General features: G+C 38.7%; 9 protein-coding genes and 1 pseudogene across 14 annotated transcripts; 8 read left to right on the top strand and 2 right to left on the bottom strand.

The window, feature by feature from the left end:
• The first annotated feature begins 5,150 nt into the window (after positions 1-5,150).
• On the top strand, positions 5,151-9,839 carry LOC113036330 (uncharacterized). Its single transcript, XM_026192621.2, has 6 exons — positions 5,151-6,139; positions 7,700-8,014; positions 8,176-8,433; positions 8,537-8,686; positions 8,815-8,928; positions 9,284-9,839. Exons 1-6 carry the CDS (start codon positions 6,091-6,093, stop codon positions 9,457-9,459), a joined length of 1,062 nt encoding a protein of 353 aa, XP_026048406.1. The 5' UTR covers positions 5,151-6,090; the 3' UTR covers positions 9,460-9,839.
• A 6,577-nt stretch (positions 9,840-16,416) lies between these two features.
• LOC113036325 (T-cell surface antigen CD2-like) lies at positions 16,417-23,006 on the top strand. Of its 2 annotated transcripts, XM_026192608.2 has the most exons (6): positions 16,417-16,566; positions 18,052-18,369; positions 18,563-18,820; positions 18,903-19,109; positions 19,243-19,359; positions 19,798-23,006. In XM_026192608.2, exons 1-6 carry the CDS (start codon positions 16,521-16,523, stop codon positions 19,926-19,928), a joined length of 1,077 nt encoding a protein of 358 aa, XP_026048393.2. In that variant the 5' UTR covers positions 16,417-16,520; the 3' UTR covers positions 19,929-23,006. The 2 variants fall into 2 exon arrangements, with proteins under 2 accessions (XP_026048393.2, XP_080163527.1); XM_080307401.1 differs by lacking the exon at positions 19,243-19,359.
• A 2,241-nt stretch (positions 23,007-25,247) lies between these two features.
• On the bottom strand, positions 25,248-29,656 carry LOC113036301 (pregnancy-specific beta-1-glycoprotein 1-like). The gene is made up of 7 exons (XM_026192551.2): positions 28,654-29,656; positions 27,624-27,944; positions 27,200-27,457; positions 26,310-26,630; positions 25,856-26,113; positions 25,707-25,733; positions 25,248-25,625 (listed from the first exon to the last, which is right to left on the bottom strand). Exons 1-7 carry the CDS (start codon positions 28,700-28,702, stop codon positions 25,435-25,437), a joined length of 1,425 nt encoding a protein of 474 aa, XP_026048336.2. The 5' UTR covers positions 28,703-29,656; the 3' UTR covers positions 25,248-25,434.
• A 7,584-nt stretch (positions 29,657-37,240) lies between these two features.
• Positions 37,241-41,293, top strand: LOC113036312 (uncharacterized). 2 transcript variants are annotated; one of them, XM_026192593.2, is made up of 6 exons: positions 37,241-37,389; positions 38,115-38,435; positions 38,570-38,827; positions 38,909-39,130; positions 39,280-39,363; positions 40,387-41,293. In XM_026192593.2, exons 1-6 carry the CDS (start codon positions 37,332-37,334, stop codon positions 40,605-40,607), a joined length of 1,164 nt encoding a protein of 387 aa, XP_026048378.2. In that variant the 5' UTR covers positions 37,241-37,331; the 3' UTR covers positions 40,608-41,293. The 2 variants fall into 2 exon arrangements, with proteins under 2 accessions (XP_026048378.2, XP_026048360.2); XM_026192575.2 differs by having other exon boundaries at positions 37,243-37,389; positions 39,247-39,363.
• A 21,696-nt stretch (positions 41,294-62,989) lies between these two features.
• On the top strand, positions 62,990-68,346 carry LOC113028330 (uncharacterized). The gene is made up of 6 exons (XM_080307483.1): positions 62,990-63,296; positions 64,587-64,901; positions 65,069-65,317; positions 65,400-65,564; positions 65,697-65,813; positions 66,113-68,346. Exons 1-6 carry the CDS (start codon positions 63,248-63,250, stop codon positions 66,301-66,303), a joined length of 1,086 nt encoding a protein of 361 aa, XP_080163609.1. The 5' UTR covers positions 62,990-63,247; the 3' UTR covers positions 66,304-68,346.
• A 6,185-nt stretch (positions 68,347-74,531) lies between these two features.
• Positions 74,532-80,711, top strand: LOC113029754 (uncharacterized; annotated as a pseudogene).
• A 1,985-nt stretch (positions 80,712-82,696) lies between these two features.
• Positions 82,697-85,489, top strand: LOC113036294 (uncharacterized). 2 transcript variants are annotated; one of them, XM_026192536.2, is made up of 6 exons: positions 82,697-82,924; positions 83,546-83,875; positions 84,065-84,316; positions 84,405-84,524; positions 84,724-84,840; positions 85,174-85,489. In XM_026192536.2, exons 1-6 carry the CDS (start codon positions 82,876-82,878, stop codon positions 85,362-85,364), a joined length of 1,059 nt encoding a protein of 352 aa, XP_026048321.2. In that variant the 5' UTR covers positions 82,697-82,875; the 3' UTR covers positions 85,365-85,489. The 2 variants fall into 2 exon arrangements, with proteins under 2 accessions (XP_026048321.2, XP_026048315.2); XM_026192530.2 differs by having other exon boundaries at positions 84,405-84,605.
• A 3,415-nt stretch (positions 85,490-88,904) lies between these two features.
• On the bottom strand, positions 88,905-93,747 carry LOC113029422 (homeobox protein CDX-1-like). Its single transcript, XM_026180288.2, has 3 exons — positions 93,268-93,747; positions 91,969-92,117; positions 88,905-89,992 (listed from the first exon to the last, which is right to left on the bottom strand). Exons 1-3 carry the CDS (start codon positions 93,725-93,727, stop codon positions 89,807-89,809), a joined length of 795 nt encoding a protein of 264 aa, XP_026036073.1. The 5' UTR covers positions 93,728-93,747; the 3' UTR covers positions 88,905-89,806.
• A 4,507-nt stretch (positions 93,748-98,254) lies between these two features.
• Positions 98,255-127,531, top strand: pdgfrb (platelet-derived growth factor receptor, beta polypeptide). Its single transcript, XM_026192490.2, has 23 exons — positions 98,255-98,880; positions 109,804-109,878; positions 110,478-110,795; positions 111,047-111,304; positions 111,453-111,583; positions 111,978-112,143; positions 114,025-114,205; positions 115,293-115,408; positions 115,593-115,716; positions 115,854-116,065; positions 116,481-116,575; positions 116,653-116,785; positions 117,814-117,918; positions 118,232-118,342; positions 119,781-119,937; positions 120,195-120,361; positions 120,690-120,802; positions 121,129-121,251; positions 121,474-121,585; positions 123,766-123,865; positions 123,962-124,067; positions 124,844-125,133; positions 125,771-127,531. Exons 2-23 carry the CDS (start codon positions 109,830-109,832, stop codon positions 125,916-125,918), a joined length of 3,315 nt encoding a protein of 1,104 aa, XP_026048275.2. The 5' UTR covers positions 98,255-98,880; positions 109,804-109,829; the 3' UTR covers positions 125,919-127,531.
• Positions 127,532-127,680: 149 nt separating this feature from the next.
• Positions 127,681-139,722, top strand: csf1ra (colony stimulating factor 1 receptor, a). Of its 3 annotated transcripts, none has more exons than XM_026192519.2 (22): positions 127,681-128,082; positions 128,443-128,505; positions 129,944-130,222; positions 130,336-130,623; positions 130,972-131,108; positions 131,205-131,370; positions 131,502-131,703; positions 132,037-132,152; positions 132,274-132,385; positions 132,531-132,730; positions 133,003-133,094; positions 133,226-133,352; positions 133,487-133,591; positions 133,757-133,867; positions 134,006-134,168; positions 134,248-134,339; positions 134,434-134,537; positions 135,755-135,877; positions 135,968-136,079; positions 136,161-136,260; positions 137,288-137,399; positions 137,696-139,722. In XM_026192519.2, the coding sequence occupies exons 2-22, from the start codon at positions 128,460-128,462 to the stop codon at positions 137,834-137,836; spliced, it is 2,928 nt and encodes a 975-aa protein (XP_026048304.1). In that variant the 5' UTR covers positions 127,681-128,082; positions 128,443-128,459; the 3' UTR covers positions 137,837-139,722. The 3 variants fall into 3 exon arrangements, with proteins under 3 accessions (XP_026048304.1, XP_026048287.1, XP_026048296.1); XM_026192502.2 differs by having other exon boundaries at positions 133,487-133,612; XM_026192511.2 differs by having other exon boundaries at positions 128,042-128,193; positions 133,487-133,612.
• The last annotated feature ends 1,630 nt before the right edge of the window (positions 139,723-141,352 follow it).

The following is a 141,352-nucleotide window of genomic DNA, read 5'->3' as shown; positions in this document are numbered from 1 at the left end:
TAGTGCAATAAAAACTACATTCAATAAAATCACTTTAAACAGAATATGGTCAGACAAAGCTTTAAATGGCCAAAAAAAAACCCAATGAAAGCAGCATTATTTATATGTGTCAATGGAAGGAGCCATTATGTGAGATATTTACAATAGTTGTCTTGGTGTTATGCCTCCAATGTTCAGGTCTTAAAATGAAACGAGAAGCACTCAGAGTGTGCAAACCTCTACTAAGGCATTTACTTTGAAAGGAATAGTATTGTACTCAATTTGTTTACATTTATTCCTTTAAATGTTTTTGAAAAGTTTGTAGTACAATAAAATGGAATAGAGTAGACCGTTTTTGTCATTGTACATGTACAACCTAATTGCGGGTGCCCCACGCCACCTGTACAGGAATAAAATGAAGATAAGATGAAGAGAACGTGGTAATGGAGGATTTTTAGTGACTTATCAACCACAGCACATTCACCATTGGAGGTTTCACAAGCAACAAGATGAGTAATGAGAAACCTAAGCCAACTCCACCCTTCCTTGCATAGCCTAGGTGTGGGGGGTCTGGGTGGAGGCACAGGAGAGACACATAGCTACTCTCAGCTCATGCTTGAAGGTGACAGTTTGTGGCAATAATGTTCACTCTGTTGGGTTGTCAGGACAAGTGCACAGCAAAATCTCCAGTGTTAAATTAACACTAGAGAGTGTCTATATGGGTCCATACCTCTGAGTGTTAAATACAACACTGTTGAGTGTTAAATTAACACTTTTGACAGTGTTATATGTTTAAAAGTAACCTAGTCAATTTTGAAGATTAACAATGGCTAACACTGAGCAGTGCTGATTTTCTAACACTGGAATATTTCTAACATTTTGAGTTATTACTTTTAAAATATTTTAACTCAGTTACTAACTCAGTTACTTTTTTGAAGAAGTAACTAGTAACTAATGCCACAACAACCATGCCACGTTCACAGCCACAAAATCAGCTTTCTTACGTATTTGAATGCTCAGTTTGAACTTCAGCAGGTAATCGTGATCATGTCTACTGTCGTGTTGGTTGGTTAGATTTGTGTTAACTGGAAGAAACCAGCAGAATAAGGCTTAGAGAGGGGTGGCCATCTGCCGCAACCAGTTGAGGGCGAGCAGATGAAGACAGGACAAAAACACACTGTAGAAGAGAGCCAGAGATTAACAATAACTAATAATTAAATGCAGATTGGTGTAGAAACACATTGTGGAATAATGTCTGGAGTGGTGGAGATATGCTCTGGAGAGAATAAGAGTGAAATTCAGTAGAAACAAGACATAATACATGTGTGTGGATGTCAGGGAGATGGGTGAAAAGGTAAAAATGCAACAAGAAAAGGTAGTGATAGTGGATGAATTTAAATAACAAAAAATCAAAGCAACAGACAATGCATTAGAGAGGTAAGGAAGAGAGTGGTGGCAGGTTAAACTGGGTGGAGATGAGTGTCTGGGCTGATATGTTACAGAAGAATAGTAGCATAAGTGAAAGGGAAGCTTTATGAGATTATAGTGAGACCTGCTATGATGCATGGTTTGAAGAGTGTGCTGTTGTCAAAAAAACAAGAGACAGAGCAAATTTAATGTTTTATTTCCTTTTTCTTACTTTAGTCTGGCTTCCTTCATATATATATATATATATATATATATATATTTATCTTCATCAGTACAGACTTATAATATATGGGAAGAGCACAATACAATCAATACGAATAATAGCTCGATTATGTAACAGCTACATGTGTACTTGTGGTTTTGTATGGTGACTATTAATGCTGATTGACTTCATTTTATTCATTATTAGAATCTACTTGCATGCACATAACCTTAACACACAAAACTTCAGCAACACAACGATCGTGAATGTCTGTGAATGTGTTCTGAGGTTTGAAGTATTCTATTTTTTAAATGTATTAAACAATATATATATATGGCTTTATTATACAGCGTATTTTTGTCATTTCTGTGTTCAATTAGCTTCAAACTGGATATAAATCAGTTGTAAATATTAAAAGTACTTTTGAGAATTGGGTTTCTCTGACATACATCTTGCCTGGTCTGAGTTCACACATTTTTATTTGAAGCCGGTCACCAACAGGAAACCAGTTGTGCCTCTATGCACACAGTGTGCAAAGAGGCCTGCTTGCATTTATCCTGTGCTGTTTGCATCTTGGTAAAGTAGAGGAGTTTATCTGAAAGCTGCTGGCTAAGTTGACAGAAAGTGAACAGAGAGGAAAGAACTTAAAGAAGTCCAGACGCTTTTCTTTCCAAGCTCCTTAGACTACGATGACCTGGATGACTGAGAACCTTCACAGACAAACAGAGAGGAAACACGAAGCTACATTTGGACTGCGGGTGGTGCTATTAGGAGTTTCTTATGTTTAGCTCTGTTTAATTATTTAAAATATGCAATAGCTCTGTTATCAAGTACAGTCACTGAGTAGCTTTTAATAACATCCTTTGTGTTAAGTTCTGCAACTTAAAGCTTCACCTATGCTTGTAAAACTTTACACAAAAAATAATTCATTGTAATTCTTGGTACATTTTGATGTACCACTGACTGTAACTATAATTGTGGCTGATGTAGCTGCTGTATGATGAGGCTAATTAATATTTATACTTTGACAGCTACTGAATGTGTCAATAGACTCTGTGAGAAGCAAAGTTGGGTGATTTTGAAACCATCTATTGATATCATGTTACTGTAATCACATTGCAATTTTCATTACACTGTTATGACCCCTCATTTGTCTGTGAAGTCTAGGGGGCACAAGGGTGTAACACACAAGGGCAACAGCACAAGCCATACATAAGCCCATAAACGATGAGTCAAAGATTTATTTTACAATTTTACAAACAACTATTTACAATTAACTTAAGTAGGAGGAGAAAAGGAAGCAAATTCATCTTCAGGGTCTCCAAGGACAAAACAACAAACAAAAAATCCTCCTGGAAAGAAACGAACACACTAAACTCTAAAGTGAAACAAAAAAACACAAACAAAGAAAAACAAAACAGCAGAAAAGGTTTGCATGAATAAAAATAGTGAAGGAACCATCACTATCTACTGGCACGGATATCAGTGAAACTGAGACAGGGAAAGTGGATTCAGAAGGTTTGTCTTTTACATGGGAATTTTGGGGGATCTTCCCTAAAGTCACTGGAACAGTTTCAGCATGTTAGTATAACACAGGCATGTCTGCTTCCACCGTGCAGGTGTGTGGAGAGTCTGGTGTAATTTATGCTGCTTTTAACTTAACCCTGACCTGCAAATTTTGCTGAAAACAACTCTGTGTGGGTACCAACACTAGCACTTGTCAGCAGGTTGAAAAAAAAAAACACTGAACAGTTTTCCTATCATATAGCGTTTTTATGTTACTTTGAGAAAAGAAGAGGCTCGGAACTGTGTGACAACATCAAGGACAAACACTTTTAGCAGCCCTCACACATTATGTCCAAACAGCAGCTCAGCAGGGATAAAACTGAGAGATATCTGCTTAGCCTTGTGAGCAGCAAACAGCAGGAAAGCAAGACCTTTACCCCAGTGTCTCTCAGTCTCAAGGCAGTATTTGTGCATCATGATCTTTAAAGTTTGATGCCAGATGTTTGTTTGAGGCTAGAGATTTTATTTTCGAAATACCTAAAGATTGCAGATCCACACAATCAACAATTACACACTCTAAAGACTCACCAACTGCAGAATGATAGGAACAGGTTGCACAAAGTGGTCACACTTACCAGCAATTTGACAAGTGCTACAGGTTTAGCTACATCAGTTTTAAGACCCAGCCAGAAAAACTGTTCCCAGCACTCAGCCAATGATGGAGGATGCGGTCATGTTTTTTTAACTTCTAAATGATCAGACTGTGAATGTTCATGGGCTAGCTGCAACACACCTTGGCTGTACCCCTTGGGAACTACCATCTGCCATACCACACCCTAGTCCTCATCTTGATTTTCCTGCTTTAACTTAGGCCCATTTGTGCATAAACAGGTCATCTTTCAAGAAGATGCCTTTTTTCTCACTTGTTGTTTCTGTTACTTTTATAAAATATTTAGCAAGTGTAGCATCAGCTTTCTTGGCTTTCCTCGGGGATCCACTGACATAAGTAATTAATGGAAGACTTACAGATGTAGCATTAACTGTGTTCTGATCACAGGCTGTGGACTCTGAAGGGCTGACTGGGGATAATTTATCCTCTGTCAGGTAAAGAGAGAAGCCCTTAACTTTTCTCTGACAGTGTTAGTGAGCTCACTGTGTGTTTCTAATTTTAGAGATAACTTAGATAACTGCTTGAAGAAAGCGTGAATAAATTAGTGCACTAATTGTGGTCTACCAAGTGATGCACAGCACTTCAGAAATATCTAGACACCAAATAAATACATTTGCTCTAAGTTTTTTTCACTTTTTTTCCAAGTGACCATGATAACATGAGAAACTTAAGTTAGCTTGAGAACAGGAACATTACAGTGAAAAAGCATGCTTAGAAAAGTGTGAATAGCACAGTGTGGCTGCACATATTTTATCACCTTGTACAATATGTGTACTTCCTTTGCATTGCTGTGAACCAGGGGTGTCAAACTCAAATACACAGTGGGCCAAAGTTCAAAACTGGAACAAAGTCGCGGGCTAACGTTAATATTTATTGAAATATATTTATTCCTCCAGATATAAGAATGAATCTTTTCTTATGGACTCAAACACATTTTGCTAAAAACTGAATATGGAACAAGCAAAGCTTAATACTAAACAATATATATATTAGCTGTATAATACCAGTAGGCCAGCTCTGATAGTAATTTGGTATTGCTTCGCGGGCCAAATGTAATTAGGCTGCGGGCCAAATTTGGCCCGGAGCCTAATTACAAGCATCTTCAGTAACAAAACATCGTGAAACTCGAGTCTTTAACTAAACAGAATGACATTGTGATAGGATCCGACACTGATTGTAATACATCTCAGTGCATCTGACCACTGTGAAGCCATCATATACAAACGGGTCAGTACAAGACGTCAACATAAGAGAGCTGACAAATTGTTAACCCTTTAAAAACTGAGCCATGAGATAAGTGCCAGAAAATTCTAAATGTTTGAAAGTTGAGAGTTTCAATTGCTTAAAAGTGTATTGTGCAATTTATTTAGGGCTTTCACAGGAAAAAAAATCACACAGATGATATAGAATTTTAGAAAAAACTAAAAAAAAACCTGTATGTATCAAATATGATATACTAGACAATAAGGGGTTCTCAGATTGATGACAGAATAATATCAATAGGCCGGGGTGTAACAGTGTTCATGGAAACAAAGGTGTAACTAGGCAATGAAAAGTTTGAAGCAGTATTATTATTCTGTTCCAGGAGAGAGTGCCATTATATGAAAGAACAGTTATTCCTCCAATGTTCAGGTTTTAAAATGAAATCATAAGAACTGAAATCCAACTTCATTGCAGTTGTTACAGTATATGGGTGACGTATTTTGGTGGATTATACGTCTTGTTAAGATTTGTACAGTTATACTTCACATGCTAAAAATCTGAAATGACCCCTTGTTCAGCTTTAAAGATGAATGAATGAACCATTATTTAATTTCAAGAATACATTTTAGAACTGTATATTTTATTCAGTAATCTTAGATTTTAAACATGGAGTTAACTGCTATACTGCACAGTGTGTGTAAACACAAAATGTGCTGGTTGACCTGTTTGTCACGGGTTAGACATGTTTTTTTTTTTTACAGTGTTTATAGATGAATAGATTATTTTTTATGGGCCAATTTATATTTTAGGCATGCTCAAAACATCACTTAGTAATAAATAATAAATGCTTCCCCTCCCTTCCTCGCAATCCATCACACATGAATCTTTTTTCTTGAAAGCTAAAAGAGGAAGGAAAACCGACACCACTTCCTTTTATCCCCTCAGTGCATGAATATACAAGTACAACTTCAAAACCGGACGCCAACGTTTTCACTCGCCTCTGAGGCTGCTTACTAACAATTTGGAGTCCGTTCAGAGCACCACACCCACCTTTGTTTTTGATGGAAAAGCTGCTGACTTGATCAACACAGGCTGAACAGACATGGAAGCTGCAGTTGGACTGTTGCTGGTGTTGCTTGGAGTCTCTCATGGTGAGTAACTTATTTTTGTCATGTCGTCTCTACTTATTAATTTCATAATCAATAATATGTTTCCTGCCATGATTAAAAAGAAGAGAGAGAGAAGAAAGAGCTATATTTAGCTAAAGATATTTTGTTCAACATATGTTGAACACAAACTATAGATCCTGTCGTACTATCGATCCAATACCAATAACAATGCTGGTATCAATACTATTGATATTTGTGACAAAACATACTCATTTGAGTGCCCTGTTAACGAAGGCTATACCTTCATTAACAGGCCATATAGGCTATAGCAATAAAAATGAAGTAAGACTATGATAGTATAACAATAAGGCAACATGTTTCATCAACAAAACCCTAAAGCTACAGCAGCTAAATCATGCGAAAATGCAGTGTGAATGCCGTGTAGTGGAATCTGAAAACAGCAGAAGAAGGAGAGCCATCTGTTGAAAAAAGGTGTAGAAGCTGAACTCTGCTTTATTTGAAAGACTATACTGAAGAGTGTCAAGAAATCAGCCCATTTTGCTGACAGGAACCACATTATCAGTGTGATCACCAGTTTTGCTTGCCGGGCTGAGCCATGTTTTAGCTCGGTGAGATGAGCAGCCGTTCTCAGGAGGCCAGGGTTCGAATCCTGCTTATGGCAACATTTTCTTCAGTTAACACTTCAACTGTTTAAACTTTTTTCCACACAAATTTCAGCTTTTTCACCTCTTTTTAGCAAAAGTTTCAGTTTTTCACTACTTTTCAGCACAAATTCCAGCTTCTTAAGCTGTTTTTAGCACAAACTTCAGCTTCTTTTCCTCTTTTCAGCAGAAAGTCTGCTGATTCACCTCTTTTCAGTACAATTTTCAGCTTTTTCACCTCTTTTTAGCACAATTTTCATCCTCTTCTGCTCTTATAAGCACAATTTTCAGCCTTTTCACCTCTTTTCAGCACAATTTTCAGGTTCCTTATCTCTTTTTTGCTGAACATTCAGCATTTTCACCTCTTTTCAGCAGAATTTAGCTTCTTCTGCACAGTGCATATTTTTTTCCTCTCATCATATCTTTGTTTCGGACAAGAAATGGTTTGGCGCAGTAGGGTGCGCAGCTGCTGTGAGATCTGGTGGCAAGGGTTCGAGTACTACATGGGACAGATGCTGCACATCTTCCCTGCTTACATGTAATCTGCTTTCTTGACACTCTTCAGTGTAGTCTTTCAAATAAAGCAGAGTTCAGCTTCTATACCTGTTTTCAACAGATAGCTCTCCTTCTTCTGCTGTTTTCAGATTCCACTACACGGCATTCACACTACATTTTCGCAGGAAGTGCAACTTTTTCTAGTTGTATAATTTGAATTTGTAATTTTCTAGTTTTAGTTTGTAACTGTTCATCAGCACAGGGAAAATAGTGCTGCTAGCTGAACCTTAACTGTGATTCACAGACCTGTATAATGTTCATCTGTGACAGACAGTGGGCACAAAACCGTCATTTTTGGTTTAGGTAGACATTTGCAGATTTTGCCAAACTCAAATTTGTAACTTAAAAACAAACAAACCAACTGTGTATCCTTTTTTGTTTGCAGGTGTGGAAACTCACTGTGATGGCAGATGGGATGGAGCTCAGTGTTATGGACCTTTGGGAGGAACTGTGAAAATCCAGCTGATGGACAACACTTCAGAAATTAATAAATACAATTTGTTAAAAAATACATTAAAAATATTAAATGTAAGAAATAACAAGGTTACTTCTAATTCTATAAGAGTGGATCTTTTTCCCAGTAGAGGAACATTTAGGATCAATAACCTGAGCAGCTCAGACAGTGGTAATTATACCCTTCAAACCTTTGACTCAGATGGAAGATCATCAGGCGTGCGGACTTTACAGTTGTTCATTCAAGGTAAATGTTGGGAAATTAAGCCATTAATAGATTTTTGGTAATCCATATAATACATCTCACAAAATACATGTGTTTTTTGCGTTCCCTGTTTTTCATTAGAGACTATAAAGAATGACCAAATACTATTTTAAAAAACTGATCTGTGTGTGTGTTTCTCTCAGCTCCTGTGTCCTCTGTGGTGCTGCTCTCTGAGTGTCTGTCCCAGGGAGAGATGAGGGTGTCCTGCTCCTCTGAGGGAGGGGACAGTCCTCAGTACAGCTGGACTCTGGATGGACGCACACTGACAGATGCTGAGCTCCTTTCTGGAAATAATGAGACTAACATCATCACTCTGAAACAGCACGTGTCAGGACATCTGGTCTGCTCAGTCAGTAATAATGTCAGTAATGTCTCCAAAGAGGAGAGAATATCGACCTGTGGTGAGTGAGAATATAAATAATCTGATATATATATGATAATTACTAATTCATTAATTAATTAATACAGTAACTTTGCATGAATTATGTGTTTTATTGCTCATAGGCTTTATTTTCATTAACTGTACTTCAGTCAATGGGACACAGATATCACGGTGGGTGTATAAAGCTAATAACACCCTGTGTACTCCACCAAAACAGACTTCTGTGGGTAAGGATTATGGAACTACCATCAGTGATGAGCCATGGTACATTAGTAAGTAAAAAGTAACTTCAGATCCATTGATGTAATTTTCTCCTTTGCTCATTCTCTGTCTTGATAAAAAACCAACATGTTTTCTGATTCAACCTGCTATCTGTTTGTGCCTTTTATTTTTGAAACAGGAAATTTGCCACTGATCGGTAGTGTTCTCTCAGCGCTGGTAATTTTCTTGGTTGTTGGTGTAGTAGTCATATGTGCTTTGAGGAAAAAGCAAAACAGCAAACCTACAAAAAAGGGTACACTTTATTTCATCACTTATTTTGCTCAGATTGCTTTTTTGTTTTTTAGGATATACGGAATAGTAAGCTTTTTAAATACATTTTTGATTTCTTGTCAAGAGTTTATTGATAACTCTGTCATATATCAGTTAAATATGCAGATACTGCTATCCTGCTACAATTAACACAAAAACCTGTGAAACAGCTCTGTCTAAACAAAGCAAAATCCACAAACTATAAACTCTAAAGCTCGCTAAAGAACCCATGTCATATTTTGTGTGACTCATTTTATGTTATCTACTGTCTTTGTATTCCTTTAATCATTCACTTATTTTAATACTATATTTGAACCATCCCTTTTGCTACTTTGCAGAGGAAGAAGATGACCAGGAAGTCTTTGCTGATGTCAAGTTTGTCAAAAGGCAGGCAAACCAAGCTGAGAAAAAAGCTGCTGTGGAGTACGGCCAAGTAAAGTCTGCAAAGCGACCTCGGAGGCCTGAACCAGCAGGAACTGATTGTGTGTATGCTAACGTCCATAAAGTCAGGTGAAGAAGTGCTCAGTGCTTTTGGACAGACAGCTCCACTGAAAGTAGCTGGAGTGAGGAGCTGATGTTAAGATGCCTAAAGGTCCTTCATTTAATGTAAATTCCCCGTATAAAATACAAACCATAGCTTATAAGGTTTAATGTATTGGACTATTTAACTGTCACTTTTGTAATATATCAGGTCATTAACACAACTATTGTTACATGACCTCTTGATTTAATTACAAACACTGAGTGTTTTCTGCATCTGTACTCTGTGGAAGCCTTTGACTAGTTCTTCACTTGGTAAAGGTTCGACCAACATGTAAATGGAAACATGATAAAGAGAAAGCATTTTAACATTTATGAAAATATGACTGTAAATAAAGCTTTTCATATATTTTGGTTTTTGCACAGATACACTATAACAGTGTAATTGTAGAATATAAATGGGATATAACCCTGAGAGTGAGTGGTGGTGTAGTGGTGGACAAGCAGAAGAGAAAGACTGTAGTGACAGATGTGGCTATACCAAGTGATAGCAACATCTGGAAGAAGGAACACAAGAAGCTTGAGAAATACCTAGGGGTGAGAGGGAAGCTAGAGAAGATTTGGAAGGTTAGGCCAGCAGTGGTCCCAGTGGTAATCAAAACACTTGAGGCTGTGACTCCCAAAATGGGCAAGCAGCTCAGAGATTCCATGAACAACATCCGAGATCTGTGTCCAGAAGAGCACAGTCCCAGGAACAACAAAGATCAGATCATCAAACAAATTTAAATAAAAGACAATGATAAGACAAATAAACAGAAAATGGGAGGATAAAATCCAAACCTACATAGCCCTGTGTGAAAAACTTGTGGGACATTTAGAGACCTATTAAGATCTATTAAGATGGTGGTTTATAGCAGTTGACACATGGCTGTGGGTATTAGGGTGTGGAGTCCGCTTGCCTGATATGTGTCCACTTGAACAAAAGCTTTTAGTGATATATTCACCACTAGCTGTCCTTCTCAGGTTATTGATCCTAATTATTGCATTAGTGGGACCACAAACCTGTTTCTGTGTTATAAAGTAGAACCTTATTCTTTTTTCCAGTGAGTACTTTTGATTGATCGTTTAACAGCTAGAATCTAAATATGCTATCTAAATAAAGTGTTATCCATCACTTAAATTGCCACAGATCACCCCAAAGCTTCATAGTGCACCCTGCCTTCACAAAAGGTTTCCTCATCTGCAAATAGAAAAAGAGCAAGCATCACCATTTCGAGTTATCAGTCCCAACCAGAAGGACTCTGACCACAATTTGTAAATGTTAACCAAAAACAGAAAAAAGCATTTGGTTGCACCCATCTGTCTTAGTCCATGGTATGCAAAGGTGCTTCATGCAAGTCTGTGTCTGAAACACATTTAGGGTTCAGCTAACAACACTAAAGAACAGCTAAATATTATAACTGGGAAAAAAAAAGTCAATTAAATTAATTCAGTTTTATTTACCTGTTTAGCTTCATGTGACGGCATCATGGCCTGCTGTGTCACCACCAATAATACAACTTACACTACTAATGAAAAAGAGACACTGTAGGGTCACTGTTCCTATCTTCAACCAACAAAAGAATATCATCTAACTAGTAATCCCCTCACACACACTCCTCCTCAGGGTCTTGTCCTGTCTTCTTTTAGGGCATGATGCAGTGGATCAGCCCTCTCCTGTTTGTTATGGTGGGGACTCGGAATTCTTCACAGGTTTTAAACATGTATTAATGTGAAGCATTGTATTTGCTTACTTAGAACAATCTGAAGGGAGGGGGGGGGGTGTGTGTGTGAAAAAGTGACAACTGCTTTTGACATGGCCAACATTACCATGTGACCTACTTTTGTTTCTGTTCACTTAGTGGGAAACTCCCAAACACCCACTCATAAACTCTCACACAAACATACACATGAACACAAAAATACTCCCCACCGGAACGTAAGCATACATTTCAGCCTTGTTATCAAAAAGGGGGTGCATGAAGTTTCCCTTCCTGATTCACTGGATGTTGTAGCTTAAAGATATTTATTATTCAGTAAAACGTCTAGTTTTAAAAAGTGCACATATTTTAACAAAAATGATAATGATAAATTTAGGTTTTGCTTCAGAGAAGGAAAAGAGTGAAAGCATGAGTTTTAGACCAGTGTCAAAAGTTGAGTCTGCTTCACATTGCTGCAGGTGCTGTAGCACCCCCTGGTGCAAAAGGCAGATATCACAGCTGCCATAGTGCCATAATGCTGTCTAGTTCCTTGCATCCATCCATCTTTTTCATTACTGCCATCTTGTGGCCACAATCAGGTATTGTTGCTGAAAGCGACCTTGACCTCTAGGTAAAGGTAACATCTCCAGTAATCTGAAACTCTAATGAATGCGATAACTCGAGAAGGTGGCCACCATTCTTTTTAAATTATTAATTTTTTTTTTGAGGAAAAGAAAGTTACCCAAAGTTACCCACTCCTATCTGAAAAAGTAATTACTTCATAACTTTAACAAGTGGTTGTGTGACCCTTAGCAGCAAGAACTGTGAAGCGAGCATCTTAATTGGATTTACGTGTGAACTTTGACTAAGGTCACTTCAAAGCCTTAATTAAAATATATATATATATATATATATATATATATATTAAAAATATTTATTTATTGAGCCATTCAGAGGTGGACTTGTCGTATTTCTGAGCATGTCCTGAAATTCTTCTTGATGATTTTCTGGTAGAGCTCCTCAGAAATACCTAGATACCAATTGTTAAAGAATTCATTAAATATACTGGATGTGAGAGAGAAAGGGGTATTTCTAACTCCACATCACATAGATCTCTCCTTTCTCAATGCAATGGAAGATTTAAGATCAAGAAAGTGAACAGGAATGACAGCGGTAATCATAGCCTTTAAACTTTTGATTCAAGTGGAACATCATCAAGGAAATGGACTTTACAGTTGTTAATTCAAGGTAATTCTTGTTGGTTTAGAATGAATAAGAAGTTTTTAGTTTATATAATTTTTTCAAGTTTTATGGATATCATGTTTTGTTATTATGGTATTTCCCATTTAAAAGCTTAGCAACTGACTAACTGAACTCTACATACAAATTAAGAAATAGTGACAATGTTGTTTTCTCCAACAGTGTCATCAGTCATGATTCCACTCCTGTAGTTTTCATTTTTTTAAAACAAACAAACATGTAGTGTTTGTTTTAGACTGAACTGGAGAGTTTGTGTGACTTATTTTTTTTAGTTAGTTAATAAATTAGTTATGAATGACGTTCATTGTTAGTGTAACTTTGTGAGTGAATTGTGGTTGTAGTGACTGTGTAATAAGGTTCTTTATAGTATAATACAAAGTAGGTCTCTTTTTATTCCCAGTAATGGAAGATTTAGGATCAATAACCTGAGCAGGAATGATAGTGGTAAATATACCCTTCAAACCTTTGATTTAGATGGTAAATGGAAAAGAACAGCATAGTGTGAATGTAATTTATCACCATGTGTAGTGTTGCCATGAAACAACATTAAAACCATAAACTTCAAAAACGAAAGACTAGAGTAAAATCACATGATGTTAACCTTTAAGTTAACTTTTGAACTCTTAATAATCTCATTATTACAAAATTTACCTTTTCTGGTAAAACATTAAATATTTGCTAAATTATGTTTGATCAATTTCATCTGTTTACAGAAATCCAAAAGAAGTGATAAAAGATTAGAAGCGTCTTTACTGAATTCTCTTATTTCTTCAGGTGAATTTTTAAAGTGGACCATCTGAAAAATGTAACGTCACCAAGCTGATTGAATGGACAGTACACAACAGAGGTAAAGAAGAGAGTGCAGGTAGGGTGGAGTGGGTGGAGACAAGTGTCAGGGAAGATTTGTGACACAAGAATACAAGATACCACCGGTTTACAAGATGCAAGTGAGACCTGCTTTGATTTATAGTTTGGAGATGGAGGCAAGAGTCAGAGCTTGAGGTAGCAAAGTTGAATGTGTCAGGATGTTCATTGGAGTGACCTGGATGGACATAATCAGAAATAAGTATGTGGAAGCAAGAAGGAGGAGGAAACTGAAAAGGCAACAAAATGGTACTGACAACGCCACTTGGGGGTGGAGTTACACGCCAGGAAATACGACATTAACTAGTGCAAAGTTTCACCAGTTACAAAGGCACTCTTGCTCGTTACTGACGAGGCAGAGGCGTGACCAATCAATTTCAATAAGTTTATTAAACAAACTAACTGAAGATAATATGGAGCTGCACCAAAGAAAACAGAAAATTAGGTGACAGGACTTAGAACACCACAAGGCATTTAATTAAAACACTTTATTACCAGGCATTGCTTAAAAACAACAAGATTCACTGTCACTGTCTTACTCTAGTTAAAATAGCAGCTGAACAAAATTACTAATCAATAGGGTTAAAGGCAGGCCACTTAGAGAAACAACCTACAGAGCGGCAGTGCTACCAGTTGCTCACTCGTGATGTCACACTGCAGCTCAAGGGGTGCTTTTTACTCATATCCTGATGTTTACACTGACATGCATAAGAGGGAACTTCATCAAACACGCCTAGGCTGCCAAACAAGCAGCTGTCTCTCTACTAAAACAAAAGAAATTAAAAATAGTCTAAAAAACAAGTTCTAAAGAAACGAGGAACAACTCAGTGAACAATATGAAAGCAGAAGTTTCTCTCTCTCTCTCTCTCTCTTGCTCTCTCTCTCTTGCTCTCTATCACATTTTACAAGCTGCTGTTATTAATAAAAACAATAATAAGAACGAAACCTCTGCTGTGCCAAGTGTTCATAGTCTACACTTAAATATAGACGAGCGGAATATAACCAGAAGAATAATGGACTGGCTGTTCTTGGTAAAAGATGCATGTGTACCTTTGGTTTTGTATGGTGACCGTTTCTCTTGTTTCACTTCCTTCTACATACAATGACAATCTGTTCTTTTATGGTGAAACACAACACTTAACCTCTATTTATGATAACATTTCAAAACCACTGAGTAACACGGGCATCATAAATGTCTGTGAATGTGTTTCAAGGTTTGATGAAATCTGTTATTAAGATGTATTAAATTAAACATGTCTGGCTTTATTATACACTCTGTTTTATGCCATCCCCATTAAACTTGCTTCCGCGTGCAAATAAACATATTTTAGTTGTCAGTGTAATTTAGCTGTAAATATTACAACTGTCAATGAAACGGCATTATTATTAGTTGGACAATAAAATTACATGATTAGTTTGGGGCTGTTGAATTAAATTTAAATTAAACTTTTCTCTTTTCTTTCTCTGCAGTTAAATTCTGGTCACATCCTGTCTGGTCTGAGTTCATACATACTTATCTGAAGCTGATCAGTATTGACAAGCAATGAAATTTATTGGCAACTGCTTTTAGTAATTAACACAAAAAAATTCTGAAGTAGCCACATCCTGCTTGGTCTAAATGTATATGTTTTGATCTGAAGGTTTCTCATCAACAGGAAACATGGTCAGTGTAGGTTGGGTCTGTTTGCATCACAGTAAAGCAGAAGAGCTGCCTGCGGAGTCGACTGATGCTGAATAGAGAAAAAACATGCAAGCTGTGTTTGTACTGTTCGTGATGCTATTAGGAGTCTCTTATGGTGAGCTGTGTTTACTTATTCAAAGCATGCTGTGCTGTGGTAATAAGTACAAAGATTTTGATGTCGTCTTTAGTGTTACAGTAAGTTCTGCAGCTTACAGGTTGGTGGCATTGTGTTGATGCCACTGGGAGTATCTGAGGATGAGCTGTTCTGCTTTTTCATTTCATGCGGCACTTTATTGATACATCATCCCCAGACCTGGTGTCACTGGACCTTTGTTCATGGGTCTAAAAAGTATATTTACAGTCAAATCATCTTGTTTTTATTCCAAACAAATGCTTGATATTTTAGATAACACATTTTTATATTTCAAAGGTTATGACTGTAATTTTAACTCGTCTATCTTTTAGCGAAAGTGGAATCAGATCATCACTTCAAATAAAGTCATCTGACCAGTGGCACCTGTTTGTATGAAATTGTATTTGAGCACTGGTTTTTTATAATATACTAGTTTTTAAAATAACAACTACAATATGAATAAAAACAATACTGATCAATTCAATTGGTAAAATTATCTCAAACTTCGGGCCTCTTTAAAGTATAAAAAGGGATCAGATACACATTTTGTCACAGCCCGTATAATTTAATGTTATTCCACAGTTAAGATGGGGGAAAATAATTATTTGTATGTTAATAAATGTCAAATATTAGCTACAATACTTTTTTGCTAATGATTATTTACCACTAGAGTGCACATTTATGAAAAAAGAAATACTGTGATTTAAATCCTTCAGCAGTAGTTTTGAATCTGGATTAGTTTTTATAAGCATTTATTGCAAAAGCAATCAGATATTTTGAAGTTTTGTTCAATTAAACTTTAAATGATATGAATGTTAAATGACCCCATGGCACCATTTAAGATTCAACTAAAGCAATATTTAATTCCAACAGTACATTCTGTAATTTGTATAAATTCTTCTGTGATCAGCATTTTTAAATATAACATTAACCAGTGCAGTGCAAAGAATGTTCAAACCATTGTTGCTCAACATGCTGAACTATCTGTTTGACAGAGATTGAAAGCATCCTACTTTCATGTTGTACTCTTTTTAGAGATGAAACATGTGCTATCATTAATTTTGTGTCTATTTTTTCATCTAAACATATTTCTGAAATGTATCATTTCATTTTAAGTCTGGAACTTTTATTTCTTAGGAATTTAAATTGTTACTCTCATATATGAAATCTCTTTTTCATGAAGGTTAAAGGAGGAAGAAAAACTAATGTCAATTCATTCTCCTACTCTCAGCATGTGAGACGTTATTTACCACTTCACTAAAACCTAAAGCCAACGTTTTCATGATTTCTCCTTTCAGGCTGAGCACTAACAGTCTGTTAACTGCAGTCTGTTAAAATCAGTAACATCACAGATTTGCTTATTTGAGAGAAAAGATTTGAAAGCTGCCGATTGAGTCAACATAGACTGAACAGTTGACATGGAAGCTGCAGTTGGACTGTTGCTGATGTTCGGAGTAGCTCATGGTGAGCAACCAAATTTTTTTTATGCAAGGTTTCAAAAATACTTATTTCATACTTAATTTCAGTACAATCAGAATTAGGTCTGAAAAAAAGTTACTTCTTAGTTTTGTCATGCTCCTTCATTCTGATGTTGCCGTCTCTTATCTGGATTTTAGGATTGCTTCATGTATCACAGCTGCTGGTCGGTGGTTATGTCTGAGTGGTTAATGGTTGGCTGTCTGTCTATGTGGAACTCAAAGTTCCACATGACCTTAGTTAGCACTGTTGTTCTCAACCACCTTCAGTGGGGTCTCCTATCGGGATTTGGGGATCATATGCAGCACAAATGTTCTTGTAGTTGGTTGTGCAAGTCAGTGTACGCTGTCCCAGCCCTGTTACTGTACGCTGCTCTGTCTCTGAGCCCTGTTAGATGTGACTCCTTCCTCTAAATTCTAGTGCTTAGGCCCTGTTCTTTTTCTTCCCTCTATCTGTTGATGATATATCTGCAGGTCAGTCATACATGATGGTCCCACTTCCTGTTCCTTATCACTGTCTGTCTTCAGCTGTTTTGGAGCAACTCACCTCAGGGAGCCATTTTTTTATTTCAACAGCAGCTTCCACATCTGTTCACAGAGTCTCAGACCTTTGAGTGGAAATTGAAGAAATCAGAGGAAGGATGTTGAGTGGCATTGTGAGGAGTTTTCATGTCTCCTCTTGTGGCCAGTTTGTTATTCCAGTTTGGTATCTGATGACGTGAAGACATATATATTGATGGCTCACATTTTTTAGCACCTCTATTACTTTCTGGAGGTATTTGACTGTGTCTGACTTTATTGTGTCTTTATCATGTAGCTCTCGTTAACCTGTTGGATACCCAAGCACTTCTTCTGTGTGTCCTGTATGTCCTTATGGCAACTCCACCCCATCAGTCTCTCTTTACAACCTTTTTGCCACATTTATAAAGAATGACATCCTAGCGTCCTCACTGTAGATCCTGGTGAGGTGGATCAGTGAGTCAGTGTTTCAGTCACTCCTGTCATACAGCATAATGTCATCGATGGACAAGAAGTGGCTGATGGTCACTCCACTCTGATCTTTGTGATATGGACAGTGCATCAAGTGTGGGATATTCCACATTTGATGGTGACTTGAGTTCTTAGTAAATGTCATTAGTGCAATATTAGCCTTGTATAAAGCCAAGCACACATAAATCCAGAAGCACTGAGTTGTAAGCCTCCTCAGGTTGGTCTTCCTGGTCTTATAGTTCTGGTGTACAGGTCTATTAACCATTACTTTGTGCTTTGATCTCCTTTTGTTACCACTTCTGATATCCTCTCTGAAACATTGCTTACATTTGTTAAATAGTGTTCAGTAAAGAGGAGACAAGAAAGCAGGGCACACAGCAAAAGCCCTCTGGCTAGAACTCAGGCTACTGCATCAGGCATGTGGACATCTGTTCATCTACTGAGCAAAACTAACAACTATGACAACTTTATTTTTGTTTTGCAGGTGTGGAAACTTACTGTGATGGCAGACGGGATGGAGCTCAGTGTTATGGAGCTTTGGGAGGAACTGTGGACATCCAGCTGATGGACAACACTTCAGAAATTAATAGATACCAATTATTAAAGAGTTCATTAAAAATATTAGATGTGAGAAAAAATACGGTTATTTCTAATACCATAAGAGAGAGAGCTCATTTTCCAAGTAATGGAACATTTAGGATCAATAAACTAAACAGGACAGACAGTGGTAATTATAGCCTTCAAACCTTTGATTCGGATGGAAAATCATCAGACGAGCGGATTTTACAGTTGTTTATTGAAGGTAAATGTTGGGAAATTAAGCCATTAATAGATGTAAATAAAATATTGTTGTGGTAATCTATACAATAATCTATACAATATATCTCACGACATTTCCCTGTATTCTATGCTTTCCCTATTCTTTATTAGAGACTCTAAAGAATTAGGGAGATTCTGATTTAAAATCTAAACTCATCTATGTGTGTTTCTCTCAGCTCCTGTGTCCTCTGTCCTGCTGGACCCTGAATGTCTGTCCCAGGGAGAGATGAGGGTGTCCTGTTCCTCTGAGGGAGGGGACAGTCCTCAGTACAGCTGGACTCTGGATGGACGCACACTGACAGATGCTGAGCTCCTTTCTGGAAATAATGAGACTAACATCATCACTCTGAAACAGCACGTGTCAGGACATCTGGTCTGCTCAGTCAGGAACAACGTCAGTGATGTCTCCAAAGAGGAGAGGATATCTACCTGTGGTGAGTGAGAACACTGTGATAATCACAAATATGATCATTTTGGTCACTCAGTCTTTCATTAATTATACGTTTTTGCTCTCAGGCTTCATTTTCATTAACTGCACTTCAGTCAATGGAAAACAGATATCAGGGTGGGTGTATGAAGCCAATAACACCCTGTGTATTAAACCAACAACAGTCCCCAAACAAACTGCTACGTCTAAGGAGACCGCCGTAGTGTCAAATAAAAACCCCACTAAGATCAAACCCTTCAATCAAACTGTCAGCAGTGATAACCCATGGTACATTAGTAAGTGAAAATAACTTTGCTACAGTAGACTGACTAATGCCAGTTTCTCATTATTTCTTTGTTTGTCTTCATAAAAACTCAGACTTGCTGACTTGTTTTTGTCTTATTCTGTCCTTTTTACCACCACAAACAGCCTATTTACCACTGATCGGTGGTGTTCTCTCAGCACTGCTCATTTTGTTAGTTGTGGGTGTAGCAGGTGCCTGTGAACACATCATAAAGCAAAAAACCAAACCTACAGAACAAAGAGGTACAAAACTTTCCATTTCCCCACTCCACTTTGATTAATTAAACATATATAATTATTTTAAAAAAATTGAATAAACCTTTTTGCTGTCTTGCCAAGATGTCGCACCAGTTGTCTTGCCAAGAGTTTAATCATACCTCTGTCATATGCCAGTCAAATTTGTTGGTATGGCTAATCAGCTAGCTTTAACACAACAACTAAAAACATGGGGAAACAGCTCAAAAAACGGCAACCCGTGAGTTCACCAATGAAACATTTTAATTAGTTTTAAAGTGCACCAGTTAGAATCACACACACTGCCTTCAACCTTTGTGGTAAAACTAATCAACTGTTCCAGCAGCAGACATGAGAGTGAAAGTTTTTCTTTAAGTCAAACCATTCCTGTACTAATACACTGACTGTAACATTATGTTTGTGCCACCTCTTCCTACTAATTTGCAGCTGAAGAAGATGACCAGGAAGTAACCTATGCTCATGTCATTATCACGAAATGTCAGAGGAAGGATGCTGAGCAAAGAGCAGAGGCGGAGGTGGAGTATGGCCAAATCAAGTTTTCAAGCAACAGAAGATGATTTAAGTGGTTGGAGCTTTTACACCGACTGCACCACTGACAGCAGACCGAAGGAGGAGGTGACATCAAGATGCCAAAAGGTTGTTGCTTCATGTAAGTCTGTGGCTGAAACACAGCTAATGTTCCAGCTAACAGCACATAAAGAACAAAACAAATATGAATAAATTAATGATGACTGAATTCTATTCAGACACTTTAGCTTCCTGTGACACCTTCATGGGCTACTTTGTCCCTACTATAACAACAACAACAACAACAACAACAATAATAATAATAATAATAATATTATTCATCTTTGGCCTGTCTTTAGATTTATATCTGGGGATCAGCCCCCTCTTCTCTAAGAAATGCAAGTGTCTTAATAAATCTGGATAAATGTGAAGCAAACATTGTATATAATAACATGGGAAGAGAAGAGAGAAAAAATCCTAATGATATTGTTCTGGTGGACTAATGCAGAGTCTTCATTTGTTTTTCCTCTTCTGTTCTCAACCACTCTTTGAGATCAGTGTTTGATAACGTCCCTGCCGCCAGTTTACCACCAAGAAAGAAGTGGTTGCAAATTCTGTCTAACAAACACCATTTTAACCTTACCACTATGCTCCACACTCGTGTCCAGGTGTCCCTGTTGCTTGACGGTCAGGTTTGTAAATGGTCATATTTGACTTTAATGTTTGAATCCAGATTTTAAACATCCTGTCATTTGGATAGGAACATGGCTATTTCTATAGGTGACTGACTTCTCTCTGTGTCTTGTTCTCTCATTATTACAACTGAAACAGTTTCTGAATGTGTGCTGTCAGTTATTTTATAAAAGAAGGCAAGATATAAAATACACATTTTACATTTTGATGTACACTTGTATTACTATACTTTGAACTGTGTTTTTACCTTAATTGTACATATGTGGCTTTTTTAGGAGAATGGAACCTGTTTTGGGGAAGATTTCTGAAGCTTTTGAGTAACACAAGTAACTCTTATTTGTATCTTTTGTTATAGCAATTAGTTTGCATGTTTTTTACAAGTAGACGAGACTTCTGTTTAAGTATGTACGACAAAGAAATCATATGTTGCAGCAATTTTCACATTAGTTGTTTAAAATAGTAATTCTGAGTAGTCTTTACAAAGTGAAGAGTAGATGTGACTTATAATAGCCCGTACTCACTTAAAGTTTTTATCTTTGCAAACAAAATATCACTATTAAGCTCAGTCTTTAATTTCACACCAGTATAAACCAGTTTTAAGTTTGTCTAATGTGATTCTAAATTTAGACAGGCCTGATGATGCCATGATCACAAGCAGTATTGATTCAAAAGCCTTTGGTGACCACTAAGAAGTGAACATAACTTTAAACTTATCAGTAAGAAGATGTGGAAGTTTCCCTTCTTGTTCCATGGTGCTTGTTGTTGTTGTTCCTTAAAGATGTTTGTTTAATAAAGCTATTAATTAAAGCTTCTCAATAAAAACATGCAGTTGTCACTCTCAGTTAGGCAGAGGACTCACTCGCAGGACTCTGATTTTTAGAGAGAGGGTGAAGGATTTATTGTGAGAATATATACATATATACAGTGGAACAGGTAATACAGGGCTCCAGGGGGTTTGGGGGTCCGAAGGTGAGGGAAGGTCCAGGGAAGGCACACACTCTCCTCTTTTACAGTCTGTGATTCACTCAGGCAGTCCAATCATGCTCATGCCCACTCACACACATCCACAGGAATCCAGGCAGCAGGAGAGATGGGCAGGGAAAACTATGTTAGAAGGAAACTCTGGGAAATGACAAAAGATACTCAAGAGGCGAGGCGAGGCGAGGCGAGGCGAGGCTAGGCTAGGCTAGGCTACACTGACACTAGGTAGTGCAACAATCCAGCGAGGAAGCAGCATCTCCTGCCGTCTTAAGTAGTCTGCCAGGAAAAATGCTTGCGATGAGAAGCCAGAGCAGAATCAGCATGAATGAGCCACAGGTGTGCTGTGAGGGCGGGTTCAGAGGCAGGGAAGCAAAGTCCAGTTCTGCCTTGTTGGAGAGGCTGAGACAAACACACACCACACCCTCTCCAGATCCTGAGAACCATGACAGCAATGCTCTAAACAATGATGAAGCAATGTAAAACATGCATGCAAAGCATTATTTAACATTAAATCCTAAGTCTTGGGCAACCCCAATGACACCAACAAACACCAACAAAATAGAGAAAAAACCTGACCTTCAGACCACACTGCAACATAAAAAAGTGTTAATACACATATTTTACTCTTTGTTATCTCTGAATCTGTGATGAGGTACTAATAAGTTACTAAACTCCTTCCTCCTACACTAGTACAGTATCATTGGGGACGCACAAATAATGATTCTGTGCAGTGCCCCCTGGCATAAAAGACAAACATCACAGTGCCCAATTCTTTTTTCTTATTTTGGTGTCTGCCTTTAGGGGTCACCACAGGCGATCATCTGCTTACATCTCACCCTGTCTCTAGCATCCTCTCCTATCACACCAACCCTCTGCATATCCTTCTTCAGGATATCCACGTGTTTTCTCTGTGGTTTTTTCATTTTCTTTTCCCCTGGCAGCTCAATCTTTAACATGTTTTGTGAAATATAGCCACTATCCCTCCTCATGTTTAAACCATCTTACCGCACGCAAAATGCAAAAAATAGATGAATAAATGTCCTAAAATGTTTTTAAACAATACTGTAATTTTAGAAATGAGTGATTTAGGAAGTTGAGATAAATAAGTAAAAATAAAAATGAATAATAGTTATTGTTTTTTCAACACAGTTGCCAGAGCTATAGCTTCCACAGCCATCACGCTATCACAATAGCACAGAAATAAATATGAGACACTGAGTTCGTTCTGCTTGTAAAATTAAAAAATAAAATCAGATACACAAACCTGTTAAGCATGGACTGAGTATGTACTTCACTGTACTTTTATTTTGTTAAGGTTTAATGTACTGTAGTTTCAAACTATTTGGTATGGGAAAATGTTGCTGTACTGGTGGATTTCTTTAATATTGTAAGTTCTTGACATTAGTGTAAAGTCTTTTGTGAAGGAAAATACAATAAAAGCAAGGACAGTGTAACGAAGCAAAGATAAAGTCCAAACATTTCCCACTAGAGGGCGACATTGTGTAAAAAATACTGAAAATTGTCATGCTGCTATTCCCACAATAGGAGAAAGAGGGTGATTTGTACCCCTTGTTTCTAGTGAACCATAGAAGAAATCAGTCATGTGACTGCACATTTTTGAAGAGTCAGCCATTTTACTAATCCTGCAAATAAGAGAACCTCATTACATCAGAATATTTAAGTTCAAAAACGATTTTTGCCTTTCAAGGTAAAATTTCTGTGATCAAGGTTTATTGATTGTTTTGTCTAAACAGTTACAGACAGGTTTAAAAACATTTCACAAATGTTTTAGTGCTTTGGTAAGCTACACTGTGAGTCTATATGGTGTGGTGCTTTGTGCCCAACTTATGAATATTTTAAATATATTATTTTATTGATTGTTTTTTATTATTATTATTATTTACCGTTTTTCACAGTGACATTCTTTATTTCAGACCAAAAATAGAAATAGACCATCATGCCATTGAGTTATAATAGGGAGGACAGGCAGGGCTTTCACTCCTTTACAGGACATGGACAGAGTGAATGATGTGAGAAGGGGAAGTCCATTCATCAAGTGGCGAGGAAGATGAACATATTCATGATGACATTAAAACAATATGTGGAGAAGAAAAAGATAGATGGAAGAGACATAAGGCTATAAAAGGATGTAAAAGATCTGGACTTGTCAATCAAGTGTTATGGAGAGAGAGCTGGCAGAACATATGAAGGCACTAGCAGCATTTATGTGTTCGTTACTTTGTGCATACTCAAAATCCAGTTCATGGTATTTGAATATGCACAAAGAAATGACATTTTGATCCAGCTAGCAGGGATATCAGAGGCAGGTTGGGTTAAGTGTCCATTTAAGGAAAAGTATATAGGGAACAATAATTATTTCCCCTGGAAATGCTCATTATCAGTTATTAAAATGCAGATAGTTCACAAAGAAGTAAAGTTGGGTACTTATTTAGAGTGTATAGCTTGACATATAATTGAAAGTAATTGTGATTGTCATTATGACGTTTGCAGGCAAAATCAAATCCTACAACTACATGGATTGGTTGATGGTGCTGACTGACACTGGTGCAAAGTGTTTAAGGTGAAGTAGTAATGGGATTGTGAATGGAAAGCCCATCTTCACTTTCAAAGACAATTGTGACAGAGTCATCCCTCGAGAAGATGTGCATAAAAAAAGAACTACCCACACCACAAAAACTTGGTGGTACATCCAGAAGGTACAGCAGTGGGTAGCTTCAACAAGTTCATTTGGTCCTTGGCCATTTTTAAGAAAACTGACTTTCGATGTGCTCGTGTGGCTTGTATAAAATTGGCCTTTGATATTGTAAAATAATTTTAAATATGTTAAATTTGTCTAGCTTTTATATAGCATTACAGTTTCTGAGATCAAAATATGCTGGCTCAATTTACCCCAAGGTATTCTCTCCAAAGATGCAACTTACCCTGCATCGGGGTCAAGTTGTGCCACAAGAGCACTTGTGGCACAACTATATATTTCAGATCCAAAGTGATTGTTCCCAAGCATGCACAACATCCTGAACATGTTTTAGTTGGAAGCATTACTATCATGGCCTCACTTTAAGCAAAATCTTAAAGTGAGTTGTGCCAGTTTTTACTTTAAGTAAAAACCCACCCCACTCTCCCCTATTTATGTTTTAAAACTCAAATAATAAAACTCCAAATATAGAAGTTTTCACCATCCACAAAATATATTGTGCAGTATGTCTAAAAACTTATTTCACATTATGAAACAGTGATCAGTTCAGTTAATATGGTTTTATGTTATCACTGTACAAGAATTAAAAGATATACACCAAGATGCATTTCATGATTATTTTGCCACGTAAGCATTGATCACATTGTTTTTCCACAAAGTGCATGTGACCTGCATTTGAATTTAATGTAAACATTGCCCTGATGGGACCCAGGAGTCTAAAATGACAAAAATCTCCTGCCTTGGGTTGTATTTGTGATCTCAGTCTTTCAGTCATTAACCAGAGCTCATGACAATTGGTGATCTTAGGAACATGAATCTAAAGCTCTTATTCTCTCAGTTCTTTCTTCAATGGACCAGTGCAGCATCTGCATGACTGCTGTTGTTGCCCCAGTTCATTTATAAATCTCCTGCTTCCCCTTCTCCTCTCTCAGTAACTTCATTTGCAGAAAATTAAAAAAAAAAAAACTGACACATGAAGTAAACTTAATTCAAGACTTTATTGTTTAAGAATTGTAAAGATTTTGTATTTAAAAAATGTAAAACCCAGAAACCACAGAGCTTCTCATCATAATTTGTGGGGAATAAAAAGAGCAGAAGAATTTCTCTCGAAATGCTATTTTCATGCTTGTGAACCAAAGATAAATAACAGCAAGTAAAAGGTGAAACTAGGTGTTGGTGTAAGTTGCAGAACTCATTTCAACCATCAGAAGAGAATCCTCTGGATCTCCTCTTGTTTGTGGGACAGCAGAGACTTCAGCTTTGGCATGTTTCTTTTTCTTCCAAGCAAAGTAGATGGGAATCCCAATTAGCAAGAGAATGACCACAACTGCTCGCAAACCACATATAAGCATCTTATCTGTTAGGAGACACCAAAATCACATGTTAGGCAGAGCTGGGTCTGCTGTTGGTTCAATGTACATTGTTTTCATGTACCTACCCTGATGTCTGTATCCCACTGACAGAGCTGCAGTTAATAAAGAAAAAAATGAAGCATAGTATGATCCAACAAACAAACAGTTCAAGACATAATAACCATAAAAATTTAATTTGTGCTTAATAACTTTTATTCATAAGGTTCTCACTCACCACAGGTAGACAGCCTGTGTTCTATGAAAACATTACTGACGTTGTTCCTGACTGAGCAGACCAGATGTCCTGACACGTGCTGTCTCAGAGTGATGATGTTAGTCTCATTATTTACAGAAAGGAGCTCAGCATCTGTCAGTGTGCGTCCATCCAGAGTCCAGCTGTACTGAGGACTGTCCCCTCCCTCAGAGGAGCAGGACACCCTCCTCTCTCCCTGGGACAGACACTCAGAGACCAGCAGGACAGAGGACACAGGAACTGAGAAAAACACACAGATGAGTTTAGATTTCAAATCGACATTGCAGAATTAAATCAGTCATTCTTTATAGTCTTCAGTGGAAAAATATGTATAAACCGTAAAATACATGTATGGAAAGATATGGATTACTTCAACAATATTAAAGTTATATTCATATCTATTAATGGCTTCATTTCACAACAAGGAAAACATTACCTTGAACAAACAATTGTAGAGTCTGCTCATCTGATGCTTTTCCATCTGAATCAAAGCTTTTAAGGCTATAATTACCGCTGTCTGTCCTGCTCAGATAATTGAGCCTAAGTGTTCCATTACTGGGAAAAAGCAGAAATTTATGTTCTATGATATTATAAAGAATCCTTTTCTTTCTCACATCTAGTATTTTTAATGAATTCTTTAACAAATGGTATCGAGGTATTTTTGCGGTGCTGTCCATCAGCTTTATCTCCACACTTCCTCCCAAAGCTCCATAACACTGAGCTCCATCCTGTCTGCCATCACAGTAAGTTTCCACACCTGCAACGACACAAAAAAAGGAAACAAAAGCAAAATTATTTGAATGGACTGGCAGCACTAACAAATGTTTACCTGAAACAGAAATGTTGTTATTGCAGCTACTGTTTGTCTGTGTTTTTGTGAAGATGCCTTTATTGTTGCACACATGAGTAGCATGGACCTCTGAATATTTCACTGTTTGGGTAGACATATGGTGCCACAATAAATCAATAAAATCATAGATGGTATTGTAACTGCCATTTAACTTTTTTTTTAATTTTTCTTACTTTGTTAGTAACTGAAAATGTATTTTTTTTAAAACACACACACACACACAGTCAGAACACTTTCTGTTCTTTACAACACCTTTAAAAATGTGGCTTCAATGTTCCAGTTAAAATGAAATTCCATTGTGAAATATGTGTATAAATTAGAGAGACAGACAACAAGAATCATATGAAAATGTTTATCTAGAACATAACTGGTGCTTTTGTGGTTACTGAATGTCGTTAAGTAAATATGCGTTAAAGAAGGCGCAGACAACTGGGGTCCAGGTAATGGTAATAAAAATTCAGAGTGTTCTCACTCACCACAGGGAGATATCTTCTGTTCTTTGAAGACATTACTGACGTTGTTCCTGACTGAGCAGACAAGACGTCCTGAGACGTACTGTTTCAGAGTGATGATGTTAGTCTCATTATTTATAGAAAGGAGCTCAGCATCCGTCAGTGTGCGTCCATCCAGAGTCCAGCTGTACTGAGGACTGTCCCCTCCCTCAGAGGAGCAGGACACCCTCATCCCTCCCTGGGACAGACACTCAGAGAGCAGCAGGACAGAGGACACAGGAGCTGAGAGAAACACACACAGATGAGTTTAGATTTTAAATCAGAATCTAGGTCATTCTTGTTTCTCTTTAATGGGGAACAAACATAAATCATACAATACATGTATCTGAATTTTCTGTTTCATATCTATTAATGGCTTTACTGTATTTCTAAACAAGGAAAACATTACCTTGAACAAACAAGTGTAGAGTCTGCTCGTCTGATGCTTTTCCATCTGAATTAAATGTTATAAGGCTATAATTACCGCTGTCATCCCTGCTCAGATAATTGAGCCTAAATGTTCTATTACTGGGAAAAAAGAGAGACCCATTTTGTAATACATTATAAAGAATCTTTTTCTTTCTCACATCTAGTATTTTTAATGAATTCTTTAACAGTTGGTATCGAGGTATTTTTGAGGTGCTGTCCATCAGCTGGATGTCCACAGTTCCTCCCAAAGCTCCATAACACTGAGCTCCATCCTGTCTGCCATCACAATGAGTTTCCACACCTGCAAACACACAAAAAAGGAAACGAAAAGCAAAATTATTACAATGGACTGGCAGCACTGACAAATGTTTACTGAAAACAGAAATGGTGTTTTTGTGGCTACTGCCTGTCTGTATTTTTGTGAAGATACATTTATTGATGCAGGCATGTCTGTGACTGAAACATAGTTAGGGTTCAAGCCTTGAAGAAAAGTAAATTACTGTGTTAGAACTGAGAGGAAGAGAGAGAACCATTATATTAATGATACTAGAAGAGGTTTTTGAAACTGACAACTTAAATTCCCAAGAAATTCACGTTTCCGTATTAGGTAGTGTAAGATAAATTGTGACGTCCTATTAAAATTGTTAAAAAAATAAAATAAAATAAAATAAAATAATGAACTGCATGAAAATATTTTAATTGGCACTGTAGCCCTAAAAACATGGGGTCCAATAGCCGTGTCTCAGCTTAAGAAAATCCAACATAGTTGTTATGTTTCCTGAAAGTGCTGTTCACATGAAGTGATGTCAGAGTTTCCTATTATAATTAAAAGTGTTAATAAAGAAAAAAAGGAATTAAATGAAATTAACTAAAAAGAAAGAAAATGAAGGAAAAGAAAATGAACATGCTCTATATTAAAACATTCCTAAACTGCAGATGTATTCAACAGTTCCTGAATTTATGTTAAAAGAAATACAAAAAAAACAATTCCTCGACTGTTTTCAGCTCACCATGAGACAAACCCAGCAACATCACTATCAATCCAAGCACAGCTTCCATGTCTTCTTGCTGTTCAGAGTGTGTTCATACAGTTTGCAGCATAAATAAAAGAAATGACTGATACTACACATCAGTCGGTGTTCACAAACTGTATGTGGAAAGGTGATAAAGGAAGTAAAACCAAGAGCAGAGACAAAATAACATCAGCTTCTTCTTTCCCACGTTTTGTTTCAGATTTTTTTTTTGTTTTTAATTTATTTTACAAACACAGGAATGCAGAAATATTAAGCCATATATGTATACACTTACAGTCTCATTTAAAGGTTTTTCTTTATTTTCACACATATGGAATTAAGCAGTAAACAAAAAGTGAACTAACTCAAAGCATGTTTTAGATTCTTGAAAATAGACACATGTGGAAAGGTGATATAGGAAGCAAAAGCAAGGGCAGAGACAAAATAACCTCAGCTTCTTCTTTCCCACGTTTTTTGCAGTGTGCATATGTATATATATATATATATATATATATATATGTACATATACTAGTATATGTATAGTATAGTATAGTAGATACTATATACTTACTGTGCTATGTGTGATGAAAAAAAAAACACAACAAAAAAAACAAGAGCATTGAATGAGAAAGTGTGTCCAAACCTTTGACTGGTAATCAAGTACTCTGCATTGTCCCCTCAGCCTTGTTAAATCTAGGGCTGAGGGAACCAGAACCTGAACCTTAACATTACTGAAGCAGTGTGGCATCATGTTAACAAAGAAGGAAACAAAAGTCAACATCCAAAAAAGAGCCTGAAATTGTGTTCTTTGTATTTATGACTGCAGATTTAATCAAAAGAAAATTTTAATTTTTTTAATTCTACAATTAAAATACTAATAAAAATACTTCATGATGAGTTACGTTTGTTGCTTTGAATTTGCTGCAACGTCTTTTTTTTCCTCAAACATTTTAAAATTTGTCTGTGTTGAAACTTACTGGCAGCTGACCCCCAGAACATTCCCTTGACCTTGCTCCTCGTCAAGGTCAGCCACCCAAAGTGTCTCCTAAATCCCCTGATCTCTCCCAGCCTTCATGTCCTTACTCTTTTGCTCCCCTCTTGTTTGAACGTCTTGTTTCTATCTGTCTTTGCTCCCTCCGCCCAACCAAGGCAGCATGAACTGTTTCATCTGTTGCTTTATATGTTGTTTTATCATTTTAGTTTTTTTATTATGGGTGATTTTTTTGAATTGGTTCTTGTATTAATTCTTGTAGAGTCTGTTATTACTTACAATTTCTTGTATAAACTTGTTCCATGTAGAATCTATCTATCTATCTATCTATCTATCTATCTATCTATCTATCTATCTATCTATCTATCTATCTATCTATCTATCTATCTATCTATCTATCTATCTATCTATCTATCTATCTATCTATCTATCTATCTATCTATCTATCTGTCTGTCTGTCTGTCTGTCTGTCTGTCTGTCTGTCTAGTTTTGATTTGTATTTGTTGAAATTGCTGGTTTTCTTTATTTATTTTGTGTTTTCTTTCTGTGAAGTTCACCTGTGTTCAGTGTGTCAGCTTTGGTTTTGATTCACTTCTTGTTTTATTTCTTTGGTCATCTTCTGTGTCTCATGTCTAGTTTTACTTCTTCTCTCTTGATTATTTTCAGCTGTGTCATAGTTTCTCTTCCATGTCATCTTCCCCCATTACTTTTTTGTATTTATACCCTCTGTCTTCAATTAATTCCTGCTATTATCTGCTCTTTTATTCACTGCATGTTTTTTCCTGGACTTTCTGGGATCCTATTCCTATCCTATTCCTCTTTTGCCTCCACAAATCATACAAAATAGTTGTTTTTTTTTTTCCTATTTGGAAATTAAGCCTTTAGTAGATCTACAATTTATGCTATAATCTCCATATTACACCATATTATAGCTATTTCTATAAATAAATAAATTATAATAAATCTGTTGATGCAGAAGGCTTCAAGAAAGGACAGATATGGCCTTGGCCATCAGGGAAACCAGGAGGCAGTACAGATTGAGACTGGAAGGATACTACAACAACTCAGATTCCTGATGCATGTGGCAGGGCTTGCAACACATCACTGATTTCCAACAGAGTAGCAGCAGGGTCACAGTCCGCTGCAACGCCCTACCAGATGAGCTGAGTGAGTTCTACGCTCACTTCGACACCCTCAACACCAGCCAACATAGAGGGATTCTACCAGTAGAGGCATCACAGAGCTCCTCACTAGTGATGGGAATTCCGGCTCTTTTTAGAGAACCGGCTCTTTCGGCTCCCAACTGGCTCTTCAGGTTGTTTTGTTGGTCTAATTAATTTATTATCAAAAACCATATAAAATTATGCAGAAAAGGAATTACTAATGTAAAAAAAATGTGGTTTTATTTATATAAGTTTATATATAAATATATACAGTAGGCCCTAGAAACAAAACACCAAAACACATTGCTAGCATTAACTGAACTTCCAAAACAGAGCTACCTAGATCACTTAAATTACACAGCATATGTCTTTTGTTTGTGTATTTATACACAAACACTCATATGTATATATATATATATATATATGTAACCAAAACATCACTACTCCTCACTAACTGTGACTTTGACTGAAGTATGCAAGGTTCTGATGAGGGCTAACCCCCAGAAAGCAGCTGGCCCTGACAACATCCCCGGCCCTGCTTTGTGGGTCTGCTCTTCAGAGCTGACTGAGGTGTTTACAGACATTTTTAATGTGTCCCTCACCCAGTCAGCTGTGCCCACATGCTTCAAGTTCACCACCATAGTTCCCTTCCCCAAGAAGAACAACCTAACCTGTTCGAATGGCTATCGCCCCATCGCAATCACTTCAATTGTAATAAAGGAAACTTCTTCACTCTTGGACTGACACCGTCCTGGACTTCCTCACAGGCAGACCTCAGGCAGAACATTTACAACACCCAGGTCAGAAAAAAGGGCAGACAATGTCATTGGGGACTGCACCCACCCACAGCACACGCTGTTTACACAGACGCTACAGGAGTTTGAAAGAGAGGACAACCAGACTAAAAAACAGTTTCTATCCGCAGGTTACTGAATCATGACTAATTGTTGTTCACTAACTAATTATTGAACTGTGATTATCTGCCATTCCCTCATTACTACCCTGTGTATTTAAGCCCTGTGTTTTCCCATGCTTGGTGTCGTGTTGTACCCTCAACTTGCTGTGTGTTTGTAATGTCCTGTCCTGTCCTCCAGCACCTTGGTTTAGAGTTTTGTTTTTGTAAGTTTTATTTCGTGAATCATTCCTCCAGCAATAAAGCTGCGTTTTCAGTTTATTCCCATCTCCAAGAGTCCTGCAATTTTGGGTCCACCACTTCTGCTTGCCTGCCACACAGCCAACCCTGACATGCATGAAGGGAACTTGCAAAGTAAGAATTTCATGCTCAGCGTAACCATTTGTGTTTTGTGGTGACAAAAAATTTCTTGGATCTTGAACATTGAATATGTCATGCTGTCTCTGTTCTTCATTGAAAATGACAGAGTGACCAATATTCTGATTTTGATTTAGATTAAAATAATCATCACATCAGTGATAGCTGTTTATACTAATTTGTATTTGAGCACTGTCAAACTGCTCATTAGTCATTCTGGGGAAGGTGTTAAACATATTGTGAATTTATTTGCACTTGGAATTAGCTAAGAGCCACTTAAACACACAAATCTTTGGTTTTCTAGACTTTGAGTTACCATTGTATTGATAACCAAATACAGCCAGAAAACTTGTTATTAATCTCTGGCTCTATTTTTTTTTTCCCCACTATGTGTTTTTACATCTCTCTGGATGAAGTCAGTTATTATTTATCTCTGACTCTCTTCCAGAGTATGTTATTTGTTCTGGTTTCCTCCCCTAACTCCAGCCTGTCATAACATATGGCTACCCCTCCCTCAGCCTACTTCTGCTGGAGGTTTCTTCCTGTTTAGAGGGAGTTTTCCCTTCCCACTGTCTCCAAAGTGCTTACTCATAGAGGGTCACATGATTGTTAGAGTTTTGGCTGTTTTATTTGTAATTTTCTTGGGTCTTTTCCTCACAATAGAAAACACCTAGAGGCAACTGTTGTCCAGGATGAGACAACAAACATCCACAATTTTCAGCAAATACCTCAGGTAGCAGAAACCCAAGAAAGAGGAGGAACCATCATGGAAGGACAGTGCCCCTGCCCGGTATGTACCATCAGCAGACAGAGGAAGTGGCTGACATACAGAAATCGTACCAGTGGCTAGACAAAGCTGGAGTGAAAGACAGAACAGAGGCACTAATCATGGCAGCTCAGGAACAAGCTCTAAGATCCATAGAGGCTGGGGTCTATCACACCATGCAAGACCCCAGGTGCAGGCTTTTTAGAGATGTTCCTGTCCAAGATGCAAGCAGGCAGGGCATACATGGAACACCATAACCACGTGGCCGGCATAGTATACAGAAACATCTGTGCCGAGTATGGCCTGGAAGTCCTGAGGTCAAAATGAAAGACACCAGCGAGAGTGGTGGAGAATGGCTGAGCTAAGACCCTGTGGGACTTGTACAGATGGACAAATTGGTGATGGCTAATCAATCAGACATAGTGGTGGTAGACAAGCAGACAAAGGCGACTGTAGTGAAAGACAAAGTGATACTGAATAACAGCAACATCAGGAAGAAGGAACACAAGAAGCTGAAGAAGTACCAAGGGCTCAGACAAGAGCTCAAGAAGATGTGGAGGGTTGAAGGTAACAGTGGACCCAGTGATAATCGGAGAACTCGGTGCAATAACCCACAAGCTAGGCGAGTGGCTCCAGCAGATCCCAGGAACAACAGCTCTGTTCAGAAGAGCGCAGTCCTGGGAACAGCTAAGACACTGTGCAGGACCCTCAAGCTCTCAGGCCTCTGGTAGAGGACGCGAGCTTGAAGGATAGACCACCCACAGGGGCAAGAGGGGAAGATCATGGTGACATGTACATAAATATGTGACCAGCAATCTAATTAAAGACTGAATAACAAGCAAGAAACACAAAATGTGTGCCACTGACAAAACTTTTGGAAACAACTGTAACGATTTTATGATTAAATTAAGGTGACGGCACGCTTCAAACATATGCAGAACAGATGTGGCTGTGGTTATACAATTTTGTCTTACAAAGATCAGCTCTCTGTTTCAGTACTTAAGATATGTTTCCCCTTTCTTCAGCTCAGAAATGTCCAGTTGTTGAATGTTGAAAGAAGAAGTAAAATGACAGCTCCTCAGTTAATATGACTATAGCAATGTTCTTATTGGTTAAAGTTTTCACACATTGTTCTGTGTTGCTGATTTTTAACAAGATGCATTGCAGGCTGTTGCTGACTGGGTGACAGACACGTAACAGAGAGGAGTCATGAAAGCTGTGGTTGGACTGCTGGTGCTGCTGGTCAGAGTTTCTCATGGTGAGTTTGTTTCAGGTTTTTTCACTAAAACTTTATTTTAGATGATTTATAACATGCTTTGCAGAAATAAGACAAAGTGCACACAATAAAAGTTTTAAATGATCCTTTATTGATTAAAAATAATCTTGAATACTAAAATACTGAAATGCATTTCCATATTCAGTAATAAATATGTACACATGCATTTCACACCTCCATCTATTTCTAATGAATTGAGTAAAGTGTGAGGAAAAAGCATGAGTTCAGAAAAGTGTGAATCAACAGCACTGTATAAACTTATTTTATTACAACCTGTACACATGTAGTGCCTTTTTGTGAATACTGAAAATGACATTGATATATATTAACATTAAAACCATCAGTTTCACAAACAAAACATCTCAAAAAGCATTTTCAGATTTTAATGATGTATGAATGGACACTGTGATGATACGGTGATGATGATACATGTTGAAGGTATCTGACTACTGTGAAGTTGTCATTTTTCGAGTACAGTAAGAATGTTTCCACAGAGATACTAATAAATGAGACCCTTTATTAGAACAGGCTCACCAAGGTTGGAGATACGCCATAACATAGTGCCTGGCACAGGGTACTGAAATATCTATCCTGAGTGTGGCCTGGAGGTCAAAATGGTATATGCCGCTATAAGTTGTTGAGAATGACCAAGCTAAGATCCCGTGTGATGTCCTTACAGACAGACAAACTGGTGATGGCTAACCAATCAGACACTGTAGTGTTGGGCAAGACGGCCGTAGTGATAGATGTAGCAAAACCAAGCTATAGAAAGATCAGAAGGATTGGAACACAAGAAGCTAAATTAATACCAAGGGCTAGAGACGATGTAGAAGGTGAAGATAATGGGGAAGGTGGAAGATGCGGAAGGTGACAGCCAGTTAGGGGATCACAATGTCATTCCTGGATAGTCATCTGAGATTACCAAATGAGCACAGTTGTAGGAACAGCAAAGATACTTCACAGGATGCTCAAAACTCCCAGGTTTCTGGTAGAGGCCTAAGCTTGAAGGATATATTGCCAAAAGTTTTCACTCACCCACTAAAAATCATTGAATCCAGAAGCTACAATCACTTCCATGGCCACAGGTGTATGAAATTAAGCACCTAGGTATACAGACTGCTTGTATAAAAATTTGTGAAAGGATGGGTCACTGTTAGGAGCTCAGTAAATTTCAGCGTGGTATCGTAATAGTATGCCAATTTTCAAGTCCAGTCATAAAATTTTCTCACTAGTAAATATTCTACAGTCAGTTGTTTTAAAAAAAAGTCCAGGTGATTGGGAATGACAGCAACTCAGCCACAAAATGATATTTCATGTGAAATCACAGCACAGGTTCATCAGGTGCACAGTGTGCACAGGTCACCAACTTTCTGTTATAGACCTCCAAACTTTGTGTGACCTTCCAATAGCATAGAGAGCTTCATAAAATGGGTTTCCATGATTGAGCAGGTGCATCCAAGCCTTACATCGCCAAACACAATGAAAGCAGTCGGATGAAGTGGTTTAAAGCATGGTGGCACTATATTCTACAGCATTAGACATGTTCTCTGGAGTAACGAACCGCCCTTCTTCATCTGGCAATCCGATGGATTAGTATGTGTTTGGAGAACTCTACCTGTCTGACTGCAATGTGCCAAGTGTAACGTTTGGCAGAGGTGGAATTGTGGTGTTTGGTTGTTTGTTAGAAGTTCAGCTCAGCCCCTTATATCCAGTGAAAGTTAATGCTGTAACAACAAGAAACTTCTTTACCACTAGGGGCTGCCAATAGTTAAAGAAATAGTTCTGACTAGGGATGGGTACCGGTGTCGTTCTGACAGAAACGGTAGTAACCAGACCGAAAAGCAGCGCGCATTTCGGTGCTTTATTTTGGTGCTCTTTTTTCCTGAGCTGTGATACACTTCTAGCCAATCATTTTACGTTTCCGAGGATAGTAGGCGGGCCCAGGTACGTACGTTCTTTTAGAGCAGAGCTACAGATTAAAAATGTCCAAGGCGAAGCGGTCAAAAGCCTGGCTGTACTTCACAGCAAAATATGCAAACTCAGCAGCAACAAGTGCTTTAAGCTGATACTGTGATACTGTCAAAGGAGGTAACACCTCAAATCCGATGAAACACCTGGCGACACATAGCGTTTTTTTTAAAAGCCCAGAAATGCGCCGTGTTTGATAGCTTGCTGCGAGACCTCACACCGAGCACATCTACTGCGGGTGGATTGCCTGTTATCGGACCCGGAGTTAGCAATATCCCCCAAAAACACGAAGAGGAGAGTCCTGGCCCCAGCCCTGCCAGTGTAGCAGAAATGATGATGGATGATGATGCAGCAGCAGCCGTTCTTCTCTGCGTGAGTAGCTTAATGTTGTTCGTGTGTAATTTACGTTGAGTAGGCTAACCACGTTATTACATTAATGCATGTAAGGTGAACTAGCAAACATCATCATAGCTACATGCGGCTGTCTTCTTGTTTGATGGCAGATGCTCCCTTCACCCTGGCCAAAAAGGCTAAAATGACCAAAGAAAAAGTGGAAAACAGTTAAACATGAGAGGTTTAGGACAAAGTTGGTGTTTTTTCCATTGTTTAAGCACTGCTTCCAGCCAAGAGTGATACCATATATGCCCCATAGCTGCAGAAAAGGCTAACGTTGTTATCTTTTTACAAAAAACAGCTGAACATGAGAGGTTTTTGGACCAATTTTGTGTTCTCCATTCTTTAAGCACCGGTTTGAGCACCGGCACCGTTTTAAAAGTACCGGTTTGGCACCGGTATCGGATAAAACCTAAACGATACCCATCCCTAGTTCTGACATAGTAGTATTACTTTGACGTTTAGGTTAAAATCAAATAGTAAACACTCAAGCCCAGTTTGGTTTAACTGTGTGTAGCTTATGATTATTCTCTCATGTAAATTTATTTCTGTAAATATTTATTTTTCTGTTAACACTTGACTACTTTTTGTCTTAATCAAACCTTGTTTAGCGTGAATGACAAATTGTTCCCTCTCCCTCTCAGTCCATCACATCTGGATTATCTTTTTTCTTGAAGGCTAAAAGAGGAAGAAAAACTGATACCTCTTTCTTTCTTCCTCTCAGCATGTAAAAAGATAATTTTAACTTCAGTAAAACCTCACCTCAACGGTTTCACACGTTCTCCTCTGAGGCTGATCACTAACAGGATATATTGAGACCTGTTCACGCAAGAGACAAAGAGATAAAAATGCAGAACATGGAAGTTGTATTTAAACTGTTCTTGATGTTGCTCGGAGTCTCTCATGGTGAGCTACTAAACTTTTTCCATGTGGTGCCTCAATGTTAACTTCTATATTTTATTTATGTTTTGTGGCTACGGGATCCACTACAGCTAATGAAACATGTTTTGGGGTTTTTTGGGGGGGTTTTTTGGGGGGGTTTTCAGTTGAGGGCTTGTTAAACACATTAACAGTTGCTATATTATTTAAGTAAAGTAAACGCAGACAAACTGATTAAATATAATTAAGCATATCAAAAAGTAGATTGGACATAGCACTATGCTGGCAAAAATACACATTTTAATATTAGGTATTTTGAATCATTTTAAAATTATTAGGGTCTTCTTCACAAACGAAGGTAACAACTTCTTTTATAAACAACAATTTTATAATTACTGAGCTTTTTTTCTTTTTCGTTTCTTTTCTTTTGTTGTAAAAAGGCACAGACGAATTGCAGCATTTAAAACATGGACAACAGAATACTGAAGCTACAGCAGCTGTTCTACAAAAAACAAATCAGCTGAAACGTCACTGTCTTTCAGTGACAAACCTGTATAATGCATCTGCAAATACTAAATGATTTGCATACTGTGAGACAGACACACAGTAGCCACAAAAGTGCTATTTTTGATTTAGGTTAACACTTGCATGCTGCAGATGCAAATGTTTACCTTCTAACAGAGACTGAGCTCTCAAAACTGTGATATTATTTTTTTATTTTCTTGACTTTAATTTTTTTTTCTTTTTTGCAGGTGTGGAAACTCACTGTGATGGCAGACAGGATAGAGCTCAGTGTTTTGGAGTTTTGGGAGGAAGTATAGACATACAGCTGATGAACGGCACCTCAGAAATACATAAATACAAATATTTAAAGAATTCATTAGTACTACTATATGTGTCAGACAAACAAGTTCAGGCTAATACCATAGGACACAGATCTCTCATTTTCCACGTTAATGGAACATTTAGGATCAACAACTTGAGCAGCAATGACAGTGGTATTTATACCCTTCAAACCTTTGATGCAGCTGCAAGATCAACAGGCGAGTGGACTTTACAGTTGTTTATTCAAGGTAATTATTTTCCCTGTTCGGAGATTAAGAATAGATATACATCTAATAGCAGCATATATGTTCTTCATTTAAAATAACAAGAAATGACCAGGATCCTGTTATACTACCAAAATTCATCTGTGTGTTTCTCTCAGCTCCTGTGTCCTCTGTCCTGCTGGTCTCTGAGTGTCTGTCCCAGGGAGAGAGGAGGGTGTCCTGCTCCTCTGAGGGAGGGGACAGTCCTCAGTACAGCTGGACTCTGGATGGACGCACACTGACAGATGCTGAGCTTCTTTCTGTAAATAATGAGACTAACATCATCACTCTGAAACAGCACGTCTCAGGACGTCTGGTCTGCTCAGTCAGGAATTACATCAGTAATGTCTCCAAAGAGGAGAGAATATCTATCTGTGGTGAGTGAGAACATTGTGATAATCACAAATATGATCATTTGGTCACTTTCTCTTACATACATAATCTGTTTTTGCTCTCAGGCTTCATTTTCATTAACTGCACTTCTGTCAATGGGACACAGATATCAGGGTGGGTGCATGAAGCCAATAAAACCCTGTGTATTAAACCAACAACACAACTAACACGAGACCCTAAAATGATCACGCAAACTGCTGTGACTGAAGGGACTGACAGAGTGCCAATTGAAAACCTGAATGATATCCTCAGTCCAGCTTTCAGCAGTGCTCAGCTGTGGTACATTAGTAAGTGAAAATTAATTCTACTACAGTAGATCTGTTAATGTTCTTTTCGAATTTTTTCTTTCTTAATAAAAAAAGGTGTTTTCTGAATGGTTTGGTTTTGTGTCCTGTTAAAACAGGTATTTTGTCACTGATCAGTGCTGTTCTCTTAGCGTTCCTAATTTTATTAGTTGTGGGTGTAGCAGTCATCTGGGCTCAGAGAAAAAAGCAAAACAACAAACCTACAAAACAAAAAGGTAAGAAAATTCCTGTTGTTCTTACTCATGTAGCTCACACTGCCTTCTTACAGTTTTTCTAAGATTCGAGAAGGTTTAATATCCTTTTGATTTTATTTACAGAAATACACACAAATATTGTTTCTCACCAGCCTCTACCTCTACATTTTTGATTTGCTCCCAAGAGTTTTTAATTCTGGCATATGTCAGTAAAATTTGAGTGCATCATTTATCAGCTGGCTTTAATACAGTAACGAGAAATGTGAGGAAACAGGACTGAGCACTTTTGTTTAAATCTTATAAAAAATAAAATTCAAATTTTATTTGTCACGTACACAGTCATACACAGTACGATATGCAGTGAAATGCTTAGACAACTGCTCGTGACCTAAAGAAAAAAAAAAGGCTATGAATAAGATAGGAAATAAATATGAAAAATTAAAAAGGGTAAATTTAACTAGGAAGGAATAAAATATAAATTAAGGTTAAAAATGAAATAACTGTACAACACAAATTAGAATGAAGGGTAAATTTAACTGGGAAAGAATAAGATAAAATATATAAATTAAAGTTGAAAATAAAATAACTGTACAACACAATACACAGTATAGAACTATATAAGAATGTATGAAGAAATATAAATATATACACAATAACAGCAGCTGTACAAGTATTAACTGGAAATGAAGAATATAGTGACCAGTGTTGTGCAATCCACATTATGTCTTGTGCAGTGCAAATATGCTTAAAGTGGTTTAAGTGATGAAGTGAAAACAATGTCCAGAATGTCCAGTGTGTGTGTAAGAACTGTATGTGTGGGTCAGTGCTGTGTGATTGAGAGACCGTATCGCCTGCGGGAAGAAGCTCCTCCTCAGTCTCTCTGTGTTGGTCTTCAGGGAGCGGAATCGCTTTCCTGACCTCAACAGAGAGAACAGTCTGTTGTTGGGATGGCTGAGGTCCTTCACGATCTAAGTTTTGTGAAAAGTCAAACTACTCAGTCACTGTAATAATATGTTTGTGTTACTCGTTCTTGCTACAATATAGATGAAGAAGATGATGAGGAAGTAACCTACGCTGATGTCAGGGTGATGAAACACCGGGAGAAGGAAATGGAGCAAAAATCGGAGGTGGAGTATGGCCAAGTCAAGTTTTCAAAGCGACCTCTGTACACTGAACCTACAGAAGATGACTGTTTGTATGCCAATGTTCAAAAATCAGATGATTTGAGTGATCATTGCTTTTATGCATACTGCACAACAGAGTGAGACGGTGATGTCAAGATGCTTCAGGTGATTCAGAAAAATACAAACCATCAAAGCTCATATTGATTTATGGATCTTCTTTACTTTCACTGCACTTCTCTATCACAACAGAACATCAGTACATCTATTGGAGCTTATATTTGTTTTGGTAAATGGACTGGTTCTTATATAGTGCTTTTCTACTCATCTGAGCACTCAAAGCGCTTTACACAACTTGTGCATTCACCCATTCACACAAAGTGCTTCATAGCTAACATTCACATACTTCGATGGATGCATCTGAGAGCAATTTGGGGTTAGTATCTTGCCCAAGGATATTTGGCATGTAGATAGGGGAAGCCAGGAATCGAACCACCAACCTTCCGATCAGTGGATGACCTGCTCTACCACCTCTGCTACAGCCACCCCGTTTATTTTATCACCAAAATATTTGTGTCCCACTTGTGAATGACTATTCTGCCGCTTGGTGTTCCCACAGTACAATCATCCTGTACCCTGTGCTGAGAGAAACACACCCAGATGTCTTTTGATCTGATTTCTTTGTAGTCGTTAATGAAAAAGTGCAAAATACACATATCTGGTATTGTGTGAGATATATCATATATATATATTTTTTTCAAAAAGTGTTTAATTTAAATGTTAAACTTGACTGATGATTTTCTAACTGAATAAAAGATTTTACATTAATATTTACCACTGTCATTCTTGCTCAGATTACTGATCCTAAATGTCTCCATAGAGACTGTGTCAGCTTCCAAAAAGACAAAAAACAAACTAAAAACCAGCAACAAACAACTTAAACATAAACAATCACAAAGAAAGAACAATACAGTATCCACATCTGAACCAAAGAGTAAAACAGTGAAATGTGGATTATTAAATATTAGGTCTCTCTCCTCCAAGTCTCTGTTAGTACATGACTTAATAATTGATCAACAAATTGATTTACTCTGCCTTACAGAAACCTGGTTGCAGCAGGATGATTATGTTAGTTTAAATGAATCAACACCCCCGAGCCATTCTAACTACCAGAAATCTCGAAGCACAGGCCGAGGGGGCGGTGTGGCAGCAATTTTTCACACCAGCCTATTAATTAATGAAAGACCAAGACAGACTTTTAATTCATTTGAAAGCCTGATGCTTAACATTGTCCACCCCAGCTGTGAAACTCAGAAACCAGTCTTACTTGTTATCATCTATCGTCCACCTGGGCCTTACACAGAGTTTCTGTCTGATTTCTCAGACTTTATATCTAATTTAGTTCTGAGCTCAGATAAAATAATTATTGTGGGTGATTTTAACATCCATGTAGATGCTAAAAATGACAGCCTCAACATGGCATTTAATCTGTTATTAGACTCAATTGGTTTCTCTCAAAATGTAAAAGAACCCACCCACCACTTTAATCACACTCTAGATCTTGTTCTAACATATGGCATCGAACCTGAACATTTAACAGTGTTTCCTGAAAACCCTCTGCTGTCTGATCATTTCCTGATAACATTTACTTTTACAATAATTGATTACACAGCGGTGAAGAGTAGACTTTATCAAAGTAGATGTCTTTCTGAAAGCACTGTAACTAAGTTTAAGAATATAATCCACCCACTGTTATCATCTTCAATGCCCTGTACCAACACAGAGCAGAGTAGCTATCTGAACGCTACCCCAACAGAGGTCGATTATCTTGTTAATAATTTCACCTCCTCACTACGTACGACTCTGGATACTGTAGCTCCTGTGAAAACTAAGGCCTCAAATCAGAAGTACCTGACTCCGTGGTATAATTCTGAAACACGTACCCTAAAGCAGATGACTCGTAATCTGGAGAGGAAATGGCGTGTCACAAATCTAGAGGATCATCATTTAGCCTGGAGAAATAGTTTGCTGCTTTATAAGAAAGCCCTCCGCAAAGCCAGAACATCTTACTATTCATCACTGATTGAAGAAAATAAGAACAACCCTAGGTTTCTCTTCAGCACTGTAGCCAGGCTGACAAAAAGTCAGAGCTCTTTTGAGCCAACCATCCCTTTAACATTAACTAGTAATGACTTCATGAACTTCTTCACAAATAAAATTTTTATCATTAGAGAAAAAATTACCAATAATCATCCCACAGATGTAATATTATCTACAGCTACTCTTAGTACCATTGATATTAAGTTAGACTCTTTTTCTCCAATTGATCTTTCTGAGTTAACTTCAATAATTACTTCCTCCAAACCATCAACGTGTCTTTTAGACCCCATTCCTACAAAACTGCTCAAAGAAGTCCTGCCATTAATTAATTCTTCGATCTTAAATATGATCAACCTATCTCTAATAATCGGCTATGTACCACAGGCCTTCAAGCTGGCTGTAGTTAAACCTTTACTCAAAAAGCCATCTCTAGACCCAGCAGTCTTAGCTAATTATAGGCCAATCTCCAACCTTCCTTTCATATCAAAAATCCTTGAAAGAGTAGTTGTCAAACAGCTAACAGATCATCTGCAGAGGAATGGTTTATTTGAAGAGTTTCAGTCAGGTTTCAGAGCTCAGCACAGCACAGAAACAGCTTTAGTGAAGGTTACAAATGATCTTCTTATGGCCTCTGACAGTGGACTCATCTCTGTGCTTGTCCTGCTAGACCTCAGTGCAGCGTTCGATACTGTTGATCATAATATCCTATTAGAGCGATTAGAACATGCTGTAGGTATTACAGGTACTGCACTGCAGTGGTTTGTATCATATATATCTAATAGACTCCAATTCGTGCATGTAAATGGAGAGTCCTCTTCACACACTGAGGTTAATTATGGAGTTCCACAGGGTTCAGTGCTAGGACCAATTCTGTTTACATTATACATGCTTCCCTTAGGCAGCATCATTAGAAGACATAGCATACATTTTCACTGCTATGCAGATGACACCCAGCTCTATCTGTCCATGAAGCCAGATAACACACACCAATTAGTTAAACTGCAGGAATGTCTTAAAGACATAAAGACCTGGATGGCCGCTAACTTTCTGCTTCTTAATTCAGATAAAACTGAGGTTATTGTACTCGGCCCTGAAAATCTTAGAAATATGGTATCTAATCAGATTCTTACTCTGGATGGCATTACCTTGGCCTCCAGTAACGCTGTGAGGAACCTTGGAGTCATTTTTGACCAGGACATGTCCTTCAACGCACATATTAAACAAATATGTAAGACTGCTTTCTTCCATTTGCGCAACATCTCTAAAATTAGAAATATCCTGTCTCAGAGTGACGCTGAAAAACTAGTTCATGCATTTATTACTTCCAGGCTGGACTACTGTAATTCATTATTATCAGGATGTCCAAAAAACTCACTGAAAAGCCTTCAGCTAATCCAAAATGCTGCAGCAAGAGTCCTGACAGGGACTAGAAAGAGAGAGCATATTTCTCCTGTTTTGGCTTCCCTTCATTGGCTTCCTGTTAAATCCAGAATTGAATTCAAAATCCTGCTCCTCACATACAAGGTCTTAAATAATCAGGCCCCATCTTATCTTAATGACCTTGTAGTACCATATCACCCTATTAGAGCGCTCCGCTCTCGCTCTGCAGGCCTACTTGTTGTTCCTAGAGTATTTAAAAGTAGAATGGGAGGCAGAGCCTTCAGTTTTCAGGCCCCTCTTCTGTGGAACCAGCTTCCAGTTTGGATTCGGGAGACAGACACTATCTCTACTTTTAAGATTAGGCTTAAAACTTTCCTTTTTTCTAAAGCATATAGTTAGGGCTGGACCAGGTGACCCTGAATCCTCCCTTTGTTATGCTGCAATAGATGTAGGCTGCCGGGGGATTCCCATGATGCATTGAGTTTTTCCTTTCCAGTCACCTTTCTCACTCACTATGTATTAATAGACCTCTCTGCATTGAATCATATCTGTTATTAACCTCTGTCTCTCTTCCACAGCATGTCTTTATCCTGTCTTCCTTCTCTCACCCCAACCGGTCGCAGCAGATGGCCGCCCCTCCCTGAGCCTGGTTCTGCCGGAGGTTTCTTCCTGTTAAAAGGGAGTTTTTCCTTCCCACTGTCGCCAAAGTGCTTGCTCATAGGGGGTCATATGATTGTTGGGTTTTTCTCTGTATCTATGAAGCGCCTTGAGGCGACTTTTGTTGTGATTTGGCGCTATATAAATAAAATTGAATTGAATTGAATTGAATTGAATGTTCCATTACTGGGGGATAAAAAGAGATTTATTTTCTATAATATCAGGAATAACCTCATTATTTCTTAAATCTAGTATTTTTAATGAATTCTTTAACTTTTTTAAAGAATTCTAGGTAAATGTTCACACTTCATCCCAATCCTGTCAGCCATCACAAGAAGTCTCCTAATTTACGAACAAAAAAGTAAACAAAACCACAATTGTCATCATGTAAAGGTAATATTGGCATATTTTTACCCCAAGCAGAACTTGTACTTTTGTGGTTTCAGCCTGTCTGACTGTGTTTTTGTAAAGATGCATTTGTTTGTGTGCAGAGGGCATCACTGTGACTGAAATGCATCATTCAAGCGTTCAAAAAGAAAGCTAATTCATGTGTGACTAAGAGGAAATCATTCATCATCCATATAAAAAAAAAAAGAGCTTTTGAGACTTAATAAATTTCCATATTTCAGTACTTTAAAAAGTAGAATAATGTTAAGGACTGTCTCTGCACAGTTTCCCAGCATCCATGCCCTCACAGGAGCACTACAGGAGGAACAGTACCATCTGGTGGCATGCATTTAAACATCTTTTCCACTCAGCAAGCCAGTGAGGGTATAATAGAGACTGCTAATTGAATGACATACAGACAAAACAAAGCTTCATCACTATTCACTCTTTGTCAACTCAGCAGGCAGCTCTCAGCTGAGCTTCTTTTGCACAGCTACAAACAGGTTGTGCCAGTTTGTAGCTGTCCTGTTAGTGAACAGATTCATGCCCTGTGACAGACTGGCAACCTGTCCAGGGTGTACCCTGCTTCTCACCCTAAGACAGCTGGGATAGTCTCCAGGCTCTCCGGGACAATAAATATGATGCTAATGGTGTATTATCAGTAAAGACATGCCTTTCAGTGTTTATCTAATTTCATATTAATGACCTACAAAAGCAAACTTCAATACAGCAGAACTCTGCCAATTAACTATTCTCTTGATGGACTCGACACAGCCAGATTTGAGGTGTGCAGGTCATCAAAGCTCCAGAGGTGCCAAGTCAGGCTGGCTATAGTTCCAATACATTACAGACAAAATCTCTGACACAGTCTGATACATGTCATAATAGAAAATAGACAGATGGATCTGGGGCTTATATCATACAACCTGTAATTTGTAAAATGAAAAAAAAACTCATAATGCTAAATAAAAACTAATGTACAAAAGTCATGTGTCATTCCCCTTTTTTATATTTTGGCTCCTAAGAAGCCAGGCTTTCTCGTTTAAAAGCAGGATTTAGCAAATGTTCGCCAGGATTTCCAGAGGTCTTAAAAAGTATCAGTGATACTCTCTTGCTCTCTCTCGCTTTCTTTTTCTGTTTCATGTTTATATGTGTACATATATAAATACATATGGTGACTTATTAATATATTTTAACAGATTGCAACATTTTATTTGCCTTTAGCTTTTAAATAAAAGTCCAAGATCATTGTCACTATATCATAAACATGTAAACAACAATCTAATTGAAAACTGAAGCAACAAGTATAAAACACAAACTTTGGCCAAAACTGTAACGATAGTGAGTTTTGACTTCATAAAAGTCTTTATTAAGGTGACGACACACTTTAAACATATGCAGAAGAGATGCATCGTCTCACAAAGAACAGCTCTCTGTTTGAGTACTTATAAGGATCGGTTTCTTCTCCTCAGCTCAGAAATGTCCAGTTATGGTATGATGAAAGTGGAAGTAAAATGAGAGCCCCTCAGTTACACCTCAGAGAAAAATAAAGATGACTATAACAATGTTCTTATTGGTTGAAGTTTTCACTCTTTCTCCTCTGTTGACGATCTCTAATAAGATGCATTGCAGGCTGTTGCCGACTGGGTGACAGACACGTAACAGAGAGGAGTCATGAAAGCTGTGGTGGGACTGCTGGTGCTGCTGGTCAGAGTTTCTTATGGTGAGCTTTTTAAGGTTTTTCCACTAAAATTTTATTTTAAATGATTAATCACTTGCTTTGAAGAAATAAGACGAAGTGCACATAAAAGTGTGCATAAAAGTTTTAAATTATTCTTTATTGATAATTAAAAAATTATCTCAAATACTTAAATACTGAAATGCATTTCCATATTCAGAAAAAAAATATGTGCGCATGCATCTCATACATCCATCTATTTCTCAACCAGGGCTTTTCGTAGAGGTAAACGTGGTGTACATCCTGGACAGGTTGTCAGTCCATGGCAGGTTGTGCACACATTTCCGAATCAATTGTATCTTTCTCTTTGTTTCTGCCATAAAATAAATGGTCTTCTTTAAGTTTTTTTTCGCCTCTCATCCAAAATGTTCCTTCAGTTTTAGAACAGCTGGTGGAGACTCCAATATAATAAACCCCTGATGGTGGCTATCCCAGCAAAGGTGGTCGTGAGGGTTGTTAGCCCACTACGGATCATGTCAGTCAAACAGAGTAATATACCTGAATGCAGTTTAATATGTTAATAGTGGGTTTCTCTAATATTGCGAGGCCTTCATCTTTGTGGAGGTGGCATATTTTGTGATTTTATGCTATAAAAATAAAAATGCACAGAACTGAATTATGACAGTACAGGAAGGTAAGTGTAAGAAATGCAACAAAGGTGTGAAAGTTTGTCAATGAAGTCTGAAGTAGCATTGTTATTATTCACCACCAGGGTGCCATCATTTGTAGAAAAGATTTTTTGAAAGTAGTGTTATTTCTAAAATGCTTAAGTTTTAAAATGAAACAATAAAAGGTCAAAATTAGCGTAGCTGCATTGTGTATTGTGTTAATGTTTTAGTGGAATATAAGAAAAAAGAAATAAAAACCTGATATTTAATTTTTGTAAACATTGACTGTTAAATATCCAAATTGAACTCTTGTCAAGCCGTTAAAGACTAATCTGACAGAGTTAATATTTCCAACAGTACAATTTCAAATTTTTTACATATTCTTCTGTAATCTGGAATCTTATGTAGAGGTTGAAAATGTATTATAATTATTAGTAGTAGTAGTAGTTTTAGTATTAGTATTAGTGTTATTTGACTGTGAAGGGCAATGAAAAATCATTTATTTTATTAAATTTTGTCACCTAAACTTATTTCTGAAGTTGATCATTTCTTTTGATGAGTTTGAGGTTTAATAGCTGATGACTGGATCAGCAGAGGCTGAATGGTGAGCATGCATAGATGCTGTAGATGGACTATTTATGTTTTTGTAGTCTCCCATGGTAGGCTGTTCAGCTCTCCTCACGGTGTTTCAACAATATGCTTTGAAGCTAGGTAGAAGCTGTACACCATACAGCCAAAAAACGAGTTTCATTATTCTTACTAAGAAGAAGCTCCAACTACTCTTCTTCTTTCAGCTTGGTCACCACAGCATCCATCTCACCCTATCCACAGCATCCTCTTCTGTCACACCTACCATCTGCATGAATGTTCTCTGAGGTATTCCTCTTTTCCTCCTGCATAAGGCTCTATATTTAAGACCCTTTGTCCATTAAAGCCACCATCTCTCCTCTGGCACTGAAACAGACAGAAGATAAGCAAAAAAGTACTATTTGAACACCTAAAATAATAATTTATGTTTTTTTACATTTGTTTTATTTGCAGGTGTGGAAACTCACTGTGATGGCAGACAGGATGGAGTTCAGTGTTATGGAGCTTTGGGAGGAACTGTGGACATCCAGCTGATGAACAGCACCTCAGAAATGTCGAGATACCAGTTGTTAAAGAATTCATTAAAAATACTAGATGTGAGAAATAATGAGGTGATTCCTAATATCACAGAAAGGAGCTCTGCCTTTAATTCCAGTTATAGAACATTTAGGATCAATAACCTGAGAAGAAATGACAGTGGTAATTATACCCTTCAAACCTTTGATTCAGATGGAAGAATATCAGACGTGTGGACTTTACAGTTGTTTATTCAAGGTAATGTTTTCCCTGTTGGAAAATGCTAACATTATAAGTTATAATTTCATCTATAAATTAAATTATAATTTTAATCTATAAAGCATATCTTATAACATTTTGGATGCCTATATGTTATTCTTTATACTTTAGAATGATCAAGATTCTGATTTAACATATAAACTCATCTGTGTGTTTCTCTCAGCTCCTGTGTCCTCTGTCCTGCTGCTCTCTGAGTGTTTGTCCCAGGGAGAGATGAGGGTGTCCTGCTCATCTGAGGGAGGGGACAGTCCTCAGTACAGCTGGACTCTGGATGGACGCACACTGACAGATGCTCAGCTCCTTTCTGTAAATAATGAGAGTAACATCATCACTCTGAAACAGCACGTCTCAGGACATCTGGTCTGCTCAGTCAGGAACAACGTCAGTGATGTCACCAAAGAAAAGAGGATATCTACCTGCGGTGAGTGAGAACACTGTGACAATGACAACTTTAATGATTCTGGTCATTCTGTTTTTCATCAAGTATATGTTTCTACCGATAGGCTTCATTTTCATTAACTGCACCTTAGTCAATGGGACACAGAAATCAGGGTGGGTGCGTGAAGACAATTACACTCTGTGTATTGAACCAACAACACAACCTACACGAGAACAAACAATAGAGTCTACACAAACCAGCATAGTGTCAAAGAAACACTCTACTAACAGCAGTGATGACCCATGGAACATTAGTAAGTGGAAAATAAAAACTCTGTAGATCTATGTGTGTAATTTTCCTCTTCCTTCTTGTCTTTTTCATTAAGAAAATACTGTATGTTTGCCAACTTGTGGTCTTGTTTGTTTTGAACAGGATATTTCCCACTGGTCGGTGTTGTTCTCTCAGCAGCTGTAATTTACTTAGTTGTGGGTGTAGCGCTCATCTGTGCTCAGAGGAAAACGCAAAACTACAGACCAACTAAACCAAAAAGTACAAAACTTATTTTTTCCTCAGTCACTTGCTCGGGTTAGTGTACCTTTTGGATTTTGTTTTGGTGTTAAATATACATCTTCATTTTACATTGTTTAATAACTGTTTTTGCTGTTTTAGGTTGAGTTTATTGATGCATTTGTTATATGTAAATGTAATTTTTGGCTGTTGCTGATCAGCTAACTTTAATACAATAACTACAAAGAAGGAGAAACAGCTCTCTCCAAAGATAAAACTACATTTCACTACTGGAACATTTTTGCGTGAACTTTGATCAGAGTCAGACAAACCATTTCACATCATCTCCAGTCTTTGTGCTAAAACAAAACAGCTGTTTCCACAGCAGACACAACAGTGAACATTTTTATTTCACTCCTATCAAAAAAGCAAAGAAGTTTCACAATTTCTCACATTTCTTGCTAATTTGCAGATGAAGAAGGTGAGCACGAAGTAACATATGCTAATCTAGAGGTCATGAAACAGCAGGAGAAGCGAGTGGAGCAAACAGCAGAGGTGGAGAATGGCCAAGTCCGGTTTTCAAAGCCGCCTCAGCACACTGAACCTACAGAAGACGACTGTTTGTATGCCAGAGTTCATAAAGTCAGGTGAATTAAGAGCTTCTATGCAAACTAACCACTGAAGAGCCACAGAGGGAGGACTTGTTGTCAAGATGTATGAATATCTCTCATTTATTGTGATTTTCAGTGTACAAGCTTTTCAACCACAGCTTTTATGAGTGGGGGTTTTTGTGTTCTTTTTTGTATCCTGTTAAAGATCTGAGATTTCCTCCTGTTATCATTTAAGTGAGTTTTTAACTTGTCTTGTTAGAAAAATAAGGCAACATTGAAAAACTGAATTTTTGGACAAATTTCACTGCAGCAACACAGAAAAAGAGAACATGGTGTTAAAAAGAATTCTTGAGAAACAATGGACAGTTAAAATTTATAGATTAAGCAATATCAAATTACTTCTTATAGACATAATACTATCAATACTGATCATTTTCTGGGAAGTTGTATTTTTAACATCTTGGCATCTTTTTTATACTAACAATTACCTAAGAGCTGCTTTAACACACATATCTGGAGTGCAAATTGTCAGTGTATTGACAATAAAGCAGCTCAGCCTCCTTCCAAACATACATAAACGCTACAGTTATGTTGAGACTGAAGACCAAAGACTAGACAAACACAAAGAAATCATCTGTGTGGAGAGAGAGCGGCTTATCTGCCTGTCATTAGAAGGTATTTGTGACAAATTAACATATTGGATAAAACTAATAAATTAATAACTCATTATTATTAATAGTAAATTAGCCTTTGAAGGTTCTCACTCATCCAGGTCATCGTAGTCTAAGGAGCTTGGAAAGAAAAGTGTCTGGACTTCTTTAAGTTGCTTAAAGACATTTCACCTCTCATCTGAGAAGCTTCTTCAGTTCTAAGGTCAAATGGTGGAGAGTCCCAGATATAAATCCAGTGGGAGTTTCCCCCCAAAGAGGAACAAAGGACCCCCTGATGATCCTCTACCTAATCACATGAGCCAAGGTGTGAAAACATGTGTGGGTCACAATGAGCCAGGGTTTCGGGTGAGCTCATTGTGAAACCTAGCCCCACCCTATCATGTGATTTCCTGAGGTCAGATGGCCCAGGGTGTGAGTGCATTAAGGCGTCTGGGAAGGGATCTCAAAACTGGATTATAGATGGCAGACAATTGGTGTCGTAAACCACCGCCTCTGTTCAAAGATTCTTTCCAAGCTCCCTAGACAAAGATAAATGTATATTTTACCCTTCCCTACCCTGTAGCAATGTATATTTTAACATATTTTTCATAGTGTCCATATATTCACAAACATTAATCATTGTTTATATCTGTCCCAGATATCCCAACCTGTTCCAATATAGATGACTCAGTTTGTTCTTTATTGTATTTTTAATTAGTTAAGCTAACAGTGTTGATGTAATGAAAGATTTGTTAGATGGTAGCTCTTATTTATGGCTTTTCTTAATGGCAGCAGGGAACTTCAGCAGCTTCTAACTTTTTCCTTAACCTCCTAGGACCTGGCGTCCACATATGTGGACATCACATTTTGGGTTATTTAGACATAAATACTCAATTGTACGAGGACATTATACTGCTACTGTTCTATCGAAATTTTAAACGAATATCCTTATATGTGGCTCTCATTTTTCTTAGAAACAAAATTTAGGTGAAAAAAAATCTGGTAATTCTTTGTTTTTACATTCATCAGGTCCCAATCAGCCCAAATATCAAAGAGAAATTTAAAATGCATGCAGTGGAAGAGTTCGAATCTTGGGAGGTTAAATATAAGTTATGGTTTAAAATTTGTACCCCCAAACGCTCAAAGCAGATGGCTGCCCCTGCCCGAGCCTGGTTCTGCTTGAGGTTTCTTCCTGTTAAATAGAAGTTTTTCCTTCCAAATGTCACCAAAGTGCTTGTTCATAGAGGGCTGTCTGATTGTTGAGGTTTTCTCTGTACATTATTGTATCCTCCAATAGGATGTAAAGCTCTTTTAGTTGTCTGTTTTTGGCACTTCATAAATAAAATTGAATTGAACGCTGAAAGGTCATATTTACATGTACAGAAAACTGAAGGGGAAGAAATTAAATAAAGATTCTTCATTTGTTTCAGTAAATATTAACTTTACTTATTTATTAATTGATTATTTGACTGAAGCTGTAACAATATTACTTATAGCAAAAATTTGTAATAAGCCCTTTGACAGATTAAATAGAGTTAGTCATTGATTCTTGTTAAGGCCTGTGATCTGCTCTCATACAAAATAAATGTATACATGTCCATTCCTTCATTGATTGTTGTTCTTCAGTCTGTGGAAAACATCATACATACATCATAGTTTGACTAGAATAAACTAGTTTTCTTGATATAACATTGTGACAACGGTAAAATGATGCCGGGGTTTCAGTTCAACTCATACAGAACAATTCATACAACACTAGAAACTTTACACTAATCAAAATTTCTAAATTGTATTTACTTAGTATTCAATTGATAAGAAAATGTTACATACTGAACAGCAGTACTGTTGATGTTGGATCAGTGCAAGCTATCCACTATCTCCTTCCCTGACTAGGGGCATTTCAAGAGGAACAGTGCCATCTGGTGGCTTAAATAAAAACATTTCTCAAATATGGTATCCCAACATTTGTTTGCACATTTTAACAAATTGCTGCATGTATTTCCGATTTCTATTTCCAACACACAAATACACATTTCTGGATACATCTGTAAATACCATCATTTTTTCTATTGTAAAATTTAATAATGATGTAGTAATAATAATAATAATAATGTATACTTTATTGATCCCCGTGGGGAAATTCGTCTCTGCATTTAACCCATTCACTCAGTGAAGCAGCAATTTCTTTATCCTGTGTCAAAGTACGACACTGCTATAGGAGCCTGTTACTCAGAAAAACAAGATTAATATAATGATGCTCTTATTAGTCAAGTTTTTATGAATTCTCCTCTGACACTGATCTCTGACAGGACAGACTGCAGGCAGCTGTTGACTGGGTCACAAACACTGAAGAGAGAGGAGACATGAAAGCTGTGGTTGGACTGCTGGTGATGTTGGTAAGTTTCTTATGGTGAGCTGTTGACTTTTTTCATCTTTATTCACACGTTTTGCAGAAATCCGATCAAGTGCAGTCAATAAAAGTTTTACATTATTAGAGCAATATGTAAAGCATCCCGAATACAATAGTACTCAAAAAAAAGAAAAAGTATTTTTCACTATTCTTTTCCATATATTAAAAAATCAAATCAAATATTCTGGAATCATTTAGACTATTTCTGTTTCTGCTTCACAAAACCAAAATCCTGGCTGCACACTTTTTTGTTGTTTGTTTTTACTTGTGTCATGTAACTTTTTTAATTTATTAATTCTAAGATACTTTGGAGCAGTTGTCACATGTGATAATGATCACTTCCTGTCTAGTCTAAATTTACACGTTCTTTTCTGAAGCTCAACACTAACAGGAAACATGCTTAAAGTAGGTTGTACGAGTCTGAATCTGGCTGCTGAGCTGACACAGACATAGGATGCTATGTTTGGGCTGTCTGTTTCTTTTTCTTTTTTCTTTTTTTTTTCTTTTTTTTTTCTGCCTGTCCCATTTGGTTCTTTAGCCATCAGAATTGTTGTCTGAAGACCAACAAGGATACCCAATGGATTTACTTTGCCAAATGGATCATCGTGGCATTGCCGTATTGGTCCATTTGGTCGATCTTTGTTTTTATTATTTATTATATTTTATTTTCAGATGTTACAGACGGGACAGACATGAGTGAGGGATAGGAAAGGGAGAAAGAAAGAGGAAGGAAAAGAAAAACAGAAGGGGAGACGGACAGTGAGAAAGGGGAGGAGAAAAAAAATAAAAATCTCCTGGATCACCTGTTGAGAGAAGAATAGAAAACAAGCAAAAAAAAAAAACAAAAAACAAAAAAACAAAGCAACATACTAAACACAACACCATCGCATTAATCTAGCTAAGTGTAAACAGCAGTAAATACTAAATATTCAATGTTGTTGTGCAGCACGCAGGACAGATGTGCTTCGAAGTAGCAGCCAAGAAAGGTGTAATTTGGGTCTACGAGCAGTGAACACCCGTGTGCATACCTGTGTGGATCAGCGCGCTTGTATTCCAAAGGTTTCTCCATGTAACGATCTGCTAGGGAGTGTGGGGGGGCCACAGCCCCGTCCTCCAGGGTGTGAAGCAGGTATGGAGGAGATCAAAACTCCAGACATCCAGAGGCCCCCAGAACACAAGAGACCATGGAAGACCAACAGAGGGGCAGCCGCGCCACTGTTCCAGTAAGAGCTGAGGAGAGTCCCAGATGAGGGTTCACCCAGCAGCCGCGGAGCAGAAGCCAGGGGGAGTTGCAGTGACGCGCCCATGAGCTCCGCCGGCCGCCAGCTGTGCCTGAGTGACCGAGCCCCAGGCCGAGAGGCCGGGGGCACCCCACCTCCGAAGGGGCCCGAGCGAGCCCCAGCCTCCAGGCCCCGACAAGCGGCCGCCAAGGAGTGAGCCGGTGTGTACCTGGACACCCACCCCCAGACACAAAGAACCACCAACGCACCGACACCTGAGGGAGTCCGCCACCGGCAGGGGAAGTGGTGGTGGGTGGAGATAGGCCTCCAAACCTTGGAGGGCCTGAGGTGTCCCCAGAGAGGTGGCGTCTGATACCCAACCTGACATATTGACACAGACATACAGGCACACACAGACACAAACATCCATCCCCCCCCTCATGCTCTCATATGCACTCACTACACACTCAACCAACGTGGAGACAGACATAAAGAGACGCTGTACACACGATCACACTCCCCAAGCGTACTCTACAAACCGGGTCTAGGTACCCTTGCCCCTGGAGGGGGGAACTGCACCCAGACCCAGGTGGTGTTACCCTTTTCCCTGCGGTGGGGAGAGGCAGACCGCTCCGACTCCGTAGCAGCAGGGAGGCCCCACACTCCAGACCGCAGTCGGACGGCCAACTCCTCCTAGCCCTCCCGCTCCAGCAGGCCGCAGAGAATGGGGGTGGGAGAAGACTCCAAACCTCCCTCCACCCGCTCATTGTAGTGTTGATGCATGTGTGTTCTAAGGTGCAATTAAAACCCAGGAGGGCATGGAGCTACCTGCCAAGGAGCAGCAGGTAAGCGCATAGTCCCTCCTGATAGCCCTCAATGTCTAAATGTATTTAAAATTGAGAGGTGGGCAACGACGCCAGGGGTGAGGTGTACACCCTGATGGTAATTTGGACTCCGTGATTGTGCCCACCCCCAAGATCCTATATGTATGTGTAATGAGAGTGTGAATAATGTGAATGTCTAAGTTGTGGGATAAAATTGAGGCAGAGGCAGCCAGAAGGGGACAGAGGGGGGGTAGCCTCCTCTGCACCCTGGTGACATACCCCTACTCCAAGGCCCTGCATGTGTGGGTGGTTGTGGTGGAGTGGGAAGAGGGAGGCAGCTGGAGATGGGGAGGGAAGGAAGGGAGGGGCAGGTAACCCCTCCCTGGGGCCAGCTCCCCCGCTGACCCCAGTAGGCACTCCCACACTCCGCGACCCGCCAGGGGAAGGGGGCCCAGGCCCATCCAGACCGGGCCCCAGCGCAGCAGCGCCTCCCGGCCCCACAGAGCCCGGGACAGTCCACCCAACCCCACCACAGAGAAAACTGCACCCACCCCACCATCCACTCATCTTCCAGACTACATAAGACAGTAAACGCCCAGGCTGAGATCTTCCTCCACCTCTCCTGTATCTCCCCCTCCTGCAGAGAGAGTTCCTGAAGAGAGGAAAGCTCCTGCAAGATGTGACCATCTCCCCCACCAGTTGAAGAGCCCCCCAGGCGGCTCGACGCACCGGCGGCACCCTGCTCCAGGGCCGGGCCCCCATGCACCCACCCGCCCACAACCCCGGCAACACACCAACCAGGACCCAAGCCCCCGAGGCCCGGCCCGGGCCCCAGCCCAGAGACGGAGCGCCCCCAGAACCTCACGCCCATCCCGGACCCACCCAGGGCCAGCCAGGCTACCAGGTCAGTAACCCACGTCCGTCAGCACAGACCCTCCCCTAGCCCCGCTGCACGCAGCCGCGAGGAAACAGTCTCCTGAGAGCCAACAGAGCCCCCAACCGGACATGACCGCTACCCCGGGTTGAGCCCCCCAAGGAAGATGCCTCCGGGGAACCCCCCGACGCCCTAAGCCTGTCCCTACCCCCACACCAATCACAACAGTGAAGGCGGGACCAAACTATGACCCCCCACCCCCACTAGGTGATGGAGCTGATAAAAGGAGCCCAGAGCAATTGATCTGATGTGGCGGCAGAGGCTGTATCAAGACTAATGTAATCTAATAGATAATTTCTATACTGGTTAGAATTAAGATTCTTTTTATTTTTCCAGTTCATGAGGACTGTTTTCTTGGCTATGCATAGGGCAGTGAAAATCATATGGGCTATATTCTTTTCTGAAGTGACATTATCTAAGCTGCCCAGTAAACACACTAAGGGGGAAGTTGGAATGTTACATTTCAGACACTTTGATAAGTCTTCACATATCTCGCGCCAAAACTTCTGAACTGGTGGACAAAACCAAAGACCGTGGATATAATTGTCTGGTGTATTGCCTTGACAGTGTGAGCAGTTGTTGGAAGATGTAAAGCCCATCTTGAACATCCGATGACCTGTATAGTGCACTCTATGTAGTATTTTGTATTGTATTAATTGCAGACTGGGATTTTTAATTAATTTAAAGGTTTTTAAGCAAATCTGAGACCAGAAGTTTTGGTCTAAGCTGACTGATAAATCTGCTTCCCACTTTGCAATAGGAAGGGATATTGATTCATCTAATTTAGAAAGTGTTCTGTATATTTTAGATAATAATTTGGGGGATTTAAGAGTAAGAAAATGTGTCACACTTAGTGGTGTTTGTAATTCAACTTGACTGAGGTTAAATTTCTTTTTTACTATGGATTTAATTTGTTGATATTCTAAAAATCTTGTCTTGTTGATCCCATATTGTGCAACTAGTCTGTCAAATGGAATAAATTCTGTTCCCTCTAATATATGTTCTAAGTATTTAATTCCTTTACAACTCCATTCTGGGAAATTAATCATATTATTGTTTTGTAATATGTCAGGGTTATTCCAGATAGGTGTACGTTTGCATGGGATTAATGAAGACTCCGTTATTTTTAGAAACTCCCACCATGCTGTCAGAGAAAAGCTGATGTTGATACTTTTAAAGCATTCATGTCTTTTGATGTTTGAGCTAATAAATGGTAGGTCTGAAATCTCTAGATCCTTGCATAGTGCCTGTTCAACATCTAGCCAGGGCTCAACTAAGAAGGTATGTTTTAACCATTCTGAGATGAACTGAAGCCTGTTGGCTAAGAAGTATTGGTGAAAATTAGGCAGATCTAATCCTCCTCTATCCTTGGTTCTTTGTAGCGTTTTTAAGCTGATATGCGGGGGTTTATCTTTCCAAAGGAATTTGGAAATATATGAATCCAGAGATCTGAACCAATATTGTGATGGTTTGTTAGGGATCATCAAAAATAAGTAATTTATTTTTGGCAAGATCATCATTTTTATAGTGGCGACCCTTCCCATGTGTGATATGGGTAAAGATTTCCATCTAGTCAGATCGCCTTCTACTTTCTTTAGAAGTGGGATATGGTTTAATTTAGTTAAGTCTGAAAGCTTAGGAGAGACATTAATACCTAAATATTTAATATTTCTGGATTGCAGTGGGGCAGAGGAAGAATTATGGAAGGAGCAGTTAATGGGGAGAACTGTAGATTTTGGCCAGTTAATTGAATAATCTGAAACTCTTGAAAACCAGTTTATTAGAGTAATTACCTCAGAGAGGTTGGTTTGTGTGTTTTGCAGAAAAAGCAACACATCATCTGCATAGAGACTGATTTTATGTTCTATGTTCTTACATTTTATGCCCTTAATTGTTGTAGCCTGTCTAAATGCTGCTGCTAGAGGTTCGATAAAAATTGCAAAAAGTGAAGGGGAGAGTGGGCATCCCTGTCTGGTGCCCCTCAGGAGACAGAAGCTGGAGGATGTCTGGTCATTTGTTCTGATACGAGCTGTTGGGGAATTGTATAATATTCTTATCCAGTTTATGAAAGAGTTTCCAAAACCAAATTTGTGTAAAGTTGCGAATAAAAATTTCCAGTTAACTCTGTCAAATGCTTTTTCTGCATCTAGAGATAATATTATGGTTTCGATGTTTTTATCGTATGAGTAGTCTATTAAATTAAGTAATCTACGAGTGTTTGTTGAGGAGTGCCGACCCTTTATGAAACCAGTTTGGTCAGGATGAATTAAGAGGGGGGTCATTTTCTCTAATCTCTTTGAGAGAGCTTTGCAGATTATTTTAAGGTCTACATTTAAAAGAGAAATTGGACGATAGCTTGAGGGAAATAAAGGGTCTTTGCCTGGTTTTAGCAGGAGACTAATGTTGGCAGAATTCATATTTGGTGGTAGTCTGCCATTTTCCTCGATTTCCTGCAACATGCCGTGGAATACTGGTGCCAAAATTGTCCAGAATTCTTTGTAGAATTCTGCAGGGAAGCCGTCTGGACCTGGAGCCTTATTATTGGGCATACTTATTAGGGCTTACTGGAGTTCACTTGGCGTCAGTGGCGAATCCAGTTCCATTGCTTGACTATCTAGTAATTTTGGAAGAGTTACGTTGTCAAGAAACAGATCAATTTCATTTTTAGATGGGTTTATTTGTGGTGAGTATAAAGTTTCATAGAAATCCCTAAAAATGTTGTTTATTCTTCCAGGATCATATATTGTGTTCCCCGATAAATCTTTAGCAGCACATATAGTTGTTTTTTCTTTATTTATTTTTAGCTGGTTAGCTAGAAATCGACCTGATTTGTTACTGTGTTCAAAATTCTGCAAGTGTAGTCTTTGTATAAGGAATTGTGTTTTTTTTATTAATAATTTCATTTAATTCTAGTTTTGTTTTGCATATTTTGTTCAATGTTTCCTGATCTTGGTTGCACGCGTAGGCTTCTTCTAGTGATTTGATGTTTTTTTCTAATTCCTGAGTATTTTTGTTTTCTTCTTTCTTTTTGTGTGATGAGAAAGAAATTATTTTACCTCTCATCACAGCTTTCCCTGCTTCCCACAGAACAGAAGCAGATATTCCGGGAGTGTCATTAAAGTCTAAATATGAAGTCCATTCCTTTTTAAAATATTTAATAAAGTCTTCATCTTTAAGTAGTGATATATTAAACCTCCAGTTTTTTCTTGGCGTAGTGTTATTCTTGTGCATTAGTGTTAAAGATACAGGAGCATGATCGCTGACAGCTATAGGATGAATCTCAGTGTCTGAAATGTCACACAGCAGTGAGCTGCTGACCAAAAAATAATCCAGACGAGAGTAAGTGTGATGAACATGCGAGAAAAAAGTATATTCCTTACTGGTGGGGTGAAGAGAGCGCCATGCATCGCAAAGACCAAAGTCGCTCATATACTGTTTGATTATATTTGTGGACTGCCAATTACGCTGAGTTCCTGTTGTGTTGAGCCTATCCATGTCTTCATTTAGTCCAAGGTTGAGGTCACCGCCAAGAATGAGTGTGCAATCGAGGTGTTCAGAGAGTGCACTAAAAAATCCGTGGAAGAATGAGGGTTCATCAACATTTGGACCGTATATACTTACAATACATAGTTTTTTGTTCAATATTGATAGTTTAATAATTAGAAATCTACCCTCTGGATCTATAACTGTATCGAGTACTGTAAAATTAACATTTTTATGTATTAAAATTGCTACTCCCCGTTGTCTAGAATTATAACAGGCTGCAAACACGTTAGGAAACTCAGGTGTTTTAAGTTCGTTTAAACCTGTGACAGGTTTATGAGTTTCTTGTAATAAAACAACATCTGCCTGTAGTTTTTTAAGCTGGTTAAATATCTTTAACCTCTTTCCTCTGGTGCCAGCTCCATTTACATTCCATGTGACAAACCTCAGCATGCCCATAATTGTGTGTGTATGTCTAATGATGTACGCTGGGTGTTTCGTTTAGACAGGTGGAGAGAATGTGGAAACATCCCTTGTTTGTAAATAGAAAGAGAAAAAAAAAGTGTGGTGAGAGGCTCCATAAGTCTGACTATGTGTGTGAATATTCACTAATATGAACAAGCGTGGCTTGCTTATGTGTCCTGCAAGTCTGTGCGTGCTGTGAGGCTGTTGTGAATGTGCTGCCGTTGAGCTGATGTGTTTGCGTGATCGTGGTGTGAAATTATGGAGAAATAGAGGGTGTTGTTTGTAGGTGAGTGGGGAAGTAGGTGATCACAGCAGTGAAAGACAAGAGAAAGAAAGAAACCACATGAACTGTGAGCAACAACAACAAAAAAGAAACGAAACGGAAACATTCCAATTAAAGCAATGACGGAGGGTGACGGTGTTATATCTGCTATGACATCATATTGATATTACTAGGTTAAACCCATGTTAAAAGAGAAAGTGTGAATGAATAAGAAAAGAGCGTAGCGGGTTCTTATCTGGAGTGCAGTCAATATAACCACGGTGTGGTGCCAGGGTCGCGGTAGAGCTGTCCGTCCACGTAGAGCCGGTCCACGGCGATGACAGCACGGGAGCCTTTCTGGATGAAGCTACGTCGAACTGGGAACAGGACCATGCGTCGTTCCAGGATCTCTTTGGGGAACTGGTCGTTCACGCTGAAGTCCGTTCCTTTCAGCTCTCTGCCGCGACTCTTCACCTGTTCCTTCTGTTTGAATTGACCGAATTTGGCCACAATAGGCCGTGGTCTCCCGGTCCGCGACCTCACGCCCCCCAAGCGATGTACTCTATCGAAGTTGATGTTCTTTACGGTGTCCTCCGGCAGCTTCAGGTGGATTTTAATGAAGCTTTTCACCGTTGCCTCTGCGTCCTCTCCGGCAGTTTCTGGAATACCAGAAAACACAAGATTATCTCTCATGCTACGGGCTTGTAGATCGATAACGGACTCTTTTATTTTTTTATTTTCAATGTTTAGCTGGGTCATGTTATCGGTGAGAGATTTGACCGACTCCCGTAGCGTGGCATTTACAGCGGCAAGCGTTTCCACCTGCTGCTGGCTGAATTCCAGGGATTCTCTCAGAGATTTAAATTCCCGGTGTAAAATCTCCACCAGGGACAGCCTCGCATCGAAACTGGACAATCGCTTGTCGATTGACTCCAGGATGTCTGCGATGTCTTTGCCGGCAGGCGATGTTGTACCGGGGGAGTCTGCCGGGCGACATCTCTTCGATGACGGCGTCTCAATTTTGGCCGGGGAAGATGCACTCTGGGCCTTCTTCATTACTAAATCTTGAAAACAGCGGTCGATGTAATCTTGGAGAGCGTCTAAACTCTCCCCGTTGTCCTCCAGGGTGTTAGAGATGATAAAACAGATGTTGTTAGTTATATGACAATTGATTAGTATATTTGGTAATACTGAAGCTTGAAAAACCTTTGTTAAACTCTATGCTACCATTTGCTTTTTCTCCGCCAAAATCTCCGGCGTCTGACGTCACCTACAACATGGGTCGCTTACCTTGTCCGTCTACTTACCTCACAGATCAATATTTTCAACAAGGCTGTCTGTTTCTGACTCATGCACATGCTGTGGTATCAAGTTTCTGAATACATTTTGAAATGATCCTTTACACAATAAAGCTAATAAACAGAACTTTACGACTGTAACTTGTCACAGTACTGGGTGTGGAGACCCAGTATTTGTGTTTTTGATTTAAGTTATATTCTTTGAATGATTGTTTTCTGTCTGTATTATATTTATAGTTCCTGGTTTCTAGGTTTTCTGTTCTGTTCCTGTGCCTCCCCTGCGTTCTTGGTATCATGTTTCTAGTAAAAGTTTAGTTCTGTATTTTTGTTTTTCCTATTTGTCTCCGTGTGTTGTATGCTTGAAAAATACGAGTGCTCTTTGTGAGCTTGTTCCCAGTTTGTAAGCAGCACTCTCTGTCATTAAGGGAGAGGATTGCTTAAAGGTCATAATGTGACTGATGCAAGACAGATCCTTTATTTAGCAAAATTGGTGTTAATAGTCAATTGTTATTACTACAAACACACACACACACACACACATTAAAAAGACAAACAAAAAAATGTATGAAGAAAAGGGCACTTGGGGCACTGACGAGCAAAGGGGCAGGTGCCACTGACAAAACTGTTGTCCAAAACTGTATCATGGATATTTCTGACTTTATAAAAATCTAAATTACGGCGACTACACACTTCAAACGTATGCGTCCATTCTTGTCCACAGTCTTGTTACCTCCTGTACTGACTATTGTAATTCTCTCTTGCATGGTCTCCCCCAAAAATCCCTCCATAAGCTTCAACTGGTTCAAATCTCTGCTGCCCGCATTATTACCAGAACCCCCTCCTACCAGCACATCACCCCTGTTCTCCAGGAACTTCACTGGCTCCCTGTGAAATTCCAGATTAAATACAAACTTCTACTGCTCACCTTCAGAGCTTTCAGTTGCTCTGATCCCAGGCTGTGGAACTCTCTACCCCCAGATATAAGAAACATTGGTTCTCTCCCCCAGTTTAAAACTCAACTCAAAATCCATCTATTCAAATCTGCATATTCACTGTGAACCTATTGTTTGTTTATCTTACGTTGCGCTTTAGTTTTCTTATTGTTCCTTGTTGTCATTGTTCTATTATGTGTTTTATTCTATTGTCAAGTGTCCTTGGGTGTCTTGAAATGTGCTTTCAAATAAAATCTATCAATATTATTATTATCATCATATGCAGAAGAAATGTGGCCGTGGTTATAAATTTTTACCGTGCAACGATTAGCTCTGTGTTTGACTACTTATAAGGATTGTTTCCTTTTTTCAGCTCAGAAATGTCCAGTCGTGGGATGTTGAAAGCAGAAGAAAAATAAGACCTCCTTAGTTACACCTCAGAGGAAAAAAAAAAAAAAAAGATGACTATAACAATGTTCTTATAGGTCAAAGCTTTCAACAGGATACATTGCATGCTGTTTCTATCTGGGTCACACACACTGAACAGAGACGAGACATGAAAGCTGCGGTGGGACTGCTGGTGCTGCTGGTCGGAGTTTCTTATAGTGAGCTTTTTTCATGTATTTCTACTAGCACTTTATTTTAAAAGACACTTAATAAAAGCTTTACATTATGCATTATTATGAGAGATAATTAAAAAGGATTTGAGCACTAAAGTACTAAAAAGCGTTTCCATATTCAGTAACAAATATATAAAGTCTGCACATCTCATACATCCATCTATTGGTGGGGTACATCCTGGACAGGTTGTGCATACGTTTTAGAATCTAATACTCTGGAATTATTTAGACTATTTCTATTTATTTCTGCTATACAAAACCAACTTCCTGTTTGCACACTTTTTTTTGTTTGTTTTCATGGTATGTGTCTCATATCACATTTCGATCCATTTTCATTTTTACTCGTTAAAATGTTTTTCATTTCAACTGTCTTAACATAGAATGAGTGTAAACAACTTGCAAATGGTTATTTCTTGTGCCATGATTTCAGAGTTGAGATGTAAAGCAATCTGTTATTTACTTAAAAATTCATGTTAATTATCCAATGTGAATATAACGCATATTGAATGTGAACAATTTTACTTTTTAAATAATTTGAAGAAGATAAAACAGTGACTTGAATGTAGAACAGGAATCAGTCAGATGATATTAAGTTGGACGAGGAGATTTTAGTATGAATAACTTGATATTGTCTCCTGGCAAGTGCTTTAAGTAGTTAATACTAAGATACTGAAAGCAAATGTAAGATGTGATACTAATCTCTTCCTGCCTGGTCTATATTTACATGTTCTTATCTGGAAATGATCACTAACAGGAAATAGCTGTATGTAGGTTGTACAAGTTTGCATCTGTTTTAAGTAGAGAAGTTTGTCTGAAAGCTGCCTGCTGAGTCAATACATGACCTCTCTGTTCCTCTCGGAATAGAGAGGAACAGGGAACATTTTCACATCATTCTAACTACATCCTAAATGCACAGAACTGAATTACGACAGTACAAAACTTCAAGTTTAAGAAAGGCAACAATAAAGTCTGAAGCAGTATTGTTATAATACTTAGTCTTGTATAACGCCAAGCACAACAAAATCCATGTGTAAGGCACTGAGTTTTAAGTGTTCCTAGAGTTAATCCACCCAGTGCTCAGGTTGGTCTGCCTAGTCTTTGAGTCCTGGTGGTGTTTTGACCCTCTTTTGTTTCCACTTCTGATCTTTAGCTTTCCGTAAAGAGAAAGAGAAAGGAGGGCACACAGCAAAGCCCTCTATGCTAGAATTCAGGCCACTGCATTAGGCAATCTGGGGATAAACTAACACCTATGACAGCTTTATTTTTTTTTTGCAGGTGTGAAAACTTACTGTGATGGCAGACAGGATGGAGCTCAGTGTTATGGAGCTTTGAGAGGAAGTGTGGATATCCAACTGATGAAAAGCACCTCAGAATTACCTAGATACCAATTATTAAAGAATTCTTTAAAAATATTAGATGTGAAAAATAATCAGGTTAATATGATAGGAAACAGGTCTACCATTATTCCCAGTAATGGAACATTTAGGCTCAATAACCTGAGCAGCAATGACAGTGGTAATTATAGCCTTAAGACCTTTGATTCAGATGGAAAATCATCAGGCCAGCGGACTTTACAGTTGTTTATTCAAGGTATTTTTTTCTCTGTTCATAACAGATGAATAGATATCAATGTAACATTGTAATATGCAAAAAAAAAAAAAGTCAAGACACATGTATTTTGTGCTTTTCATTTGAGACTTAAAAGAAGGTCGAAGATTCTGATTTAACATCTAAACTCATCTGTGTGTTTCTCTCAGCTCCTGTGTCCTCTGTCCTGCTGGTCTCTGAGTGTCTGTCCCAGGGAGAGATGAAGGTGTCCTGCTCCTCTGAGGGAGGGGACAGTCCTCAGTACAGCTGGACTCTGGATGGACGCACACTGACAGATGCTGAGCTTCTTTCTGTAAATAATGAGAGTAACATCATCACTCTGAAACAGCACGTCTCAGGACGTCTTGCCTGCTCAGTCAGAAACAACGTCTCCAAAGAGGAGAGAATATCTACCTGTTGTGAGTGAGAACATTCTGATAATAACATGTATCATCATTTTGGTTGCTTTGTCTTACATAAATAATCTGTTTTTGCTCATAGGCTGCATTTTCATTAACTGCACTTCAGTCAATGGGTCACAGATATCATGGTGGGTGTATAAAGCCAATAACACCCTGTGTATTAAAACAACAACAGATCATACACAAACTGGCATCGTGTCAAAAGAAAACTCCACTAACAGCAGTGATGATCCATGGTACATTAGTAAGTGGAAAATAAAAACCTGTAGTTCAATGTGTGTAATTTTCCTCTTCCTTCTTGTCCTTTTCTATAAAAACATGTTGTGTGTTTGCTGACTCAAACATCTGTGTTTGTGGCTTTCTTTGTTTTGAACAGGATATTTCCCACTGGTCGGTGTTGTTCTCTCAGCAGCTGTAATTTACTTAGTTGTGGGTGTAGCACTCATCTGTGCTCAGAGGAAAAAGCAAAACAACAGACCAACAAAACAAAAAGGTACAAAAACTTGATTATCCCTGATCAGCTCACTTTAATACAATAACTGGAAAGAAGGAGAAACAGCTCCCCCCAACAATAAAACTACATTTCACTATTGAAACATTTTTTAAATCTTTTTGTTTGTGTGAACTTTGATCAGAGTCAGACAAATCATTTCACATCGTCTCCAGTCTTTGTGCTAAAACGAAACAGCTGTTTCCACAGCAGACATGACAGTGAATATTTTTATTTCACTCCTATCAAAAAAAAAAAGCAAAGAAGTCTCACAATTTCTCACATTTCTTGCTAATTTGCAGATGAAGAAGGTGAGCACGAAGTAACATATGCTAATCTAGGGGTCATGAAACAGCAGGAGAAGCGAGTGGAGCAAACAGGACAGGTGGAAGCAGAGGTGGAGTATGGCCAAGTCCACTTTTCAAAGCCGCTTCAGCACACTGAACCTACAGAAGATGATTGCTTGTATGCCAGAGTTCATAAAGTCAGGTGAATTAAGAGCTTCTATGCAGAATAACCACTGAAGAGCCACAGAGGGAGGTCTTGTTGTCAAGATGTGTGAATGTCTCTCATTTATTGTGATTTTCAGTGTATGAGCTTTTCACATCAAAGCTCATGCATATTGATTTTCTTCACTTTCACTGCACTTGTTGTTCATAACAAGGCATAAATCCATACTGTATTAGGTGGCTCTCAATTACAAGCACCATGAGTTTATTATTTTATTTTTCATTTGTATTCTGTTAAAGATCTGAGATTTCCTCCTGTCATCATGTCAGCGTGACAAGTTTTTCACTTATCTCGTTAAAAGAATAAGGTAAAATTGAAAAACAGAATTGTTTGACAAATTTCACTGCAGCAACACTTTACAGTGATACAAATTTACATATTGAATAAAAACAATAATTTAATAACTCATTATTGTTAATAAATTATAATAATAATACATGTACTAAGTCAGACCTTCCCAAAGTGTGGGGCCCGCCCCCTAGGGGGGGCGCAGAGCCATTGCAGGGGGGGCGCGGTATGAAAAGGGAAAAAAAACAAAACAATGCTTGGACACTGCTAGCACGGGGCTCCTACACAAACGCAAAGCAGGAGATGAAGCATCGCTGAATATGTTTCCAAACCAACCTTATTCTAAGACAAACACTAGAAAATATGGTGAAGCATATCTTCCCTTTGGTTTCACCTGCACAAGTGCCAAGGTAGGTCTCCCCTGCTTAACTGGTCTTTCCTTTGTTGGGAGCAGCGCTGGGCTCTTCAAATCACGGACAAACAGTATCCCACATTCTTGATTTTTAGTTCACAAACCCTTGTTGTAATGACTAACTACTCCTGACATTTTGGAGATGTTAGCTCTTTATACAGTGAAGTTACAGTGGGATACAAATAACATCAGGCTGATCCTGCCACGATTTGTTCCCCTTGTCTAAATCACGGACAAACAGGATCCCACAGCTGTTTATGGTTTTAAACCCATTTTGCACAGAGAGGCATTTTTTTTAAAAATGCATTGATAGCAATGTTGAATATTATTAAACAGGAAAAAAAAACAACTACACGTAAAATAATTACACCGTGACGCCTCTGCCTTTCTAAATAGAGGGACATTAACTGCGTGTGTATATGTAAGCCTGTAAAAACTGAAGATAGAGACAAAATACTGTTAATCTGACTATCTGCCATTCTGCAATTCATCTCATGTAAACAATAATGTGGTGCATAGCGTGACGTGAAAAAAGCACATACCTTTGACGTTGTCTGACGAACTGTGTATTCCTTGTCCACACATAAACGCAAAAAAGGAGTTTTTAAAAATCTCAGTTTTCGGTGATTCCAAACGCCGTTTACATGTGGACGGAACAGCTGCGTTTTCCAAAAATACCCGTATAGGTGTGGACGTAGCGTAAAAAAGTTAGCAGTTTATTTTCTTACTACCTGTAATTGATTGCAAATTACTTGTATTTGCTTAATTGCTTACTAAATGTTTGAAGTGTGAAATAAACACTGTACTAAGTATGTTTGGCTTCTGTATTACTACCCTTTAGCTTTGTATTTAGAATGTAATTTTTTTAGTGTCCATAGATATTTACAAATTCACAAAATCTGTCCCAAATATCACAACCTGTTCCAGTATAGATGACTCAGTTTGTTCTTTATTGTATTTTTATTTAGTTAAGCTAACAGTGTCAATTTAATTATGTCTTTTCTTAGTGTCTGCTTCTCACTTTTCCTTTAAATACAAGTTATGGTTTAAAATTGGTATTTCGGTGTTTATACACCACTTTGTATTTAATGGCCATTTTCATAAATCTCTTGCTCTTAGCATCTGTTTGGACCTGTCTTCCTCCTCTCACCCCCAACACTCACAGCAGATTGCTGCTCCTCCCTTTACTTATTTTCTAATTCAGTCTTTTAATCAAAATGTTTCTGCAGGTTTAACAGTATTGCTTATAGCATATAGTTAGTCACTGATTCTTATGAAGACCTGTATGCAAATTGCTCTCATAAAAAATAAATGTATATATGTTCATTCCTGTATTGATTGTTTTTCTTAAAATTCATGATGATATGCAAATTTTGGAAATATTCTAAACTTAGCTTTAAAATATAAATATGCTAACTCTCAAAAGCACATGACAAACCAACTGACACACCTGAGTCACTCACTTTCTTTATTCTACTCACGAGCGACTCAATCACACTGGCTGTTTTTTACTAATCACTGTGTAACTGCTGTAAATTCACAGTAATTGCCATCTCCTTAAAAATGTTTATTAAATTCACCACACAACTCGACTGACGGACTGTGTTGAGGTAACCTGTCAGCAACATGTCACAGATGACATATTTAGTGTTTATTTGCTGGTTTGTCGGTAGCAGCTCCTGAAAAGCAAGTCACACATCTGTTCGACCAACGCCAGTTGATCTGCGACGCCAGTTAATCTGGAACACCGGGCCGGACTAAAGCTGCTGCTCTTGGTGGACGTGCATGGTGGAGACGAGGAAGCCCTGAATAAGCAGGTGTAGCACGCCAAATAGCCAAGGGAGTCCGGAGATCATCCTCTGTAACCGGAGGGCTAACTCCTCCTGGTATTCCTTACTAGATACACAGAGGGAGACACAGGAGCAAAGACACGGGGAAATCTAACAACCAAAAGCTAAACATAAGAACCAAGGGACTATTGACTAACCTTTAAACTAACAAGGTGGACTCAAACCATAATTCAAAATGGAAAAAAGACACAAGAAACTGAAACTGCTGGGCCATAAGACCCATCATCGTAACACAGACTGCACCTCATCCAAGCATACTAGGACTAACACTGCTAACAAATGCCTGATGTTTAAGGGGGAAAATACCTAATAACTTATCGTGTCTGTTTGTCTCCCAATTCCCATTAGTCTTTGAGCCAGGAATCATATTTCCGTACATCACAAATGAACAGTGGAGGGTAACATAATAAACAAACAGGAGGATTTTTCTTACAAAAACACACTTGTTTGAAATTGAATGATATGACACTGTGATGAGGTCTAGTGCTGAAGATAATACATTTCTTACCAGTGTGACATTCTCAGACCCAAAGTCAGAGCTGAAAACAGGCATCAAAGCTAATAATGGCCAACAATGGAGCAGTGTTATTATTATTTACCACTAGAGGGTGCCATTATATTTGGAAAAGAAATTGTGGTAGTTGTGATATGCCTTCAATGTTCAGCTTTGCAAAATGAAATGATAAAGCTGAAAATCAGCTTATTATTAATTTGATGATTGTAGTGTATTATTGAGCATAATGGTGGGCTGTAGCTCAGGAGGTAGAGCAGGTCATCTACTGATTGGAAGGTTGGGGGTTCGAGTTTTGGCTCCCCCAGTCTGCACGCTTACCCCAAGTTGCAATGCATCTATTGGAGTATGACTGTGTGTGAATGTTAGTTAGAAAGAACTTAAAAGTGCTGGTGTGATCTAGAAAACCGCTTTATAAGAATCAGTCCATTTAACATGTTATAAGACATTATCGTGAATAAAACGATTTTTCCCGCCAGCAACAACACTAGACATTCACCCTCATCTGTGAATTTTTTTTTAACAATTTACAGATGAGGGTGTCCTGCTCCTCTGAGGGAGGGGACAGTCCTCAGTACAGCTGGACTCCGGATGGACGAACACTGACAGATGGTGAGCTCCTTTCTGGAAATAATGAGAGTAACGTAATCACTCTGAAACAGCACGTCTCAGGACATCTTGCCTGCTCAGTAAACAGCAACATCAATATGTGTGTCTCCAAAGAGGAGAGGATATCTATCTCCCTGTGACGAGTGAGAACAACAAAAAAAGCTGATAATCAGAGCTTTGATAATTATTGCGACTTAAAAAAAAACTTCAATTATTATTGAAGCGTATGACTTGCAGATACTGTTAAATGACTAGCTGATACAACAATGAATTTTGTTTCTTATCTAACTTGAATCTAACTTCCTTGCTAATAACCATTTAAAAGTCATCTTTAGTTTAGTTTAATTTAGTTGCCTTAATGTGTCATTTTCTTAAGTTAATAAGCCACCGTCACAATCAACCATGGGGTTCAATGAAGTTTGACATTACAGGCTTGTAACTATCAATCAAAGTGAAACCCTGCCTGTGACAGACCTAACATGACCTTTCATTTCTGCGTCACTGAATCGTTCACTCCTGGCTCAAATGTGCTGAAGCTCAGGAGTAATATAATTGAAAAGGAACAGCAACACCACCTGGTGGTTTACACCCCAGAAAATATTAGCCAATAACAACCCTTAATTATACTGGAAAATGACTGTGAGGCACAAAAACTCATTGCTGACAAAGTCAAGATCTGAAATCAAGTTAATTCCAATATTAGATCAAATAGTGGAATAGATCAAATAACAGGGCTGGACCCACTAGGGAAAGAAAAACAGGTTCAGAAGCAAAATTAAATTACAGTAAATGACAATAATTACAGTTAGTTTTACAAAAGCCTTAATAAGAAACCTAAACCAAAAACACTAAAAGCAGCAGCTTAACTTGATATAAAAATCAAACTAAAGGAATTAGCTGGAGGCCACTTGTGAACACTGTTTTCACTGAAGAAAGGCCAGAGGTGCTACAAACACGATACTTCACTGAATGTGGAAAAAAACAGATAAATATAGAAATAAATACTTCTTCTTTAAAAATAATATGGTGCAGGTATTGAACTATATTTCTAGCTCTGTTAAAGTGTAACCAGATATGAGAAATATAATAATATAATAAAATAATACTCCCTAATGTTTTATAGTCTTACTTTGGAAGGGAAAGAAAAATCTCTGGTTAAATATTAGCTACATTATGCTATATTACCTTTGTTTAAACACCCAACTTAAAGCTTTATTAACATTTCTCTCTTTATTTTTGAAGCAATATGTCTCAGTTTATCTAAGTTGGCTTTTGCTGACACTTTGCTCACAGACACATTGGCAACTTCTGCTGGGAAGTAAGCAACATGTCTTCAGATGGGGAAGCGTGAAGTTTCCATCTAATGGTTTACAGAGGTGTTACTGTTGCATATGCATGCTTCTGTATTTAGTGAAACTGTTAAAAACATGCAAATATTTAATGAATGCTAGCAGAAGCAAAACAACGCAAAAGTTACATTCACAGCATTATGTTTCTTTAAATGATAAGTTTCCAGTGTTGGGTGACATAATGTCATCTAAAATCACAAACAACAGGACAGAAGAGGATCATTAGATGAAACCTACGAGGTTCAGAAGTGTGAATGTACATATTTTATCATCATGTGTACTTCTGCCATGTTGTTAATGCTTAAATGACAAAATGTTAAAAGCACCATTTTCACAAACAAAACATTAAAAAAATTCCCCAGAGTGATCACACAATCCATGATTACTTGTATGACAACCACTGCAAAGCCCAAATACAATTTAATATGACCAGCTGCTACTGGTAGGTTTACCTTATAGTGTGAGGCCTTTGGTGCTGAAGTCCTTTGAGATGGCATATTTTGTGATTGGGTGCTCTCATTCTTTCCATCTCTCTGTCTGTTTTCCTGATGAACTCCTTCTTTTCCTGCCTTCACCAACATCTACCACGGCCCTGCATGTATGAATATTGGTTGTGAGCTGCTGCTAAAGCTAACCTCTGTCTCAGCTATTTTAAAGTTAACTACAGTGTTTTCATGCTGAACTGGCTGAACATACAGTGACAATGTGCATAAAAGCTGGGATTTGATTTTAATGTTTTCCCCTGTCCCACCTGTTCAGTTCATTTGAGGGGAAGGGCACACTAGTGTACGGACCTGTGTTAAGCCGACTGTGTTACAGTTACAGTTATGAGATTTATCACAGTTATGTTATGTTGGTCTTGTTATTGTTAGTTCATGATGTGGACTCCAGTGTGTTCTTGTCTCCTTGTCTGAGGGTTCCTGCTGAGTGTGGCTAGCAATGAGCCTCCATGACTCCATGTCGGTATTAATGCTAATAATACTGAACACAGACGTTACAAAAAAGTGTGGAAGCTCTATCTTATGTTTTTTTTTTTAAATCCCACATGATAACTGACTTTGGAAGAAACTATCCTCAGACGTGTGGGTAGAAAGGGGGCAGGTAAAATACACACTACTGTATGCTGCCAATGATATCATTTTATTATGATAAATACATTTTTAATAGATGTATTGATAGTATATGGTTTCAAGATCTATCATTTAAGAGAATGCCAGCTCAGCATGGGTGTCTGAGGAATTTATGCTATGAGTCTCAAACGCTCTTTTACTAGAAATAAGGAATGTTTCTCTCTTTTCCTCTCAGTCAGTCACACATGAATTCTCCCTTTCTTGAAGACTAAAAGAGGCTCAATAAGCAGAGATCACTTGAAAGAATTTAACATGATTTATTGAGAGAGAGAGATAATTAATCTACTTGGTGGTGAGTCTAGATGTTAGTAGTAGTGATGAAGAGAACAGAAAAGCAGCCAGGAACCAGGCAGATTACTGATTACAGATCTTCCTTACTGAACTTATGGATAAGCTTCATAATAAAAGCTGTGTCTATTCCTTTCATGCACTCAGCAAATACAGTTCAGGACGACTTCAATAAAACCCGACAGCAACATTTTCACCTGTTGTCTGAGGCTGATCTATAACAGGACACACTGCAATATGTTCAGAGCAGCACACACATATATATTCAAATTTAAATTTTCTGTCTTTTACGTAATTTTATATTTTCTTTAGGATTTTGCTGCAAATAACAAAAGTGTGAAAACATTTTTTTACAGTACCTGGGAGAATGAAGAGACACGTTTTTCTTTTTTTAAAAAACAATTTACAGGCTACATGTAGCATTTAAAATTACTGTTTTAAGTATCATAGTTGCCCATTACGAAGTAAGAAGAACAAGTACCATGCACAACAGTGAACTCAGAAGAATTTTTCGCTTCAGAAATGTTATTATGTTCTTCTTGAAAACACATCTCTGTGAAAAAAAAAGCCTTAAATGTATTTTTGTCACAGATCTGTATAATCTGTGACTGCACAACAATGTATGGGTTTTTTTTTTTTTTTTTCATAGTTTGGATTCAAAGAGGCAAAGTAGCAACAAAACCATTGTTTTTGTTTTTGTAAATGTTGCCACAGTCATTCTTGTGGGACAAAACACTCAAAATTCTAAAAGTTTTGCTTATTTATTTTTGTTTATTTGCAGGTGTGGAAACTCACTGTGATGGCAGACAGGATGGAGCTCGGAGTTATGGAGCTTTGGGAGGAACTGTGGACATCCAGCTGATGGACAGCACTGCAGAAATATCTAGATACCAACTTTTGAAGAATTCATCACCAATACTATTTGTCAGAAATAATGTTATTTCTAAAAACGTAAAACACATATTTATGCTTTTTTCCTGTAATAGAACACTTAGGATCAAACAGGACAGACAGTGGTAATTATACCCTTCAAACCTTTGATTCAGATAGAAAGTCATCAGGCGAGCAGATTTTACAGTTGTTTATTCAAGGTATTTTTTCCTTTTTGAAATAGAAACATTGTTTTGATAACCTTATTAATATAGCACAAAATACACAAGATAAACATATTTTTTGCTTTTCCTGTTCTTCATTAGAGACTCTAAACAATGAAAAAGATTTAAATTTCAGATCTAAACTCATCTGTGTGTGTTTCTCTCAGCTCCTGTGTCCTCTGTCCTGCTGGACTCTGAGTGTCTGTCCCAGGGAGAGAGGAGAGTGTTCTCTCAGCACTGGTATTTTTCATTGTTGTGGGTGCATCAGTCATCTTTGCTCAGTGGAAAAAGCCAAACAACAAACCAACTAAAGAAAAAGGTACAAAACTAAATTTTTGCTAACTCAGTTTGCATATTTTTCTTTTTTGCAGGTTTTTTTTGTTTGTTTGGTTTTTTTGCTGTTGAGCAAAGTTTATTGATCACTGTGTCTCATGTGAGTGATATTTGCAAGTATCACTATTCCTCATAGCTTAAACTAGAAATGTGAGGAAACACGTCTGCCCAAAAGTAACAATATTACACTTCACCAACGGAAACTTTTAAAAGTGAACATTTTTTTTAAATTCTTATCAAGAAAGCGAATAAGTACAATCATTCTACGTTTTTGCCACACCTGATTGTTATGCCTTATTGCAAATGAAGAAGATGACCAGAAAGTAACCTACGCTGATGTCAGGGTCATGAAACAACAGGGGAACTGGATGGAACAAACAGCAAAGGCGGAGGCAGAGGTGGAGTACGGCCAAGTCAAGTTTTCAAAGCGACCTCGGCACACTGAACTAAGAGGAGATGACTGTATGTATGCCAAGATACAGAAAGTCAGGTGATATAAGTGGTCAGTGCTTTTACACGGACTGCACCAATAAAGGTTCACAGAGGGAGGAGGTGATATTGTGATCCTAAAGGTCATTTAATTTCTGTCTTTGTGTACAGTTGAATCTCTAACAGAACAAAGGTTATCCAAGTCACCACAGCTTCATCTTCATGTCTTCATGTTCAGCTCAAGAAACAGCTTACAGTAATAGATTTAAGCAACATCAAAGTGCTTGTTATAGACATATTACTCACAATACTGATAATATTCTGGATTTGTTTTCAACATCTTGGCATGTTATTTGTACTTAGTCATATTATGTTTCCTGATTTTTGAGGGTTTTTTGGGATGTTTAGTTTTTCTCTAGTTTGGGATTCTTGATCATCTTTGTGTTTGTTTTGGGCTTCTGTTCCAAAGGTCTTGATGTTAATTCTGGGTTTTGAGATGAAATTTTTTCTTTGAGCTCCATAGCTTTCTGTCTATCGGGTGATGGTTATGTTCCTGTTATCTGTGTTATCATTTGTATTTCCATTATGTGTCTTCAGTCTTGTTTTCGTGTTTATCTCTTGTGTTTCTGTCAAGGTTGCATGTTTTGAGTCTGCCATCAACTTCCTGTTTTACTTTGGTGGATTTAGTCTCTTGTTCTTTGAGTGTAGTTCCACTTCCTGTGTCTTACAATCTGTAATGTATGTATATATTGTCTCAGTCCTTGCTTGACCTCATGTCTGGAGTACAAACTTCTCAATGCATTGATTCAGCTCAGTCTTACCACACACATCCAAGGATATGTCTTCATGTTTAGTGAGCTACCCTTATAATCACAGATTGCACCTTTATTGTATGCTGAGCATCGGATGATCCAACACATAATTTGGCAATTTTAGATTTTTACATTGTTTCGAGGTTCAACAAATAAAACTTTCTGTGGGGTTTATTATACACTCATAGCTTCATGTTTGCATTTAGTAGATCTTCCTAAATGTTGATTTTACCAAATGTCTTTTAAATTCTGTCTTTAATTATTAAAAAACTTTCTGTATTTGTCTCATATGGGTCTAATTACAGATGTTGGTCCGTTGCTGTCATGATTAAAACAGCATTTATGTGAAAGTCTTGTGAGAGCTGAGAAATGAACAAAATCTGAAAGTCATAGCTGTGAAGTTTCACTTCCTGCTTCACAGTGGTGTTACATACATATATTTACATATTCAGCTAAACACCTTCTTAAACATTTAGAAGTATTTTTAAGGAAAACTATTATCTAAACTTGTGCATGCAGGGGCAAAGCAGTGCAAAACATACATGCAAAGCATTATATCACAATAAATCACAAGTGTTGGACAAAACCATAAGAGAGAGAACATAAGAAGGTATAATAAATACAGTTTGACTTCAGAACAGGAAATAATCATAAGCTAAAGGCCAGTGTGAAAATATGTGCATTGGCACAGTGTTAATGCACATGTTTTCACACCTTGTCAGTGCTTCCTTTAATGAGGAACTGAGGACTTCCTCTGACACTCAGCTAGCTGTTGGCAGCGGTGAACTCCCAAACTGTGTGTTTTACCCAGGCAGTCAGCAGTACCACCCAGGGCAGTGAACTAATGATGCTGTGAGTAATACATCAATGACTATTTCTCTGTGGTCTTCTATTCCCTGGCAGCTTATTCTTAAAAATCCTTTGTCCAATATATCAACTATCCCTCCTCTGCATATGCCTAAACCATCTTAACCCTGCAAAATGCAAAAAATAGATCAATAAAAAAATGTAGTAGAACTTTTTAGACAACATTGGAATTTACTTAAGAAACCAATTATTTAGTAAGTTGCCATAAATAAATAATAATACTGAATAAATGTTTATTTTTCTTTAAACAGCTATGTCACTGTCAGACAGTATTATAGTCTGGTCACCAGAGCTATCGCCTAGTAGCTATCATAAGATATCACTATAGCAAAGTAGTAAATATCAAATTATTTTTATTTTATTTTAAAATTTTATTTATGTATTTCATAATAGGGGTGGGTTTTGATGATCGATTTATTGATTAAAATCGATTCTAGCTTGGATAAATCACTGTCCTGCACAGTGTGAATTGCTCTCTCTCTCTCTCTCTCTCTCTCTCTCTCTGTATACTTCAAGAACAGTTTCGCGTCTAAAATCTGTTTTCTGCATTATTTGCTTGCTTGTTGCGCACAAGTCTGCCGTTGTTTACAGCGCTGTCGGCCGCTGTTGTTTTCCTTTTACTTACTTCCGAAAAGAAAACCTAATTTCTGCCTATTTTCAATTGGCTACTGAACAAATTTTAACTTTTTTACAATTATGCAAAATTGCAAAACGCTTCGCTGTGTCTCTAGTAAAACCTCAGTAACTTTGCTCTGTTTCACTTCAGCAGCATCAGGTAATGTTCATATGTTGGTCAATGGGTTTCTTTCCTTTTTGATCTACTGCAGAATATTTTTATAAAATCCCAGGCCAGGAAAATCACCTTCATGTTTTCCTGTGTTTTATCCTCAGCTACTTTGACACAAAGGCATCTGCTGTGATGCTTACACCTTTGATAAAGTCTTGCAAGTGTCAGTTTTCTTTTTATAGATATAAAAATATGGAAATGTACTGATCTGAATTGTAATATATCTGACTTTCAAAATTTCCCAGATTCAAATCGAATTGAATCGAATCGTGGATCGAATCGATTCGGGACCTTGTGAATCGGAATCGAATCGATTCTAGAAATCAGTGACGATACCCAGCCCTAACCCTAACCTCTTCTGTCACATTAACCCTCTGCATGTACTCCATCACTAAATCCAGGGGTCTTCCCTCTTCTGCAAAATGCAAAAAAGCAGATGAATCATTACATGGGTTAAAACTCTTTAGACAATGTTGTTATTTATCTAAGACCTCACAGTCCATTGTTCCTTCAGTGGTGCGAGTTTCAGTCATTATGCAAATACACTGTTTATAAAATTGGGGAAACCTGCAGTCAGCTGAGACTAAAGAAGTCACTTGGATGAGTGACGAAATGTTTCTCCCACTGAAAACGTTATGTCCAAATGAACAGAATCAACTTTTGGAGATTTGCTTACCTGGATGATTGAACATGCATCAAGAAGTTTTAACCCACTTTGGCAAGGACTGCCTAAAGCTTGTACGTCAGTATGAGTAGACAGCACATAAGATGGCAGATTACAGGAACCACCTGAAATTCAGCCTCAGATGCAGGGTGAGGCATTTTACCATCGACATCCTAAAATCTCAAGAGGAGCAGATTCGACAGAGACTTACCATGCTTCTAGATGAGAATACTCTTAAAAGGGTGTTTGACTTCACTGAGAAGGCTCATCTAGCACAGCATAAGACGTCTAAGACCAGGCAACAAAGGAAGTTTGACTTACTTGTTGTACATCGGAAACCACAGCAAAATATGGAGAGTGTCTTCAGCGACCAGAAGAGAGAAGGATGCGACACCGAGGATGTGGACAAGTGGGTGAAGAATTTGTCTGACAGACAGCTCACCCAAACAGAGAAATACATCCTTGCTAAAGGGTTGAATTTTGCTGTCACGCTCAGTGACGAAAATACTTATGAGCCCCTGAAACGAAACCCAGGAAGTTGTTACAGGAAGAGGGTGATAGACTGTCTGAAGCAGTTAGAAGAAGAAAATGCTATTGACCAGACCTCATACCACAGGCTATACCCAGGCGAATCTACACCAAGTCTGTATGGTTTACCGAAGATACACAAACGGGTTGCACCTTTAAGACCGATTGTCTGCATGATCAACTTGGTCACCTATAACATCTCCAAGTTTCTGGCCTCGATCCTCAACCCACTGGTAGGCAGCTCTGAACACCACATCCAGAACACCCTGGATTTTGTTGAAAAGGTTAGAGATGTCATTATGGAGACAGATGATGGTCTTGTACGATGTTACATCTCTCTTCACTTGCATCCCAGTCACGGAAGAGTTGAAAGTAGTTCATAAGAGATTACAGGATGACCCCAACCTCAGCAACAGGACCACTCTCAGCATCGACCAAGTGTGTTTGCTTTTTGGAACCGTGTCTTCATTCCACCTAGTTCACATACAAGGGTCAGTTCTACAGGCAGAAACATGGGTGTGCCATGGGCTCCCCAGTTTCACCCATCGTGGCCAATTTGTACATGGAAGAAGTGGAAAAGAGGGCTTTGTTATCCTACCCTGGAACACCACCAAGTATGTTCAGGTATGTGGATGACACCTGGGTGAAAATCAAATCTCAGGACGTACCACAATTCATGGATCACATTAACTCGGTGGACCAACACATCAAATTCATCAGGGATGATATGAAAAGTTGCAGGTTAGCCCTCTTAGACTGTGAGATTTCCATCAGTAATGGGGGACATGTAAAAGCAGATGTGTACCGTAAACCTACGCATACGGATCAGTATTTAAGGTTTGACTCTCATCGTCCACTGGAGCATAAACTGGGTGTCATCAGGACACTAAGACATAGAGTGAACACCATCCACACTGACACAGTGGCCAGGAAAGCAGAAGAACATCACATCAAGGAGGCCCTGAGTAAATGTGGTTAAGGCACCAAAAGAAAGCTCCAGCTGATCCAGGAGAGAAAGACAACCGCTAAGTGATCCCTTATGTGTCAGGAGTATCGGAACAGCTGAGAAGCACTTTTTTCTAAACACTGGATCTCTGTGGCTTTTAAACCCCAAAGCACGCTGCGCCAAAACTTGGTCAACCCCAAGGATTAGAACCCCGACACAAACAGAGCTACTTGAGGCCGCATTTGTAGGCCGATTACGTCACAGCAACGCGATGAAGGCTGTCCAAATTTGTAGACTTCTCCAAATGCAGCCGACAAATGTGTCCTCCTTTTCCCCAAATTTGAAGGATGGTTCGGGTGTATCCTTCGTGGCCCACCATATCCCAGAATTCATACCGTGGCCTAGCCAATTCCAGTTTTAAACAATGGCGGCCGCTACTAAGTTTTTAATATTACTCTTTCTGGATCGCAAAATAAACTTTTAACATATTTTCAGGCGAGAATGTAGCTGTGTAAACTTCAAATATCTGCTCAGTTTATCAAGATATCACATATTTGCAAAAGTGCTCTGACGTTTTCGGAGACGTCTGTTACCCACCAGCTCAATAGCTAGCCGGGAGCTTGAGGGTCACTAGAGCCGCCGAGAACGGCAAACTCCCGGCACATCATTTTCAGATCACCGTGGTCTTTTACTACTCAGGTTAAACATAATATATAAGTCACTTAGACAACCTAAAATGTTATTGTTTGGCTTTTTTCAGTATTTTATTTGTTTGTGAGTAAATCGGTTTGGCTGAGATTAAAGTTATTAGATTAGATTATATTAGATTATATTAGATTATATTAGATTAGATTAGATTAGATTAGATTAGATTAGATTAGATTAGATTAGATTAGATTAGATTAGATAAAACTTTATTAATCCCCCGGGTGGGTTCCTTCTTTGTTTTCATACAACTGAATAAACGTCAAACCGAAAACTGATTAAACAGAAGTGTGAGATGGTCCAGAATTTACACCAGTGTCCTGTTATATTTAGATAGCAAGGAGCAGACAGCTGAGTTTATTAAACTCCACCGAGACAGCAGTGACACAAATCTGAAGGCTAGACTGTCCAATTTCACAGCTGTTTACTTCCGGCCTACCCGACCTTCTGAGGGCCCGGCCCACGTAGACTGCGAAGGCTGGGTCCTCAGGAGGATGCAGCCCATGAATTTGGACACAACCGTAGTGTACGCTGTTACGTGCCAGGAGGATTGCCAGGATTTATACATTGGGGAAACCAAACAACCTCTGGCGAAGCGGATGGCACAGCACAGAACAGCTACCTCGTCAGGCCAGGACTCTGCAGTCTATTTACACCTACAATGATGAGGATGTGCACATCTTTCGCCATCTTACAATGCTGTGATTGCAGCCATTCCTCAACTCTCTGTGAATGGTACATGGCCATTGATCAGTGGTCATGAGAATTTGCATAATTATGATGAAGGTGACCTCCCAGCCCATTGTTCCTTCAGTGGTGCTAGTTTCAGTCATTATGCAAATGTACTGTTTATAAGATTGGGGAAACCTGCAGTTGTTGTTGTTTTTATTGTTGTTGTTGTTGGTGGTGGTGGTGTTCTTGTTTAATAACTACCAGCTTATAAAAAGAGCACAACAGCAGACTTGCAGATTAAGGATTTCCATTCTCCTGTTATTAGAGACATCAAGGCCTCATCCGAGTGATCATTCTCCAACATGCAAGTAAAAACCTGGTTACATCTACCATGACACATAAGAGACACACAGAGCTACTGTTAATGTATATATTTTCAGACACTGAACTCTTTGGATATCAGTGGTAATGTGATAATGAGCTGCCACCAATCGGTTTAACATTGTCCGTAATTTACAATTACATGAATACATTTGGTGCAAAAAGGATTTTGATGAAGTTTTATGCTTTGCTAACTGGACCCAGTAAAATAATTTAAATATTTGGCTATGTTAGTGAGCTGTGCTCATAGGATTTCTCCCCCCCCCTCTCTCTCTCTCTCTTTATGTCACACGCACACAAACACACATTCGGACATTTGGCTAAGCTACCAGTTTTAATGATAGATTTCTTAAATGTTTAACTTGTATTTGCATACTTTCTGAGTGGCAGCAGGACACTGAAAGAGAGCCTTCTACTGCTAACCCTTCCTTAAATGTAAGTTATGGTTTTGTCTTGGTATTTTCATGTTAAAACTATGAAACAATGAAAGGTTATATTTATAAGTAAACCAGAAGGTGAACCATGACGTCACATTTGTTTCAGTGAATATTAACTCTGTTCAATTGTTATTTTCATCAAGCTTTTATTACAACTTTAACCATGTTAATTGTTATCAGTAATTGTAGTAAGCAAAAGGCCTGATCATTGCTGTGAGGGTTTAGAAAGATTTGTGTAACTGTGCTCCTCTTACAGAAGGTAAATGTAAAGATGCTGATTTTCTGTACTGACTGCTGGTCTTCATCCAATGAAAAACACCTGTAGACTGGAAAAAACTAGTTTTCTTAAAATTACTTTAGTCGGGATGTTAATTATTCTTATATGAAAAGGAACACAAACCAGCAGCCTGCATGTTACTACTGACCTGCTCTAACCTTGAGTATGTGACTCAATCAGGTGGTCATCCTGTTATTTCTGACTGCCCACCCAGACACAGCAAGCTCTTCCCTCAAAACACTTTTTAAAAAAGTTTTGTTTTTTTTGTTGTTGTTTTTTTTTTTGGGGGGGGGGGGGGGGGTGATAATGTGATGAGATTTACAACTGACAATATTAAATCTAAAAAGTATCTGTGAAGCTGCCACAAACAAAGAAGTCAAATAAGCAACATGTGCATCCAGTAAATTCCGAGGCTGTATAATTCATTACCACTAGAGGGAGACATTGTGTAAAAAACAAACAAAAAACAACCCCGTGATCATTATTGTTCAGGTTTTAAAATCAAATAATAAAACCTCTACCTCTGTTTAGTATAACTGTAATCTGTTTTATTATATAAAACTGTCTTTCTTTATTAAAAGATATGCATACATTCTTAAGATTTGCACTTACATTTTCAGTGCTGTCCACCCCACACACCCTTTTTTTTCCAATTATCTAAGTTTTATCTAATGAGTTTTAAAATACTGAAGTCTTCTAGTATGCAGTGTGTGTAAACAATCATTACTCATAATGTTGTTGTAACTTCTACCAGTTTGGTAAGGAAAGCTTAAGTGGTTTAGAACGCTGGATTATTATTATCATTGTTATAAGCCATGATGTATTATTATTCGGCCACCTAAACATGTTTGTGTGATTGATTGTTTCCATGTTAATCTATAATATGTCTTAGTCAAAACGTCTTTTAGTATAAATGATAAACGTTTCCTTCTCTTCCTCTCAGTCTATCACACATGAATTTTCTTTTCGTCAGGGCTAAAAGGGGAAGAAAAACTGATACCACTTCCTTTCATCCTCTCAGTGCATGAAAAGGTAACTTCAATACGACCTCACGTAAAGATTTTCACACATTCTCCTCTGAGGCTGATCACTAACACTGCAGTCTGTTCAGAGCGGCACACACATATTTGTTTTGAGGAAAAGGGTTTGAAAGCTGCTGACGATCAACAGAAGCTCAGCAGCTGACATGGAAGCTGTAGTTGGACTGCTACTGATGTGGCTCGGATTCTCTCATGGTGAGCTTTTCATGTTGTAATTCATCATACTTCGTTTCTGTGCATAAATAGCATGTTTTGCAATTACAGGATCCAAGACTGTCAATGACAGACGTTTTAAAAAAGAAATTATTAAATAAATTCAGTTCATGACATGTCGAACATAATAACAGTGCTATTTTCTGAAGTCTTTAACTTTACAATAATGCTACATTCTAATATCATTTCAACATTTTAACATGAATGTGCACTCTAACAAATTTTTAGGGTTATTTTACTACAGTAAAATGTATTATACAGACAGTATGATAACAAAAACTAAAAAATGAAAACATTCTAGCTTTAACATCAATCATTTTCATAAACAACACAATATCATAATTATAGGGTGAGTTAAATATATTTTTAAAACGCTAAAATTGAAAAATTCACTAAAGGATTTTTTTTTAGAAAAACACTGGGCGACTTGCAAAATTCAAAACTCAGACATACATCTGTACTTCTACTGATATAACTGATTTAAGATGGTTTGTTAAATGTTCTTCTAAAACATTTAAACTTAAATGTCAGGTGGAGCTGTTAGCTGAATCATTACTGTTTTTTTAGTTTTTGCTTTTGTTTACTTATACATTTTCCATGCAGGTGTGGAAACTCACTGTGATAGCAGACAGGCTGGAGCTCAGTGTTATGGAGCTTTGGGAGGAACTGTGGACATCCAGCTGATGGACAGCACCTCAAAAATACCTCGATACCAACTGTTAAAGAATTCATTAAAAATACTAAATAATGGTTACATCTTAAATAATAACGTTACTTCTAATACCATGGCACATAGATCTAGCTTTTTCCCCAGTAATGGAACATTTAGGATCAATAACCTGAGTAGGAATGACGGTGGTAATTATACCCTTGAAACCTTTGGTTCAGATGGAACATCATCAGGCGTGCGGACTTTACAGTTGTTTATTCAAGGTATTTTTTTTTCTCTGTTCGGAACAAATTATAGATATAAATTTGATATTGTTTTGATAACCTTAGTGACATAGCACAAAATACACAAGCTACATGTATTTTATGCTTTCCCTGTTCTTCATTAGAGAGTATCAACAATGACAAAGATTTAAATTTGAAATCTAAGTCATCTGTGTGTGTTTCTCTCAGCTCCTGTGTCCTCTGTCCTGCTGCTCTCTGAGTGTCTGTCCCAGGAAGAGATGAGGGTGTCCTGCTCCTCTAAGGGAGGGGACAGTCCTCAGTACAGCTGGACTCTGGATGGACGCACACTGACAGATGCTCAGCTCCTTTCTATAAATAATGAGACTAACATCATCACTCTGAAACAGCACGTCTCAGGACGTCTGGTCTGCTCAGTGAGGAACAACGTCAGTGATGTCTCAGAAGAACAGAAGACCTGTCGTGAGTGACAACATTATGAATGAAAGTCAATAATAACAACTATTTCACTTCAAACATCTTTCTCAAATTATTTGTTTTTTTCTGCCAGGCTTCATTAACTGCACCTCAATCAATGGGACACAGATATTAGGGTGGGTGCCTGTGGACAGTAACAGCCTGTGTATTGAACCAACAACAGAACCTACCCCAGTCACACCAACTTCTGTGGGTAAGGAGACTGGCACAGTGTCAATTACACAATTCAACAATGAAACTGTGACTTCCAACAGTGATGACCAATGGTACATTAGTAAGTGAAAACTAACTAGATCCACTGATGTCACTTTCTCTTTCTTTATGTTCCTTTACAAAAAACATACCTTTGATAACTGAAACATCTGTTTTTATGTATTTTACTTTTGAAACAGCCAATTTGCCACTGATCGGTGGTGTTCTCTCAGCACTGGTATTTTTCTTACTTGTGGGTGTGGCAGTCATCTGTGCTCAGAGGAAAAAACAAAACAACAAACCTACAAAACCAAAAGGTACAAAAATTCTTCTGTCACATATAAAATCTGTGGGTATTGTTAACTAATAAGCTTCAACACAAAAGCCGAGTAGACCGCTGTGTACAAAGGTAACAAAGTCTGTCTTAAAGCATTGCCAAAGAACTCATTTTAAAACCCATTTTTGTATCTGACTCATTTTCTCTAGTCTATGAGCTGAAGCTAACCAGGTCTTTCTGCAGCAGATATCACTGTGAAAATATTTTTGAAACTCTTATAAAGAAAGCAAAAAAACTTCACAAAAATTAAAAACCTTTAGCTGTTAACCATCTGTAATAGTCTCCTTGTAACAATCTTCTTGCTACTCTGCAGAGGATGAATGTGACCAAGATGTAACCTATGCTGATGTCAGGATCATGAAGCAACAGGGGAAGCCAGCGGTGCAAGCAACAGAGGCGGAGGTGGAGGTGGAGTACGGCCAAGTCAAGTTTTCGAGGCGATCTCGGCACACTGAACCAACAGGAGATGATTGTATGTATGCAAAGGTCCAAAGATTCCGGTGATTTAGGTTATTGGTGTGTTCACACAGACTGAATGTCCGTGGAGAGAAGAGATGATGTCAAGATGCCAAAAGGTCTTTTATTTAATTCAATTTCCCATCAGAAAAATAAAAAACCTTCAGATTTCATACGTATTGATTTTCTTTGCTTTCACTGTGATTCTGTTATATAAAAGAGCATCAGCACACTCAGACTTAGGTGACATCTGGGTTATCATTTCATATGACGCTACACAAGCTGCGGTAGTTTTGTAGCTATTTAACATTTCTAAACATAATTATTCATATTTTTCTATTAGCTTTTATATTTATAGGATGTTGTAATAGTTTTAATCGTAGTTATAATTTATGGATATGTTTTATCTTATTTATTGTCTAAACACTGATAAACTGCATTATTACTATAGTTTTAACAATACATGATGCACTCATTTATCCTAAAACGACCAATTTCAATCTAATGCCACAAAAAAAAATTCCATTTAAAGTGTGATTATTAAACACATGTGGTTAATGACTTGTGATTTACACAAACCTAATTACTAACAGTGTAGTTTGTAGGTGGAGGTTGTCTTCCTTTGGCTCTTCAGTCCAAAGATAAATTTACAGCGAAGTGTTTCAGGAAGTTCACAGTAAGCAGACGAGAGAGGGGATTTGTTTCCATGATGCAAATACTTCTGCTTTTTTCTCAGACGTTGGTTTTCATTCTTTCTTCTTTTGTTTTCTGCTCAAACCGTTTGGATAAGATCAAAGTTCAATAACCACTTAGAGCAATAATACAGTGGAGTGGGCTGTGTAGGTTTAATCGTGACACTGGTTGTTAAAAAAAAAAGAATACGTTTTGTTTCAGTGTATCAAGACCAGCAATCTTATAAATACTGTCTCCTAATTGCCTTCAAATGTAAAATTGATTCAGAAATTCAATTTTAAAATGTAAAGACACCTCTACTTTTCATTTTTAAACTGTACTTTAAATGTTTGTGTTGATGATTTGTGACTACACTAAAAGGAGTTCAGTGAACTAGCTGTAGTTTGAGGAAGAAAGTTGTTTTACTGCATGTGAGATTCTGAGCTGAAGCCACCTGTTTATCATTTAACAGCATCAACTTATGTTTTCTATATTTAGTTCAATTACACTTCCTACGTGTTTGCGGTTCGAGTTTAAGTTGTACCTGTCAAAAAAAAACAGAGATGACATCATCAGTCTCTTCAAACAGTGCATGGTTTTTAATCAAATATAAGGTTCTAACTTGCAGGTTTGAAGAACTGCCGTTATCCATTCAAATGATTTTAAATTAATAAAAGGTCAGCTGAACAAAAATCAGCTGAAGCAGATGTTTTAGCGTTAATCAGGAGGTGGAGTGAGAGTCATGGATGGAAAATTATTTTGGCCTGTGTTAAAACTAAAACTAAGTAATTATGTTTAAGATGAATAGCTGTTAAAAGGAGAATCACCGTTGAAAACAGGATAATGCACATGTTTAGACCAAGTTATTAATCAGAGATTACAGAGATTCAAGATTCAAACGTTTCATTGCTGTTTGAGTCTCAGACAGATGCACGTGCAGAGCACTGCACGGTGAACCTTTTCTTACAGATGCAGAGTAATTCTAAATAGGGTCATTCACAGTCCCGGCATCCTTGGTGTGGGTGTGAACACGGTCAGGCCGACTATCGCGTCTATTTGAAGCACAGGAAGGCCGATAACACATTTGTATAAACCATATTTTAAATGAAATGGCGCCGAATGAGTTTGGTCCCGTTCGGTTTACTGTAATGTTTGCCCATTTCAGTTCCTCTTTTCTGCATTTAGACTGTTATATAAAAAGAAGAAAATACCTTTCATGGTTGAGTGTTTGCTCCAAAATACTGGTAATATTTTTGTCACCTGACAAATGCAGAAGTTGCAACTGTTGGCACAAAACAGATGAAATACATTTGGTTAGATATGGGGTTAAAGATTGATAACCATGCACTGACTTTATGCTGATTCATACTGCCATAAAATTGGTGTTTATGGTCCATTACAGTTGTAGTTTCCTCAGAGTTTATTTTTTGATCATGTGATCAGTCAGCAAATGCTGCTTTGTACATCAGAGCGCGCCAGTATGAGCAACGTTGTTTTTACCTTTTAATGCGTGTGTGGCATAGGAAATGCAAACGAGTGAACTGTTGCACATTCACTATTGAGAAGCTGAAGCACATACACACCAGGGGATTTTATAATTGTCGTGACATGATCATGTGATGCTGCCTCGCAATGCCAAAGCTGTTAAACTATAAAACCAGACTGGCGCCAGTTCTCTGGTCTTTAGCACTTCAGTTTTTAAATTGATAAAAGCCTTGAACTATAAATACTTTTCAAACAGAATATCATTTATATTTTTAATGCAAGAGAATGAAAACATTTTTACATGTTTTTTTCTTTAGTATTGTACAGTACAGATTTTGTAGTTTAATTGGTACTTTTTTTCTGTAAGACAAAGTGTGTATGTAAGACTTTGTTTTTCCACAGACAGTTATAGACACATGCACACAGACACTCAGCCATACATACAAACCGCATTCACGCATGCATGCACAAACAGCACAAAACAAACACACACACTTATGCCTTAAAGTGGCAACTGCCTAATAAATAATGCAAATTACAAAACCGAAAACCAAAATAGTCCTGTGTCTTTCCTCTCTTTCTGTAACCTTTAATACACCTTGTACAAATTGAAAATTGTTTTCCTTTTTTCACACAATAAAAAAAGAAGAAAAAAGATTGTTAAGGAATGTAAATGTGTTTATTTATTGTTATTTTTTTTGTAATTTAAGGATATACAATTGAGGTCATCTTAGGCTTTATTGTGATGAATTTCATGTCAAGGTCAAGGTCATGTTTATTTATATAGCACCTTTAAAACAACCGGAGTTGACCAAAGTGCTTCACAGGCAGCCAATAATAAAACATAACAAAAAGGAAATGTCAAGGTTTAGATCGAATTAAAGGCCAGAGAGTAGAAATGAGGCTGGAGCAAAGACTCAAATGTAGAAACAGATTCTGCAGTTCTAGTGTGAAATCGTAAGTCACCTTTATTTTTAAGTCTAGTTTATGGAAGTCACATCTGATTGGAAGACCTCTGACAGGAGTGTGAACATAAAAAAAGATCTAACAAATAAAGCGTTGTAGGCTCATTTAGAGTCTTAAAAGTGATGACAGGAAGCCAATGTATTCGTTTTGCGCATTTATAGATAGAACTTCATACTAATGTTATATTTCTTCATCAAGAAGCCTTTTCCTGTAGAAACTGTGTTGTATGAAAAGCAAATTGATCCACATGAATGTGGCTAGAGCAAATTAACAGAAAATACAACTCTAAATCAATAAAACCTCAGTGCTGAGGAGAGGGTTTAAGCTGCAAAGCCAACATAAACTCCACTTGAAACACACAAAAGCATGCACAAACACACTGAAATTCGGAAGAGCTAAATTAGAAAACAGTGACTTTCTTACACTCTAAACATTTGTGATTACACAACTGCACACACTGCACTGTTGATAAGTCAGTCATTTATTTAGAAATGGAAAAACCTTTAATCGTTAGATGACTCATACCTACTAAATTTCCACATCTTTTGTTTCTCCTTCCTTTTCTTTAACATTACAGTGAAGAAGTATCAAAATGTGTCAGCATTTCTTGCTTGTACAGCACATCCTTTAACATTTCATATATACAGACATTGGGTTCTAAAAAAAATAGACAAGTGTAGACATTTTTTAAAATAAAACGAATATATCCAGCTCCATGCCAGAGCTGAATGTCTGTGCCACAGCGACTGTAAATCACGAGTCATGCAGTTGAGCAATCTTCAGCAGTTTTTCAGGATGTGGCTAAACTCTCCTGTCTGAATGTCTAAAACCAGTGACACTTTTAATAATGCTGCCCTTGCTTTGCTGCAGCTAAAATGTAGAGTAAATGCATGTTTTCAGAAAAACAAAAAGAACAATTTAACCACCTTTCGAATTAGATATCTGCTTTCCCCATCTGATTTCCTGTAACTTCAAGTTGTCATAAAAAAGGCGTGTTAGTGTCACGGTACTGCCTTGGAAACAAGAAGAAGGGCTGTCAGTTTTTTTTCTTTTTTATATCTGCATTTGCATTATATTCCTGTTAATGGATACATATACAAGGAAAAGACAACAAGAAAGACACTAATCCTCTTTCTTGGGCATGCACTGTTAAAACGCTATCTTGACGTTGATAATGATTAACACAAGCAAGTGGAATAAATGCCCACTCGACTCGATCCATGTGACAAACGTGTGGTGGTGACATTGTAAAATAGAGGTGATCTTCATGTGAATCTTTTTCATTCGTTCTGTGGTGAACTTGTACAACTATTAAAAACATTATTTACACACACAGATACAGTGCCAGTCTTTCACATAGACTTCACCTAGTACTCCTCCGATACTGCGTCTGACAAAATGTTCCTGCTGGGGCTCACGGGGTTGTGGGTGTCACTGTGTGCACACAGTACAGGTGGGGTGGGTGTGGTTGTTGAGGCCTGCTGGGAATGCTGCAACTTCTTCCTGTTGATCTTCCTCTCCTTGGCACGTCTGTTCTGAAACCAGATCTTCACCTGAGACATACATGCATGAGATATCAGCATCAAGAACGTTTCTCAGTTAGGGAGCATTATGGCTTGTTCCCTAAACAACATCAAAAGAAACAGCACATCATTATCGTTTTCATTTCTTCTATAAATCGCTTATTTGCTGCATTAAAAGGAAGTTGAAAACTGCAGCGACTTTGCTTTCTGTGGTAACGTTCCCTTGCCTTGCTTCATCTACTTGAAATTTAGTAATCTCTGACTTTCCCAGAATTACTCTGGGAGCTACAACAATTGCACTCAGCTGTGGTTTTAAGAAGCTGCAAGGGCAGGCAGAAGAAACAACAAGAACAGCATAATGACAGTAAGATTGAGGGTTTCACCATTAACACTACTTATGCGTTTGGCCACATATGTTAACATTACGGTTTGCAGAATTTGTTTTTTTCTCTGGAGCTCGTTTCTCCAGAGGGGATTGTTTGAGAACATTGTGCTCACATGTGCTGCATTAGTAGAAACCCTACACTTAACCATGGGAATAAGTAAAATACAGCACAGTGGTAATAGATGGCCTGCAGATGCAGGGTTTTTTTTCTAATGCACAATAACATCAACAAAATAAATCCAAGCTCCACCTTCCCTGTTATCTCACATAAGAAAAAAAAAGAAACCCACAAATGAGATAATAACCCTGTAACACAAAGTTAATGCCATATTTGAGATCTGTGCATCATCAGTGGTATACTGTTTACAATCAGATATCTGCAGTATATGCAGATTTATGCGGTGAGCATGAAATTCCACAAAAATGCCAAGATCATTTTTGTTATACCCCATGTGTGTTTATACACATGGGGTATAATAAGTATTGAACACATCACCAGTTTTCAAAGCAAAATATATTTCACATGGTATGAAATTCTGACCAGATGTCAGTAACAACCCAACCAGTCTGCACATGCAAAGACAAATTAAACTGCGGATGTCCATAAACTATGTGTAATAATAAGAAGTGACACAGGGAAAAAGTATTGAACACATTTACTGACATTTATTTAATACTTCGCACAAAAGCTTTTGTTGGTGATGACAGCTTCAAGATGCCTCCTGTGTGGAGAAACTAGTCGCACACAAACAGAAATTCAAATCCTGAAGGCTCTGTTGGCCTCTTCTATGAACTCTGGGGTTTAGTTCTTTCTATAGATTTTCAACTGGATTCGGGTCATGTGATTGGCTGGGCTATTTTTAGCAGCTTTATTTTCTGTTTCTGAAACCAGTCAAGAGTTTCCTTGGCTTTGTGTTTGGGATCATTGTCTTTCTGAAACGTCCACCCCTCGTTTCATCATCATCATCCTGGTAGATGGCAGAAGATTTTCCTCAAAAAAGTCTTGGTACAGTATTTCACAGGCATGTCTAAATATTGTTCAGCAAACTTTAAACATACTTCAGCATTTTTGGCAGTTAAGTGGATTTCTTTGAGATAATGATAAAGATAAAGGTTAAACTCCGGTAACTAAAAAAAAATGTCATTATTTTGTGGTTCTGGCTTTACAAGGTTAAAAAAAATTAGGGCATATTTTTTATACCCCTAACATAAACATGTTAAATTTGCAGTGACCTTCCTTATTATTGTCACTCACAAAAGGGGGTGACAAATATATACTTCTTGGCCTTGGCCTATAGATTTGTTCGGGCAAACCATGGGGGGTTTGCCCGAACAAATCCCACATTCTGTTTCCTAACTGAGTTTCAACAGTAACGAAACACACTCTGTCTCATTGCTTCATGGGGTTTTTCTGCTGTGAGTTTAGTTTATCTCATTCGTTCCTCTTAAGGAGGAACCTAAAAAAAGAAAAACAGAACATGTGGTTGGCTACTTTAAAAGTGTTAGGCGTTTGTAATTCTTTGAATGTGAAGAGAGAACGCAAAAGTTACACATTCTCACTGTCCTAGACAGTTTCTATATATTTTCTACATTGACCATTTATTTACTCTAATCTTCTCACCTGCCTCTCGGAAAGGCTGAGTGCCATTGACAGCTCTGACTTCCTTCTCATTGTGATATAGCGGTTGAACTGAAACTCTTTCTCAAGCTCCATCCTTTGGTGGTCAGTGTACACCACCCTGTACTTGTCCTTAGTGCGAGTCTTCCCACCTAAATCAGACAAAAAAATTGCTTTTTAGTAAAAAATCAATAAATATTAAGAATAGTAAACATAAGCACAAAAATAAAGACAGTGAATGTAAGTAAATAGAGTCATTTTTTATTCATGTGTATGGCCCACATCTTTTTCAGGAATTAATAATTTTGTGTCAGTGAGTCACGAAATGTGTGTGTCGTGACCAAACAGTCTGGTGCCACGTTCAAGTTCAGGCGCCACTTAAAACCTCATCAATTCTACTAATCGTGCTCACACTATAACGAAGGCAAAGACTCCCCACTGCATTGCATCAGTGCTTCTCCTTATCACCGTGAGTGCTGTCTACACAGCTCTTTACATAGGCAGCTATTCATTGACACGCATGTTCACATACACACTCAAGAAACTAGGAGTCACAGTTATTGATCAGAAAACTAACTCATGTGACAGCATTGATCCAGCCACACCCACACACACAGATACACACAAGAGGGTTAAGAGAGGGTTAGCCTCTAGAGGAGACTTCGTTTAACTTCTGCAGACTTCCTGCACTTCCAGTGTTATCTATCCAGTTTGTCACCATCTCACACCCACCCAGTGGACAGAGAGGGTGGGGTGTGAGACTTGTGTAGACTTCATGGCCTCCACTGTTAGCTTTGCATTGACATCTCACAGCATGATTGTCCAAAGAGAGGCGAACACCTTGATGAATGTGCGCCTGCTGAAGTTGGGTTTGTTTTTCACTTAAAACAGGTTTGCATGTGTTTCTCATGTGTTACCCATACTTGTACGTTTTTTTTTAGGTTTAGTTAGTCATGCAACCACAGTGACAGCTACAAAGGTAACCCAGGAGGTTGTGTAATCTCCTTCCCCTATAGGATGTGTCTTATCAAGATGCTGCATTTCCTGTTTGTGTCACTTGTTAACACTTGTTAACACAGTGACAGCTAATATGTGATCAGTCACGAGAATGAAGAAGAAGAAGAAAAAAAAACAGAGACAAGTGCGTTTGAAGTACTCCAGATAACAGATATTTGTATGCACGAAGCAACTTTAGATGAAGATGTTACAAATGTTCTTTATATCTGTATAATTCACTGAATACATTATGCAGACCAAAATAAGCCTATGATTAAGAATAAGTATGACAAAGTAAAGTCCCACCTGAAGTTGTTTGTTTAACGGGCTCCTGTGGTCTTTTCCTGGGAATGAGGGGATCCTGTCCAGAGATGAAATTGTAAGGGGTGAGCGATCCCCCTCCAGCGGCGGAAGGAACGTTGCTCAGATCCGGGTAGGTGAAGTTGACCTGCGCGGTGTTGGGGCTTGACCCCGGGAAGCTGTAGGGATACTCCTCCCGGGGCGCGTAAAGGGGGTTCCAGGTACTTGCCGACAAATCACCGACTCCCGTGACGTGATGGTGGTAGCTGGGGAAGTCATACGGAGGCGGAATGTACTGACTGTTCAGTGACAGAGCCTGAGCCGTTTGTCTGATAGAAGCAGAGCTCGGGTACATCCCGGTATCCTCGCTCGACAGGTAGGGTGAATCTCTGGAAGACCTGGAAAAATCAAACCTCCAAGAGCATGTTAGGCCCCCGAGTTTATCTTCAGCAAGCTCTGTTTTCATTTCAGTCTAAGGTTCAGGCTACCTGTGCAGTAAGACTACACACCTTTATAGATTTACTGGCAAGGAGTTCGAAAGTATCATCCTGACGTCACGCTTTACCTGAGACTCACCTGCCTGCTGGTCTTTGCGACGTCAGGGCAATGACCCCGATTTACCAGGTTTGCCCTGATGAATCATTTTGATAAGGCGGTACAATGTGTGGAATGCGTGGGAAGTCCATGTGCCTCCGCGTGCATGTATATAGGGGGCTTAGATTCAGCGCAGAGACTACAGGTCAACACCAATAATAATAATAATAATAATAATAATAATAATAATAATAATACGGACAGAGGTGGAAGGAAACAAATACACAAACAAACAAGCAGGAAAACATACCACTATATGTTTGTTTGTTTTTTTCAAAGCAAGGAAAATTTTAAAATATAAAATTACATATGTTGAAAAATGATCAGGTCAGGATTTCCGGTTACCCATAAAGACCTCGTCTAGCCATGCCGAAGATTTAAAAAAATGCACATTCATTTATTAATTTATATTTTTATTTTGATATAGTTTAGCTTCTTATTTTAAAGCTTAAATGTTGTTTTTCTTCACTGTCAACTTAATCTTCATACACTAAAAAGAACTTAATTATTCAACCCCAATAAACATGCAAGTAAAACATTTGAGTAAGATACAACTTAAATATATAAAATTAAAGGTTTATTTACTCAAATAAGAAATCGTGAGGAAAAACGTGCATTGTATGAACTAAATGTAAACCAATCAAGCATATTACATTTGCATACTGTATTGAAAAAAACATGGAAAATGTACATGTAATTAAATTAGTTAAAGTCCATATTTTAATTCTATACATCACAGGAACATTAGAACATGTAGAAAACATAGCTGTAGAAATGGGCTGCTTCCCTTCAGTGGCAGCTATGGCTCTGACCAGATAATACACTTCAGTATCATCATTATGGCAAATATAAAGAATTTTTTATTCTCTTAAGCTGTTTAATATACATTTGTAGTCCTTCAGACTACATAGGTTTTTCTCCTATTTTGTCTTTTTCTTTTTTAGTTTCTCACAAAACAAAATCGAACATGGTTCTCCTTTGTAACTCTTTGTGTTGTGAGCTTGATTAACCAGAAAAACAAATGATAAAAATCCTGAAAAACCACTCCAGTGCTCTTTATCATTTATAGTCTGCTCTGATGTAAGACCAATAGTGACATAGGTCAAGCAAAAGCAAAGTTGCTTTGCTCCCCGCTATGTCATGGCTCAAAACGTCCATATGAGGGCAGCAAAAAGCTGAATAATAGCAGATAACTTTCCTGGTTTGGAGTCTTTCAAGTTCAGTCATACAACTGACCTGTCGTTAACAAGATGCACACAGTTTATTTGTCATCATCATTCTCACTGTTAGCTTTTTATTCTTTCCATCTTCTGTTGACACTGTGCCTTATGCTATATATTGCACTTATCAAGTCCGTGCATGAGGTCCTCTATATAAAACGATCATAAAAGATTCATGTCACTATCAAGATAATCATTCTAAGCTACAGTGCCTATCAGCTGTTAGCAGGAAGCTGGCTGAAGTTAATGGAAATGGCCTGATCATTAAGGAAATTGCAACATAAACATGAAAACATATCATCCAACGCTTGAAATACATTGATGGCGACCACAATGCAAGCCAGCTTGCCTGAAAATAAATAAATGTGGTAAAAGCACTTATGAGGGTATGTCTTAATGTACAAAGTAAAGTTTGACCTCGATAAACCCTAAACATTTCTATTACTGTATAGTTATAATTCCATATATAGAGATTTAGTTTAAATCTGTTTAACCTTAAGATGCCTGTTTCCTTTTTTAATCTATTCAAAAATCACCGCTCCAAAAAGAGAGCTGGTATAAGGAATGTTTTACCCTTTACAATCAGCATCATGGTAAGTTATATATTTAGTTTAAATTTAAGCCAACCACACTCCCTAAATGCAAAATAGATAGCAATGCATTGTTGTTTTGTTGTCTGTCCCACTTTGTCTTCTCTTTTTTGACAATGTGTTAGACACCATGCAACTAAATTGCACTAAGATGTGAGTGTAGAGAGAGGGCGCGGATGCAGTTTCTGTCATTTCTCCTCCAGTAATCTCATTCATTCCCATAACTAGTTCTTGGAGTAACAGATCAAACAAATCGTTCCATTTGAACAGTAGCCCTAAACTAAATATCTGTAAATTGATCACAACATTTGGCTAAGACAAGCAGAAACTCTTTTGCACTGGAGAAGCCTGAACCATAGAAGGTTTTCTGTTTTTGGTTTAGTTTATAAACTAGTTGATTAACCATTAACCATTGTTAACAATATTGCTTCACGGAAGGAAACTCTGGGTTTGAATCCAGCACCCAGCTGGGGCCTTTCTTTGTGGTGTTTGTAGGTTTTCCTGTCGTTGCATCATGGGTTCTCTGTGGGTACACAGTTCCACAATCTAAAGTCATGCATCTTATGTTAACTGGTGATTCTAAACCGGCTTTAGGTGTGAATGTGAGCTGTCTGTTTCTGTGTCTTAGCGAGTGATAGCAGCTTCACCAAGTTGTATGTCGTCTTTTGGTGTATATTAGCTGGGATAGGCTCCAGGGCCCCTAAGACGCCAAACTGGATAAGGAGAAGAAAGTGGATGGATGTGTGTTTGCGGCGGGGTGTAGTTTGCAGATCAGCTGCAGTGGGGGTGGGGGGTGGAGTAAAGGGTTCAGGAAATGGCGTTAGGGGAGGTTGACCAACACAGCTAGCCTTCCCTATTTCAGTAGGTTGCTGAGACTTGACAGGAGTTGTTGTGTGTGGTGTGGAGCAACAAAGGCAACTGGAAGGCTGCGCTAATAAAAGCCCTGCAAATAAATATCAGCTGACTTGTAAGGCTGTGTTCTTCGGGTCCTTTTGTTATCGTGTTTTATTATCTCATATGTGATGATGCTGTTATGATGATGTTATATGTTGTATTGCTTCTTCTTGATTTTTGCTATCTCGTCTATCTCGAATGTCTATCTCGAATGTCTTATAACTGTGGTTCATTCTCAGATTTAGTCCCATCACATTGCCGAAATCAAGCTTTAAGGTGCCCCAAAGTCATATATCCTTTATCGGGACAACTTGAAATGGAGGCAGCCGTAGTTCAGACATTTCTGTCAGTCTTCATCTATCAGAGGTCCAGCAGGTTCAGCTCCAGGTCTAGAGTATATATGCTCCCTGCCTCTCCAGGTCTTTGTCTCAACTCTTGTACCTCTATAATGGCCTGTGCTTGACAAACACAGCGGTGTAACTTTTACCTTTTCCTGAAACCCAGCAGGAAAACAAGCGTATAGTGTGTTTGCACTGCTTTGCACTCAAGCTATAACACTAATTCAGATCAGCAGTGAGAGAAACTACTTGTTAGCTGCTGACAGGCTGAAGAGACTCAGTATTGTTGAGGCAGAATATTTTGGAATCCCACTTGTTAAGAGCTGCTCCACTCTGTGGGGGTAAACAAGGACTGCTGCCATATATAGAGCAGTAGACATCCCGTTGTGGACTCTCTCCAGCACTGCTTTGTAAAAAGATGCTAAAATTATACATCTCATGCTGATAAAGAATCGTGTGTTCATGAGTGTTTACATACGTGACTGACGAGCACGTTATTGCTGTATTACTGCCTTTTTATCTTTTGGGTCTACAGTTTTATTGACATTACAAGCAATGAAACGCCTACAAATAGATTCAAGAGTTCAAATAAGTGGATTTAGAGCAGGTTTATTGCAAGTAGGTGCTAATTACATAGGTAGAATTAGAAAGATGTAAAAGGAGGAACTGTCCCTGTGTGGTGTTGCTCCCCTCCTATCTAATAACTGGAGGGGGCTTGCTGGCACTCTAATTAGTGCGAGCAGGTCTTTTAGATTTGCCCTCTCAATTAAAGGAGAACATGTTAGTTTCCAATTTAGCTCCTGTTCCCCTCCCCTCCCCCCATCTGCCCCAACCTGCTTGTTAGATAGAACAGGTCTTTATTCAGCTGCAGTGTTGCGTAGCGAATCTCAGATCATCCTCTCATATCCTGGGAAAGGATTGAATTAGGAAGAAAGCTAGTATTGAGAGCAGACATATTTACATGGTTTTGCTTGTGTTTATAAAAGAGAGGATAAAAGGCCAAGGGAAAAAAAGGGAGAAAGAGGGAGTGGGGATGGTGGGAGTTGTTGAGTTATTTCATGCAGGGGAAAAAGAAAACACGTGAAAAAAATATGATATAAAAAGCGATGTAAAAAAAAAGTTGGTTCACTAAAGCTAAAGTCCCCACTTTTAACCACTTTTATACCTGTTTTTAAGAGTGTGATTATGTAAGGGAAGTTATTTTTCCTGAGAAACTGAGACTTCCATGTTTGTTTCCAAAGCAGGGTGCAATCAGCGCTGCCAAAACCTTTTTTTTTTCTCCTGGCTGGACCACTCACTCACTCTCTCACTCTTTCTCCTCCTTTTTATTGTGTTTGTTGTTTTATGGAGGGGGTTAGATGCGGTCCAGATTGCCGTTGCCAATAGAGACAGTCTCAGTTCACCTCCACTCCATTCATAAACAAATCGCTCCGGCTCAGACCTCTGAGCCTCTACCTTAGAACAACAAGCAGAACTGGATTTGTATTTTGAAGTTTCGTCGCCCTGCTAGAAACTTCTTGCTTTCTGCTTCAGCTCTGTTTCACTGCTCCCTCCCTCCTCTCCCTCGTCCTGCTCTCTCTCAGCTTCAGCAGGGGTGGACACTGGCGCTCTGCTTAGTGTGGATCTGTCAGGGGTGGAGTGTGCACAGTTTGTGTGTGCGTGTGTGTGCATGTTTCTGTTGGGAACTTTTTTTTTCTTAGAACACTCTTTCTGGGTGTGAGAGTGGAGAGAGAGAGAGAGAGACACCCGCGGTGATGTGATTTGACTAAACAAACGGCCGGGCTCACTGCAGTACCTCCTCCAACGGACTCCTGGGACAGGAGAGATTAACCTCAGAGTGAACATCAGAGGGATCTATACATTTGAAGCAGCAGCCCCTGTAGAGACATCTCACTGGAAGTCTCTCCAATTTCCTTCTGCTGGCCGGCAACCTTCTTGGTCAAAGAGGAAAGATTCTTCTGTGTTTCTGGGGTTCGTCTGAAGGTAAGAAGCATACTTCTCTGTCACCGTCAAGTATTTTAGTATAAGTTCCAGCTGCTCGACAGCTGCTGGCAGAAGTAAAAAAGGGCTGTGCAAAGTGTTGAAAATTCACTTATCCTGTACGGGAAGCCCACTGTGACAGATTGACTTTCACAGCCATCTGACATAGACGCACTTCATCCTGAACACTGGACCCAAGTTTCTTATAGCTTTTTTAAACAAAAAATCTGATTCGATTTGACAAGAGAACAACTGTATGTCTTTGTGATGTTGTTGCTGTCTCTTGGTGGTGTTCGTTACCCACATACTTGTGTGTGTGTGTGTGTGTGTGTGTGTGTGTGTGTGTGTGTGTGTGTGTGTGTGTGTGTGTGTGTGTGTGTGTGTGTGTCTGTGTATACACAACAGCCATTGCAACGCTGCGTGAAAGAGCGTAAGCAACCTGTTCAAACATCAGCAAAGTGATGGCTTGCATCTCTGTACACGGCAACTGTTTGACACTTTGACATTGGACAACTTTAACATTGTTTATTTTCCCACTAACAGAATGCATTTGACAAGGTGTCCCGGGGTCTAGCGTACACACAAACACAGTAGGGTTTATAGTACAAGCTGTTTGTACGCTCTCCACTTTGTGCTTCGCTGCTAAAGGGCTTGTTTGTACAGCCCTCTTCAGTCACCCAGAGTGAACCGGGAGTCCTCTACACCAAACCATTGGTCACTTTCCTCCCTTTTCAATCTTCTCTGCATTGATTCATGGAGAAGCTCATTGAAGAGCAATGGCTGTGAACTGATATCAGCATCTATCACTGTCAACAGCATCCTCTTTGGAGGAATTCCCTTTAAGTGTTAACACATACCACCCTAAATTTATAGTTGTGTTACTCAGTCTCCCTTTTGTAATGTAGATATGTCGTAAAACCAGCAACCTGGTCTCATCTCAAGAATGCCGAGTCCAGCCGGCATAATTAGTTGAATCATCGCTTCCTGTTCATCAGAAGATTTTAGTAGCTGGAACGAGTTATATTATAGCACTGTGAGCCATTTTAATGGCTGTGACACATGTGGCATACATGTCTTTTCAGTATATTCCAACACATGTTTTGCACCTGAAAGCCTTCCCGCCTGACTGTTGTGTATGGTGACTTTGGTATTTGTTGTTGGGTTCGTTAGCTGCACATTCATCTTCTGCATACAGGGGACCTTTTTGACATCTGCTGTAATCAAAATGTTGTTGGCATGTGTTTTGTGGATGCTCTTCTCCTCCTCTACAGACAGGAGTGTCCTTTTGAAGTTTTTGATCTTCTCTGGCGCTGTGGATGTTTCACTCCAGGCACTGTCTGGCATTGTTTTTGTAGATGAACCGCTGGAAGACTGCATGCATGTCATACTTTTACCATCAATGGTGCTAGACTGCATTGCATTCGTTTCATAGCTTTAAAGTCGGCTTCTACTTTCACGGCACCAACTTATAAAACACTTGATCAGCTGTGACAAATCTTTATTGTAAGATTTGCAAAACTTAGTTTAGTTTTGACTCTGACAAGTGGGGATTTTCCTGTCTTGCGTCAGGCTGCTGGTATGTACTCCAGCGGAGTGCAGCCCAGCCGGCTCCATTCCCCCTGGCCCGGACCTAATCCGTCGACATCAGCTGTTTCCTGGCTCTCTAGGCCTTCTGCATGCCAGCAGCTTTGAGAAAATGTGCTTCACATTATGACCATGCAGAAAGCATGCCAGGAGTCTGATTTAACTCACATGTGCAGATATGTAACATTTTGAGCTCAACAACAACTTTTGAAAAATACTGATCCCATTCTGTCCTGTTTTCATTTATCCTCTGTGACTTCAACTCAAAGTTGAGCAACCCTCATCTAAAAAAACTTGTTTACAGAGGAAACACTGAGTTAAAATACTTACACACTCTCACATCATGTTGTCGTGACACGGATTGGTTCGTTTTTCAGATTCACAGAACAAACTCTGACTCATCCCCTGGTGGACACTCATTGGCTTACTCATTATCCACCACCAATATTTTTTGAATGAGCTGTTGCTTTTCTTAACACTATCAGTCTAGAGCCTCTTTTTACGTCGCTGGTTCTTTCATGTTGTACTTAGATTTTATACTTGAGTCACACAGCTTTAATGAAAAGCACCAAGTGGTGCTGCAGTAAAGCATCCTGTATGGCTGTCCATCTGGCCTCCCCCTCATTGTTTCCCTCCCACTCACACAGAGCTGTCAGGCAGCTGCATCTCATCTTAAGACAGGAAGTGAGTTTGTTCATTGAGGAAACATTCATTTGATTTATTATATATATACTCTTGTCGCACAATAACAAACTTTTGAAAGGGGATCAGCCTAAAATCGCAAAGAAAGGTGTCATAATCATGGAAAAAAAAAACATTGCACTGTGAATACAGTACAGAAAAATACTAGAAGACTATTAAGAGACTACTTCCTCCATAATGACTTATCTTGTTGTAAACACCCAGTCACGTTCCAGGTTTCCTCAGATCAAGATTTAGTAACATTTTAACTAAGATCTAATAACAGCTGCTGAGTTGTCGCTAAAGGGAAATAACAGCCTGACACAAATGAGCTTGTTGTATCTTTTGATGCATTTCTGAAATAAATATTTTTTATTTATTTATGTAACTAAATGCAGTTTGACATAAGGCCAGTATAGAGCATGGGACTGATGTGCTGCACACAGTTTATACCTATTGCTTATTTCCAACCCTTGTCTTTTGTTGGGCTTTTTGTGCAAAAAGAAAATTTATATCATTCATTTACATAAAACCACAATACACTTTGAATGCAAAACTACACTAAATCCACATATTACAAAAATATAGTGTAAAAAAAGATAAATAAAGCTTAAATAAGTGTAAAACCAAGAAACTGATGAGAAAGGTCCACTACATCTTTCCCTTGTTTTCAGTCTATGTGCTAAGCTAAGCTAATCAGTACCCCCAGAGTTGCATTAATGTTTTCACTGAACTCTTTGCAAAAGATGAAAAATATTTATTTCACAAAATATTGAGCTTTTATTTAAAGTGTAGGACTTTGACTTATAATGTGGTCTTTTTTTATTGATTTTCCTGCCTTTACTCAAGTAAATGACTTGACAGCTGTGTCCAACCTTGTATGAGTGTAACATTAGTAAGGTGTTATTATGAGTTCCTCTCTGGATTTATTGCATAAGGATTAATACAGGCTTACTTTCAACAGGAAGTTTTGGTCTCCATCAGATTCGTTTAAAGCACCAGGCTTTCTCCCTGGAGTTTGTTCTGTCCTCTTTCCAACAAAAACATGTTGGAAATGGTGATGCAGTGCAATGAGAAAGGAGGATAAAGGAAAACAGTCTTTTGTGAGATAAGAATATTTTGCACAGTTAAAAATGAAGGAGCATTTTGTTAAGTTAATCTGCACAGTTTAGCTTCACTGAAAGCAAGACACAAAAATGTGGGAAACTGCACAGCAGTTAAAATTACAGAATTTATGCACAAATAGCACAAGTTATCCACTAAAAAGAAATTCCCTGTGACTGTTATTCTTCCTTCTCCGTCTCCTTGGGTTTTTTTTTTTTTTAGGTAAACAGATGGAATTTAAAGTCAGTCAGTCCTAATTGTATTCAGCTGTTTCAATTTCTTTCTTTTTGGGAGGGAGTGCAGGGACTGGAAGTGTGTGTAGGCGTATTTCATTTCTCATGAGGCAGGGGGTCTCATATCGTGCAGCAAAAAAGGAGGGTACCACAATGAACATGGGTGGAGACGTTTTTGGAGGAAAATCTTTGAAGGATGTTGTGTCGCTTATGCTAGCAAATGTATCTGCATGAGCTGCATTATCTGTATACCCTATAAGCAATTTTATTGAGTTGACTGGCAGTGACAAAATCACATCCAGCTGATTTGAAAGAGGAAAACTGACTTCAATGACAGAGGCTGCTTAAGTTTGTAAATCGTAATCCCTTTTTCCTTCATTTTGGTTCCTGAAAAGTCATTAAATTGATCTCAAACGCTAGCCACATCTAAGGCTGTCATTCTACATCCATGGGTTTCACACAGAAGCTCTTTACATCTCCCCCGACTGCCACTACACACAGCATTTACAACTCTGTTTAAAAGGCACTGAACCAAAATCCGCAGTCTCCCAAACATGTGTTGCCTCAGCATGAGTATAGAGTTACTTTGGTTTCTGTGATAAGACCTCACAAGCACTGTGTCCAAATACCGAACAGAAGGAAACCTGTTACAGGGTACTAGGCAGATTTTTCAGTGCTGATAATGCAAACTTGAGATGGTTTCAGTGCAGCTGTAGCTTTTTAAGTTTCAGCGTACAAGCACTTTTTGTCCAGCAGAGACTTTTCTAATAGTCTAACAGTTTTCTAATAGTGTCCTGCTGCATAATAGTGAAACCTACTTTGAGGTCAGAACAAGTGAGTCACACATCTGAAGAAACCTTTTTAGTCATGACCACAAAAACACAAAAAAATGCCCTTTATACAAGTTGGCTGGCATGAAAATACATCATGACACCAAAGGCTCTGGAGTGGAAAGACATGTGGGGTATGACATGTGCATTATTGGCAAATGGCAACTGTTAGATCATCAGTGAGTGAGAGGTTAGAGATTAAATTTGTTTAGTTTGTTAAAGATGCTAAAATTAGATAGATGAGATCAACTGGAAGGACACTCAAAAAGTGCAGTTATATCTTTAAAGAAAGTGACCCTGATTCAGACCAACGTTTAAGAGCTGCTCCCTGTGTGCTCTAAGCTTTCTGCCGAGGCTGAGGAGGGTGTGCAAATTTTCCGGGCAGTAAAACTGCTTTATTCACACGTGGACTCAGTAGGAGATTATATGGACTTTAACCTGGGGAATGATAAGGTAAAGTCTTCTCCTGTCATTTTTATGCAGATGATCTGCATTTACATTTCAGTAAAAAGAAATGATATCAGGACATAAAAGCATCGATATGCTTAATTTTTTTTAATATTTCAGTGAAAGTAAAACTAAGGCAATTGTGTTCAGACCCAGTGGTGATTGTGCTGATCCTCTCTTGGACTTGGGCCATATGTAAAACCCACAATAACCAACCTTAAATGTCAAACCTGAGTCTGATCTTAAACTAGATAAGGAGATGAATTCTCTCACAGAGGCTTTTATCCAAGGTGAAATCTTATCAGTTTTACAACTCATTTGAAGAGTTACACTTCCTTAACAACATTTTATTTGCACAGTTGTCAAAATGCTGCTAATCTTTAATCAAATACTTATAAAGAGGAGCGACTTTTCCACTCAGCCTCCTTCCCCTGACTCCCCAGTCGTTTTAGGATTCTTTTAACATTTTTATTTATTTTAAATCAGCACCAAGATATATGGCTGAGCTATTGACTACACATTTCACATCAAGGTCATTGAGATTTGTGGAGTCTCTAAGATTAAACTGAATACCAGTTGCAACTGTGCTTTTTTTCTCTGGAGTCATCTCTGCCCATATTAGGTTGAGAATTAGCTGTTTGATGTTTTGGTGTAATGTACAAAGTGCTGTATGAATAAAACTGGATTGGATTCAGACATCATTATTCTTAGTGGTCTTCCAATGTCTTGAGGAGTTCAGGGGTGCAGTGCATGAATGAAACACTTCTGGAATAACTGAGTAAACATCATGAGTCGCAGCCAGTATGTTTGATCAACGTGCACTGCAAAGTGCAGATCAGACAACTTGAAGCCTTTCAGTGAAGAGTCTTGGCAAAGAGAGTCTTGATAGAGAGACGGGTCCCCACATTTGAAGGGAATCACTGATTACAGGCCAAAGTATTAACTCTGTGTCATTCTAGTATGTCACTTTTAAGCATGTTATGGTATTTTTTCAAGTGCTTTCTGAGACATGAGGACTCTCCTCCCAGTTAAGAGCAGGTCATCTCACCAGATACCCTGGTGGTCAGTGTCCTCTGTGATCCCTGAAAGAAGAGCCTCGTTTCCTTTTTCGGTAATTTGACCCTGGATCTAATGCCTGTAGCATTACAATATCTTTCTTTTTCTTTTTTTCTTTTTCTTTTTTGCTAGAAGATGATCTCAGAGTTTAAAATAATATTTTTCCTGCTACTTTGAACTTAAACATTTATTTTTGATAGCATAATGCAACCTCTGTAGACTTTGGTAATCTTTTATTTACAAATGTAGATATAAGATGCACATTTCACTAGAAATTAAGAAAAAAAAATTGTTGTATTTTTGTAGCATTTTAATTTGTGTCTTAAGATTAATTGCACTGCACTGATTTTCTTTTACGTAATCATCAAAGGACATCCTAGCTGCTTGTGTCTAGCTGCTTTTTTCTGCTGGTCCCTGGTTGCCAATAACATTAATTAATGTTACTTTAAATGCAATATATTGTTCCAAGATTATACTACAAATCAAAGAAAAGAACAATTTCCATTGCAGTTGTATTTGTAAATCAAAAAGTATTCAGTTTCACACAATCTCCAAAAGCAGTTCCTGCTAAAAATCAGTTGTATGAGATTGTAGCCGAACCTTTCATAGGGCTTCACTGTGCTATCATTTTTACAGCTCCTGTAATGTACAAAGTGTGCATTAGTAGAGTTATTGGAGTTGATGGACAATGAGGCCGCCTGGGGTGGGAATAGTGCATCATGGGTCTGCTACAGAGAGACCAGAAGGTTTTCCTCAGGGGGGATGATCAGTTCAAGATGAGTGATAAAAATGGAGGTTTATTTTAACAAAGAATCACTGGGTCAGTTTTTTCCCACAGAGCTTGCCAAGTCCTGCTGTTCAGAGATACGTCAGGAAAACGTCGCATCCTTCAAAAAACAAAAACTAAAAAAGACAAATGTGGCATGTGCATTTATTCTGCACTGTAGATAGTCTAATGATACACTGCATGCCCTATAAAAATCTTGATTGTCAGCAATAGTTCACATTCTGAGCTATAATTGTTTTCATTGGAAAGATTGTTTTTTTTGTATGGTGGCTTCCTGGGCACTTCAGCAGAGTAAACATCACAGTCTGTGATGCAAGTCTGCGTGTGTGCGCCTTCTGCTGGCTCACTCCGTTCTTTGATGTGGTTTTACCCATAAGGTATATTCCGTATGTTTGCGTGCTCCCTTTGCTGTTTATCCCACCGTCTGGTCTGGTGATGTGTGCAGTTTTTTTTGTGGTGTGTTAATGGTTTGTCATGCTTTGTCATTGGTTTAATTGGTCTATTCTTGCCTGCCGTTGTTTTGTTTCTGTTTCTCTGTTGTTTTTCATATCTGGTGGTGAGTTTACATCTTTCGTCTGTGAAGCTGGTGAATCAAAGAATGTTTTTTTCCTCCTTGTAGAAGTCTTATTGCTGTTAGATTTCTACTGATTGTTGTTTCTGAGCCTATTTGGATTGGTGGTTGTGATGGTCTGCTGTGTCCATGACACACATTTGGTTAACACCCACACAGGACCGCAAAATTTCCCAGAAACAGGAAGTCGGAGCCTTCCAGCTGCACTTTGGGAGGCTTTTCGAAAATCCTTCTCTTTTGTTAGAGATTACACTTTCCCCCCCCTCCCTTTTTTCCAAGTGCAAGCGTACCCCCGCTCGGGAGACGCTCAAGCAAACAGTTTGCTACAAATGTGGTTCTGACAGTCGTTCCCACCTCATCGAGGACTGCTTTATCATTGCCAGATGTTTAACTGAAACATGGAGCTACAGTATATATAGATAATCCCTGGAGTGGGATTACGGGGTGCTGGGGACTGGCGTTTACACACTTAGCTGAATCCTGAGGCTGAGCGTGGGCTGCGTGCATCCCAAGGAGGTTGACTTTAGCATTCTTCCTCATTAGCTGGTGACACTTTGAGTGTAGTAGGATTGTTTATGAAAACTGGGAAGGGTCAATCAGCCACCAAATTCCCAAGCATCTGTGGGAAACCTCATGCAGAGTGATAAGAATTTATCCCCCATTGTGATTACTATGCCATCACTAACACAAATATCACTTGTGGTTTTTTGTTTGTTTTTTTTGTTGTTGTTGTTTTTTCCAGACCTCCAAGATTACTACAGGAATGCAGTATACCATTTCAAAGATTCAAAAGACACCAATAAACGTCTGGGTTAGAAAAATGCTTTTGAGATCCTTTAAGATCCTCTACACGTTCTAATTCTCAGATTGAGAAGCCCTTCACTTAGTTTATGGACCTTTCTTACTGTAAATGACTCTTTTGCCTCTGTGGTGCAGACAAAGAGCTGTCCTGTGGTTCAGGGATCAAACTGTTACCAAGTGCTTTATTAACATCTCTGAAAGGTTGCCAAGCATTCTTGGCAGATTCACTAGTGGCCTGACCCTTTTAAGGCTTCATAACACTGTTTGTTCCCATCTCGCACAAAGATCTGACCAAGGCAAAGATGAGCATTAATCTCAGTGTTAAAAGTATCCCTCCTGTGGTAATGTTCACTCTCCTAACTCCTGTGTAAGTGGTCTTCTGACTCCTTTGGGCCATGATCCTTGAGAGCACATCCCACTTTGAGGTCAGTGGCTCCACAGTGTAGTGCTTTACACGTTTGCTTAACAAGCAAAAGATAATTGGTTTGAACCTGGAAGAAAGCACAAAAGGGTTCAGGAAGAGGATCCAGCATAAGAACTTTAACCAATCAAACACCCACTGTAGTGACTCCTGTGAGTATGGGGGCAGCTGAAAGTAGCTTTTCCCTCTCAGTGTTCTCTGGTCATGTTGTCCCAATGCCCATCAACCAGTGTTGGAACAACCAAACATTGTTTTTCTGTCCCTTCTCAAGCCTAATGAAAACACCTCGACTCTTGTTAATCTCAGCATGATCTCTGTTGTTTGATTTTTAGATGTGAATTTACATCCTGTAGTAGCCCTTAATGTACCAGTTTGGCTTGTTTTAGCAAACATATCATCAGCAGCCAGTCACAGAGCTATTTGTTTTGTTTTCATACTGCCAAAAGACACATGCCTTTGGCATCTCTGCGTTTGGCTGTTGTCGCTATCGTTGACACTGAGGTTACTAGTACTTGTAGAGTGCTGATGTATGGCTTCCTCGGCGGACCGGACCTTGTCGCATGTTGGCGGGGTCCCCCGGGGATGAGGTGACCCCTCCTCTTCTGCCGTCATCACCAGCAGGGTCCCCAGTGTATCAGCAGCCCTGGGAAAGTTTCAGTTTTTCTGTGGGAATGTGAACTGTACACCCAAATCAGTGACAAAAAGGGGAAAAGGCAGGAGAGGTCTGGCGAGTGTTTCTGTGTGTGTGTGTAAGTTGTATGTATGACAGGACTCTTGTACAGCATGTGTCTGTGTGTACATTATATGCATCCAGTATCCATTATGTGCCACTAAGAATGTTTACGTGCACATGTGAATGAACTACGACACAATAAAAACATAACATCTCTTTCACTCGCTCTTGCTCTCTCTGTCTGTTTCTCCTTCACCCTTTTTTATTGGAAGCAAGAGGCAGGGGAGGAAATGGACCAGTCATGTTTTTGGAGCAACTCAAGAGCTGTGAGCTTTTCGTTTTGGGAGCGGAAGTGCCAGAGGCAGTTAATTTAGAGAGACAACATGTATCTGGTTTGAGTAAATGTCCTTGGGTTAGTCACAGAACTTTTTGTGCTTCACCACCACTATCAAACTAATCAGCTGTGTCGTCTTGTTTAAACCTCAAAACACCACCTTTAGTAACGTTGTGCAGCTCGATGGATACAGCAAAGGAGGTCTTGCCAAAGATATTTAGTTGATGAATGAAGCGTGAAGCCTTTTTGTTCGTGATTAGATGGAGAGATGTAATCTTCAAAACATGTGTTCTATTATGTAATGCAGGAAAATGGCCCAGTTTCTTAAAATAGAGGTGGTGCAATTGGTGTACATTATCTTATAAAAATGTTAAATTGGGGAGCGATTTCTAGAGATACATTTCACAATTTTTCCATTGGCTCACTCCCTCTCTTCCTTCTCCACCCTCGCTCTTCCCAAGAATCAGTCTTCCGCCCTCTCTTTTTCCCACCCTCGTATAGGCCTGTGATCCATCCTTAACTGTTTCCAGACGCCTCTGTGCTGCAGGCCTTAACCCCTATCCTAAACATAACAGCAAACCACCTCTCCCCACTTTCCTTTGGCCTCTCACTGTGCTGTACAATTAGAACTTCAAGGTCTTTGATAACAGTTTCAATGATGGTAAGCATGGGTCAACTTTGACCCCCCCAAGTGCTGAATCCATTGATGCTGACATTGCTTTGCTGTACAACTCGATACCCTATTAGTAATGCCAAACCATAGCAACCTTTCAAAGGTTGCTTTGTCAGCAGCTTTTGTGACTGCCCTCATTTTTACTTTTGTTTTTAGCAAAACCAATTAATGGCTCAGCATGGCTGTGGAATAGCTCGGACGCAGCATTGTTGCCAGCGAGCGCGTTGCAAAGCCGAACACAGTGACCCGTTTGTTAGCGGGCAGAATGCTGGTGAACCGGGAACAAAAAGAGCCAGACATTGTTGCTCTGTCCTGGTGCAGCGAGGCATCAAATACCTGATGAGTTGCATCGGTACCTCAGTTTCTCTGTGAGGGCCAGTCGCTATTAAAGAAAGCAGCCTGATAACAAACTCAATACTTTTTGTTTCTATTTAGTGGGAGAAAAGCATAGTTTGGTATCATTCTCTTTCATTTGACGCCGTTTGTTCTGACACACACAATTTATTTTCTCACTTAACCTGACTTTGTGGAGCCTGCGAGAGCAGAAACCAATCCATCATGATATGAAGCTCATCCTCACATGGACAGATATTAAGTCTGTTCAAGATTTGTCTTCATTGATTTGAATAGAAAACAGAATTTTGCTGTTGTGTTCATTTTCACTTAACTGTTGAGGCAAAATACTTCTGAAAAGGATCACTCTTGTTGTTTGTTTGTTTTTCTTTTTGCAGAACAAAGTGACTTGAAGGCCTCCGTGATGAGGAAGGTGACAGCATCCCCGCTCCACCTAACAGTCACATTTACAGGTGAGGCCTAAATTTTACTTCAGCAACAAAAAGTGAAACTGTGTAAGAAGAAGCAAAAGTCATTTGCAGGGAAGCAAGAAGCTTGAAGCTAAGTTTGGATGGAGTATTTTACAATTAGGGGAAATAGATACTGCAAGACTGGGACTCTTTTATAACAAATCACACTTAATATGATTTGGATATCTAATATAACAATTTAATATAAAAAATGGATATAATTCAATGGGTTATAACTTATATCTTATTAAATTTGCAAAACATGTGGTCAGGATTATGGGGACAGCATGTTTCAGGTTTTATTAAGTAAGTATGAAGTCATTCTGTTCAGAATGTTTAAAGAATACAGCGACTTCTTCTGTGATTCATTAGCTGTGGGATTTCACAACACAACTGATGCATTCACTCACCTCTTTCAATTTAAATGTATTTATCAGTGACAAGGCGTCGTCGCCCTCCCACTAAATTGCTGCAGACAACTCACATCCTTCATCATTTAAAGATAGCGCAGGACTAACACTGTTGATTTAACCTTTCACCTCCTGCTGCAGTCTCTGTGACCTCCATCCTGACCTTTTTTTGTCTTGCTGTGCAAACTGCAGCTCTGCTGTGTTTCTGCACTGAGCTGCGCTGCCTGGAGATCACGCCCGGTGACAAAGAGTTTGTTCTGGCCGAGGGCTCCTCTCTTACCCTTACCTGCAGCGGCTCAGGGGAGACCACGTGGAAGTTTAAGATGGACGACGTGCCGTACTTTCAGCTGGAACCATCTAAACCGGGTCACCAGAGTTACGAGATCGTGCAAAGCGGAGCCACATCCAGCGTTCTGACGTTGTTCAATGTGAGCTGGAAGCACACAGGCGTGTATCAGTGCATTGATCAGCGCACGCGAGACACAGAGGAGGTGGCTGTGTTTGTCCCAGGTGGGGCCTGGTTTGCTTACCTTTGGTTTACCTTCCTGATTCAGAGTTTGCAAAGCTAACTGTACAGTACAATTGAACAAAAACTGTCTAAGTTCCATGCTGCATGTAAATAAAGAGCTTCTGAAAACACTGTGATTTTGAAAGCGCTCTGAAGAAGAGTAAGGTGAAAAACCTCCAGGAAGTTCTTTGAGGAAGACGCAGTAAATCAATAGAAAAATATTTTTTGTCATAAAAAATGTGTCTGTCTGCAGATCCTGACGTGTGGTTCATAGAGAGCTCTCACGGCATGGTAACAAAGACCAGTGAAGAAAGCACCATCCCCTGTGTGGTCACCAATCCAAAAATCACTGTCACCTTGCACGAGAGGGACACTGACATACCCGTAAGTGGGGTGTATGTTCCTAGTGAGGGCTACAAGGCGCCGGTGGAGGACAGGAATTATGTGTGTCGGGGAAAGCTGAACGAGGAAGTGCGAGAGTCTCAGGCTTTCTATGTCTTCAGCATTGTGGGTAGGTGTTCAGGTTGAAGAGCTTGTTTTAGAAGTAGTTCTTTCCAACTTAATAACTTGATCAGCCTTAGTGCAGACATTATTGTTTAGTTACATTACATTACCACACCCTTTTCACTTCTCCCTTGTGTTTTCTCTTCTCGTCCCAGTCCCAGAGGCCATTGACGCCTACATCAATGCCTCGAAGACGGTCCTGAAGCAGGGTGAACCACTGACAGTAAACTGCACAGTGCACGGAGTGGAGCTGGTGAATTTTTCTTGGGATATTCCCAATAGAGGGGTGAGTAGGAGTGGAGCAGAACAAGCGCTATTGTTCCGTTTTCCCTTTGTGATCACTCTAAGGCCTCTGGACCAAGCCCAAATTATATCAAGATGTGGAGACACACCTCATAGTTTTTATTCTGCTGTGAAACTTTACTCACAGCTCACATTAGGCTGGTATTGTAATAACTGGGTCTCTGTAGGTCCTTGTTTGGATAACAGCGAAGCTGAAATGTTTCCGTTTTATCTTTGATGATGAAGTTTTATTTTTATGGCTTTATTAGAACATGTTTTAAAACAAACTCACAGCTTTTCCTAATAAGTCTGACTGCAAAAATAAGAGCTCACTGAAAGTCCGATTTCAATAAATTCATATTAAAACATCACATCTTATTCTTGTACTTGTCTCTAAGCTTGACTTCTATGAGCCACTGACTGATGTCCTGTCCCCCACGAGCATGCGCTCCTGCCTGGTCTTCTCCCAGGCCACGGTGGACCACAGTGGAAAATATGTCTGCCACGTCCATGAGGGCATACAAGACCAGAGAGCCTCTGCCAGCGTCAACATCACTGTGCTTGGTAAGATAAAACCCCCCTTGCACACCCCCAACCTTTCTCCCACCTTCCTCCCACACACACACATAGACACAAAAGTAAAACAAACTGATGCTGTGCAGATTATTATTACCTTTTGCTGACATAGGAAAGACTGCTTATTATGTCAACCTCTGGATGTTACGGTGGGAGAGGAGTTACTTTTAAAGGAAATGAAGATCACTTCTATTTGTTTTTCTTCAAAGTGTGAAATAAACTTTTGACACGGTGTGGATCCCTCGAGTGATACATTGAGAAACAGAGCTGTAAATCAGTGGGTACAGCAACTTTATATTTAGACTCACAGTGTTTATGTAACTGGGGTTTGACTTCAAATGTTAACATACAGAAAGTCAGCATCTTAGCTGCTAAGGTAAGCGGGATTCATCATATGTACTCTTAATGCTCTGTCTCCTGACCGTCACTGCATGCCGTATAGGTCAGTTAATGCTTATTCCACCTGCACTGAGGTGTGTTATATTTATACAAGCTCGAAGCTCCATGTTTAGTAGAGACAGGAGGCCAGGACAGTTTAATGGTGGACACTGGACATCTCAGTGGAAAAGATGCATAGTGTCTGACCACAGAGGTTCAAGAATGTAGAGCAGCAGTACAGAAGCAGCTTAATAAATGGTTTTGTACAGAGAAATGGTCACATCAAAAAGCCTTAGACCAAGAAAAGCAGTCTGAATAGAAACAGGGGAAAGTAGAGCCCAGCTATGTGAAACTAGAAAGTATCTTTTAGGATTTTTCTTTTTATTCTCTGGCCTGCAGAGTTTTGGTTTTGGTTCAGTCTCACTGCTCTCCTGGACAAAATCTTTGGTTGCAAAAATATCAGTGGAGTGGAGAGTAGGTATTCTGCAAAAGTCTTGTGCCACCTCTTATGTCTTTATATTTTGCTTCCTAGGAGACAGACTTGCTTTGAATTTCTTTTAAAGTGGTCTTGAGTAATAGTTTTCCAGGCTTCCTTAAGATGAAAATTAAGATAATTAAGATTTTGATACTGGCTGCTTTTCCAACTCATTTTCTGTCCAATTTTAAATTGTATTTTGAAGCATCATCCTGTTGTTGTTGTTATTGTTGTTGTTGTTGTTGTTTTCTGGTTAAAGCTATGAAAAATTCCAAAGATAAGACAGTTTGACAGACATAAAATAGTATTTTTGCACTGACAAGGTGATTCCCAAAGAGGCTTTAGCCAAAAACTGGGAATACCTAAGCAGGATGTGCAGCATGTCCTTAAAAAAATTGAGGAAATCTGAATAAGAGAAGAATAAAAGAGAAGTCACAGGCCTAAAAAATAACCTAGAGCAGATGAACAGGACCTGAAAGTTATGTCTTTAAGAAATAGGAAAACAATCCAACAAAGACCTGAAGCAGGATCTGAGAGATGCATCTTTGCCTTTATTTGATCCATCTATTGTTCTCTGATGCCTCATCATAATGGTCTCAGTGGTAGAAGCCATTCTTTAGGAAAGGAAATAAGGAAAAGACTCAAGTATGCCAAATTACACACAAACTGGACTGAAAATCAGTGGCAACGGGACTTAAGCAGTGAGAGTCTACAGCCATCTGTAGAATACAGCTGATACTCTGTCATGAAACAAAAAGCGCCAACATCTAAAGAAGAACCTTGAATGTTCATTAAGTAGTCTGAGAGAACTATTCCTGAAGAATACTTGCTGTACCTCTTGGAATGTTTGCACGTGCATCAATAAGTCACTACATGTGTTTTTTATTTTCCTAGGAAAATGTAAAAAAATGAGCTTTGGCAACAGACTTTTTCACAGTACTGTAGTTAAGCTAAAGAGAAAAATAATTTACTACATTTAGTGCATTGCATATATACTTTGCTCTTTTTCTTGTTAGAAAACGGCTTTGTGGACATCAAACCGCCTCAGCAACGAAACATTTCCGTCAAGCTACAAGAGAACGTGGAGCTGAGAGTGGCGATGGAGGCGTACCCTCCCCCACAGGTTTACTGGACCAAGGATGGCGCCACCATCAAGGGAGACAAAATCATCAACACGAGACAAGAGCATGAAATAAGGTAGAACATCCAACCAGTATTTAGTTTCACGCACACCACAAAGCACCCAAACACGTCTACGGCCTTGATACATTTAAACAATTAGCACAGGACCTATGATAGGGCGACAGCCTCCACAGGTCAGTCTGCTCCTGTCAGTCATCGCCAGATAAGGGTCTCCACAGAGAGAAACACGATACCCTCTGGAGGGCTGGACGCCATCGTTCATCACACAGGAACCATAAACACCAAATGCTTGTCACAACTTACTGAGTTGTGTCTTTCAAACGGATGTCAAATAAAGCTTAAATTTGAAGGCTATGTTTTCACATTCCTGCCAACACACATTAAATATCTAAGTGAGATATCAACCACAGGGATGATGATAGGTAGCTAGAAAGAAACAACCCATGTTAACGAGTTCCATGAAGTCTCCGGCCGTAATAAATAAGAAAGAGAAACATCAAGCTGTTTTTTTTCTAGTAGTTCACAAATAGAGAGAAAAAGTCACCACCTCCATGCTGACAGCTATGTACAACACATGAGACAAAACTGTCATGTCCCCTGATAATGAGGTACATCATAAACTTTATATCTTCTTTTGTGTTGTTTAAAATTTTAACCCGGGGTGCTTCTTAATATTTTCATATCTTACAAAGTCTCTTGAAGACTTTAGAAATGAGTTTGCTCTCATATCTAAAGAACAGTTCATTTAGTGTTCAGCCCCATTTCCACAAAAGCTGGAACACTGTATGAAATGTAAATGCAAACAGAATTCACTGATTTAGAAATTTTATATAACCACATTTTTTCACAACAGAACATGAAAAACATAATTAATATTTAAATTTACAATATTTTTACATAACAGTAAAATTAAAAAAATGATTTTACACATGGATCATTGCATTTTGTTTTTATTTACATTTTAAACAGTGTTGCTGCTTTTTGGTTTAAGAGTGTTGTGTCTCTTATTAAAGTAGGTCTGATTAAATTTGTAACTTTTTGCCAGTCAGCTTTGATTTCTCCAGACAAATAGTCAACATTTTCAGTACTGGAAGAAAAAGTGTATATTTTATTTTTTAAAAATGAATTTTTTGTACCTCAGGTATGTCAGTGTCCTCACCTTGGTGAGGGTGAGGACAGACCAGAAGGGCCTCTACACTGTCCTTGTTACCAATGGAGACGACTCAAAGGAAATGACCTTTGACCTGGAGGTCCAAGGTGAGCCTTTTTTTTAAGCTGAAATGTTCCCACGTGTTTTGTGTGCTGTGGGGTTTTGTGTGGTGTTTTATATTTTTTGACCGACTGTCTGAAAGTGGTGTTTGTGAATGGAAAAAAGCTGAGGACAGATTGTGTTTTTCTCCGAGTCAGCAATGATTAATGGCTGCTGCCACCCTGTGTTTAGTTCCCGCTCAGATTAAAGACCTGACCGACCACAGTCTCCCAGGGAAAAAACACTTGGTGACCTGTGTTGCAGAAGGGGTGCCAGCCCCAACCATACAATGGTACAGCTGTGGCAGCATGCTCAAGTGAGTCCCTACCACCCATTTCTCCATTGAACTGTCACAGAAGGAACACTAGGTGGCTGACCAAAACACGCTTTGCTTTCAGTGCGTCTGTATTTGACTGGAAATATTTCACCCTCCGATCTAATGTTCTTCTGCAGGTGTAGCAACCAGACAGAGGTGTGGAAGCCGCTGACACCAGAGCCAGAGGTGCTGAGCATCCATACGAACGTGAGCTACAATGAGACAAGAAAGGTCAGTCAGGTTCGCAGCCAGCTGACCTTCCAGACACCTCAGCAGGCCGCAGTTCGGTGTGAGACCAGCAATCAAGAGGGGCTCATCAGCAGGCGGGACATCAAACTGGTATTCAGCTGTAGGTGTCATGGGATTATTTATCTATATATATATATATATATATATATATATATATATATATATATATATATATATATATATATATATTAGGATAGATGAAGGATATTATAGAACATTATACTTTAAGTTTGTCATTTTTTTTATTATACAAATATAGACTATGCCACTTTACTATTAAATGGGTAAATGATAATATAGGATTAAATTAAATTGTATTTGGCTTAAACTGCACAAACACTATAGGAAAGTCTGATAAGTTTATAGAGACACAAAGCAAACTTTGTATCCTTTAGTAGACTGTATGTCTTAGACAAAACATAGCTTCATTTATACTTATAAATTAATTTCCAGCATGTGGAGATTCATGTTATTTATATTGTGTTTAATGTTCTGTGTACTCTTGCCTATTGCAGCCCTTTTCTCCCAGGTGGCAGTGTTGGCTGCTGTTTTAGCCTTAGTGGTCATTGTTATCATGTCTTTCATCATCCTCATTGCAATCTGGAGGAAGGTAAGAGAAACTCAAACATTTTTTAGTTTCCATTTTTCAATTTTCCTTTCTTCAAAAGCAATACTGTTTGTTCTCAGAAACCTCGCTATGAGATCAGATGGAAGGTGATAGAATCTGTGAGCCAGGATGGGCATGAGTATATCTACGTGGACCCCATCCACCTGCCCTATGACCTGGCCTGGGAAATGCGCCGTGACCATCTAGTGCTGGGTGAGTCCTCAGTTAAGAGAGATGATGAGCTAAGCTCAGCTAAAAAAAACTAGTCCTGATGGAAATCCTAATATCTTGCATGTGTGCAGTTTAACTTAAATCTGCTCCCGTTCATGCAAATTAGGGAAACCCAACTTAATGAAGATCAGAAATTGCAGTGTTACAAATGATGCTGAAAACAAAGGCAACAACAACATAAAAATATGAATCATATTTTTATGTTGTGAAGCATAATAACAAATTTAAATGGCATAACCAAATTAAATTAGATTAAACTATTAAAAAATAATTTAAAAAAAAAAAAAGAGAAAAAAAGAAACAGAACAGAAAATGTCTTTGTAATTTTCTCCCACTACATTAAACCTTTTTAATAGAGGTTTTCCATAAATGGTAAAATATTATGTGTGGTTAAAAAAATATGAAAAAAATTATGTGGTTCAAAAAACAGAGTTTTAAATCTATTAAAGCATCAACACACTGAGGATTGAACAAATATTTATTATCTTACGCATTAAAATTAGCCTAGTCAACTGAGGACACTAATTCGTTGTTAGCTACAGCTAAATTTTCAGCTTGTCACTTTTTATTTGTCTTAATAGATGCATTTGCTTCCAGACATTTTAAACTGGAGCTTTTGCCCGGTAGCTCTAGTGCTGTGGGTGGTTTGTGTTGTCTGGGCACAGTCGACACTGGAATACTAAACAAACCTTGTTAAACGTCTCTTATCAGCTCCAGTGGCACTTCATTTTTAAAGCCCTATTCACAGAGAGCTTTTAAACCTTCATGTCTAATGACTGACATGTTCATAGTCAGCTGCTCACCTACAAACAGGACACATCTCAACATCGAGAAAAACATCATATGCTCTTAATAAATACTATTTATCTGCAATAATCTTCCCTTCTTCAGAAAATAACATACATTTGCTGACACCAATATTTTAGTTAAAAATGGTCTCCGTTACTTTTGCAGGTCCAATGTGGGCCCCATTCAGACTCTGTCCTTCTGAGCTCCTCTTTGTGTTTCAGGTCGCACTCTTGGATCAGGAGCGTTTGGCAGGGTGGTCGAGGCAACTGCGTATGGTCTCACGCATTCGCAGTCCAGCACAAAGGTGGCAGTGAAAATGCTGAAATGTAAGCCCTACAATATAAAAACAAAGCAGAAAGCCATGTGCGTAATTTGTGTGAACAGTATATGAACCCCCGCATAGCTGTCAGATGTTGTGACACCAGTGCCATATTCCTTTGGGCTCATAGAGAGCAGCAGCCTGCTGAGCTTTAGTTTGCTTGCCAGCCTGATTCAAGTCATAGCTCACAGGTCATTGAGCAGTTTGGCAAAGGCACAGTGTGTCCTGCTCTCAGGGTATCTATTTCCAACTACCCTAAGTTTATGCATCTAATTTTTCCAGCTTTTTCTTCCCTTCTTTTTCCATCTTCTGACATCCAGCTACAGCCAGAAGGAGTGAAACTCAGGCCCTGATGTCAGAATTAAAGATCATGAGTCATCTGGGTCCTCACCTCAACATCGTAAACTTGCTAGGGGCTTGTACCAAACATGGTGAGCATGCATCACAATGACAAACTGTGGAAAACTGCTTTGATACACATGTCTGTCTGCTCATTTTAGCTTTGTTTAATGCAAAAGGTACCGGATAATAGTGGTGAAGATTTGTTTAAGTCAAAGGCGGGAAGTTCAGTGGCATTTGGTGCTGGATTGGCCTATATTTTTTTAACATTAAAGTCACAATACATTTACCATCAAAATAATCAGTACAAAAGGTTACAAGAAAATGTGACTAATAGAAAATGATTTTTTAAATATAGAAAAGTACAATTTATCATTTTGGAAGTTTGCTTTTCTTGCACAGAAACAAGTTTATTTCACTGGTCAAAGGAATAGAAAAGCATTCTTGGCTTTCTTACACATGATTAAAAACAAAACTACTGGAAACTGAAAGCATAATAAAATGGACAAAATTAGTCAACCAAGTAAAAATAAGGTTTTGAACCAGCCTGTTTGTTAGAAATTTGATGTAACCCATTTACCATAGCATGCTTTTTAAATGGACCTTTCTAAATGGCTCTTTATACTACCTCACCAGACTTCCTAAACCCTTGTCTAACTTCTTAAAACAGTGCTTTGATTTACCCTAAAATGGCATGCAATGCTTCTGAGTGTGACTCTACCATTCATAGCAAAAGGGTTCTCAGAATAATACCCTTGGAAATGTAAAAGTTTGCTACATCTAATAGTGAATATACTCACATCACTACTGACTAATAATAATAAAAATAATGGATACTTTATTGATCCCCATGGGGAAATTACTTGTTTTTCTCTGCATTTGACCCATTCACTCAGTGAAGCAGTGGGCAGCCCACTAAGCAGGCGCCCGGGGAGCAGTGTGTAGGGACGGTACCTTGCTCAGGGGTACCTCAGGGTAGCCGTTAAGTGGATTCGAACCGCCGACCTTCCGATCATGGGGCGACCACTTTACCTACTGAGCTATCCCTGACTCTACTGACTCTACAACAGAAAAAAGTATCCATTATTCTACTCCCACCCCACTTTTTTTGGGTAACGATGTGAGAACTCCTGCTCTAGATTATATAATTCACATTACATTGCACTTTGGATAATGAGTTAATGAGTGTTGGCATGTCTTGCACTTTAAATAGCTGTGGAATTTCTTTAAAGAATGCTGAATGAAAGAAAACAGCCAAGTGCATTAACTGTAACACATCAGAGCTTACAAGTGGGGGTTTTTTTTACATCTAGAACAGCTGCTTTTGCAAAGAGAAGCAGCAAAAGAGAGTCCCTCAGTTAAATATGCTCAAAGCATAGAGTCAGCCACACAGTGAAAAAAGTACTGTATAAAAGCTCTATATTTTTGAAAGTTATAGTTGATTTTATGAGGCATACATAATACATACAAGTATAAAGAACATATTGTATTAATATTGTTATTGTTTTACTTCTTGTTCCCTGATCACAGGCCCTTTGTACCTGGTGACTGAGTACTGTCGCTATGGCGACCTGGTGGACTACCTGCACAGGAACAAGCACACGTTCCTGCAGTACTATGCTGAGAAAAACCAGGACTACAGTTGTCTCATCTCCAGAGGAAGCACCCCTCTCAGCCAGAGGAAAGGGTGAGCGAAGCAGACTGGAGCTTTCAGAGCTGCACAAAGGGCGTTTTTGTATGATGTGGGAGGTTCTTTTTATTAAAACCTCCTCTTATGTACTTTGAAACATTAGGTAAATATACTTTATTGATTCCTAAGGGGATATTTTTCTGTTGTAAAGTTTCAGATGATGAAGGAGCATAAATAAACAAATATGCCTTTAAGGTCAGTTTAGTGCACTTTTCAGACACAATAAATATATATATATATCTCCATCCCTCCAGCTATGTGTCTTTCGGAAGTGAGAGTGATGGAGGATACATGGACATGAGCAAAGATGAGCCCTCAGTCTACGTTCCCATGCAAGAGCAGATAGATTCCATCAAATATGCAGATATCCAGCCTTCTCCGTACGAGGCTCTCTACCAACACGGCTTCTACCAGGAACAAGGTTTGATTTGAGCCAGTTTACCACTGTTTTAAAATCACTTTAACCATGATGGATGATGAACTCTGCCACTATAAGCTGTACTTCTGGTTGAAAAGCACAGTGCTTTACATATAATAGACTAATGAATACGTGTTTTCTTAACTGATCAAATGCTGGAGATAATGTACAGACAAATGTGGCAACATATAAAGAGCCTGATCTCTTTTTACCCAGGCAGTCACAGGACAGCCAGAGTTCCCCCATCACAAAAGACAATGTCTTCATTCATGTTCATCACCTTCCTTTTTTTTTTCTCCTGCTGATCCTTTCACCTTGTCACTGTGTTCAGGAGTCAACAGATTAGACCTGGTGATCAGCGACTCTCCCAGTCTCACCTACGAAGATCTTTTAGGATTCAGCTACCAAGTGGCGAAGGGGATGGAGTTCCTTGCCTCTAAGAACGTATGATATTTTATAAAATACTCATCTCAACCTTCTAGATAACTGCCATTTTGTGCCCATTTAAACAAAGATGAAATTAGAAAATTAGTCTTAATTTTCCGATTATGTAGAGAAGAATTGGAAGCTTAGTTTAGCATAAAAAAATTTTGAAACAGAGAAAAGAAACTGGAGAAAGCAGGTAGCCTGACTGTGTCAAAAGAAGACAGAAGAAATAGAGATCAGCTAATCAGCATCCAAATTTGCAGCAATATGTAAAAGGAAAAATTGTGCTTATGTGGCAACCTCATGATGATTACAACAGGTATATTCGTTTTCCTCCTCCGCAGTGTGTCCATCGTGACCTGGCTGCCAGGAACGTCCTGATCTGTGAGGGCAAGCTGGTGAAGATTTGTGACTTCGGCCTGGCCAGAGACATCATGCATGACTCCAACTACATCTCTAAAGGCAACGTAAGTATAAAAAAAACCCAGTGGTTTATGGAAAAACTTATGGAAAGTTATTCTATTCTGTTCTGACAAGTTTTCACCTGTTTTGGCTTTTTATCCGCGTATAACAGAAATTTAATAGCAGCAAATAAATTCTAGCTGGACTCTTTTAGCCCTCCTGACTGTTGCATGTTTCAAATTAGGAACAGTGGTTCTTTAATAAGATGTGTTTCTTCTTTCATTCAGACGTTCCTTCCCTTGAAGTGGATGGCACCTGAAAGCATTTTCCATAATTTGTATACCACCCTAAGCGATGTGTGGTCATATGGCATTCTTCTTTGGGAGATTTTCACACTGGGTCAGTTCAGGCACACTCACATCAACACACAAAAAGCTTTTAGTCCTACTACTGAAGTGCTGTATTCATATTGTAGAAGAGAATCACCTTATTTGTAAGTGATAATATAGGACACTTTGTTCCAATGTTCCCACTAAATTTTCATGTGTCTGAGCGAACACGCAAACTCCCTGAGCGATCCCTTGGACAACTGTGAGCAACAGCAGACGTGTGCACTGTGGTCATGCCAGCATCCAAGTTACATGGTTTATTATTATATTTATTATTTATTATTAAAATAATCAAATTACAGCATTTACATTTTTGTTAGACTACTTTTAATTAACTGCTTTAACCCACTTACAATGAAAATTAAAAAAAATCTTGTTCATGTCCTGTGTAGTATGTTAACACTATTGGAAGTAAAAATAACTTGAACTCCAATTTTGAAAACAAAACTTTTTTTTTCTTTTTGTACAGTGTATAATGACCAATGTTGGGCAATTAATTATATAGTTACTTCTTCAAAAAAGTAACTGAGTTATGCAAACAGAAAAGTTTTTTGCAGCTATTTACTTAAAAATGCAGCCAAGGTGTTTTTTTTAAATATACATTTCAAACTATTTACAGAACAATCAGCTCTTCTGCATGAAATTTGATGCCACACAAATTATTTGTGCCACTCCAAAAAATAATTTCTGTCCACTATGAGATAAAGGAGAACAACAGCCTGATACCTGCAGGCCTGACAACAGGAGCTGTATCACTCCTGTAACACCTGTAGCATTCAGTATTCGCCTCATTGTTCTGACACACAACAAAACTATTGACTACACTACACACTAACTACACAAGATTTGCACTAAACATTGCAAATCTCTCACATCTCAAAACACCTCCGTCACTCCTAAAACTTCCCTCTTCCTAAACATCTAAATACCATGTTGCCATATCATTTTTTGATTTGTCGACATGGTACATTTTTCCACCAATAGGAAAGGGTGGGGTTTTTTGGTGTTGTTTTTGTTCACAGGCGGAGAGTGCTTTCGAGCGTTTTCCTAATAAAACGCTGTTTTTACCGTTTCTTCCTGCAGTAAATATAAACAATGATAATATTCAGGAAGAAAACCAAACATTGCAGATATTTTTATCATAACTCTGGTTTTACGTGGCCTATCGACACAATTTAAAAACTAGTATAAAGTCCACACTCTAGTATAAAGTCCAAAACTAGTATAAAGTCCACACAACGTGTACAATCATCGGAGATGATTGTACACGTTGTCATTAACGTGGCTTCACTCCACATCAGCCACGCCGCTTTGCTAGCTAAAACACAGGTGTCGGCACATAAGGACGCTGTCATAGCCTGTCAACGACGTTGATTAGCTGCGTATATACAAGTGTGAATTGCATTATAGGCTGGACTATGGGATAAGGGGGCATCGTTCTAATCCCATACGGGAGCAGCCAGTCACTTACTGACTAACACTGCAAAACAGAATTGTTAGTGTATTAATCTTAATTTCAATTCAGGTTAGAACTCTCCTGGACTCTTTACAAACTTCTCTATCCTAAAGTGTAACCAATAAAGAGACATACAATTTCCATGTGACAGTAAAGGAGAGTATAGGAGGCCATGGCAAATCTTCTGTTCTATGTCTGATTGCAAGTACGTACCAGTTTCTTTGAAGCTTCATATGAGGTCAGTCTTCCAATTAGGCACAGTCAAGCTTTGAAATCAGCATTTCCTTACTCAGAGTATTGTGAGTTTTTTGTTGTTTGTTTTTAAGCATCCTTTCACCATTTTTTTGAAAGTACCATAAAAACAAAGTTGACAGTTTGCACTTGTAAGCAAGAGTGGTGAAAACATACAATCCACTTTTGTAAGCGAGACACTTACGAAATTCTCTGTATTTCCTTGTCTAAATGTGAAATTAACTGGACTTTATGGGTCAATTTTTCTCACAGATCTGGGTCAGAATAAATACTTTACTTTACTGAAGTTGAAATAATAAGTCAGTGTTCTGCTTCTTGGAAAACCCATTAAATTCACTCAATGTCTCAGTGTCTCATAGGCTGAAACAATGTAATTCTGTGTGCAAGGTTGCATTATGTTGGATACAGATCTCAATTAGATTCCTAGCCTTTGCTTCTGATTTCTAAGTCAGCTTTTGAATGATCTCAAATGTTCTCTGCAGGAGGGACCCCCTACCCTGATTTGCCCATGAATGAATTATTCTACAGTGCTTTGAAGAGAGGCTACCGAATGGCCAAACCCACCCATGCCTCCGATGACGTGTGAGTCTCACTTTCACCGTGACATTTTCTTGCCTTTTCAACAACTTTTGAAAAGAAACACACTTATTTCCTTATTTCATGTTGCTCATGTTGCAGTTATGAGATTATGAAGAAATGCTGGGATGAAAAGTATGAGAAAAGGCCCGAGTTCTCATTTCTGGTCCACAGCGTGGGGAATATGCTGACAGACAGCTATAAAAAGGTACATAATAACACTTCCTAGTAGCTGGATGAGATATTGGCAAGCATTCAAGTACTTTACATTGGTGCAATTTCACAGTAATTTCACTTTAACCTTAAAATTGAACTGTAAAAAATTTGTAAAAAAACAAAAACAAATTGTACTTCAGTTTTATGGTTATATTTTTATGCTTCTGCTTCAGCCAAACTCAGATGGAAATCTGGTGTTTTTTAAGTTCTTTTTCAGTCACCTTATGACATTAGCAATAATAGTTACTTGTTTTTTATTCTTTAAAATAAAGCAGTTCCACACTAAACCCTAACCCCTTCTTTTATTCAGTATTTGTATTACCTCCCACCAATACAGTGATTTAAATATATTTTTAAACTCTTTTACAGTCATTTACCATTAATACATATTTTATAAGTAACACATATTACATATGTTGCAAGTGTTTTCAGAAAGTGTTGGCAATATAACCTCAAAATGAAATCACAATATTTAAAAATCTTTCTAACAATTTTGATATTTTTGACAAACAGAAAACAGAATAGAAATACTGAATGATTTATTTAGTAATATTTTATTTATTCCAGTAAGTATTGATGTAGCTCTCTTTTGAATATATTAAATCATCATCAGAGGTTAAAGAAATTACCCCTTCCTGAGTTTAGGTTTGTCACAGTCAATAAAAAACACAAGTAATTTCACTAAAATGCTCATCATCATTCTTCTTACAAGCTCATCAGACTGCTCCTACGCTGTTAAGGTAATCAAACTCTCTCTCCTGACAACAGAGATACAACCAAGCCAACGAAAACTTCACGAAGAGTGACCACCCGGCAGTCGCCCGCACCAAACCTCAGCTGACCTCACCCTTTCCAATCACCAACCCAGCATTTGGCACCCCATCTCCTGTCACACTCCAATCTCCACTGGATGCCTACAACCAAAACTCAAGGCCTAGACAAGACTTCAGACAAGAGGCACAGGAAGTCATACCGTCATACAACGAGTACATCATTCCCATTCCGGACCCGAAGCCAGAAGACGCTTTCACTGACGTGCCATCGGAAAGTCCTGGAAGGTACAGAGTCACTGAAAGGATGCTGCAAATGTGTGCCAAGAGCAGGGATTGAAACAAAGATGAATTCGTGTTTGCTTAACCCAAGCAGTTTTTTCATCCAAACACCCACTCATCCAGATGTTGAGCTGAAACAATAGCCGTATTATGGAGAAGTGTTTTTACTGCTTAGATAAACACACACTCAGCATTAATGAGAAAATGAATGTTTGAACCACCAAAGTTTTAGTTTTAGTCACATTTAACTTGAACATAGATTTTTTTTCCCAGTTTGGAAGTGATCCAAACCAGTGATGGAAATGTTTTTGTTTTATATTTGAAGTCTTACCTTGTAACCTTTGTCCAAGATCACTGACACAGATCACTGATTTTTTTTAGATCATATTTGGTAATAAAAACCAAATAAACATCCACCATTTAGCTGGCATATGAAAATAATATATACGGATATAATAAGACAGCTAGCACCTTGGGCTTTTATACCACCAATATATGTTTTGGTGGTTTTTATGAACCTTTTTATGAACAAGTTCATGTTGAAATACTTCATCTAGAACAACACCTCAAAAAGAGCCGTCTGTGTACGACTTTGTGATTAAATGCACTGTGTGAATTTGTGAATGGTTTTTTTCACCTTCAGCTCTGTAGTTGTGGGGGAGGAGACCGACTCCATGTCTCAGGACACTGCTGACACCCTTCCAGAGGAGGACCGGCTGGAAGAGACCAGCGAGAGAGACGCTCTGTTGGGCTCCTCCGGGACACCCGAGGTAGAAGACAGCTTCCTGTAGCCAGATGTAGGAGCCCAGAGGAAACAGATTTCCTTTCTGGGGCTGAAAAGGGAACGTGAATAAACTAAAATGTAGCATAGAGACTGAGATGGAAATCTCTGTATTTTCACTAAGCACACAGAAAGTTTCTTCTTTTGTTTTTTAACTACAAGTAGTTAACTACAAAATTGTCTTCTGTCATTCGGTTGTATTAGGAAATTTGCTACAAATTAATGCGGTACCCTCCTCACAATTTACACTTAGTTTACAATGTGTAGTGAGGCTTATGAGGCCTTATTAAATAAGTGCTTTATCTTTTAGATAACTAATCAACAACTGTTCCCCATATTCACTGTTCAAAAGTAGGCTGCATTTCCTTTTTTTAAAAAGTACGAAATCATTGACACAATATTGTGAGAAAACCTCGAATCCATTTTTCTGTGTAGAATTCGTCCACGTTGCAACAGGCTTAAGTGGCCGATTGAAGCCAACTAGACTTCTATTTAGGTTTCTGAAGACATTTCACCTCTCATCTGAAAGGCTCCTTGGAGGTAGTCCTAAGAGTTGCTCACCCACCCTGTTATCATGTGAGTTCTTAGGATCACCAGACCCAAGGCATGGGTCAAAGTGTGAGTTTCACCCATGTTTCCCTAATGACTCACATGATGAGGACCACCTACAGATGACAATCAGGCGTGAGGTTAAAGACCTGCTAACCCACATCAGGGTTTTTAGAGCTAAAGAGGCTTTTCAGGTAAGAGGTTAAACATCCTCAAGAACCTGAAAAGAAGTTAATTTGCCTTTAAATGACAAGTTCGACAACATGACAACATTTTGTCCTAAAGCATGATCAGATGTGAAATGGCGATATATAAATGAAAACCTTACCTTGGGTACAGTCAAGAGGACTAATCGTAGTAAATACAAACAGGTTCCACATGCACTGTTTTAATGTGAGATATACTTTATTTTTTAGTTTAATATGCCACAGCGTCTGTGTTTTTATTTGTGTATTTTGAATATTATCTTGTATGTGATGTGTGTGTATGAAAACTTTTTGTCCTGTATGCTTAACTCATAGTTCTGTGCCAGATTTGCACTTTATGTAGAAAATGTGGATATTCATAACAAAAAAATAATTTCAATTATGTGAAAGTTACATCGCAGCAACTGGGGATCTAATGTTAGAGTGATTATGATATGCAGTTTCTGTGACTCTCAAGTGAAAACAATAAATACAGCATATCACTGCCTTAGCACAAGATGGCACAGATGAGTGCCTTTGTATAGACTGATTGTTGTCTCGGGCTGTTGTTGCTTGCATATGAAGGGCTGCTGCTCAAGAAATAGATAGCCATAAATATGTACACATGAAAAAAATCTAAAAAAAAAAAAAAAAATACCTGTAGTCTTCTGTTGCTTTGGATAACACTAACTGTGTTTCAACGTAATTCACCACTTAAAGGAAGAACACGTCTTTTTATGTCCTGTAGCCTTTCTTACTCTATGTAAAATGCACAAGATCACTGTTATCACAAGCTATGGTACCAAAGCTCTTCTTAACGTTTACAAATGTATTTTTTATATGTGTCATTTTCTATGTTGTAAATGTGACAATAAAGTGTATAATCGTAGTATTGCTTGGATAACTGGTGTTTTCTTTGGTGTCTCTCACTGTCATTTCTGCTGTTAATGAAACTCAAGCACATTAAAAAAAGGAAAACTTTCTGTAATATTTCTGTGATTTAATTTTCTCACTCTCCATTTTCACAGTTTATTACCGAGCTGCATTTCTAAGCCTGACGCATGTCCAAAGTTCAGCGGAAATGAAGATGATTGGTCTCACCTCTGTGGATGTTTCGATATTATTGTGCCTTTCAGAGGCCAATTGACACTGCCTCATTAATTTGTTGAGCATGATATGCTGACTGCCCCCCCACCCCCAACATGTCGCCTCTCTCTCACACACACACACACACACATTGTTCCTCCACCCCTCTACCACTTGCTCTCAAGACAACTTTCTGATTGCTGTGTGACTTGTGGCAAAAAGCCTGTAAACAAGAAAGAAGAAGGAGCGCGGAGACGCACAGAAAGGGAACGAGGAACTCAGCTGTGTCAGCTCTGGATGCTGGAAACTTCTGACTCAGGGAAGTTATTAGATCCAAGCTGAAGACATCTGCAGGTGAAAACACTGGAAAGAAATATGGGCTGCTTCTATAATTCATAATTCTGTGTTTCAAGTTAGAGTGACTCTTTACTTTTAATACATGCACCAATGAAATTCTTTCTCGGGGTATGTCATTCTTTAATTGTTTTTATGATCTCAAGTTTTAATATTTCAATTCTGGTTTTATTACACTGGTAATAATAATGGAAACAGTTTGTTCAGTGTTTTTCTTGATCATTCAGAAAGAAGTAAAAGATGAAATTCAGTGATAGCAACAGTTGCTTCTTTGGGGGGTTTTGTTTTTAAGCTCGCACCCATCACTACAAATCAGGTTTTTTCTTCCTGCGCTAATAAGTAACAATGTTTAAACTCCAGGTCTGAGTTGATCAAGGATGTTGTCCTACCTTATGCTGTGGCTTGTGGCCTCCACTGCTTCAGGTAAGCTCTGAAAAGCAACAATTTCAATTGCTGTGATTTTGCCCCCTTATATCAGATGTTTGCTTTTCATTTTTGTCTTGTTTTTGAAAACTAATGTGGACTTACATGTTAAAACCACAATTTGTTAGATGTGAAAGATGACTGGGTAAAGCACGTAACTGTCACATTCCCCGATAGACTTAAAGAATGAAAAGTACTGTGTGAGTAAAGTTTGTGTAACACTAAAAGATTAAGTTAGTGAAATCAAATTAAATGTGCTTACAGAAAATAGCATTCATCTGTTTATGTTTTTAAATGTGAGATGTAAACATGTCAACAACATACTCATCATATTTGGACTGATGCACTTGTACTCACAGCAGAGAAGAGCTGACAGCCTTCTCAGCTGTTGATTGTCTTCAGTTTTGGGGGTTTAGGGTTGTTCTTGTGATAATATTTAACATCACAAATATAAGTATCACCCGACAGCCATCCAATTGCAATTTCATTTATTTGCATTTTAATAGATAAAAGCATCTCTTGTTTCGCTGAGTTAGGTCTAAATGAATTAGCTTTGCTTTCTGGTTGATTATTGTATAACGTTTATAATGGGTCATATTGAGGTTGCATGAATAGCTCTTTTAAACAGCTGAAGGACTTTGGGGCAAAGGTAGCTGTTTACACTGCTGAGCAGGACATCAGAAATAAAATGCTGGCTTCACATGACATTTAATTTTCAGTGTCTTACATTGTGCTATGTGGCGAATACAAAATGCTGAACGTGGAATCTCAGTTCTGCTTCAAGATTCAACACGCACTGTAAGAAAGGCCGAATGGAACATTTTATGACCTCTAACTGGAAAGACGTCTCAGCTTCTCCAGTGTCGGTAATTTGGCGTAATGCACTATCCAGTTTTTAAAAACGTCCAGATTCTCACCAAAGTAATCAAAGAAATCAGTGTTCTTTGTTGCAAAAAAAATATGCTTTATTAACCCCTCAGGGTTTGGCCCATTACACGAAATCCCTTCCTCAGAAATGGCTAATAAATATTTCTCCGCTCTCATGTGTTTAAAATTCTTAAATGTGTCTCTAGTTTTATTTTTGATGTCAAAGGCAAAGGGTCTAAGCAAAAATTACAGCAGTAATATTTGAAGTTTCCCATAGTAACTGTTTTTTTACCCCCACTGTTGAGCTATAACAACAATGTGAAAAGCAGAAGTATCAAGTATAGATGGAGCCAAGAGTCTTCAATCTGTTTCCTGAATCATACTCTTAAAATAATTCTGAGTCACAGAGCAGATGAGATAATGAAATGGCGAGAACAAAAATAATATGCAACACAAAAAAAATAAAATAAATAAAAACCCTCAGAGACCATCAGGAACAAATTCAGTTCATTAAATCGTTTTACCCTATTTTTCTATGTCATTTTAATTTGTGCCATTTTCTTATTTTTAGCTGAGTGGAGGCGTCCAGTGATCAAGTTAAACTCCAAGGTGGTTAAGAGCGCTGAGGTGGTGGTCAGAGCTGGAAGACCTCTGGATCTGAGGTGTGAGGGTGAAGCACCTGTAATCTGGCAAACCAGACTACCCAAACACAGACGCTACATATCCAGGGGCAATGGGACTGTCCGTACTTTTAAAGTCGAACGTCCCACCGCAGAATTCACTGGAACGTACAAGTGTTATTACACCAGCGGGTCCCATCGTGACTCCTCGGTGTATGTGTATGTAAAAGGTGAGCTTCTGTTGTTCTGCTGCAAGCTTCCTGAAGTTTGTGCTTAGCTGGATGTTTATTAGTGTTCAGGCTAAGTTTCGCATTAGTTAATTGTTTGAAAATCCTTCTTCCAGATCCAAGTCATGTTTTCTGGACCAGCAGCACATCCCTGCAGGTGGTAGCGAAGGAGGGTGAGAGCTACCTGCTGCCCTGCCTACTGACCAACCCAGAAGCTACAGACATAAGCCTGCGCATGAACAATGGCACTTCTGTGCCACCAGGAATGAACTTTACCATCTTCAGAGACCGTGGCATTCTCATCCACAGCCTTCACCCCAGCTTTAATGCTGACTACATGTGCACGGCCAGGGTCAACGGAGTGGAGATGACTTCTAAGGCCTTTTCCATCAATGTCATTCAGAGTGAGAAAAATAATTTCCCAAAGCTTTTTTTTTTTTTTTAGAATTCCTCTAAACTGAAACTTGTCTGGGGTGGCTGTAACTCAGGAGGTAGAGCAGGTGGTTCAGTCACTGGCTGCTTCTGTCTCTGGTCTGCATGCCTAAGTATCCTTGGGCAAGATGCTCAACCCAAGTTGCTCTCTGATGCGTTTATAGGATTTGAATATGTGTGAATATTAGATAGAAAGCACTTAGGTGTAGAAAAATGTGCTTTGAGTGCTCAAGTAGGCACTCAAAACACAAATATAAGAATCAGCCCATTACCACTTGTGTCTATTTTGACATTTGGGTATGATTTTTCTCTTTTTCTAGAGCTCCGTTTCCCTCCATACGTCTTCTTGGAGACAGAGGAATATGTACGCATAGTTGGGGAAGAACTCAAGATCCCATGCACAACACACAATCCCAACTTCTACTACAACGTCACCTGGAAATACACAACCAAATCAGTCAGTACAAGATATTTCTACGTTTTACAGTGATACTAATCAAAATTTTAATTTTTTCTTTTTCTTCTTTAAACATCTTTATGTATTTGTCTTCAGGTCCCAAAAATCACTGAGATAGTTCGCTCCAATGGTGAAAATCGCCTGGACATAGAGAGCACACTGACTATCGCTGCTGTGAACCTGGCAGACACAGGAAACATCTCCTGCATCGGTTCTAACGAAGCAGGGGTGAACACTTCGACCACATACCTGCTGGTTGTGGGTAAGCCACAAAAAAACACCCAACAGCTAAAACCTCTTGGAATTTATAAAGAAGAGCCTAAAGTATTCACTTTATAAACTGTTTAATGATTTCAATAAACTAAAATGTTTGTCTCTTCATTGTTTGAGCAGACAAGCCTTACATCAGACTATCACCCCAGCTGTCGCCTAAGCTGGCCCACAAGGGCCTCTCGGTCGAGGTGAACGAGGGAGACGATCTGGAGCTCAGCGTGCTCATCGAAGCATACCCCCACATCACAAAGCACAGATGGGACACGCCGACATCTCTCAACACAGCCACACAGGAGAACAAGCTCATCCGATACAACAACAGGTGGACTAAAATAGCTTCATGGGAAAGAAACGTGCAATACCCCTACTCATCATTCTGGTATCTCAGCAGTACAGTTAGAAAAGTGCGAAAATCAAGTGTACTACAGGAAGAGGAAGTTTTACTAAATTTGAGATTTGCTGTCCTTGCATTCTGTGTAAATCTGACCAGGTCATTATATTTCCTCAGGTCATGAAACTCAAAGAGGGAAGAGTGCTGTTCTCTTTTTATTTCACCAATGATGCATAGAAGCTGTCTGAATTCAAGACACCAAATTAGTCACTTCTGGTTCTGTAGATATTCCTCTTTTTCACCATTTATTTATTTTTGTTTTAGATACCATGCTATTCTGCAGCTGAAAAGAATGAATATACAGGAGCAGGGCCAGTACACCTTCTATGCTCAGAGTGAAATGACCAACGCATCCATCACATTTCAAGTCCAGATGTATCGTACGTGACAGAAACACAAACTAACATCGTTTAATTTTTTTCTTTGTCAACTGGTCGTATATCTCGATCATTCACTGTTGACTAATTATTGTTTTTCCCCCTCATTTCTTCCCACTGGCAGAGAGACCAATTGCTGTCATGAAATGGGAAAATGTAACCACACTTACTTGCACTTCGCATGGCTATCCTCCTCCCAGAATCCTCTGGTATCAGTGTTTTGGAATCCGACCCACGTAAGTATAACTGCGCATAAAAGACCTCACCCAGTCTCTGACCCTGTGAATGAACACAAACTGTAGTGATTTTAGTGATTTCTCTCTGAGATAAGGTTAAGCACTGACGTTTCTGTCAGTTTATTGCCTTTCTCTATCTGTGCAGGTGCAATGAAAACAATACTGGACTGCAGCTGGCAATCCCTCTCCGAGCTCCTACAGTGAAGGTCCAGAGGGAGGAGTACGGGGCTGTGGAAGTGGAAAGCGTCCTCACTGTGGCGTTTTCCAACAGGAGGATGACGGTTGAGTGTGTGGCTTTCAACCTCGCTGGCGTCAGCAGTGACACTCTTGCTGTGAACGTTAACGGTGAGCACTCGATCATATGTCCATTTTAAGGCTGCTCTCTAAATTTCTAATTTCTCTAGAGTACCATTACTGGATGTGGTTCAGATCTAATCTAATGTTTCTTTCATGGAAAGAAAAAAAATGTTATTTCTCTTCTTTTCTGAGCATGTTTATTAATTATCCTCAATAAATATGCAAGTGCTAGATAAATTCTGTTTAAGGACATCAGCTTGTATGTCACACAGCCAGTCTTAATGAGGTTAACTCACATTGAAATCTCTCTCTATGAACAGACTGGCCCTTTACTTCCCTTCTGATTGGAGCGGCAGCGATTTTGACCATCCTTCTTGTGCTCCTCATTTTCCTGTTTTACAAATACAAGCAGGTAGGTTGAGTCAATTCTTAAAAAATAACATCGCAAAATAAACTGTAAGAAGCATCTCCAACATCCAAATATGACGCCCAAAAACATTTATGAAAGCAGTTACTCCATTCTTTACTGACTTTATTTTTAAGAAACCGAGGTATGAGATCCGCTGGAAGATCATTGAGGCGAGAGATGGGAACAATTACACCTTCATTGACCCCACGCAGCTGCCCTACAATGAAAAGTGGGAGTTCCCTAGAGACAAGCTCAAATTAGGTGTGCAACGTGTTTGTCAAATTGACTAAATTCTCATTATATTACATCAAAATAATAATAATTGAATATTTGATTGTAAATTGCAGACTAGGTTGAAGTCAAAATGCTCCTCTGTGTATTTTCTCTACAAACAGGGAAGATCCTGGGTGCAGGCGCATTTGGAAAAGTTGTTGAGGCCACTGCTTATGGAATGGGAAAGGAAGACAATGTGATGCGCGTAGCTGTGAAAATGTTAAAAGGTTTGGATCCACTGTTGCACTGTGAGTTTTTTTGAGTTGAGCGTGACAGATCTTTCATGGAAAATAGGACCTAACTGAGAGGTTATTGTCCACATGAGCAAGTCAGACTGACTCTGTGTAAAAGACATTATATTTAGACCTCTGAAAAAAAACCTGTTTCTGCAGCCCGTGCCCATTCAGATGAGAGGGAGGCTCTAATGTCTGAACTGAAGATCTTGAGTCACCTGGGTCACCACCAGAACATCGTCAACCTACTTGGAGCCTGCACCTATGGAGGTCAGAGAACGCAGATGAAACGGAAATACTGCAAAAACTTGTGTTAAAATTAGAAGTCATCCATATCATGGAAAATCCTGTTTAACTAAGCATGCAAGCTCATTTCAACGGTCATAAGATAGCGGGTTTCCTCATCAGGTCCAGTGCTTGTGATCACTGAGTACTGCAGCCTCGGCGACCTCCTGAACTTCCTTCGCCAGAAGGCAGAGACATTTGTGAACTTTGTCATGAATATTCCCGACATCATGGAAAATTCTACCGACTACAAGAACATCTGCAATCAGAAGCAGTTCATTCGAAGGTACATCAGCAAACACACTTAATGAAAGAGGACATGTGAAATGTATCCAAGCACTGATATCTCTGTTTACTTTTAACAGCGATAGCGGGATCTCCAGTGAAACCTCGAGCACCTACTTGGAGATGAGACCCAGCCGCTTAGCAGAGTTGCCAACTGTGGAATCATCTGAAGGTAAGCTCGTCATCAGCCTGAGGTTTAAATTGTTGAAAATGATCAGATCAGTGTGCTGATCGCAGGATTTTATTCCTATCTGATTCTTTTCTAGACCTTGTCTGTGAGGAGAGTGGTGACTGGCCGCTGGATATTGATGACCTGCTCAGATTTTCCTTCCAAGTAGCTCAGGGCCTCGACTTTTTGGCCAGGAAAAATGTGAGTTTAACACTCCATTAACAAATTAGAAATTTGACGCTTTCTGGTTTGTGAATAAGAACAGAATGTGATTCACAAATTGTTACAGCACCGCATTTAATTTGAAATAGTACAACACAACAATGCTGAAACTTTGTTGTTTTTTTATATGACAAATTATTTCATGATTTCAATTTCATACCAGAGACAAAAAAAATCATGCATTGGAAAGCAGGATGGATGTGAGGTTAACTGGTCAGAGGGCCCGGTGGCGCCAGTGTCAGGCAGCCTCGCCTCTGTCAGTGCGCCCCAGGGTCGCGCTGGCTACAATGTAGCTTGCCATCACCAGTGTGTGAATGTGTGTGTGAATGGGTGGATGACTGGATATGTAAAGCGCTTTGGGGTCCTTAGGGACTAGTAAAGCGCTATATAAATACAGGCCATTTAACTGACCGCAGGTGTAACATGATTTCATTAAGAAGCTTCCAGGAAAGGCTCAGACTTTTAGAAGTAACAATGTGGAGAGCGTCACCAAACAGTTTAGGATAATGTTTCTCTGTTTAATATTGCAGATGATGTAGATAGTAGATTATCTAAGATACATAATGTCATTATAAAAATCATACAAGGAGCAATGGCTGATCTTTAATCCGTAAGTGACATTCCAATAAAAATAGACAACGAAGAGGAACTGTGGTTTGGCTAATTTAAAAATCTTTATGGGAACAGGGGGAGCTTTAAATGGACATAAAAATGCAAACCCACATTATGCATGTATTGCTGGAGTGTGGCTCCATAGCAAGAATTATGAATATGAGGCATTATCTGATTTAAAAAAAAATGTGACAAAGAATGCATTTGAAATCTTTTATCTCATAAGGTGAGACAACCTGCTGTGACCAGTCCCCTTTCCATGTTTTTAAAGCTGATATCAAAATCATATATTTCTTTCAGTTTTAAAATCTTTTTTATTTCCTTTTTGCTGTTTAAAAAAAAAGGGGTCTTAATGTCTTACAAAAACATTGCTTTCAGCTTTCATTTGTTTTTACACAGCGTCCCTGTGTGTTAAACCACTCCTCTGGTGGGTATTTCCCATCACATATTTAGTCATAGTTTGACGTTGTACATTTCTTAATGGAGATCTTTCGTTCTAAATTAAGCCTTCCACTGATCTTATTGTCTTTCACTGGGCAAAGCTCTACAAGCAGAAACAAACTGTGTGAAATGCGTGTGTGCAGTGTATTCACAGAGATGTGGCTGCGAGGAATGTGCTCCTGACCAGTCGCAGAGAGGCAAAGATCTGTGACTTCGGTCTGGCACGGGACATCATGAATGACTCCAACTATGTGGTGAAAGGCAATGTAAGCATTTGATCTGATAAGAGCTAAATATTGCTTACATGGTATCCACTGCAAATCACTTAATTTGTTTGTGTGTTGTTTTGTGCAAAGGCACGTCTGCCAGTGAAGTGGATGGCTCCCGAGAGCATCTTTGACTGCGTGTACACCGTTCAGAGTGACGTCTGGTCCTATGGCATCCTCTTGTGGGAGATCTTCTCTTTAGGTAAGAATGCGTAAACATGTGATCTGTGCTTGTATTTATTTCATGGGTTGGTGCTGAAAATCACATGTTATTCACTACTAGGCAAAAGCCCCTACCCCAGCATGGCTGTGGACACTAGGTTCTACAAGATGGTGAAGCGTGGCTACCAGATGTCCCAACCAGACTTTGCTCCACCTGAAATGTAAGTTTGACACTTCAGCAGCATGGCTCATTCAGGGATGAGTCACTGCTTCCCCTTTTTCTCAAACACTTTATTTTGTCTGAGGCTCTTATCCTGCTAACCATCACCTGATTATCAGTTGAGTTTTACGGGCGTTTCAAGTGACTATCAGCAGAGTTTTTACGACTGATACAATGACAAATAATCCAATTAAAGGCCTTCGTATCAGCTCCTGACACGTAGTTAAGCAATAGTAGGAGTAATACTATGGTTATGCTTACTAACCAGTGAGATCAGCTGATAACATGCGGTGACTTTTGACTAGTAATAGGTTAATTTAATATAACAGACTTATTAATGTAGCTGATTGTGAATAGGCGCTAGCCTCCCAAAGTTCAAACAGTCTGCTTTCTAAATGGTCTTTATGAATGAACAAAGATCCTATTTTTTCCCCTTCCTGCAGTCTCGCGGGCTATCTGACATCTGAAATAACCGACAGATGAGATAACCTCATAATGCACTTCCATTATTCATGAATTTCATTTGCTTTTGGGTTCTCCCTTGACCTCAAACCTAAAACTAAATAAGTCCAAACTCCAAACTTTGCAAGCCATCGAAATTTAAAAAAAAAAACGATTTTATTTTTTTGCGATACAGCCCTAACATCTGTGTGTGCTGATTTGCCATGGCATGTCACACTAGCCAGGAATAAATGTGCTGTGGAAATAGACTGAATCTGAGTCAGGGCCAATTCATTTCTTGTTCTGCTGTGAGTCAGGCCTCAGTTCTGCCTGTTAGCCACATGATCTCAAAGCTAGAGAGCCATGTAACTGCTATTTCATGGCAACTAAATGGAACTGGAGGGGCAGGGGTCCTTATAAACAAGTCTGTCTTTTTTTTTTTAACTGCGTCACCGCCTCCATAAGCCTCTCCTTATTCATCTAACTCGGCTTTACACCACACAGTCTGAGGAGTGAAAATAAGAGTGCAAAACCCCTTTAATGTACACCATGAATTGTTTCTCTGAAAGAACTCTTTTTGATTTCAGCTACGGTATCATGAAGATGTGCTGGAATCTGGAGCCGACAGAGCGTCCCACCTTCAGCAAAATCTGTCACATGATTCAAAGGCTACTCGGGGACCAACCTGAGCAGGGACAGGTGAGTTAGTCTGCATGTGCAGTGTGGGAGAAAGCACCCAGGGAGAAAAACATGTGGCGGCCCGGCCAAGATGACCTCGGGAAACCCTGTTTCTTTTAATGCTCCTTAAGAGACAGCAAATTTAGTTGTGAAGTCCAAGACCAATTACACGATTTAGATTCTTTGCGATAATGTCTGTTTGGGTGTTGTTCCAACTGAAGATACTCACAATGCCACTATTTATGTCAGTCTAAAATATAAACTCTGTAATCATGTTTTGTGTAACTCTCACCATCTTGATGATACCTCTTCCGCAGTTAATGTACCAGAATGTGCAGGAGCAGGTCACGGAGGGTGAAGGGTGTGACGAGTGCTTCGACAGCCCCTGTGACCAGTCTTGTGACCACCAAGAAGAAGAGCAGCCTCTGATGAAGACCAACAACTACCAGTTTTGTTGAAAGGCCTTACGCTCAAATCAATCAGCAAACCAATCACTCTTCAACAAGGATCAGAAAACTGGCATGATCTCTAGTTTGCAGCTTGTTTCAATTGCCGGAGAGTCGTCTTATCAGCTATTTTTTGCCTGTCGTGCCTGCTCTCCAGACAGACGAGCAGCTGCGGCAAGCATGTGACCTGCCTCTTTTGCATGCGATCCATGACTAGAAATTGCCACGTCTAAAATGAAAGGAGGAAACAATGTCAACAAGTCACACAAGGTATCAAAGGGTAGTTTATTCTAAAGATTGCTCCATGGCAGACTGTTTATTAGCCCTTCTTCTGTTCTCTATTTGAGGTCAAATCTGTCAGTTTTTCCAAGCAAGAATCCGCCTGATTCTTTTGTTTTATACTTGTGAGTGTGCTCTTAATTATCTATTGCACACCATGTTTATTATACTTTTTATTACCGCCAAAGGAGACTCAGAATTATGTGTTCTTCCATCAGGATCACTGTCTTTCATTATTTTGGGGGTACAACAGTCGGAAACACTGAATTAAAACAATGAGAGCCTTTCTTCTCTCCAGACAACTTGTGTTATATTAATTACAATCAAAAAATATAAAGCGCTCAAGTTTTTCCCTTGATTAAAACATGCTAAAGGAGCCAAAGAGGAGGCAGATAATGAGTGCAGTGTTTTCCTCGCTGGGCTTTGGTCACGGCTGTATTTCTTGTGACACACTTGCAGTAGCTGTTAGTGGGTTGCAGCATGTGATTGTTCGACTTCAATCTAATTAGTCAGCGTGATTTTAGAACAAGGAGTACGACTGAGCTGAGCAGGGAAATCGGTAGATGTCTTATGGAGCAAAAGAACAATGTTTGGTGTTTGGGGTTGATGGGGTTAGCAGGGTGCAGCTGAATCTTGTACTTTCCTGTAGCGTTACATGATAAGTTTCATGCACATGTGTATGTAGCAGTCAGCCTACACTGCCAAATGTATGAAGATTATATGATCATATAAATATATATATATATAAGCTATACGAGAGACAGAGACTGCCAATTTCTGTGACTTTGGCTACTTTAAATGTGCTTGTATCTGAATGAAACAGAAGTGAGATGTCGAATAATGTACATATAACACATGAATCAAGAATGATCTTTATTTTCACTTAGAAGAGAAACATGAATATTTCATAGATGTGTTATGTCTCGTTTTTTTCTTTTGTGCAAATGAGACAATCAACAAAAAAGCTGCAAATTAAGTTGTTGCATAACTGCAGAGGCGTTCATTAAAAGATTTATCACCGAAACTCTGTGTTTCAATGTAAAGTTTTATATTATCCAACTGAAATGTTGTATTTCACACCATTTTTTCCTTTGTTGTTCCTAACTGTGCCGACAGAAACTGTTTCCTTCGTGTTCTTCTCTCCTCGCTTCCTGTTTTTATTGGATAACATCCAGTCCACATTTCCCACAGTGTCTGTCAACAATTGCGCAACTCTAAAATCTTTATAGGGAAGTAATAATCCGGCTTCAGTTTCTATGTCAGTCTGGACTCTTTTCCTTCTCCGTGTGGGTTCAGTTAGAAACCTATTTCATTCTCTATCAGTTTCAGACACTTTTCAGGAACTATCTTGCTCTACTTTATCAGGTGCTGAAATTTGCTCTATCAAGAAGCTGAGATATTACTGATTTTGAGCAAAGCATGATCATCATCACTATCGTCACTGGGTTGTACTCTTTTTGTCAGCTGCTGTGTGTAAAACTTTAAAAGAATCTACTCTCATATATGTGACGTGCGTTCTTACTGTGGCTTGAAACATATGACAAACTGTAAAGTATCTGTTTTGTCCACTCAAATTGTTCCTACTTTATTTTAAATGAATATAAATGTTTTATCAAGAAGCTGGTTCAGATTTGAATCTTATTTCTCATGAAAAACGTGAAAGTCGTGGAGTAAATAACAGTACTTCTGTTTACATTTTAGCTTTTAAGCATTTGCTGGGACTTCATAGATGCTTCTCTTCATGCCTTGATTACAAGAGGAAGTTCATGTGCGTAATGAGGTTCATAATTTGCTGGAAGAAATTGCGGCAATTTTTCTACACAGTCACCCATTTTCTCAGAATTAACTGGACAATTTATTGACAGGGTGTTATTTTAAAAAAAAAACGAAGCAGACTTAATATCTGTTGATTCCAAGTGTCAAATTTGAATTTTATAGTTTTTCATTGTAATTTTAAATGTGATACTCAAAGAGATCTCAGTGTGAAGAACGACATCATTATACTGGAAAAAAAAATGAAGAGAAAGAGTAAAAGGTTTAGGAGTGTCCAAAGCAACAGGAATGAATGCAATGACCAGCTCAGCAACACCAACAGGCCTGAAAGACCTCAGAGGACAACTCAAGTGCATGAAGATCTTCACAACATCTAACTAAAGGAAGTCCTGAGTCAGAAGAAGTCACATTGTTTTCAAGCTCTGCAATTATGAGTGGAAATAGAGGTTTTACACCAACATACAGTATACTTAAAAAAGTTTAAGGTCGAGATATATTTGTTCGTTCATTTTTTAATTGCACTTTCATGAACTTTAACGTCTAATGTGTTAACTGTGCCTGTAGAGTTTGACATGTCACGCTTTTTATTCTTGCAGTTTCTCTGACCTTGGGGTGAACTGACTCTTGGGAATACTGCCAACTGCTTCTTTTTTTTTTTCATAATCTTTCTCACTGTAGAATGATGAACTTCAAATTGGTCCCAGATTACAATTATAATCATTCTCTGATGAATAGCAACAGCTGCTCCTTTAACATCATTGCTGAAGTCTAAAGCCTGATGTCCTTAATGGCACTTGAATGTGTCAACCAAGCCAATACTTTTATAGAAGTGCTCACACTAATGCTAATAAGGTGAATCAGGTGCATCTGATCATCAGCACCTTGCTGCTAAAAAATAAATAAATAAATAAATGAATAAAAAATAAATTAAATGAATGTAAATTTTTTAAAAAGACAATAATGGTCAGGTTATACCAGGGGTGTCAAACAGAAGTTCCTGGGGCCAGAATCGGCACGGCAAAGGCTCCGATCTAGCCCCCTGGATAACTTTGGAAAATGTGAGGGAAGGCGTTAATTTTGGACTTCTAACTACATTTATGTATATGTAATATCTTATACAGCTTTGGATATTTATTTTTTTTTAAAAAACTTCCTCATGGCTTCCTCAAACTTCCTCATATTACATTAAAGTAATTTTGTAATAGATAAAAAAGGAAATCACAAAAAAGTTCATTTTTTCCCCCAAAAATCTACCGAAATGTGTGTTTTTTAATGAATCCATAATAATAATACTAAAAAATGAATTCACATTATCTGTGAATTAACAAAATCTTTCAATTTTATAGTTTCTGGGCATTCTTGAAAATAAGCCAGCACAACTTTTTTCTGTAATTTTATACATTTATTTCTTGCAATTTAACTCCAAAGAGTCATGCAGATGGAGTTCATTTACTTCAGCAGCATTTCTTTATCATG

This window comes from Astatotilapia calliptera, chromosome 2, assembly GCF_964374335.1.
Source record: "Astatotilapia calliptera chromosome 2, fAstCal68.1, whole genome shotgun sequence".
Classification (NCBI taxonomy): domain Eukaryota; kingdom Metazoa; phylum Chordata; class Actinopteri; order Cichliformes; family Cichlidae; genus Astatotilapia; species Astatotilapia calliptera.
Note: the sequence above shows the minus strand (reverse complement) of the source record. Positions and strands in the feature narration are given on the sequence as shown.

Bases quoted from the DNA above. Each gene is read 5' to 3' on its own strand.
- LOC113036294 (XM_026192530.2), top strand. From the start codon at position 82,876: ATGGAAGCTGTAGTTGGACTGCTACTGATGTGGCTCGGATTCTCTCAT. The intron at 82,925-83,545 runs GTGAGCTTTTCA...TTTTCCATGCAG, and splicing joins GTGGCTCGGATTCTCTCATG to GTGTGGAAACTCACTGTGAT. The intron at 84,317-84,404 runs GTGAGTGACAAC...TTTTTCTGCCAG, and splicing joins AGAAGAACAGAAGACCTGTC to GCTTCATTAACTGCACCTCA.
- LOC113028330 (XM_080307483.1), top strand. From the start codon at position 63,248: ATGAAAGCTGCGGTGGGACTGCTGGTGCTGCTGGTCGGAGTTTCTTAT. The intron at 64,902-65,068 runs GTATTTTTTTCT...TGTTTCTCTCAG, and splicing joins TTTACAGTTGTTTATTCAAG to CTCCTGTGTCCTCTGTCCTG. The intron at 65,565-65,696 runs GTAAGTGGAAAA...TGTTTTGAACAG, and splicing joins TGATGATCCATGGTACATTA to GATATTTCCCACTGGTCGGT.
- LOC113036325 (XM_026192608.2), top strand. From the start codon at position 16,521: ATGGAAGCTGCAGTTGGACTGTTGCTGATGTTCGGAGTAGCTCATG. The intron at 18,370-18,562 runs GTAAATGTTGGG...TGTTTCTCTCAG, and splicing joins TTTACAGTTGTTTATTGAAG to CTCCTGTGTCCTCTGTCCTG. The intron at 18,821-18,902 runs GTGAGTGAGAAC...TTTTGCTCTCAG, and splicing joins GGAGAGGATATCTACCTGTG to GCTTCATTTTCATTAACTGC.
- csf1ra (XM_026192502.2), top strand. From the start codon at position 128,460: ATGTTGTCCTACCTTATGCTGTGGCTTGTGGCCTCCACTGCTTCAG. The intron at 130,624-130,971 runs GTGAGAAAAATA...CTCTTTTTCTAG, and splicing joins TTCCATCAATGTCATTCAGA to AGCTCCGTTTCCCTCCATAC. The intron at 132,153-132,273 runs GTACGTGACAGA...TCCCACTGGCAG, and splicing joins ATTTCAAGTCCAGATGTATC to AGAGACCAATTGCTGTCATG.
- LOC113029422 (XM_026180288.2), bottom strand. From the start codon at position 93,727: ATGAAAACAGAGCTTGCTGAAGATAAACTCGGGGGCCTAACATGCTCT. The intron at 92,118-93,267 runs GTGGGACTTTAC...TGTCTGATTTAG, and splicing joins CGTTAAACAAACAACTTCAG to GTGGGAAGACTCGCACTAAG. The intron at 89,993-91,968 runs GTGAGAAGATTA...TGTATGTCTCAG, and splicing joins TCAGCCTTTCCGAGAGGCAG to GTGAAGATCTGGTTTCAGAA.
- pdgfrb (XM_026192490.2), top strand. From the start codon at position 109,830: ATGAGGAAGGTGACAGCATCCCCGCTCCACCTAACAGTCACATTTACA. The intron at 109,879-110,477 runs GTGAGGCCTAAA...TGCAAACTGCAG, and splicing joins CCTAACAGTCACATTTACAG to CTCTGCTGTGTTTCTGCACT. The intron at 116,786-117,813 runs GTGAGTCCTCAG...TTTGTGTTTCAG, and splicing joins CCGTGACCATCTAGTGCTGG to GTCGCACTCTTGGATCAGGA.
- LOC113036330 (XM_026192621.2), top strand. From the start codon at position 6,091: ATGGAAGCTGCAGTTGGACTGTTGCTGGTGTTGCTTGGAGTCTCTCAT. The intron at 6,140-7,699 runs GTGAGTAACTTA...TTTTGTTTGCAG, and splicing joins GTTGCTTGGAGTCTCTCATG to GTGTGGAAACTCACTGTGAT. The intron at 8,015-8,175 runs GTAAATGTTGGG...TGTTTCTCTCAG, and splicing joins TTTACAGTTGTTCATTCAAG to CTCCTGTGTCCTCTGTGGTG.
- LOC113036301 (XM_026192551.2), bottom strand. From the start codon at position 28,702: ATGGAAGCTGTGCTTGGATTGATAGTGATGTTGCTGGGTTTGTCTCAT. The intron at 27,945-28,653 runs GTGAGCTGAAAA...GTGTGTTTGCAG, and splicing joins GTTGCTGGGTTTGTCTCATG to GTGTGGAAACTCATTGTGAT. The intron at 25,734-25,855 runs GTGAGTGAGAAC...TATTAACTGCAG, and splicing joins ACACAGGCTGTCTACCTGTG to CTCTGTCAGTGGGATACAGA.
- LOC113036312 (XM_026192575.2), top strand. From the start codon at position 37,332: ATGCAGAACATGGAAGTTGTATTTAAACTGTTCTTGATGTTGCTCGGA. The intron at 38,436-38,569 runs GTAATTATTTTC...TGTTTCTCTCAG, and splicing joins TTTACAGTTGTTTATTCAAG to CTCCTGTGTCCTCTGTCCTG. The intron at 39,131-39,246 runs GTAAGTGAAAAT...CTGTTAAAACAG, and splicing joins TGCTCAGCTGTGGTACATTA to GTATTTTGTCACTGATCAGT.